The sequence below is a fragment of the Pempheris klunzingeri genome, chromosome 10, assembly GCF_042242105.1.
Source record: "Pempheris klunzingeri isolate RE-2024b chromosome 10, fPemKlu1.hap1, whole genome shotgun sequence".
Lineage (NCBI taxonomy): Eukaryota > Metazoa > Chordata > Actinopteri > Acropomatiformes > Pempheridae > Pempheris > Pempheris klunzingeri.
In genome coordinates, this window is record NC_092021.1 from 18852984 (window position 1) to 18972069 (window position 119086).

The window sequence follows — 119086 nt, forward strand, 5'->3', positions numbered from 1 at the left end:
CATAAAGTAATGAAAAAGTGAGGCACAAATCTGCTTTGAAGGACTTAAAATTAACTTGCATCTTTTGCATGTGGAAGTAGCTGCGCCTTATGCTTTTGTTTGTTTGCTTTAGCCATTATTTATTACAGATTATAAGGCACTAGGATGTTTTTATTTCACATGCCCTTAAGTGTATTTTACTAATTAATCAGACATTCTGAGCTGCGCGTCGCCGTCATATAAGCTGTCAAAGCAATTTGCAAAGAAGCACGCAGCTTCACATTGTTCTAAGGAAACAAATGAGCAATCCACCCATGCACAGTGAACAGTACATTAAATCAGATGAGTCTCTTAGCACACGCTGTCTATCATCACCATCTTAAATCATCACTGCTGTGACCTCAAGACAGCAGGCTAAATGTGATCCTCAGACGTGTTCACTGTGTAGGGTTATTGCACTTTGAATATCCCCTGTCCCCACTCTCAGTGCGGTGGCCTGTGTGTCACGGAAAAACAGGCCACTGATGCAGCGCGCTGTGGCCCAGGGGCGGGTGGTAGGCCACATGATTGGATGGCATCGTGCGGTATTTATCTCACAGAAAGGTCTGCTTTTGTCTGCTTTAACCTCACACAGCACTCCACTGTGGCCATATGGCCATACACAGCTACTGTATATGCATAAAGAGAAACGGCATGTGCAGTTTTCACAGTGCACAAATAACTGAAACAACAGCATGGTGCTGCACATATATAACAAGAAATGTTTTCACGAGAAACATCAGACGTTTCGAAAAGCTGAACGTTCAGTTGTCGTTGACTGCTATGTGTACATGGCATGGGATGTGTTATGCAAGCAGTTCTATTTGCTCGCAGAGGCAAAGACACGTGCCTCAGTTCATAACTAATGGACGACTGTGTATGCCATTCATGCATGAGAGGGTCTGCATGGCATAATCCAGCGTGAACTATCATGATGTTAAAATGCCAAGGTTTTGTGGGAGAATGCCCTAAAAAATCTAAAAATGTGGCCTTAATATTAACTATATATATAATACAAATACAGTATGACAAGCGGCATCATTTGATACAGATGAGTGCAAAAGACATTGAAAATAAGAATAATAAAATAATACCTGATGCCACCGTATAACATTTGGGTTAAGATCTAATTCTGTGGTTTATATAGGATTTAGGGTTGGCTCTGTTAAGGATGACAGTTGGCAGGCACATAGTGATTGAGTTTGGATTACGGTGGAAGCTTAATTTTTAAGCTCTCATGGATGATAAAACACATGCCATTTCCAAATGCGTCGTACAGGGATCAGATTAATATTTCAAATACTGCAATTTGGTTGTGTGCTCAAATACTGTAAATTATAGCCTCAAGATAAAACACTGATGCGTGTTTCACTTGTTGGAAACCAATGTGTTTTACATCTCCTGCTATGACCAGCAGAATGGAGTTGAAACATGAAAACACCACAGGTGAATTTCACCCAAACAGAGCATGTTTTTCATGAGATCCTTGCTCATTGAGGCAGCACAGCAACTCAGTGGAGTCCAGCTGTTGAGCATTGATCCCTCTGTGTTTTCTGATGCACTGGCCCGGAATGTGATGTTATTTCATTACTGAGGCAGAAGCGACAAGCTCGGTCTCCTCCCCCAGGGCACTGGCCACTCTCTTGGACGGGGGCACTATATGTAATCATAACTGAATGGTTTAGTCAGACAAGCTCAGTTGCCTATGGAAAGTCCAAATAAAGCGGGGAGAAAGTTTAGAGTCAGGAGGTAGGACGGGAGCTGTTACATCAGTGAAACAGGCGTGAAAGGATAAAAAAAACAGAAACAAGTACTGCATTACAGACTTGCCATCAACAATGGACCCAGACGACAATGAACTCGGCATCTTCACTGTCATTCAGTGAGTAGTGAGTGTGTTGTGGATTGGTGTTCTGTGCTTACTTTATAATTCAGTCAGAGCTGAATGAGATTACTCATGAGAGTCTCTAAGGATGAGTGCACTGATGGTAGTTATTGCAGAGCTTTGACTGTTGGAGGGTAAGAAAGACCATTTATTCACCTCATCCTTGTATCCATCATTTTGATGATGAGAATCAATGATTGACTCAAATCATGCTTTTGAAACACAAAGAACTAATTTCATTTGTATTTTGTTTGGAGTTGTGATACAGATTGCTGGCTGAAGGTTGCGGGTTACCTTATTCTTTGCCACTGCATCGCAGTAATGATGCATTGTATGTTCCTGTGGGACTGGCGAGATTTTCCTTTGAGCCCTCTTGAAAATAATTGGTGTTTACAACTCTCACACGGAAGAGCTCTTTCTTAAATATCCTCACAGATGAGTGACAGTCGCATGCTGACGCCAATGTCTGGTTATACAGAGTTTAACTAAGACATCAAGGCCATATATTATTCTGCAGATGCTTGATGCAGGGGCGCCCCCAGAAATTTTTCAAAGGGGGGGGGCAGATAGGGCCAGTGAAAATCCTGGGGTGGCACACCAACACCAAAAACAATAACGGAATTCCAAGAAGAAAAGCTGTTGAAAGTATTGAGGCTAGTCAAAATCTATGTCAGTATCAGAGTTAAGGAATCACGTACTCAAATACTTTCTAATTTTACAGCTAACGTTACTTAGATGTACATGAACGAATACAGTACAAGCCTATTTTATTAAGTGTTGGTTTATTTATGAGTTAGGAAATTCATTGTTCTAATAGGGTAGTTGTATTATACAGCTTTACTATTAGGGAGTACATTCATGTAATGAACTAAACAGGGAACAAGTCTACTCAAGTTTAAAAGCACCACACAGAGGCCTTTGATTGTTTTCAATCCAGCTTTATTCTGCTGTAAACATGTGACATGTCCACAAAACAAAGCATTGTCTTTGACAATATACATTTGACCATAGCTCTGAGAGGATTCTAGCCATGCGTGTGCACTGTGCCAGTCTTTCTTGAAGCCTCGTCTTCTGTCCCCTTGAAGAGTACGAGGGAAAAACTTGAGATGCTGCTGTTTGGGCCCTCTGATCCTGACTGGGAAATATCTGTGATGAAACATGAGGAAAATAAGTTACTCTGAATTTAAAACAGCATCAGCAAAAACAACAATAATAACATGAGTAGCTGTCCATAGTAATCCCAGATTACAGGTGTATTCTGGACCCACAGTCAGTTCTGTTCTGACTGTTCAAACTCATCTACCTGTAAACAGGAATAAGAAGCTTTCTGTTGTTGCACCAGGATTCATAACTCAGTGTTGACACCTTATTACCACACGTTTATCCAGGTGAAGTTACTCTCTTGCCATTCATTTCCTCATGAGGGACCCTGTTCTCAGCTCACCTGTTGGTCCACCAGTAGGATGAACAGCTGTGTCCTGTCTGGCCTGCTGCCTTACTTCTTCCCTGTTCTCTGGACCTGTCGCTGCCTGACCCTGCTCCTCTGCACTGCCCTGCTCTGTCTCTGTCTCTGTCTCTGTCTGTTCATGGGTTTGCTCTGCGGTGTTATCTTGGCCTGCATCATCACACGTATGGAAGAGATGTCCGTAGACTTTCTCTTCATTGCCTGAAAATTGACGTAGCATCACGGCACAGGTGCTGGTGATCCTTAACACAAGCTAATGAGATGCTCAGTAACGGAGAGCAGCCAGCAGGAGGTTCAGCACAGACACAGTTTACCGAACACGTACTATTTGTTCTAAAAGTACGTACTGTTTGACTGACTTACCTGTTGTTAGTCTGGTTGTCTCAACAGCTGCCGTTGAAAATGACTTCCACTGTCCGTCTCTGAGTTTGGGCAGCAGCTGCTGCAGTGCTGCCTTCACTTGCACTCGGACAACATAGTTACAATTTCTGAAATTTTCAAATGTGAACTTGACCTATCAGAACTGGGGGGGCCAAGCATTTTTCAGGGGTGGCCCCCCCTTGATGGCGCCCCTGGCTTGATGGAATGACACATCTATAGAATGGCAATTTCTGTTTAGGTTGATTGGCCTTTTTCACAGGCACATTTTGAAATGTCATAATAGGAAAAGCACAGCTATAATTAACTTTAACCATATATCATACCATACCATACGTAGCTGTATTAGTAACACCTGTGCTGATTTTTGTGCTTTTTAACCAATTGAGAGCAGTTTGTAGAGCATTGACAGACTGGTAATTGTCCACGATGTACCCGGCCTCCTGCTCAGTGCATGCTGGGAGACGTTTCAGCCCACAGTGACACTGACCAGGATAAGTGGATGTAAATGGATGTATGTACCAAACATGACCAGCCAATGACCCAAATGAGCATGTTTAGTAACCTGCACGTCAACCAGGCACGTTGTATTTGTTGGTAATGAGCATCTTGGCAGAAAACGCATTATTTTGTTTTATTCCTTCCACACAGAATAGGCTACAGCTTCCAAGCATTACTTTGAACTTTATCACCAGCTATAGGGAAACTGACAAAAAAAAAAATCCATAATCTTTTCAAAGCATACTATAACTCAGCCAGGTAACACTTCACTTCTTATCCCAATTAGTCACACCACTGAATATTCATGGAAAAAATAGCGTTCAGATGTTTCAACTCCCTCCTAAAAGCTGTTTAATTCACTGAATAAATCAGCTGCCATGCAGGCATAATTTGTGTCACTAACAGACCGGGAAAGTTGAGGTACTGAGGTGGCTCATAGGCAGATGCATGTTGACAAACTAACAAAACACTGCGGATGAGACAGTTCCGAGTGGTTTCTGAGGGCAGTTTGCTGACACACATCTGGTTAAGGTCCATGGGCCACTAATGCTAAGTTGGGATCAGAGGGGAGTAAATGCCACAAAGACACATCACTGCACTGCACACTGAAGTCTATAATGCTGCTCAATCTGTAGTATTACTCTTTATGTAAACACATAATCTCACAGTCCTGTTCTTTGGTCATTTCCTGATAAAAATCTAGTGTTCTGATGCATTGGTGCATTGAGAAAACATACCATTGCTATCTAACATGGTTAGCAGTTCGTGCAGACTGGTCATGCTCTGCTTATTCTTGCTTTTAAAGGCAAGCAACGTGATCAAAAGGCAGGACCTGCAAAATTTGAGCACTGCTGGGTTTTAAGTGGCCAAGTGTGCCAGAATGACTGAAATCAGCTGTTTTGAAAGCGACTCAGAGAGAGAGAGGAGAGTTAGGGATCAGCAGGGCAGCGGGGTTTTATCGGTCAAAGCTTCAGCCATAGTCTCCTTAGATCACGCTTCTGTCTGACCCTAATATCCTCTGCCACTCATGTTGGCCTCTGGGCCGCAAGCCCAAATGGACAAACATAACTGTCCAGAATACGCTGAGTCCCTCAATCCTCTCGCCACAGGACACCGTGGCTGCATTTGAAGCAAATTGTCAGACATGTTCTCCTCCCTTGCATCTTTGATGTCTTGTGTGTAGTCCACAAAAAAAAAGGCTGTCTGTCACCTTCCAGAGATCATCATCGGCTGAACTGTTATCTTTCAGAATACCATTATCATAATGATTCACCCCACTTTTATTTTTTTAATCACTTGGATCAACTTTCTTTACAGATTCAGAGGTTTCTAGTAAAAAAAAAAAACTAGTTGCATTTTTTTCTATGGTAGCAAACTAATCTGAGCCTGAGTGGAAGTGACAACATTCTTTTATTGCATGTATCACTCTCAGCAAAGGCACATTGACTCACTCTGCAGAGCCTTACAAGTTGTGGCATTTTGATATAGGATGGTTGTTACTCGATTTTGGATACAGCTACAAATTGTAGACTGAAATTCCTCAGTTAGTATTTGTGCTCTATGTATTTGTATTTATTTATGCGTTACTATGTGGCATTTGTATTGATTGACTGTTTATTATTCTGTCAAGCTCACAGCAGAGATTCAAAACGAATATGACTAGGTAGGATAATATCTCTGTTTATATAACCCATTAGGTCGTTAAGTATTATTTTGTCTATATTGTGGCAGAAATTAACCAGTATTGTGTGTGTTTTTTACTTTTTGAGCTACATTTCTTGATGATAATAGCAGCAATCAAACACATTGTTAAACAAATGCAGCTGCAGCTGCCTATTGTAGAATATAGTTGATGCCAGCATTGTCTAGCTTTGTGTTTCCTGTTGGCAAATCCCTGATTAGAATAGTGTAAATTGTCTGTAATACTGTGAAAGGTTCCTCTTATCAACACTGTCTGAGGCACATGAAGAAATTTCAAACCTCCTTGGATCAGAGACAAGGCTAATTGGCTCTTGGTTTTCCACAGAGGTGCCTCGTCTGTAGTGTTTGATATATGAAGGCTGGTTCTTCCCCTTTTGGATGATAGACACATGGTGATTCTTCATCTGGAGATAAGGCTGAAAGGGGACGTTGCAAGGGTTATCCTTTTCCCGAATTATATCTGGTTTTAAATTTTTCAGGACTCTCCTGCTTATTTCCTGCTCTCATCAGTTTATCAGCATGTGAACCCTGTCATGAAGCGGAAAATCCCCAAAAACATTGAAATTGCCCAGCATCAACATCAACTAGATGGAGAAAGATATCAAAATTTATGTAGATGTGTTTCGATCTGAAGAAATTTCACAGAGGAAATTAGATGCTTGAAGCATCTGTTAGCATGCAGCTGACTACTTGAAGCGCTGTGAATCACAGCAGCTCTCATCTTCACCCCTCTGGACGTCAACTAATCACACAAACACAGCTCCTATTATCTGCTGTGGAATTCCATCCACAGCGCAAGTGGCAAACTATCAGTCCTGATCTTCTTTTGACACCATTGCCTCAGCTCTGTGTTTGTTTGTGTGGGGCTAAAATGTTTGGAGTCCTCTCATGAATGGCCTCATTCAGAGTAAGCATTTAGCAGCTGAACTGTTTTGAAAGGTCAAAACAAATGCAGTGTACAGTATGGGCATCCTAATGTGCAGCTGTGAGGCAGAGACCTCAGCTGGGGAGGGGACACATTAGGTCCTCCTGTCTCTCCAGCTGCTCTCACTGCTCTGTTGCTTCTGCGCTCATGTTACGTGCACGTCATGCTGCGTGTCTCTGTCATTTCATCTCTCTCATCCTTGTCAAGCCTTCCCTGCTTTCTGGAAACAGAACACATGGTTGAGGATTGATGAGGCTAGCCTTTGGGGAATTCTTGGAAGCTGGCTGCATCCTGTAGTAGTAATTCTTGTGGACCTTGCTGCCACACACACACACACACACACACACACACACAACATCCTCTCACATTCCTCTTTCCTCTCTCTCCTACTCTCAGCTCCCACCACCACCACCACCACCACCACCACCACAGCCACCCCTGTCCCTCCCTCTCTCCCTCTGCCCCTGGCTCTGGCTCTCTCTGCTTCTCTCTAAAGCTGTTGTTACTGTGCGGCTCCCGCACATCATTCCACCGCAATGGAAATTAAATGAAGGTGGCTTAACGCAGCTAACAGAGGCATGCTTTGAAGGATGTAACCGGGGGAAGCTGCTCTGCCAGATCCTTTTCCATGGGCTGTGGATTTGCGCTGTTGAGGCGAGGACACAGCAATCACTCAGCCATGCAGAAGCCCAGACAACAGGACTAATCTCTCCACCTGACTTGTGGAAGCTCCACTTTTTTTTTCTGAATTATTTATTCCTCGCTGCCAAAGACAGTGTGGGACAATGGAGCCGGAGTGAAGTAGATGGTAAATGTGTAGCCTTGACTGCAGTCTGCAGCACACATGGATGTGTTCAGCTTTGTGAAGATGCCAAAGCTGTCAGGGTGAGTCCGACAGATGCTGCTGTGTGTTTGCCCGTCTGTGTATGTGCCTGTTAGTTCTCTAGTGGGTGGTGTTTTGTATGTTCACGTAAGCATGATTTAGAGATCGCCACAGGAATCGCACTGCAACGTGGGTGATTAAAAACGCTGAGTTATTGATTACTCAAGAGAGCAAGTTGTGCAGTCATGTATGATGTGAAATGAATGAGCAAGTGAAGGAGATGGGAGTGGGGGGTGGATGCAGAAGCTGATGCGGTTCGTGGAACTGTCTGTATGTAAGTTCATAAATTTCTCACACTGCAGGCGGTGATTGTGGTTTGTTGCTTTGTGTGTCCTGCGATGTCACGAAACCATACATGTGCAACAATATGAAAATCAACCGCCTTTGTTTTGAGATATGAAATCACTTCAGTTAAACAGCCTTGGGTAATGACTCACAACAGTTTGAAGTCATTTTCAAACATCATATTTTGGCAGTGTTAGATAAACAGATCTGCTTTACAATTGAGCGTGATCTGTCTTTGGTCATTAGAGTCAGTACATATCACTGATAATCTAACATGAATTGGTCAAGTGCACATGCAATATGGCCAGAACAGGAGGGTGGACACTTAGATATATAGATGAGGCAGAGCAGTTGAAATGATTGACACGATTATGATTAAAACATCAAGATAGAAAAAAAAACACATTGTAGTTTTCATTCGTATTCTTATCTTTTTTTTCCATTTGGCAAGTTGTCCCTGAAAATAACGTTTGTTTGTTTGCTTTTTTACAAGAAGTGATGGAAAGTATGTGATATGTGAAGCGTACATTAAACTAACAGTACAGATGATTTCATTCATTGCCAGGGCAGACACCTCACCTTATGCACCCATGGGTCTGCTAGATTGAGTTGATCTGCCCCAGTGGACTGTAATCCTCCTAGGGGATTTGGCTCCATCAGAGACACTACAGACCACGAGTGGTGGGAACTGCTGATGTAAATGGGAAATATTAAATCAGATACTGTATGTGTCACAGAAATGCCCATTCAGGGCATCTCATTTACAGAAGCCACTGACACTGCTACTTTCACTGGGGTTTTTTTCTACAAAAAAAAAAAAATAGACAGAATTACAGCAATTTGCTGCAACACTGAGCACAATAGTTAGTCATTTTTTGTTTCTATTGTATGCAAATCACAGCTTCTTTTTTTTAACATTAAGCAGGAAGGTAGCAGGGATTTTCCATCAGATGACAGGGCCTCTGTTTTCCAGTTAGTATCCCTAAATGGCAGCATTTATAATGCCTCTCCCAGTGGACCACCAACGTCACTGCATCCTGTCACTGTTAATAATGCCACACAATGCTAACCCTGATTATGAGCTACCACTGCTACACTGCCGTTTTTTAGTTTTCTCCCTCTTTGCTGCCAGCAACAATTTGAGTCAGCAGGAGGCTGTTTTGCTGCAAATGGTTGATGGAACATTTTACAGAGAAGCCCACTGTATGTATTTAGAAATCTACAAGAAAGGGAATGTATGCCTTCATTATCTCTTCCTCCTGCCTTACAATGCCCCCAGATGTGTGTGCTGTCAGAAACAAAGCATGCTTTTGCTTTCATTTTCCTCTGTCTTTATTGTGGTTAAATCCTGAAAACACTTCCACATATTTGATGTTCTGATGTTCCTCTGTTGAAAGATAACTTACACATTTTGTCTTCTTGTGCCTAGAAAAGCAAGTTTGAGCCATTTGACCAAAGTGGTTTAAGCTGCTCTGTTTTGATTTTTCCATGTAGGACTTTGGCTTGACTGAGCTGGAAGTGCTGCTACAGTTTTAATACATCCCATGGGTGTTGTAAATGTTTTGTCGACAACGGCACTGTGGAGATAATGAGTATGAACCTCACGCATTTATGTAGAAAGTGTCAATTATCACTCAATCACAGTGATTGCCTGACTGAGAGGGGTTGATAAAAAGTGTGAGTGTTTAAGTGATTGCTAGGCATGCTTGAAATGCATGCGTTAAAACATGTCTATATTATTTGTTATGGTATGATGATACATCTATTCTTAGTCATTCTTATATAACAGATGGATGCGTTCATTAAATATGCGAGCGGAATGTTTTTTTGGATGGTGTAGGAGAGATTTTTCCTCAACATGAAAAATATGGAAGAACAGTTAAAGCAAATTTAGTCAGACTGCCTGACTTCACTCCTGGCTGTGTTTCTTAAAAAATCTATTATGTGGCCCATTGTTCGGCATGTTTTGACTGCAAACTTTTGCACAGGAAATCACTGGTCTGGACACAAATTGATTAGCCTAAATGTTCATCAGAGTACACAAAGACCAAAAGATCTGTCATTCTTGGCTGTTCGCATCAGAAGCTCTCAGGGAAGAGTAGATCAGAAATGGCTCAGGGTCAGAAACGAGAGCCAGCTGGATAGTGGATGAGGTCTCAGGCAACCATTTATTTTGCTCTGTCCTTTAGAGCTTTTAGCATAAAGGCAACGAGTAGCACAATGAGGTGCATGAGAATCCAAGTCTAGTTCAGTGCCCACGGGGTAAGTTCATCACTATATTTGGCTAATGTTTTACATAGACCAATGTGGAGCAAAGGAGCAAAATAACAATAATTAGAGCACAGATGTCTTTATTTTTGTTACAGTTGGACCTAAAATTATAATTCAGCATCAATATAATATACGAAGCCCTATACGTGGTCTAATGGGAAATGTATTATGTGTGCATGTTAGTTTATTTACTATAATTCCTATGTTGTAAGTGTTGCAGCAGACTATATGTCCAGCAGCTCTTTAGTGAGATGGTGTTTTGCTGTTTAACAGGTAAACTAGAGACAGAAACTAGAAACTAGAGGCTCACTTTTTGCTGTAAAATAGCAGGAGGATCGTAGTGGGTGGGCTGTTTCCCAGATGCAGTTTTATTCCCACCCAGAGGAGATTAACTAACCAAAAACCTTTCTATATAGAGGCACCAGAGAGCTGCTCAGGATAGTGCGGTTGCCCATGGCAACAATATCAGTACATCCAAAGACAAACACAGAAATACAATATTCAGTTGGAATAATGGGGAAAATAGACACTCTAATCCTGAAGTGAGTGTAATTTCAATATTACTGCATAATGTGCAATATTATAATGACACAGACTGCCTTTTGGTCGTGTTGGTGTCATTTCGTTATTGCTTGCTTCAGACTTGGTTTCTTGCACATCAGGTGCACAACACAACACTGTGTTTATTTCTCTAATAAGCACAGTGTAAAGCAGACAAGAAACAGTGATGTGTAAGTCGCAGAATGGGCAAGAACAGCAGCATTACATGCAACTACATGGTCAGTAATAATTTGAAATCACGGATAGCTTTTACTTTATGGAAAAGGGAAAAATATAAATAGCTAATTGCACTCTGCTCTATTGTGCAGCCAAACCAAGGTAGTGGTTGGACAAGTCAAACAGAGGGCAGATGTTTTCTGAAACAAAATGCAGTGCGTTTGTGCACTCAGCAGGGTGGAGGCAGTCTAAAAAACAGTAGAGGAAAAGGGCCTTTAATCAGAGAGGTTCCTCTCTGTCTGAGCCACTTCTCTGCTCCACTCCCCGCCCTCCTCCCAGGAGATGGTCATCTCATCTGCTTTCTCTCGACAGATTTTATATCCAAACAGAATCACATTAGCGGTCTAGCTCTGCATAAATGTCTCTGTTTAATTCAAGAGCACAGAGAAAGCGGCGTCATTGCCTCTTCACCATGTTTCTCAAGTCATACTTCACTTGCTGTGGCACAGGAAGAAGATGATAAGGCATCCTTTTATATATTTTTATTGAATTTTGTAAAGACTGGAGTACGTGTTAAGTGATAGGTAATGAGGTAAACATTGAAGTGACAGACACCAAGATTATCAATGATTCACGAGGTCCACACATGCATTGGATTAAAGAAATTCATAAAGATTTTAATTATTCTACCTTCAAATGTCTTTAAGTACTGGTAATAGAGCATAATCTGATGTTTAATTGATAATAAAAGGCTATATAAAGGAAATTTGACATTAATGTGGTGCTTTGGACATATCCAGGATATTTCTCTGTCACCCAATGCATCCTGGGAAGGAACCAATAAGGAAATGCAGAGTTTGGTCCTCTGGTAATAAGCATGTAAATGTCAGTAAAATGTTGACTTGCAAATGGGAGTTATTGACTCAGACATTTCTCAGAGGAAATAACTTTCTGAACAGCCCATCTCAATATGGCAGGCATTTGGCACCGGAGTGTGGTTTCATATAGCCAACCCTCATGGAGATTGTCAGTGTAAATTATTCAAACTAACTTGAGTGTCTGTGTGCTGGAATGTGCTTTCTTAGCCGTGGCTTGTCTATAATGCATAGTTACTCTCTACATTAACAGGATTTCAGACTTCATGACGCACCAGAATGCTTTATTCTCAGCTAGTTTGTATTCAAAGAGATGACAGTGAAAGTGAAGTACAGTGATAAAGCAAGGATCACATTGTTCATGCAATTTTTATGAAGGACTGAAAAGTGATCTTATAGCCATCTCTCAGACAATTAAACTAATATCTTCCAAATTATAGTTACTGACAAGGTGGCATGACAGACTGTTGCCACTGTTCATCTGAATAAAGATATGGAGACAGACGCACAAAAAGGCATCTTTAAATTCAATTGAACTCAGATGTTAGTTGTCGTGTAAGGAGGCGTGTCGTGTTATTACACTTTCAAATAATTGGAATCTACTTTATTGATTTTTTCCTATTCCTTTTGTTGCTTAAGTTTAGTATTTGGTTGCTACTAAATAGTAATGTGAGCAAAATTTAAAGAGAAATACAAAAAAGGTCACCTTGCATTTTGTAGTTTTAGTGCAATTTGTCTTGAAAAAATATTCTTTGGGAACCCACATTTGCGTCCAACTTCTCGTTACCAATTGTGCTTTCTCTGACTCTTGGGTAACCTGTTCATGAATTGTGCAGCATCGCTTGCCCACTTGGCGCTCGATTACTTAGTCCGATGTGACTGCGCAGGCATCATTTATTAATGCTAGCTGAGGGAGATCAGTTTCACTGTCCACTGTGGGTGAACCTTTTTAGCCTCTCTGTAAGCTGGAGTGCTGCGACTCAGTGGCATAATGCACCTCCCGCCTGCAGACAAAAGAAATCAAAGATCACAGTATCTATGACTGTGCTGTTAATACAGAGACATTGGGGCTGAGGGACAGAAAATGGATTTTGTGGAACAGTTTTTCAGCTCAGAAACATATTTTGAAGGCATAGCGTCTGAAACCGTAAGTACGATATGCTTTATTGTGTTGTAGACCTTTGGAGAAATGTCAAGCATACCATTGCTACAGGTGTAATCCTGCTAAAATACTAGTATAGAATAATAATCATATTCTACAGTTCTTTGACCTTTTCTATTTTCTATTCTTTACAACTCTTCACTAAAATGGGTAAATCTGTTAGCGTGGCTGTTAGCGTAGCTTTATCCCAGGGGCTGAAATGGAGGGCGCAAGTAGGACTCATCAATGAGGTGAACATGGCCCCAACGGTGTCAGACATTATCCAGTTGTGTCCACACACATCATTTGAGCTGCAGGATATGTGTTCTAAATATACACCATGGAGGCCTGCTCCCAGCTAATGTACTGTAGGTCAAATAAATCCATATCTATGTGGAAACACTAATGTCCCCCAAACACACCACTGCATTGGGAAAGAAACCACACTGCTTCCTGTGCTTCGGAGCCCAACTTCAAATGTAGCGCACAAAAAGAAAAACACCCCTGTCAGCTCCAGTATGTGTTCTTTTATGAATTAATCATGATTTAATGCATTAGCATTTAGGAGCGTTTTGACCCCCAGAATATACTTCAGCTTAGGTTGCATTATTTTGCAGCCTGGCGCCTCACTCATGAACTGGGCTTAATATGAATGAATATTTTGAAACCTTCCTCTGAGCTTGTACATTGTGTTGATGAGTTGGCAGTATTTTAGTCATTCCTCGTGAAATGGCCACGTGTGTGAGCCCATTCAGACAGGCGTGTTCGCGGGCACACCCACGGTAACACGCACTCTCACGCAGATACAGGCGCGCTGCACACAATTTATTATCATCGGTACAGTAACTGGGGAAACATTTAGAGGGGAAGAAAGAGGAGCTTTGAATAATGAATGCGGAGAGCCCTGTTACACGGCAGACAAGGCTTTGAAGTGACATAACTTACTGCCACCGCTTTCATAACATCACCAGTGTGCAGACACAAAGACGGAGATAAAGGGAAGACAAGGAGGGGGGGTGCAGACAAAGAGGCAGATGAAAACGTTTTAACCAATTACAGTTCTTCTGAATACCTGCACTCTGCCAACTTGTGGCACAGGGAAGATGCAGAACTGGTTTTTGTTGGTGAAATCAGAAAATCAGCTGAAATTGAGATTTGGACAGGCGCCTTCTTTCATACAATAGACCATGATTAATTATTTTGTGAATGATGGTTATGGCTGGTTGTATTCTCTGATAGACTTTATCAAATCCTCTCGGTATTGAGCAAATCAAATAACCACTATATAGGAACATTTCTCTGGGCTTCTTTTATGCAGAATGTGCTGACATCTAGAAATAAAACCAATTTCATGCCTCTCAAAGCACAAGAGTGAGGCATGACAACTCTGCCTGTGTGTCCTTACATAATTAATTCAATTTGTATTCACTGAGTGAACTGCGGCTACGGAACATTGTTTATCACGCTGGAATCAGACATTCTCTTATCACTCGAGTTGAATCGCTTCATATCAGCCCTCGACTGTTTTATTTCTATCATGATTTAAATATTTCTATGACAAATATTATTTTTGGAATTCTTTAGTTTAGTTAGACTAATTGATTTTTCATAGGGCTCAATAGTACGGGTGGATTGCTAGCTAGCATCGCGATATAAAGTTGATCTATGCTTAGTTCCTCTTACTTTTCATCCCTTGCAGCCACAGGACCAAATCCTCAGGCTGGCCGCCCCCTTCAGGGACCTGGAGTGCTTCACAGGGACCCCCCAATGGATGGGACATGGGCACCAATAGAGAGGGGCGTGACTGCTACATCAAGTAAGTGCCCTGTGTTTAAAGAAACAGAGGGGGAGCTTTCTCTGTCCCAGATGTTTCAGATGCTTTGCCAACCTGTGATTATTCTAGCCACGTCACTGCCTCCACACTGTCTCCATCTGTGCATTCAGAATACTGATTCTCTGTTCCCTCCACTGCTGCGCACTCTCTGCCCCTGCCTACTCTCACTCTCTCTCACGCTCTCACACACCCACAGTACTCCTCATGCAGTCCCCCAATGCAGAAGAGGGCTTTTGAGAGAGTGTGTGTGTGTGTGCGAGTGTGTGTACGCTGACGTCGATGAAACAATTTCACCTGTGCAGGGACTTGTTTTGATCCGACAGCCTGCACGTTCCTCAGAGGATGCTGGGTTAAAGTTATCAGCGTAACTGATCCTTCGTAATTGGCACTTCTGGATATCTGTACAGGCAGGTAAAAGGAAACTCTCTCCTGGTCCGTTACATGTTTGTGTGCACATGTTGTAATGTAACAAGTGAGCGATTCATCGGTTCTGTCGATTTGTCTGTGCTTTCCTCTATTTGTTCACACCGAGATGTGCAATATGCTTTCACGTTAGATCTAAAAATATTGCTGCATTTATGTGAACCCCTGTGCATAGTAGATTCGGACCATTTTTGCTGCTTGGTCATTTGTTCACAATTTTACTCCTAGTCATGTAATGTTCATTATAATGCAACAATGTGAACAGCAGTTTTCGTATTCTAGATGCATCTCTCTAATGTGTATGGAAAAGGTGGTGAGCACTTGTCACACACGGGTTATAGCATGAGAGGCATGATGTCAGAGGAGTTATATAAGAAGCAAGGAGCAGTGAAAGTGCTGGATGCAGAGTGCGCCTGGATGAAGCAGATCATGGAGGCTGTTTTGGCTCCAGCTTTAGACTTCTAAATTTGAAGACTCATGAATAATCAAATGTCCGTTTCTGTGACTGCCCATGGCCATCTGAGTTTGTCAAGGCTCCAGGGTGCTGATACTAAATTGTTGTATTTCAAAACGGAACACAGGTCTAGTCTGTGTGACAGCAGCGCATGAATTAAGCAGCAGCAATTTAATATTTACAATGTGACCCATGGTATTTAACAGAGATGTAATGTAGTTCAGAGACTGCCGTGGCTATATTCTAGAGGATTGCTCTATCCTCCAGAGTAGATCATTATCATTGTTAAAGACTGAGCATGAGATGGAAGGATTTTTTTCATGGTTTATGGTAGAAGACCTGATTACAATTTGGGAGGTTTAGAAAAATCACAGTAACAAGTCCCCAAAAAGGAGCAGTGACACATCAAAAAATAAGCCAATAAAAATTGTTTGCTATTGCATTATTCTTTTTTTTTTAAAAAAAGGCTGTGTTTCAGACAGGATGAATATAACCGCGTCAACAAATTGTGAGCTGTGTTGAAGCAGCCTTTCAGAACAAGAGTAACAGGATATTGCTTCGGTAATGAGCCTCCACTTTGTCCAAAATATGCTTTATGAAAACAAGACTGAAAACAGTCTTTGTACAATGGGCCAGCATCTCTCTCTGCTCATTTTAGTTCATCCTGCTAACTGCATAGTTCACAGTGCAGCTTCTGATTGCTGTATAGAGTGTTGTGGAGCTACAATCGCAGCTAATAAGTATTATTAGGGACCATTAGATGCATGGCTGTCTGCACAATGGGAATCCTGCCATGTTTAGCAGGTGGCCATGCAGGGGAGGAGACAGCACTCTTCCTGAATGCACAGGTCCATATGGTTTTGACTTGTGCGCAATCTGTTGAGTTCGAGAGACAAAACTGACGCTCAAATTGAAACTAAATGTGTCTTAGAGGGAGTCTGAGAAATGTGGAATGATAGAGTTCACAGTTCAGTTAGTTGCTTTTATGAGTGGTTGGTATTTATGGTATTTACTCAGTTTGGAATGTATGTATGTCTATACTCTCCGACATTATGGGGAAAGCTTCTGGATAAAAAACACAGACTAACAGTTTGTATAAAATCATACTGATATAATATCAGAAAATATAAAGTCGAAGACAGTAAACTTAAAATTAAAGTCAAATCCTACCAAATGGCCATGTCCATTGATATTATAGGAATATTATGCTGGGCTTGACATTATAAAGTTAGTGAAGTTGTGCTTAGTTTTTTTTCCATTTGTTGGGTATGTAGGCTACATGTTGATAATGTTTCCAGATTTGTATACAGTCCTGGTCAGTAATACAGCAAATCCCTCTCCACTTTCATGGCAGAGAAATACAATAGCACATTTCAGGGCTGTTTGTTATTTTTATACATGGAAATGGAATCTGTTAAACAAAGAACCAAAGGAAACATATTTGAACTTATTTGACACAACCACATTTCGTTATTTTTGAGATGACAGAATGAGTGTTTCTCCTCGGATGGCCTCGGGTAAATATGGTACAGGGAAAACCCACTCAGCTCATTATTTTTAATTCCACCTCCACCTTTTTAGGCTTGTTAGTGCAGGCTCTGCTCATACCATTGCCAGTCCTCCTGCCTGCCCGCAGCACAATACCACACCAGTGTGAAACTAGAGGCCTCAGTGGCTATTTGACTCATTCATTTCGAAATGGATGTGCAAAACTGTTGCAAAATTGTGGTTATACAGCTTTGAAATTAAACTCTTTGATGCTCCATTTTACTAATGTGTCTTTTGTCCATTCTTTCAGTACTCCCTTCTGTAATATTTTTCACCCATGATTTTAAGAAAGGCACAGGAGGTGCAGTCAGACAGTTTGCGTGTGCTGCTGGTGTGAGAGTGAGTGAGCATATTATGAGTTGTTGTTGAGGTGATACAGTAAGCTATTGGGGCTAATCTCCTATTTTTTGTGACGTTATAGATCCAGTGATTAAAACATTTGGAAGAATCTGGCATAAGGTTCACCTGACCTTTGACTGTTATCAGTCGAATACATGACCTGCCATCCGTTGTTATCACTACCATTAGAAGGCTTCAGACTGGGTCTAACAGCGTACTGGACCTAAGTCATAGTAACAATAATAACCTTGGTTGATCTTCTTAATGTTGTTAAACTGTAGTATTTTGGTTAGATTAGTCACCGAAAATACATGTTTAGGTTTAGGCAAAGATGATGGTTTGGGTTAAAATAAGTTTGTTAGTTATAAAAGTGACGTTACGTTACGTACAAGATGTAAGCTATGTGAAAGTTACATTACATACGTGATGTAACTTCACTTTCATTGCTATTTTTTTAATTTCCCCCCAAACCATCATCTTTTCCTAAACCTAACCAAGTAGTTTAAAAAAAATAATCTCAACAATGACTTTTGGTTTCACACAGGACACAAACTGTGACCTCCTGGGTGAAAGTCCTGTGTCTGACACATCCATCCACCCTCTTAGTTCCCCTTAATGCCACGTCACCTCATCTTTGGGTTACAACAGCCATTCTGAATCCACTTGTAGGTTTAGCTCGTAGGCCACTACTAGCCCATATATGAGGGACAAATGTTTGACGATAACACCTATTTGACAGCCTCATAACAGACCACTTGGGTATAAGGTTAATGTTTTTTGTCTTTGGCTTCTTGGTAACCTTACTGACTTTTACAATATTGGTGTACAATAGTAAGCACGAGGACTGCTTTACATATTTCATATGCTTGTTTGTTTCTAAATATGAGAATTTGGTCCTGAAGAAACATTTGCTCAAAAACAGTAGGCTATAAATCAACAATATAAAGTAAAATATGTCACGATACGACTAGAAAAAAACCCAGCCTCAGTCACATTTCACTTTGTCAGAATTTGTATACAGGAAAGAGACAAAATGCTGTCATTAATCTTTCGATTACACCATAATATAGATGTGTTACTAAACTCACCAGCAGAAGACTTGGGGGGGCTGTTATGTAATTTTTAATTGAAGCACAGAAGATAATATCTTAATTGCAAATACATGCATCATGGCCTCTGCATAATATTCATGCATTATATATTACGCTTGTACTATCATTTAAATTGAATCACTGGCACATTACTCTTGAGGCATTTGTTTAATTCCTGTAAAAATAAGAATGGCCACATGTGCCAGCAGCAATTCAGATTTTATTATAAAGTTCTGTTACTCATTCTTCCTTCCTTTTGCATGGCGAAACCATACAGAGCATAACAAGGGAGTGGGATGAGAAATAGGAGCATCTTTTAAGGGGAAGTAGATTACATACATAGATTACTGTAGCTCTTTTTACCTCAGCCTATCAAACATCAGACTCTTACTCAGCTTGATTAGAAAGCCATTGCTTGGATTTTATCTGGGACTAAAAGAGGACATCATATTCATCATTTAAATCATCTTTGTATTGTTTGAACTAATTTGTAGAAGATTTACATGATTCATTTTAAGGCTCAGTCTGTTCCCCACTGTGGCTATGCGCTGTAAACCTTTTAACACCATTCTAAACAGCAAAGGACCTGTTTTACTAGAATTGGCTGGTGAAGTCTTTTGGATTACTTTAGGGCTGAGTATTTGATTTATATGTAAAAAAAAAATCTCTATTTCAAGTCTCAGTTCTCAGTTCTTTATGTCTTAAGGTGTGCATTGTACAAGGTTTTTGTTCTTGTTTCATATGAGCTCACCAAACCAAATTCCAATCAACTATGTTGAAATGGCAATCAAGCACTGAAAGTTGGAAAGTTGAATGTGAGAGCATCATGGAGAAAAATATAGAAGTTGAAAACATTCTTTCCACCTCCAGTCATCATTTGCTATGTATTTAGCAGCTGCCTTTTTCGTCCTAATGAGAGATCACATGTTCAAGTTTTTTTGGGGGGTTTACAGCTCTGGGAAAGAATTGTTGAATCCTCCTCCAAATCAATTGACAATCACATCCCTGTGAACATCTTGTTGCTTTTGTTTTTTTTTCATAGTATTGGGATTGCGACTGACAGATCTCACTGTGTCTTTGTGCCATGAAAGATTAATTGTTACTATTTAGTGGTGAATAGTACATGTGTCAAGAATAACTGAATTACACACTGTCTGCCCACGGCTTTAATTAACCAACATTGCTGGCACCATACGGAGCTGCTGCTGCTGCTGTTGCCGCTGCTGCTGCTTTTGCATCCAGAGAGTGAAGAAATACTGTAAAAAGTCCAATCGCAGAATATGTGAACGCTACATACAGTTTGTGGTCTTTGTGTTTTCTGAGCTCAAGAAGCTTAAGGAACGATAACTGTGTAAGGAAGAAGAAAAATGCCTTGATCGGTGCTAAATGAGGTTCAAACTGTTCAGTCTTGGTTTGCAGCCAGCTAGTGACAGCAGGATTCTCACAGTCATCGAGATAGCAGTCAGGAGGTTTCGACAGCGTGACGCTCGGCATCATACCTGTCTTGCATCTTTATCAGTGCAGCAAGGCAAAGCCTATTCTGTGACACAAACAGTGCGAGTACTACAGAAAGCTGTAACTGCCCTTTACTAAAGCACACAGTGGATATCTGCAATGTTAGAATACAAACATTGGAGCTTGATTACCAGCGCCCACATGTTCTATTTTTACAGCGTTGCACTAGCTCCTGATTTCAAAACAATATCTGCCATCCTGTCTTCAAACATTTTTGGGATTCACAACCATTTTCTAGCACTTACATTTATTGATGTACCCCTTATTTACATGCCTGAGCAGCTGTCTCCAGCCACAGTTGTCATGGTTTCTTCAAGTAATCTACTTAATCTTGATCTACTTTTTAGTGGTTATATTAGTTCAGCATGAAATTAGAGCTGCAACTAATGATTATTTTCATCATGTAACACAAAGAAGAAGACTAGAAGAGGCTTAACTTCAAATGTGACTAAAATGTAAAAACAATGAGTCAATCATTGAAATAGTTTCTAATTATAGTTGCTAAAATAGTTATAGTTAAAATTATTGCAGATTTAGGACTGTCCTTTGCCGTGCGTGGTGTATAGACTGAATACGTGTTCAGCAAACATTAGCATTACCATAAAACATGCCCTACATTTCTATTTTAAATGACCTAACAGTGGTTTCGTAACACTGCATACAAAATCAGAGCTTTTACCACATAACATAAACAACCAGCGGTGATGACAGAAACAGGAAATCTCCTTTTTATTACTCCCACAGCTACGTCTCCCAGAGTAGCTCCCTGGAGGAGGTTCGTCTGGACGGGGACAAGTTTGTGCCACCAGCGCCCCGTAAGGTGGAGATGAGACGAGACCCAGTGCTTGGCTTTGGATTTGTGGCAGGCAGTGAGAAACCTGTGGTGGTCCGCTCAGTCACACCAGGTAAAGTGCCCCAGCTGTACGGTGGACTCTAATAAAACACTGACTCATTCTATCCATGGACAAGGAGATGAAATCCTCCTAAAATGTAGCCAGGGAAGGAGAGAGGAAAGCCCACTCAGGCTGTAGTGTACGTGGATGATTCATTGATTCTAACAACGCTCAATGAGTAAGCATTCATTAGAGGCTCGAGCCACAAGACAGGAAACCAAGAAAATCAAGAAAGATGGCATGACTGTGCGCTGTTTGTACCACTTAACAACTGCTTTGTGTGCGCTGGCAGGGGGTCCATCAGAAGGCAAGCTGATCCCAGGAGACGAGATCATCATGATTAATGATGAGCCTGTCAGTTCAGCGCCCAGGGAGAGGGTTATTGACCTTGTCAGGTATGACAACACACTAAGGTGAGATGCCATTCACTTGCTGCTAAACCTGTCACCCGATGCAGTGCCTACAAAAAGCACTCATGCTTCTTAGAAAGTAGAAAGAAGTCTTACAACATTGAAACAAAGTGAATTCATCGTGGCTATGTTGATAGCGATCAACAGAATAAGTCTTAGTGTCAAAGTGAAAACAAATGACAACAAAATGATCTTAGTTACAAATATTAAAGTACAAAATACTTGTTTGTATAAATATTCACCCGCTTTAATAGGACACATCTAAATCAATTTGTAGCATTTGTACCTGGAAGATCAAACTTTTGGTGAAGCATTACTATGTATACCATAACAGCTACTCAGTAACTCAGTAAAAAGTGAGTTAGTGACAAAAGGCACATTAAATCTCTTATGATTCAATGCTGCAACACAATAAAACATGAAAACTTTCCACATAGGTGAATATCTAGATGGGCACTGTAGTTCCACTATATAAGCAATTAAACTGCTTCAGGAGATAGATCTGCAACAATGTCTCAACTATTCCTATATTCACCATGATTTGATGGTTTAGCTGTATGCTGGTGTTGATGCTCTCATTGGATTAATATCACTGACACAGCTTAGTGGCTGGCTGTGAGTGTTCGGTCTTCGTATGACCTGTGCGGCAGTATGTAAACAGTACATTAGTACAGGGAAAAGCGCCCATGTGGCCACTCCTTCACAGCTCCTGTGGCCTTGAATGGGCTTGCTCTCCGCAGTAAAGCTGCACTGTGGAGGCAAGACAGGGCTGCCAGGAGCATCACTGGGACACAATGTTCCTTCTATAACCGTCCACTATGATATCTCAAAAACAACAACATGAGAAGTAGAATATTTCCAAAGCTCTTCCTCTTACCACAATATTGCTTATTTGGTTAAGAGCTTCCATCAAACATTAATGCATAATTAAAAATGTTTTTTGTGTCGTGCAGGAGCTGCAAAGAGTCCATATTGCTGACCGTTGTTCAGCCTTACCCGGTAAGATTTTACATCCTCTATGAATGAAATCCCGTACATTCCAGTAGGCTGTGTATGTGTTTCTGGTGGGTTATTTTGGTGATTGTATGAAAGCAAGTCATTAATCATGCCATATGTTTGTGCTGGCACTGTATCAGCGATGCCTTAGCTGAGCGTTAGAGCCCCGCTAACTCAAAGGGAGTCCAGTTGCTGCAGTCTTTCCAAGTCCTCTCATGTTGTAGCTTTAGATCCTCGCAAGACCTCAGATGAACCTCCCACATCAACATTTACCATAGTCACGGAGCACCAGATGGCGGTGAACACTCAGTGCCAGGAGCATATATTCAGCCTTTGTTTACAGTTCACACAATAAGTCAGTGGAAATGGAATTGTGTTTTAATTTCCTCCAAAAATAAACCAAATCATCTGTGCATTCTCACAGAAGACATACATGCTGTTTCTTGTGTGGCACCAAACTTATGATGAAATAAGATGATAGTTCTGTTTAAACCGTGAAATAGAAATGATGGTGTTTTATACCATGCAACGTTTCCTAAAACTGAAAATGTGTTGTCCAAATACATCCATTCATTGTGCATTTCAATGTATAATTTTGTTCAGCACCACAGTGCTTCAGAGGCTCAGAATGACGAGTCTTGAGTCTTTAAAAAATAGCCACTTAACAAGCGGCTGAACTTGAATTTGATTTGCAGAAAAGCATGGGTGTAGTATTACACAAGCAGCTCTCATAATCCAGCCTGTAATTGCTTCTGTTTACCAGCCGTTTCTTTGCAGCCTCAATGACACGCCGGCAGTGAAGGTGCCCCCTCCCTTTCTTGTGCCCTTACACAGAGCCACCTTAATTGCATCAGCACCAAGTGGAGAAATGGGAGGTTGTCATGTCTCTCAAGAAGGGAGCATGTCCTTGAATTGCGCAGAGCTGAAAAAACACATGACTCATCTCTGGAGGAACTAATTGTCCTTAAAATGTGTGTTTTTTTTTGTTTGTTTTCCTTTTCCCTCCAAAAGTCACCCAAATCGGCATTCATCAGCGCAGCAAAAAAGGCCAAGTTAAAGACTAATCCAGTTAAAGTCCGCTTCGCTGAAGAGGTCATCATCAATGGCCAGGTCCCCGTAAGTCACACTGGACACTGATTCATTCTACACGCATCAAGGTTCGGAAGCGGAGACGACAGCAGCAGACATGAGCTATGAATGCTGGCACAGAGCAAAGTAAAAATATCACTAACTGTAAAATGAAGACCCGCAGGAGCAAACAATGCACCTCATTTCTTTACTTCTTTTCATCACACTACCATCACTGGGATAGAGAGTGCGTATAATTGACAGAAAAAAGGGGGAACACTCACAGAGAGCTTCCCCTAATTTGTTGAATGTGTCGCACAGAGATTCTTTTTTCCCTAAATATGGAACTATTCTTTCAATTTTCTTTTTATCTTCAGAATCACTTCCATTTTGAGTTCTTGAATGCGCACTAATTTTTTCCCAGGGGGCTTTTAATTATTGAATTCTCAAACCCAGCTACCGCACACTTTAACTACAGCATATAAACAACTTTCAGTTAGAGGAAGATGTCAACATTTGTCAAACGATTCTCCCTCTATCCTCAGGAAACGGTGAAGGACAACTCTCTTCTTTTCATGCCAAATGTTCTGAAGGTGTACCTGGAGAACGGGCAAACTAAATCATTTAAATTCGACAGCACCACATCCATTAAGGTAGGTGGCAGGAAGAACATTGCCTCACTAAGAAATGTAGTTGAATAAGCTAAAGTGACGTGCAAAATGTTGTTAAATGTTGAATATTATTCACAGTTACACTCTACATTATGAAGTGCAAACTCCTGTCTTGGCTGTGGCCTTCAGAAGAAGAGTAGTGGTCATGTTTTTGTGTGTGTTGAGCTGTTAAAAAATGATTTATGGTTATGGCATGGAGTGCGAGCAGGTTGATGCATCTGCACGATTCTCATGTTGTATTAACTATGACTTTGTCTGTGCGAAAGGATGTCATCTTGACCCTGCAAGAAAAGCTATCCATTAAGAGCATTGAGCACTTCTCTCTGATGCTGGAGCAAAGAGCTGAGGGTTCGGCCAGCAAACTCATGCTCCTGCATGAGCAGGAGATGCTAACTCAGGTGAGACAGACCTCTTGGGTGCTACTAAACAGGAGAGATGTGGTTAAATAATAGACGTGATGGCAAAACAGGGGGAGGATGAAACCCATGTCTTCAGTATACTGTACGCTATTTTTGTATCCATACTGTAGTAAAACAGGAGCAAAACTGCAGGGTCTTCATCAGTTTCCCTGGGTATACATGTTAAAATGTTACAGGGAAAGTTTGACATTTTCAGAAACGTATTTACTTTGTTGCCAAGAGTTAAAAAAAAAAAAAATCAATGCACTGCTGAAATAGTCCCTCAAAAAAAAACACAATTTCTTGTTTTTACACTTTTTTTCATGAAGTAAACAAAAGAGATGAAATGTGTTAATTACTGATCTTAAGAGGTGCTGATAGGCAGATTTCTTTTCAACTTTGAGCAGAGCCAGGCTAGCCGTTTCTCTCTGTGTCCAGGATTTATGCTAAAATATGCATCTCTGGCTCTAGCTAAATATTTAATGGATGGATATGAGAGTGGTATTGATCTTCTCAAATAGCCCAACGCTTATTTCCTAAAGTTTCAAACTATTCCTTGAATGACTTTGAAGATTATGTTTAATCCCGTTACATTCAGCGCATTCTGCCTGTTCACCTGAAAAAAAAAAAGAAAAACGATATCTTGAAAAATGTGTAAGCGCTTGTTATTAGACAGTTTTCAGGCGCAAACACTTGACTAATGGAACTCTCCTTATCTTCCCACTTGCGAGCTAGGTGACACAGAGGCCAGGGTCACACAAGATGAAGTGCTTTTTTCGCATCACTTTTGTCCCAAAGGATCCTGTGGACCTGCTTCGGAGAGACGCAGTAGCGTTTGAGTACCTCTATGTTCAGGTGAATATCAGCACATGCGGTGTGCTCTTTTAAAGAATCACAGTATACTAAGCACCTCAGAACCAGGACCCTGGTTTGGAGCCTATACCAAAGGCCTTGCTGCACATATGGTTGCTGTAAGTGTGTTGTTGTCTTGTGTTTCATGATAAGAAGAGTGACTCAAATGTAACCTCCTCCTGCCCTCTCCTTCTCCGGCTCTTCCAGAGTTGTAATGATGTGGTGTTGGAGAGATTTGGGTCAGAGCTGAAATACGACACGGCTCTCCATCTGGCTGCCCTGCAAATGTATATTCTAACCATCAATACCAAGCAGTCCCAGAAAGTTTCCCTCAAGTACATTGAGTGAGTAGATTGGATTTCACACTCGCCCTCTGCAGGCCTGAACCTAACTATAGGGTAATTTTGTTGTTTCTGATAACTTATTCAAGCTTTAGAGCTTGCTACTAAATCCAGAATGCATCCCTGCTGGTTAATTGCTCTGATTGTCAGTTAATCAATGCACCCCATCTGGGTGACGTAAATCCATCACCGGTAGAAAAAAACGCCTTGACTGTTTTCCAGAGTGACTGAGTGACCTTCTCTAATCTTTATGAATTTTGTGCCTCCAGGAAGGAGTGGGGTCTGGCGTTGTTCCTGCCTCCTGCAGTGCTGTCTAGCATGAAAGAGAAAAACATCAAAAAAGCCCTCACTCACATCCTAAAAACCAACCAAAACCTTGTGCCACCTGGTAAAAAGGTGCTGTGCTACCTCATTATATTTCTCTCTTCATCTCTCTGTCCAGTATCGGCAGGGGTGTCAAACTCATTTTAGTTCAGGGGCCACATACAGCCAATTTGATCTCAAGTGGGTAGAACCAGTAAAATCACAGCATAATAACTTATAAATAATGACAACTCCCTATTTTTCCCTTTGTTTTAGTACAAGTACATTCTGAAAATGTTGACGTTTAATGAACTATCTTTTTACAAAATATTACGAACGAGCTGAAATTTGTCTTTTAGACTTTGCAAAGTCATCCCGCGGGCCGGATTGGCCCCTCGGGCAGGCCGGTTTTGGCCCGCGGGCCGTATGTTTGTCACTCCTGAGTATCTGTACGTCTCCCCCGCTCTCTCGCTTTGCCATGCATGACTTATGAAAAGACTCTTGACTACCACCTGGTGGAGTGTTGAATTTCAAAATAATGCTGCTGGGTGGCCACTTGAGCAGATGACGTTGCACCATTTTTAACTCAGCCGAACATTACACTCTGCTGTGCTTTGTTTGAATTACTTCAGCTTGTATCTTACGCTATGCTATGTCTCTTGGTTCCTCCCCATTCCAGCTGACTGCCTTGCAGGCAAAGGTTCATTATCTGAAGTATCTCAGTGATTTGAGGCTGTATGGAGGACGGGTGTTTAAATCCACACTAATTGTGAGTGAAACCATCTTGCTACCCCACATTGAATGCAGCCAGTGTGGGACACAAAAAGATGCCAGATCACATGCTCATTTGCATGCAGAAAGTGATATGCACGCTGACTCTCTCTTCCCTTTTGCAGCAAGGCGAGAAGCACACAGAAGTGACATTGCTCGTGGGGCCCAAATATGGCATCAGCCATGTGATTAACACCAAAACAAACCTGGTGGCCCTTCTAGCAGATTTCAGTCATGTCAACCGCATTGAAATGTACACAGAAGACGAGAACAGGGTTAGAGTGGAACTACATGTCCTGGACGTAAAGGTTAACAGTGTTCTGCTTGTTTTTTTTTTTCGTTTAATAAAAGCCTGTGCTGACTGGTTTTCTGAATATTGGTTTTAGCCTAGCAAAACCAACTCTATTCAGCAGTCATTATAACCTCATTCTACAGCCCCGCTCCCTCATTTATTTTGCACTCATTGTCATCTGCTTATCTGCCTCTTTCACAGCCCATCACTCTCTTAATGGAGTCTGTTGATGCAATGAATCTGGCCTGTTTGACTGCTGGCTACTACAGATTACTGGTGGACTCTCGACGCTCCATCTTCAATGTGGCCAAAAACACAGACAGTATGGAAACAAGTACGTCTTCTCACAAGATGACTCGACAGAATATATTGTGTTTAAATAGATGGTTTCATCTTTTGGTTCCTGTTTGCAGGCCATGCAGCGAGAGCAAAGCAGAACTACCAGGCCATCGAGTGCACATACAGCACACCCCATAAAGGATGTGAAGACAGAAACAACCAGAAGTTCAGCCAAGATTATTCTGACCAGGAGTGTGAATACCTCGACCACGGGAGATGTGAAGGCCAACCAGTCTACATAACTGAGATCCACCAGCCTCAGCAAATAGTGCACATGGCAGAAAGAGTGGAGTGCTGCAGAGTCCCTTGCTCCCAAACTTACCTCAACATCCCAAGGCCCAAACCCCAAGACCTGCACTCCAGGAGTGCGAAGGTCTCCTTCATATTTGGAGATCCTCCCCTCAACAGCGTAAACCCCCAAAATCTGGGCTACCAGAGACTGATGGATGAAGGCCCAGAGATGCTAGACAATCACAGCCCCATGTATAGGCGTCTCGAGGAGGACTATAAGATGATGGATGCCATAGAAGACGCAGATGGGTATCCCTACTCCACCAAAATCTTTGGTCCAACTGAATGCATTGAGGAGCCGCTGCTGCATGATATCTGCTACGCAGAGACAACAGATGATGCAGAGGATGAGGATGACATCAGCTGTGAGGAGGACATGGTGATGAGTGACATTGACAAGCCTATGCTGCTCTCGCTCTCAGGGTCCAGCGATGACATCATTGACTTGACCTCCCTCCCTCCCCCACCGGAGGGTAATGATGAGGAGGACAATGACGTACTGCTGCACTCTCTTAACCTGGCCATCGCTGCTCCTCCTCCCGGCTTCAGGGACAGCTCTGACGAGGAGGAGCAGCAGGGGACCGGGACTCGGGCCCAGGGGGCCTGCAATGATATCCCAGTGTCTCTCATAGATTCAGTGCCCACCCACAGAGCAGAGGGCCACGGGGAGCCTCTAAACGATGCAGTGGTGTCCACCTTACAGGCACTCGAGGCCCTCGCTGCATCTGAGGAACAGAGTCCAGCACAGTCAGAGAGTAGCACAGGTTCTCCTTACACTATTGTAACGTTCATCCATTAACACCACACATATGTTCCAGCCATTCACTTTTGATTTGTTGTTGTTGATTTTTTTTTTTTTCAATAAAGCCCATTTTGTTCTATGTTTCCATTTGTGTGTGGATTTATTCATTCATTCACAGTTGTGTTTATTACAGTCCCAATCATCATTCATTTGTCAAGATTTCTTGTTGTTTTGAGGATCATTTTCTTTGTTTTCTTAATTTCACACAGCACAATGTCAGGTATCTGTTGCTAATATAGCTACATATCAATTTATAGCAAGCTTGACTGTTCTATCAATATTTTATCGATGCCATAATTTTAGATGGAACATTATCATATAGTGATTTATAATTATTATTGTCAGTGCTATTTCAAAGTAATCATTCACTCCCTTTTCCCCTACATGCTGAATTGCACATCTAATCTGTGATATTTTTCATGTGCCTCAGATGAAGTTGTTAATGACGTGTCTGTTTTTCTGTGGTACACAGGTGTAGAAATATCACGAGCATTTAGTCCTGACTCCTCAGATTCTGGCAATGAGACAAATTCCTCTGAGATGACGGAGAGCTCCGAGCTGGCCACTGCTCAGAGACACTCAGAGAACCACCTGAGGATGCATGTAGCCATGACAGAAGGATACAACACCGTGAATGAGGGGAAGACAGAGGTCACCGCACCCAGTGATGTTGGGGCGGCAGCTGTGCAGTACAACCCCCAGGAGCATCAGGAGGGAGAGGCCAAATCCTCTGCTGTTGCGTCCTCCCAGATTTTTCACTCAGACGGCGGTGAGATGGAGCCAGAGACAATGGAAATAAAATCAGTCAGTGAATACTTCACTAAGATGCACATGGGCTCAGTAATGAGCAAGCAGAGAGGAAAACAGAGGGAGGCAGAGAGCAGAATCCAAGGAGATCTGCATGAATCATCTGATAGATCTCACATGACTTCTCAAGACTCGGCTAAAGAGGATCCCCCTCATCTTGTTGGGAAGTATAATGCTTTCACTGTGAGAGATTCCTACTACATGAATCAACTTGATTTGGGGCGAACTCACTTTAAAGACAGGCATCAAAAATGGCAGCAGAGAGTGCCTGGAAACAAAATGGCAGAAAATCTCTCTCCAGAATGTGTGGATGACTCACAGGCTTCCCACGCAGACAGGTTGACAGTAAAGGGAGAGAAACAGGACTTAGATGAAAGAAGGCAACACTTAAATCTCCGCTCCCCGTCCAAAGGGCCTGGCCCTGCAGAGGGAGATACCACTTCACAAGATAATGAACAGCAGCAAATTAAAATTCCACCATCAGAGCAAGAAGTCACGCGGTTATATGAATACCACGTGAACAAGCGCATGTCATCAATACAGAGTGAAGGCGTTCATTCTCTCCAAAGCTCACAATGTTCCTCCATAGACGCCGGTTGTAGCACAGGCAGCAGCAGCTGTGTCACTCCCATGGATTCTCCCCTTTGTGTCACAGACAATATGCATGTACTGACAGAGTCCTCGCTCAAGGGGCTGAGTTATGTAACTGCTGAGGAGAGAGCTTATGGGCCCGCCGGTCAGGGGAAGGTTGGCCACCCCATGGACCCCACGCTGCTGAGGAAGATCCATGCTGCTACTAGTGCTGAGCCTGGGTTCACGATTACACGTGATGGCACTCACAGAATGCCCAAGATAAAAGAAACCACAGGTAAAACTAAACAGGAGGGTGCTCTCTCTTATCTGTCTGTGCAAGTGCATGAAAGGAACTACTTAAATTACTCATTGCAGGCAAATAAGGGCATGAATATATTTTAAGTGGTCAGTTCACACAAATTACAAAATGCAAAAGTAGTCCTCAAAAGAAACCTTTAGGGGGTTCTGTACATGTTGATGTTAAACAAGTTAGATGTTAGAATGTTCACCGTCTTAGTTTAGCATGTTAGCATGCAAACATTTGCCTTTAATTAACTTTGACCTGCTGGTGTAGCTAAAGGAAAAGGATGGGGACAATGAATGTTGAAACAAAATTTTACGTCAATCTATCCAATAGTTGAGATATTTCAACAACGTGTTGGACTGACTGACCAGCAGCATATTAAGACAGGCTGATGTTGAATTTTTGGTGCTCAAAACTTGGGGTCACAAGTCTATAAAAAAATATTTATGTTTCTGTTTCACACAAATTATTTATTTATTTTTAAGAATTTTCTTTTTTTTCTTGAAAATATTCTGTCACTTTCTCAAGCCTCTAAAAGTCTTTCAAATGTAACAATCAGTGACAAGGATTTGCAAATAGATTATGGTGTTTTAAAGGCATCACATGTCGAAAAAATATTCCTGCCCTTATTGCAATGATACAGAATAATACTTTTTACATTAAAATTCCACTTTTGTCCTTTTGTTTCAATTGACCCTTTAGAAATTAAGATAATCTTTAAGGAATTATTATTATAAAAAAAAGATGCATTTCATCATTTCAGATTTCTGCATATGTGGTAAATATAAGTGTTATTAGTGACAAGTATGAAACTATTTGCAGATGACTGTGTGCTGTTAGGGAGATGCTTAACAGTTCTCTTTGTCTTCCTGCTACCCCTAGTGTAGCTTGCACACAGCTGAAGAAGGTTGAGGAAGAGTCATCTTTAGCTCTCTGTAATGAGACCAGTTCCACCACCGCAACCATGTCATCATCACCACTAAGAAGTAGCACAGAGCCCAGCGGGCTAACACAGGCCAGCTCCCAGCCCGACCCACATGTCTTGGCTTTCCTCTCAAGCGGCTCTTCATGTGACCCTTCAACAGGCAGCCTCAGGAAGCCACGCAGGGTTCGGATGCTCAGGAGGAGCTGGAGCACCATAATGCCAGGTTCAAGAAGCTTAGAAGCACTGTTAGATAAGACCAAAGCCACACTTACAGGGAGGAGTGGTGGTCAGAATTTCCAATCTCAAGATCCCCCGAAAATCCAGAGGATATTCTCTGCCAAAACCTTACCCAAGAGCTTGTCCCAGGGTTCAGTCATGTCTAATTCATCTGGTAGAAGGCTGCTAAGAGGAGCCTCCCTGTTGCTGCCAGAATCAACAGCACCGAGGCTGGATGCAGGTACGTGGAAGTGCCGTGGGCCGTTCAGTCACTGCTTCCTGCGGAGAAAGACAGGCAGTGATGGTGATGATGAAGACAGAGAGACGCCTTCGCATCCTTTGTCCTCTGTCAGCTCTGTTTCTTTCAGTCGCAGGAAAAACACAGGCTTGAAAGCAATGAATGACATGAGCCTTAAAGCAAGGCTAGCTCATGTAAATTCAATGAAAGGAAAAACATACAGCCTTCACACAGGGTTCGCACTTGCACGCAAGGATGCCTTAGAGATGGTCACCATGTTGCGCTCCAGCTTTGGCCACATGGCCAGAGGTGAGAAGCCAGAGGTCAACGAGGCTGACATGGATACGTTCTCCCAGTTGCTTTTCATGCAGGCCAAAGTGCTGAGCGGCGCTTGCAGTCAGATGGCCATGGAGTACAAAAGTCCAGAGGAATTACTGCTCACTCTGACACACAGCTTCCACACACTCTGCTGCCTAACGCAAGCCTGCATGTCACTAGTGGAAGGTCTGCGCACCAAGAGTGAGCGGCGTGAGGTGGTAGCCAAGGTGGACGAGGTCATCATGAACTATGTGTGTCTGCTGAAAGCTGCTGAGGTGGCTTCGGGAAGCTCTGCCTGCGACCAAAGTGTGAATGCATTGACTCATCACTCTGCCACCATGTCTGCTATTTTGAACACACTAACTCACTCACTGAAAACACTGCTCAACAAATAAACTGTTTGTCCAGATTATTGATTTTAAAGCCATACATGAAAGACATGGGTTTAAACAACCAATGTGAACTGCTGTGAAAGAAAAGAAATGCCTTGTGTATACAATATTTTATTATGTAAAAACAGAATTATATAAATCATCAAAGTTTTAAATAGATTATATTAACGCCTCTATTAAGAAGCATATGACCCTTCTCTCAAGTATATTATCTAATATTGCATAATATAGGGATTATTTTAATGATTTAATTGTTATATTAGGGATTTAACATGTAGATTATTACAACCTTATTAGTACCTTGTTTATAAATTGTAAAAATCTGTATTATGTTGGAGAAATGCATTCACAATATTCCGCTCTAGACAAATCATTGCACAGGACAGACATGATCAAATAAAAGTACCACATATGACTTTTCCATTTGCTGAATTCACCTTAATTTAATGAATACTTTACACATGAACACTGAGTACTTTCCTGTTATTATTATTATTTTTTGTCAACATCGTTAAAAAGATTAAAACTTAAAAAAAAATCTTATCTCAGAAGATTTGTGTCTGCTTGTTTTTTTTTAAAAAGAAATTAGTGCAAAATTTATTTCATTTTGCAGTGGTACATGCAAATTCATAATCATTCATTCTCTTTTCACTTGAACACTGAAGCTTTAAAAACAATAACAGACTGGCAGCATAACTTTTCTAGAGTATACAAGTTTGCTCCTGCATTATTCACACAGAAAAGTTGCTTGACCCACGTTTAGTTTCATAACTATGTTTAACAATTCATGCTTTTACTATTTACTCAAGCCTGAGTGGCGGTAATGGTTTTTGCATTAATGATGATGATGGCCCACTTCATGTTTCCGAACGAAAGAAAGTGTTTGCACAATGTGTGAGAGTAGTCAAGCACATGCTGCACGATGCTTATGCATGAGAGTCTGCAGCCACGCTGGCAGTTCTGTGCAGCCTACTTTGAGCTAAATGCTAACGTCAGCATGCTAACATGCTCACATCTGCAGCATGTTCACCAACTTAGTTTAGCTTGTTAGTATGCTAACTTTTTCTAATTAACTCAAAACAAAAAGTACAGCTGTTGGAAATGTCCTCAGTTTTGCAGGTATTTGGACCTGATGACAGTGCTAGATGAAAAGTTAGATGATCACTGAAGTTCATACCTAGGTGGGGGCATGAATGTCTGTACCAAATTTGATATCAAACCATCAAATAGTTATTGAGGTGTTTCACTAAAAACCCAAAATGTTGCTAGAGGAAAAGTCAGGGGATCACCAAGCTCAGTAGAATCTGTCCTCTGGGGACCATGAATATCTGTAAAAAAAATGCATTGCAATCCATCGAAAAGTTATAGATATTTTCATACAGATATTTCAGTCTGTATCAAAGTGGTGGACAAACAGATCAACATTGTCATCCTCTTTGCCACTACTATGGCTAATAAGAATGTCACTCAGCGACAGAGCTACAAAGTAGCCACAGATTACAGAAGAAGATTCTGTCTGTTCCCATAACAAATTTACCACCTAAGATGGTAAACCTCAGCTCAAGCATAGGTTTCACTTTCCCCTGCAAGCTAATCAGAAATGAAACAACTCTTTACATTGGCAACAGCCACTGAAAACCCTCAAGTCAACTACAGTGCTATTATACTTATTATACTACACTATAGAAGCATGTGACTATCATCCTCAATCCCTCTGCTCTCAAGGATACCTCTTCATAGGAATCTTACAATAAAGCATGTTTGCACCATTATAACAAACAGCAATCAGTCACTTGCTGTCAAACAGACAAAATGATTTCAGACAGAAGATTTCGATGAGTGTTGTTTGTAAAAAAAAAAAATAGGGAAGTGATGCTGTCTAATTATACACACAATCGGCACCTGTTACTTTCATCACATCACCTTGTAGCTGATCCTCCATGTTACACTTCTTTCAGTACTCAATCCAACTTGACAACAGAGCTCATTGCCGGACCTTTTTCAACCTCTTGCGTGAAACGATGTTCTTCCACATGGTGAGTATCAGCTAACTTTATTCATATACTGTATAGTAAGATAATTGCATTCCTAAGTAGTGAAGTGGAACGTTGGCTTTGATTAGAAGGGTCGTTCCCTACATGGAGAGGTGGAAAATGAAATGTTAGCTTGTATCACTTCTCAGTTGTACTATGAAGTAGCATGTCCTGTACATAACCTATGGAAAGTGATGTTAGCACATGATTCTGCTATTTATGAACATTATGTATGATGTGAATGTAACTGTATAATAAGCATTCCACCTGCTCAGATCTCTCAGTGAACCACGTGTGTTTCCAAACAGATGTGTGTGGCACTGCTGGGCCAGTGGTGCTGTCTCTCCACGACGGCTAGCATTTCTTACCCCAAAACTCTGCCATGTGATGTTAGCGAGGCCAACAACGGGAGTGTGGTGAAGGTGGACTGCACTGAAAGAAGCCTCAAAGATATTCCCCCTGGCATCCCCAGAGACACTACCAATCTGACGCTCACCATCAACCACATTCCTAAGTTAAACTCCACCTCCTTTCACGGTCTGGAGAACCTGACTGAGATTGACATGAGGTGCAACTGTGTGCCCATCAAAATTGGCCCCAAGGACCGCATGTGCACTGAGAGTGTGACAATAGAGGAAAGTACCTTTACCAGCCTGAGGAATCTGCGAGCTCTGTATCTGGATGGCAATCAGCTCTACAGTATACCTAAAGGCCTGCCTTCAAATCTGATTCTCCTGAGTTTGGAAGTGAATCACATTTATAAAATATCTAAAGCAAACCTCTCTGAGATCAGAAATGTTGAGATGCTTTACCTCAGTCAAAACTGCTATTATCGTAACCCATGTAATGCTTCCTACGAAATAGAGGAAGGTGCATTTTTACAGCTTAACAATTTAACATTGTTATGCCTTAAGTCAAATAACTTATCCTTTATTCCACATCAGCTACCCACAAGTCTGAGGGAGTTGTATCTCTACAACAATAACATCGAAGGAGTCACCGATGAGGACTTCAAAAACCTGACTAACCTTGAGATTCTAGATATTAGCGGAAACTGTCCCAGATGTTACAATGCTCCTTTCCCATGCAACCCGTGCCCAAATAATTCTCCGCTTAACATCAGCAAGACAGCTTTTAAAATGCTGACAAAACTGAAGACGCTCCGCATGCACAGTAACTCTCTGACATGTGTGCCTGCTGAGTGGTTTGCCAGCACAAGAGAGCTGAGAGTACTTGATCTCTCGTCAAACTTTTTAGCAAGAGAGATAGGAGTCACCGCCTTCCCGAGCTTTCTGGGCAAACTGGAGGAACTGGACCTTTCGTTTAACTATGAGCTTCAGAGGTACCCTCAGACACTGAGACTGAACTGCAGCTTCTCCTCCCTCAAATCCCTCAGAATTCTGAGACTAAAGGGCTACGTGTTTCAGCAGCTAAAACTGGACAGCATCGCTCCTTTAAAACCTTTAACAAACTTGGAGGTCGTGGATCTGGGTACAAACTTCATTAAGATGACTAACCTTAGTGTTCTGATGGAATTGAAAAGCTTTAAAATAATCAGTCTGTCTGACAACAAAATATCTTCCCCCTCTGACGGCCAAGATACCGTTGGTTTCACTGGAGGAGAGCCCTTGTACTGGTCTCCCATGACATCTGCTGCTCAGTACCAAAGTAATGAAGTGAGAGAGATTCATTACTTCAGATATGATGAATATGCACGCAGCTGCAAATACAAAGATAAAGAACTTGGGACTATTACATCCCTTGTCAAACAGGAATGTAGTCAATTTGGCAAAACCCTCGATGTGAGCAGAAACAACATATTCTTTTTGCATTCAAGATTTTTAAATCTTGGAGAGTTGAGATGCCTTAATCTGTCTGGGAACGCAATGAGCCAAAGTCTGAATGGCTCTGAATTTACCTATCTGACTAATTTACAGTATCTGGACTTCTCCTCAAATCGCCTGGACCTGCTCTACTCCACTGCATTCCAAGAGCTAAAAAGTCTGGTCATCCTGGATATAAGTAATAACAACCATTATTTTGAGTCAGAGGGCTTGACGCACATGCTTAATTTCACTAGGAATTTGAAAAATCTCAAGACACTGCTGATGAACCACAATCAGATCTCTACTTCCACTAACACGGAGCTGGAGAGCCAATCTCTAGAGAGGTTAGAGTTCATAGGTAACCGGCTAGACATGCTGTGGAGAGATGGAGACACCAGATATGTCAATTATTTCAAGAAATTACTTAATCTGACCGTCCTCGACATCTCTCAGAACAACCTCAATTTCATTCCACTGGAAGTGTTCAGCGGCCTTCCGGACAAACTGTCTGAGCTCTACATAAAAAAAAACAAATTAAAATCCTTTTCTTGGGGGAAACTACAATTTCTACATTCTTTGCGAGTCTTAGATCTCAGTGGAAACAGCTTAACTACTGTTCCACGCGTGCTGTCAAACTGTACCAAATCTCTCAAGAAGCTCATTTTACAAAAGAACCAAATCCTAAAACTCACACCAGATTTCCTCAAGGACGCCTATAACTTGAAGTATCTGGATCTCAGTTCTAATCGCCTGCAGCACATTGAAAAATCTAGCTTTCCAGATGATGTTGTTAATCAGATGGACATGCTGCTTCTGCACAAAAACAGATTCCTGTGCACTTGCAACGCCACTTGGTTTGTTACATGGCTCAACAGCACCACAGTGACCATCCCCAAGCTGGCCACAGATGTCACCTGCAGCAATCCAGGAGCACAAAGAGGTCATCCGGTGATCTCAGTGGACCTATTGGCCTGCCAGCACAGCTACCTGTCAATCATCCTCTACACCCTCATGACTTCTCTCGTGCTGAGCTTCCTCACACTGTCCATCTCCAGCCATCTCTTCCTGTGGGACGTCTGGTACATCTACCATTTCTGCAGGGCCAAGCTCAAAGGGTATGGCCGCATGTACTCCCCGAGCTCCGAGTACGATGCCTTTGTGATATACGACAAGGAGGATCTCGCCGTGTCAGAGTGGGTGCTGCAGGAAATGTGCGTTCATCTGGAGGACCGTGGAGACCGTTGCCTGACGCTGTGTCTGGAGGAAAGGGACTGGATCCCTGGATGCCCCCTGATCGACAATCTCTCCCAGAGCATCCACAAGAGTAAGAGGACTGTGTTCATCCTCACCAACAAATACATTAAAAGCGGCAAGTTCAAGATCGCTTTCTACATGGCCAACCAGAGGCTAATGGACGAAAAGAATGATGTAATCGTACTGATCTTTTTGGAGAAAATACCTTGCAATTCAAGGTACCTGAGATTAAGGAAGAGACTGTACAAGCGGTCCCTCCTGGAGTGGCCAACAAATCCTCAAGCCCAGCCGTACTTCTGGTTCAGCCTGAGAAGTGTATTAGCAACAGAAAGCCACAAACAATACAACAATCTCTTTAAAGAGACGCTGTAAATAGAACAATATGCTGCGATACTTCTTGTTCCTTCTTTAATTTCCAGTTGCTCGGAATGTACTTCTGTATATGAATTACAATAACATCTCACTATCTAAAGTACGGTACAGTGAGAACTGTAAAAGATATAGACTGTAATAGCATTAGATTAATGACTATGTGTGCTCATTTTCACTTTCCAGCTAGCTTTCACTCATTCGAGAGGTGATTGGCACACTTGCCATCTCCACAGAGGATTAGAATTTTCTGTCTGAGATGGCAATGAAACTGCCAACATATCACAAAACATGGAAGTGAAACAGATGTACTTCTCCAATTCACATGCTACTTCTGTCCCACAGTCTATATTGTTGTGAGAATCAGTCAGATCATTGCTTTTATGATTGACTAGAGGAACAGGGGGACTTTTTTTGTGCGTTGTAAATTAACAATGAAAAGCACAGAGATGAAATATTTTTGAATTATGATTTCATATTTTGAATTGTGATGACTTCATGATACACAAGACGGGCAAAGTCAACTGTTTTCAAGGCAGTCATTCAAGGACCATGAGGAATCAGTACAGTATACGCACAATGGTGAGTTGGTGAACAAACATTTTCTTACCAGACTTTTTGATTTGTTATGGATTTACTGGTTACCTGAATGTGCCTTTTTTAAATTGATGTTACTGTAAGAAATGTACAGCACTAGATACTATTTGAAATAATTGTGTATATATCAATTGGATTCATTCAAGTCTGTTTTACATTTTTGATAATGGAGTGTTCTACAGTAAATACAGTGCATTAAAGTTTGTTCAAATGTGAGGAAAAAAACATATCATATCACCTTTGTTCATTCAGCATTATCTTCCTTTTTTGGAGAGTATGTTTATTTCCTTAACAAGCAGTGTTGTGCTTCATCCTGTGCAACTAAAATACATCAAACCAAGAAACCTTTTTTTCTAAATTCTTCTTTCCAAAGATAACATGTCAGGCTGAGATATTGGTAAATTTGTCTAGAATAATAGATAAGATGTAGAATATTTCCATTTTAATGAGATGGTGCAGCCATGTGGCACTGACTGTAACGAGCGTGCAGCTTCAATGAAGTTAATACGGAACATATATCTAATACTGTCACTCAGTGTGGAATAAAGCACTTTTCAACACTTACCTGGTCTTGCTGTAAATTGTTAAAATAATTCATAATCCTGACAAAATACAAAAAGCAGTTACTGTACTCCAGTTGATTTACAGCCTACTGCCACCTGCTGGATACATATGATACTATTCTGAAAAGCAATTTTCAATACTTGAAAGGATAGATTTGCAATTTGTCAAGCCCGTCTTAAAACAATAGTCCCATACGAGTATAGACATTTAAACAGGTTATGTTTGCTGTAATCACTCCTCTTGCCCATACAGTTCAAAGTGTAACTTTGGAAAATATCTATTCGATCTGTTTAACTTGCTGAGGCCAATAATTAACTTATTCAATCAATATATTAAACATAAACATATTAAATCTTGGAGAAAAGAAAAGAATGAAGACTTTGTCGCCCATCACTTTTCGTTGAAAGTGTATCACAGCGAGCAAAGCGGTTCAACACAAACTTATGATGTAGTCTGTTTGTACAGCATGTTTGTGACATACCGTGTAAGTTAAAGAGATGTCATTTGACTAATTCTATTATTTATCTATAGGCTGTCACATGTTGGATGCACTTCCTGCTCTTCTGTCTGTGGTGCCATGAGATCCAGCGTGCTGCTTGTAAACCTGCATGGATGTCACCGCGGTTCCCTTGTGATGTCATACCCCACAATACCTCTAAGGTCCGGTTTAACTGTGGAGGGCGTCATCTGCATAACGTACCATTCGGGATAACAAGTAATGCAACGGAGCTCAATTTATCTGAAAATTACATTAAGAACATTTCAGTTAATGTATTTTCAAACCTGCCGAACCTGACTCAGCTCGATCTCAGCTGGGCAAACAAGAACAAATATCTGATCATTGCCGCAAATGCTTTCAAAAATCTGACAAAACTGCATGAACTGAAACTGACTGGCAATTGTCTGAAAGAAATTCCCAGCTATCTCCCACCCAGCGTGGAAATCCTTGAGCTAAACAATAACAAGATTACGTTTTTGGATAACAACAGCCTTGCCGGCTTAACAAGCGTGAGACATTTATGGTTATCCAAAAACTGCTACTTCTGGAATCCTTGTGGGATATCTGTTATGATTATGCGTAACCGTTTTGCAGTTATGACCAAACTGCAGGCTTTGGGTTTGTCCTTTAACAACTTAACTGAAGTTCCTAAAGGATTACCCCAGTCATTATGCACGTTAAAGCTAGCTTCTAACTACATACAGCACGTATGTGAAAATGATTTTCTTGGGCTACAAAATTTAACTACCCTAGAAATACAAGGGAACTGTCCAAGATGTCAAAATGCTCCATATCCATGTATTCCTTGCCAAAACACTTCTATTAGCATCCATCCCAACGCATTTCACAATCTAACAAAGCTTGAGAGCCTGAACCTGGGAGGAAACTCACTGAAACACCTGAATCCCTCGTGGTTTGAGAGGCTGAGAAATCTAAAACAATTGTTGCTGTCATTTAACTTCTTACTGGAGCCAATTACAGAGAACGGAGCATTTCTGAATTACCTTCCCAAGTTAGAAAAAATTGATATCTCGTTCAACTTTGCCCTCAAGTTATATCCTACAACATTAAATCTTTCAAAAGAGTTTTCAAATCTTTCATCACTTAGGACGTTGCACATGCAGGGTTTGGTCTTCCAGAATATCGAACCAGACACACTCAGATCTTTGTATGGGCTCAAACATCTGTCTACACTGAATTTAGGGACAAACTTCATTATTCACTCGGATTCCACCATATTCAGCAAATTCTCCCACCTGAAACTGATATACCTTGCAGAAAACAGGCTGTATCCCACGCCAGTGAAAGGTGTCCCCCCTCCAAGTGAGGGATCCAATCAGAGGCCGGACAATTCCATTTCACCGCTCATAAAACCCTATGCAAAAGATTTCCGCTACGAGATATCGCACAGCCTTATCAAGCAAGAGTGCTTTGACTCTGGACGAGTGCTAATCCTCAGCTCCAATAATCTGTTCTTCATTTCTCCAAAGCAATTTGAGGGCTATGGAAATATTGCATGTCTCAACCTTTCAGGAAATGGATTTTCAGCGGCACTTAATGGGACAGAGTTCTCCTCGCTGCCTAATCTAACATACCTGGACCTCTCCTTCAATAAGATCGATCTGGCCTATGACAACGCCTTCCGAGAACTTAAGAAACTACAAGTGCTGGATCTCAGTCACAATCCTCACTACTTTCAAGCATACGGTGTTACGCATAATTTAAATTTTTCAAAATATCTGCCTGCCCTGAGAGTGCTAAATATGAGTCATAACTCCATTTCCACATTAACGACAAAAATGATGCACAGCAAATCATTAACAGAGCTTCAGTTTACAAATAATTACCTTGGAACTCTTTGGAAAGAAAGAGATGGCTCCTACAAGATGCTTTTCACCAACCTTACTAATTTGACAGTTTTAGATATATCCCACAACAGCATTTCAAAGATTCCAGACAATGTCTATGAATATTTGCCACATAATCTCACCATACTACGCATAACACACAACTCACTTACTGACTTTAATTGGGACAAACTGAGGTGTTTCCATCGGCTTCAAATTTTAGACCTGAGTTTCAACTGTTTATCTAATATCACAGGTATAAGCTCGAACGTCACCCACACTTTAACTATCCTTGACCTGAGTCATAACCACATTTTCCACTTGGATAATGAATTTCTAAAAGGTGCGAAAACCCTCAAGACTCTTAGCCTCAGCTACAACAAGCTGACTATCATCAATCAGTCCACCTTCCAACCGCGGCCTGAAAATCAGATTCAGACTTTGTTCTTGCAGAAAAACCCGTTCCAGTGTACCTGTGATTCATTAGATTTCATTCTGTGGATTGAAAACAGCGATGTAAAGATCCCTAGGCTGACCACTGAGGTGACATGTGACACGCCTGCAAAACAGAAGGGTCAAGCTCTGATATATTTTGACATTAACCAGTGTGTAAATGACAGTCAGGCGTTCTTGATCTACATTCTCACAAGTTCCTTCATTATTATTTTTATGTTTGTGACAACAGTTGCACACTTGTTTTACTGGGATGTCTCCTATGTCCTACACTATATGAAAGCTAAGATGAAGGGGTACAGATCCCTGAACTCAACAGACAGCGTTTATGACGTCTTTGTGACTTATGACACTGGAGATTTGCACGTCTCCGAGTGGGTGATGAACAATCTGCGAGTGAAACTGGAAGAAGAAGGAGAGAAGCATCTTCCTCTGTGTCTGGAGGAGAGGGATTGGCCCCCGGGAGTCCCACTGGTAGATAACCTCACTCAGAGCATCAGATACAGTCGCAAGACCCTGTTTGTCTTAACGGAGGGCTACGTCAAGACCGGGGCTTTCAGGCTGGCTATGTATCTGGCCCACCAAAGACTGCTAGATGAAAACATAGATGTGATCATGCTGCTCATGCTGGAGCCTGTTCTGCAGCAGTCTCACTTCCTGCGCTTGAGGAGGAGGTTGTGTGGGGAAAGTGTTGTGGAGTGGCCGAGGACAGCCGCCGCGGAGCCCTGGTTTTGGCAAAACCTGAGGAACGTGGTGAGAGTGGACAATCAGGTGATGTACAACAAGACGTATTCAAAGTACTTCACCAACAACTGAAGCAGTGCTCAGGACACAGTCCAACAGTGTGGGAATTATTTATAGCTTTACTATGTGGACACTAATATCTGGAGACTGTTTTGAAACTGACGGGGGCCTTCACAACTTCCATCACTCTGCCTGGGACAAATAGAGACATTATTTCATAATTATTTGCTGATACGAATAAAACACCAATGATACTGGAAGTCTTGTAACTCGTGTGAAAATATTACAGTGTATGGAATAAACGAATCCTTTTAAAATCTGTCATTTGCCATTTTGTTGGTGTGAATCTCAAATAAATGCTTCAGTTGAATATCTTTAAGGACACAAATTGTATCACATTCTCATATATTTCTAGGGTTAACTGCTAGCTTGTCTGGCCTAAATTATTGGAGAGATCAGAGATCAGCAGAGCCAAAAGCAGCCACAATTGTCAGATGTCTGCTCTCACCTACAGGTCTTCACTTCATTGGTTGTCCTCTGCACTACCTCCTGGTTATTACTGCGTTTGCCCGCACGGTGTCGTCCCTGATGGAGCTTTAATAGGCGAGCTGTGTGCAAGTTCAACTTAAACCACTTAATTCAATGTCTCACTCGTTAATCACTCCGTGGCCTACATTTTGCTCGAACACCTCCTGCGAGGACAGCAGAAAATCGATGGACTGATTTCACTCACCTAATCTGACGCAGTAGTCGCAGCCGACCAAACGTAGTGATTTTTTTTTTGATTTTTTTTTTTACAGAAACAAATGCACGAATGGCTCAAGTTAAAATACGATATGAGGTATGGCCACGGATTTTGGTTCTCATAGGTCTGAATGCAAAAAAACCCAAAAAAAGATATTTGCACAAAAGCAGGCTTTGGAGACAGTGCAGGTGACGTCAGAGGACTATTTGCATACTGCGCACTATTTATTGCGTGATTGACGCCGGAGACATCACTCTGCTCCTGCGCCAACGAGACGTCCTTTCTCTGACTTACACCCTGGTGAGTGCGCTTTCATGTTTATTTGAACGTGTCCAACTTTATCTCGAGCCTGCTTCTGTTTTAGGAGCTTCCTGTTGAATGATTTAGTCACGAATTTTTGACTCTTTATTTCTTTATTTATTTATTTTCCCCCTTAACTTCTCCACATCACCTCCTGTCCTGCTGCATCATCGTCAAACTGTGTCAGCTGTGCAGGAGATGTTTAAAAAAAAATCTACTGGAGGGAATCAGGAAATAGCGGAGCTTCGAGCAGTTGAGACAAATGTCTCAGACTGACTGAAGGGCGTAATGTGACGTTGTGTTTATGAAGCCAAGCAAACGCTGCATGCTGTCAGTTATTAATGTGTCTGATTCGGCACGTTAAAGCTACATGTGTTCAGCCACTGTGAATCAGGTTTATTGTTCTGGGGGGTTAAGTCAGTCTGCTCGTCTAAATCTCTTAAAAAGGGCGGTGTTTCCTCGGCTGCTCAGGCTCGCTAACAAACTTAAAGCCTTTTCCTCAAGTCAGGCGCTGAAAAACAAGCAAATGCTCCCTATTTTACATGAAACGGGTCATGCAAACAAGCAGTCTGTCCTGACCTGTCACTACACGCCCCCTCTCTCTCCCTCCACGCTCAGGTGTGGCCTGATTGATCTCTTAAGTCTCTGGTTTCTTGTCTCTCTCTCTCCAGAGCCTCTGCAAGCATGTCTGACAAACCCGACATCCAAGAAGTCACAACCTTTGACAAGTCCAAGCTGAAGAAGACTGAGACTCAAGAGAAGAACACACTGCCAACCAAAGAGAGTATGTGCTTGGCCTAATTCCTTTTTTTAATCCAGAACGCTTTAGTGGCTATGGTCAACCTTTGGACCTAATGATTCAAACTTTCTTCTGCTTCTTGCAGCCATCGAGCAGGAGAAGTCGGAGTCATAATGCAGACCAGTCCTCCTATGCATCTACATTCCACAAGCCTTGGCTTTTTTTTTTTTTTTTTTTTTTTTTTTTCCCCCAACGCGTGTTCCAAGTTGAAGTACCTGCTAATTGACGACAATGGCTGTACAACCCCACACCATTCACTTCCTTAGATTGCCCTCTGTACAGTAAGGAAGTGACTCGACGGCGGCATGAGTTCTGGTCATCTGTTGCTGTGGCTGCATCTCCAGTGGGGGTGTGAAGAGGGGGCGTGTCACGAAACATCTGAGGGACCTGCACACTAATTTGTAGCCCTTTTATAGCCACTTGTGAATGTTAACATGGCAAGCAGTGTGGTCGGATCTGGAATGCACAAGTTTGTTTAATATGCAAAATAAAAAAAAAATTAAGTGACTTTACTGTGTGCTTGTGGTTTTGTGCTGCTTGTTCTCCTCCTACCCTGGGCTATGAGTGAGTGGCTTTTAATCTGGAGCAGTTCTGGCACGGGGAGCACACTGTAGGTGTAGCATTGACTCTTACTGCTGGCAAATGTATCAAGTGCTGACAACGTTCACTGCTAAAGCTTGAACAGCTTTCACTTAAACTACTCCCCTGCAAAAATTTAAGGTTTTGGCCGACTTGTGTAACCGGCCATGCTCTAAATCTTGACATTTAAAATGACGACATTCCTGGATTATCCATCAAATAATCCACAGTACTCTGAATAGGGAGAACTTGCCATCTTTGCAGCATTCTGTGCCTATGGTCTCTGTCCAACCCTAAAAAATGAAACCACACAGGTATGCCTAAAGCCTGCCAAAGAAATGGCTCAGATACTAGAATGCCCAAATCACAGGATGTCTCTAACTTAATGCTTAGTGAAACTACAACTCTTTAGCTTGACTCCAGATGCAGACTTATCTTTTGCAATGTGCTCAACAGGAAAAAGCTCAAGGTTTCACACCCCAGCTGTGCAGTCCTGTCTAATCCTGTACAGTAACACTGGAGTTCTTTCTTTGCAGCTGCACCAGGCGCACATCTCCAATTCCCACTCTGCCTCCAGCTGTAGCTACAGCCGCTTCCCACTGTGACACTGCAAAGAGACAATTGAGAATTTCTCCTGCCTGACAAGATGGGTCACATCAAGTAAAATGGATTTCAGGTATTGGATTAGTTTTTTTTTTTTTTTGCTTTGTAATGTGTAGTTAGATTTTAGTCAGCAGTTTCAGCATTGAGATTTGCTTTAAATGTGGTATAACAGTATAAACCTCAAGTCAAAAGATTTACGGTGAGTTACCTGTGTCTGCTGTCCTTTACTGTAATCAGAGGTGACATGAACGCACTTAACTTAACACCCTGTACCTGCATTAGGGTGAGGTAAGTTATTGCAAACTTCCCTGAGGTCATGCTACATGAAATATAAGAGGACAGCTTTAGCTGCAGGGTGAAACTCTAGATTTATTGAGTTTTCTACAGAGCTGTTTGTTATGAAGCTTTATTTAAAAAAAATGCAGGAAAGAAAGTGTCTAAAATGGGCAGCTGTGGCTAACGGGTAGAGCGGGTTGTCTGCTAATTTGTGGTTCAATTCCCGGCTCCTCCAATCTGCATATTCAAGTATCCTGTGAACTAAAGAACCCCAAATTGCTCCTGAAGCTGTGCTTCGCCATGTGAGTGTAGTTGCATCTCCTGGTGAGCAGGTTGGCTCCTTGCATGGTTGTTCCTGCCATCAGTAAATGAATGGTACATGAACATAGTGTTAAAATGCTTTGAATGGTCAAAAATACTATACAAATATATGAAACGTAATAACATTTTGATAACTGGGCGACAACAAATGTGCCCATTCAGGACTGTGATCACCACATATTACCAACAATTTAACTATCTACTTAAAGAAAAAAAGAGAAGCTGTTCTACCTCATTGTGCTGCAGAGGGACGGCAGCTGTATCTCATGTGAGGGGGGGGGGGTATTACGTAACTGCAATGTGTCTATAGACTATAACAGCTGTGCTGTAACAACAACAATAGGCTTTGCTGAGGGACTGGCACAAGTTCACATTCATCCTCTTTCCCATGAGCCTGCATTTAATCTAAAGTCATTTTAGGATGAGATAGGTGACACAGTTTGTTTTTGCCCTTTTAATAAGCACAAAAAGACAACAAATTTATACCTTTACACACAGCTGTGATTGCGGGCCCCTCTTCTGCCCCCCAGAGCTCTCTACCATCCTTATGTGCTGTCTTCCCACACAACAGCTCCTCAGTATCGTCTAACAATGTGTGCTTTGGGGAAAACAGTAGCCAATACTACACATTACAAGACACTGCTATCTCCTGTTACAGTCTCTCCACACTCTGTTAGTCTGATAAATGATATATTTACAGATTTATCCTGACAACCGTACAATATGAGTGCAGCTCAAAGATTTAGCACCTTTCTCAAGGACATTTCGAAGGGAAGACATGTTGGAGAGATCAAACCTGATTCCTTTCGGGTGGTGAGCAGAGCATTGATATAAATATTCATAAACATTCAAATATTCATAACTCATACAGAGTTAGTTTTTACTAACTCTGTATGAGTCTGCCCTGTCAAGACCTGATAATTGTCCCTGAAATGGGATGCAAATTACACTAAAATGACACTAAGGGCCAATTGTGGTGAACTTGGCTTGAGGCACCAAGAGGCCATCTGCCACTGTTGTGACGGGCACCCTCTGGACCGGCTATGGCTCTGACTGACTGCAGCCCGCTACGAAGAACACAGATGCCTCTGAGACTGCCTATGGCTTCATACGTAATGTGCTTTGAGAATGAAACCACACTGGCAATGCTGCTCTCCAAGAGGGACTTAAACTATATACCAACTACCACACTGTACTGTAGATGAGTGGCTTAGAAGTAATATGATTTTGCTTTGCTGTTGCAAAGAAGCCCTTAATAATAGCAGCAAATGAATGTAAAATCATGCCCTTACAGTGTCTTTCAATGCTGCAGGGCAGTAAACAAGGCTTGTTTCTACAGGTTATTATTATCTTTACATGCAGGAGGAAGTGACGCTAGCAGCAACATGGTGAAACTCAGCTCTGAGTCTCTTCCTCATGTTCACCCTAAAACATGAATGCCCGCTTCACCTTTTTTGCGCTCTGTTTCCATGGCAGCAGACATGAAATTTTAGCTTTCCACACATTTTCAAATGATCAGAGCGACTGCTGTGTTCTTCAGAGCTCTAAATCCATTCAGTTACTTCCACTATATAATACTCATGAGCATGCAATTTTTGAATAGAATCACTAAATCCAAGGAATAGTGATTTCAGGAATTAGCTCGAGCCCCCACTTCTCTCTTGGCGCGGCATTGTGGTTTCATTTTGTGTAGTTTTTCATTCCAGGTTCCTCCACAAAACCTACACGCCTTTTGGCAAAGCATTCTGTTGTTCCATTTATAGTTTTCATGGTTTTGCTATTAATTACGATGGATGGATAGATTACGATGAAATACAACAAGAGAACAGGAGAGACTCAGCTCCCCAGTTCTCTGCTGGGTTAGTTCACAGAATGCTGGACACGCCTAAAACCCTCTGGGCAAATTGTTTTAATGGTCTACCTGTCCGAGCATGTTTAGGCAAAGCTTCGCATTTTTATGGGTTGAAGTATGCTACACTGGAGAAATGTCATTGCACAACGTATACTTTAGCCAATATGTTGTACTCTAATGGAACACTGAATGGATTATTGTGAATAAATGACATCTACAGCGTGCTCATTGCAACCAGTCAGCACTGTTTTGTTCTTTATGTCACCAGTTAAAATGACCAAAACGCTTCCTGAATTCTCTAAAAGATGAAGTGTTGGACTGGTCTTCCTGGTAAATGTGTCACAGGAAAACAAGCATTTTCAGAGATTCCATATGCTGATATGAATAATTAAACTGTTTATTTAGGAGGTCATTTAAAACTAGTTAAGTGATCTGTCATTGGCATAGAATATCAGAATAGAACAATAACAGAATAACATAGTAATCACAAACACTTATAGATACTTTAGAGGAACATTATAGGATGTTATCAAAAGCGCTGTCAAAGTATATGAAATTATTATGAACATAGTTCAGTCATACTACAAAAGCAGAGAAAATTACTTTAGAGTTTACAAAATATGCACTCACATGGATTTATAGTGTTAAATATTAGTTAAAATGATAAAATCTTTCAGTGTATTTAATTTATATGAGAAAGGTTTATTCTATTTTCACCATTAATCATAGGTGTGATAAAAAGCTGACGCTGGGACAAAAATGTTCAGTCATCCGTATACGGAGGCTCAGACTCTTTATGTTCTTAATTCAGACTGCACCAAGAAAAGGACAATTCATCTTTGTCTTCATTATCATACCCATGGTGGGAAAAAGCAGTGCAGCTATTGTGTGATAGGTAGACACAAAAGCTGAGGGTGTGAGCTGACCAATCCAGCGACACACCATAATGGTTGCTATGTGTGACCAAGAGACTATCCAGAAATCTGCCCTGTCCCATACTTGAGATTTGTAGCAGAGGTGGGTGATGCTTATCCATCTGGGTAACAAGACACACGAATATGTATCTGTGTGCACATTTTGATAGGAATATCTGGAAAAGCTAAGTAGCTATCTAAAATTGAACACCGCTATGTGAAACCTGATTAGCAGAGCAAATACAAAGGCAGAGCAAATACAAAGACGGAGCTGCCTGACCTGTTTCTTATTCTCTAAGGCCTGTTAACCTTAGCTGGAGTAATGAACAGCAAACCTCTGTTTAATAAAGAATTCACCTTGCATTTATCGCATCAGACCTACAGAAGCAAGAGTGGACGCTAAAAGGGATTATGGGTCATTATGTGAAACATGAGTACCTCTGAACTAAGAAAGGAAGCAGATTCAGGGAAGGTTGGAGCCACCAAAAATGTGAATCATAATTCCTCCTCACAAATTCTAAAAACAAGGAAACAAGAAGGAATCAGATGTGTAGCAATAACAAGTATACAAAATGACAAAAACAAAAGAAGAGAAACATTTAAACTCAGAGGTTTCTCCTTCACACTCACATACACTGGACCAGAAAGCCAATTTGCAGGATGTGTCAATTGTAAAAGCAGTCTGGCAGTCAGCAATCGGCTTTAAGCAGATGTGTATGGGTCATAAAAGGTTCAAAATTACTTACCAACCAACAGTTTTGACATCATATGCAAAACTGAAAGAGAGGAACTAGTAAAACTAATGAAGCTAACCTACATACAGGAAACTTGCTGGGATTTTAGACATACTGGGGTGAGTTCATGAGTCCAAACTCCTCAAGCACAAATCTTCATCAACTTCAATTAAAACGTCATTTAACCTGAAGCTTTCTCTACACTGCCAGGCATGTAACTACTGGAATAAATGCAACACATTATGGCTAAATTATCGGCACATAATGATTTCTTATTTTATTTCAAAAGAGAATAGTTAATTCTAGGGGAAAAGGCTGAGACATGAGCAGACTGGTATGGCACAGGATAGAGCTCAACAACCATACGAGGAAGTCAGAGGGTTACAAGGATAGTTACAAAAAGGCAACATAATGTGAAGCAGAAAAAGCTTACTACTTCTTTGGCTTGCTAGACTACATTTCTGAAATCTGATTAGCTAGGCAGATGTGACCTAAGCGCACTGACAGACAGTGCAGTGTAGTATGATTCAATGTGACATGTGCATGCAACCTTGCAGCTGCAAGAGTCACCCTGGTGAGCTGAGTAGCTCACCAGCTGTGAGCCTGGCAACCCAAATGCCCCCTTTCAGCACCAAGATCCCCCATGTACTCACGGTATATATGTGCATGAGAGGGAAGACTTAAGTGTTACATGCTTTAATGTCAGGACCACAAGCTGTGTCACGCGCCGCACATGCAGAACACTGACACCAAGGTGAGGGTTTAAGTGAGCACAACACTGATCGTGTGCGACAGAGAGACGGGAAGTGAAAGGAAAGTGTGAAGTGAGACGCCAGTGTGCATGGGGGAGATAGAAGATTGTGTGGCAGTGATCATGTGATGTAAGGGCTGGAAGTGGACGTTTTAGGTCAGCGGGCAGAAAAACAGTGGCAGCAAAAGCAGAGCTCAGACAGACTGTGACAGATGAGCGAAACATCTGACCTCTACAGCCAAGAGTGACCGAAGAGACTTAGAGAGAAATAGATTCTTGAGCTGTATTCAACAGAAAAGTGACTGATCCATGTTTGGGTACATTTTATGCAAACTATGATCAGTGCTGTAACTGTAACATAATGACTTCACGCTGAGAGAAATGTGTTTATCATGCAGTCATTTTGACAAAGGCAAATTCAGGGTTTGTCCTCCTAGCTCAGATGCTGAGTCTTTTCTCTTGGCAACGTGGGCCGCACAGCCCGATATAAAAGAATGAACACGACTTGTAAAGGGACACACAGTTATCAAAGCAATAGGTAGATAAATTAAGAGAGTCGTTTTTGACCAAACCTTTGTTTACCACATTAGTTTGTGTGCTCGATGCTTTTGTCACTGTGACAAATTTAGTCTGCACTGCAGGAAACAAAGTAGTTTCCTTTTGGGAGAGGAAGTGCCTCTATCTGGCCACAATGCAGACTTAGGGTGAATTCAAAGCAGGTGCCAGGATTCTGTAAACAAAGTCAGACCTCTACTTTTTTGAAGAGAGCACCTCTGCGATAACTAACCACTTGGAAAGACATCTACGTACTGAAAACAACAATCCAGTTTAGTAATCACGTGAAAGATTTCTGGCAATATTTCCCAAGAATAATAGAAAGGGGCGCTGATACGTCTGTGATTGTTGTTATTGGACATAAAGAGCCAAAGCTCCACTTGGCTTGTATACATCATTATACCAGAACAGCTCTTGACAAATACTCAGAGCTCTAAAATGTGTCAACTTCCCTTCCTTCCACTGAAGCAGTCACACTGATGTTTCTCTGATGCATTCCTGAGCACAGTCAGCACAGTTTGGGGATTTCTATGAAAAGAAGAAGAAGAAGAAGAAGAAGAAGCCATTGAATTTTTTTGTTAGTGATTGGCCCTGTAACAGCATTTAAGATAGAAAAAGAGCAGCAGCGTTGCTGAATGCTTGTTTGTGAATTCGTCTGAGCTCAGAGGTTTCAAAGGTTTGTAACAGGATGTGGTTAAAGAGCTGCAGTGCCAAACTGTAGAAGCAAAAATCCACAGTTAAATGAACTGTACTTACAACATATAATAGACTGACCTGATTGCCAAACCTGTAATTCCTGTTTGCAAACAAGCCAGGAAAAGACGAAAAATTTGCTCATCATTGTACAGACAAATGAACTGATGGTGTAAATAAGTATCATAACAATCCAGAAAAAAATGCTTGTATGTAAGTATCACTTGTGTTTAACAACCGTTCGGAGCTCTGAGCACTCCTGTATTGTGTTCACTTAAGGTGTAGGTAAATAAAGACGTGAAGTGTGTACAGACTAAGTCGCTTGCAATTATGTCATCAGGATGTTAGTGTGTGTGTGTGTGTGTGTGGCAAGATTTTACACTCCTTGTCATATGACAAACTGAAATGTCAAGCAGTGGTGAGAAACATTTCTTACAAGCAAAGTGCACGATGTACAGAACAGCATGAGTAATGTGTGTGTGTAAGTAAACCCTATGAAAAGCTGCACACATTAAACTTGTGAGATGTGACACTTCCGTGCAGGAGTCTATATTTTGAGAACATGTGATGCTGACAAATTCTATTTTATCAAACATGCATGATTGTGCGTCAAGCAAGTGTTTAATTTTTTGTGGGTTGTATTGTGCAAGCATGTAGAATGCCCGCATAGTGGCTGTATCTAATTATTTCAGTGTTTGTGTGTTGTTGTTTTTTTTTTACTACTGTGCTCGATGATCCAGAATTAGGTTCCCTGAAAGTAGATAGTTCTTCTGACAGAAACACAATAACCTTGCTCGTGGATTCAGACAGCTTGATGAAAACCATCTGAGGAATGTGCTTAGCTATCATTGCACCAGAAGCCCTGGCTAGATACAGCATGTCTCAACTGGATCCACAGTATATTGGACAAATGCAGGGATTTATATTTTGATCCTTTGTGTGGGCTTGCACCTATGTTTACATCAGTGATATTAACGTAAAATCACAAAACTCCCATTGCATCTAATTTGTTCTGCACCCACGTTTGCCGCAGCCGAAAAAAAAGCTTGTTGTGAAACAAGGCGAATAAAGCTGTGGCATTCAGATTAGGTCTGAGAAAGGTTTGATCTCCTCTTAATTAATGTGGATAAGCGCTTGAGATGTGTGTGTGTATGTTTGTGTTCAGCTCAAAGTGGGTCTGTAGAAGCCTTTGCGCGGTTCGAAGTTTTTGAACAGTGCCCTCTGACTTCTGCTATTTATGACATTTTCTCTCTTCCTTTTGTCGCAGGCTGTTTCCATTTCGTGTTGTGCGGGCTACAGAGGAACCTGTAGGCGTACAATACAAGCCTCATTCCTCTCTGTACAGATCTTGAACACTATTCAAACATTAATCAAGCATAACATGTACGTGGAGTTAAATTATTGTTAAGGACACACAACACGTGTTTAAAAACTGTTACGTACATGCAGTCGACTCGTGTTTTCCAGCGTAATAATATGTTCTCACCCAGTTAATAACTATGTTTTAAAATGCCATGCTACAACTTTTTTTTTTTTTTTTACTTCTTTTTAAACCTCTGTCTTTTGTGTGTGCCTGCAGCAATAGCTACAAAGCTCATTCTAACTAGACACAGGAAATGAAATATGGTTGTTTTCATTGTGCTGATAACCACACTAGTCTGTAATAACAGCACAGCCATTTTAAAGTGTATTGTCAAGAGCCTATGATCCCTGTGATAGTGCAGGCACATTAAAACTCTTGTGCACACACATGGTCAGAGTTAAAAATGATACTGCAGCATGTCTTATCTTGTTAGGCATGCAGTTTGCACAATCTTGGCATTAAAAGGTGAAATGGGTTCTCTTCTGCGGTTACATAGTTGTGTAATTATACCTAGCATGAACTTCCCAACTTAAGAAGAATAAAGGGCAGCTTTAAGTTCTGACCTTTGGGGTCCTGCCACTTTAAAAGGTTAAATGCTTTCCATTTAGACTTTGGACCCCTGCGGACGTCAAAGAACAAGGAAAACGTTAGCTGCAATATAAGTCAGTATCACTATGACAAGACGCTTTACTATCACAGTAACATGGTCCTTTAATTGTAGCTCTGATAACCACAGCATAGAAAAGTTCATTTTGTATCACACCTAGGACACATACAAAGGCTGACAAGTTTCTCAAAACTAACTGAATGGCTTTAATTACAAACTATTCACATGTATACCACCATCAGCAGAATACAGAGAACATAACGGGCAAAGCAGAACGGAGCAGAACTGACAAAAAAAAAAAAAAAAGAAAAGGTTATGACCTTAGAAAATGGGAAAGTTGTAAAAATTTTGGAGGAAAACTTTTCAAAGCTCAAAATCACCTGAGAAGGTTGTTCATAAATTATCTAGATATAGTCATGAGACAGGAAGTGCTCAGGGGAAGTTCCCCATTCACTAACCACAGATAAGGAAATGAATTAAACATATGCACCTTTAGATGCGTACAGTACATGTGAATACAGTAATGTGATGTTCTTTAATGATGTGTGAGGTCTAGTCAGTATCCATCGAGGGGGATAAATCACAAGAAACGTGTTAATTCATCACTTAAAGCAGGAGACTAGCTGCATTAATGCTCCCTTTTCAAGAATCTAATACAGTAAGAGAGTGGTACAGCTTTAGCGAAGCAACCGATGTTGTTCATTGTTACTTCTGTGCAGCTACGTCATCTCTTCTCTGCAGCAGAGCGATGAGCATACAAGCTTTGTTTGAAACTGTGAACGATTTAATAGGCCACTGTAATGTCTCTAACCGGGCATGCCCATTAATAAATAATGGCGAGCCACACATCAACCCTCTTGAGATGTCTGGTGCTTCCCCATCAAGACCCACTCACAGCATGGCACAACGCTGCTGCATTATTAATGAGAGGAGAACGGGAGGTGTCCAGCTGAGGCCAAAGCCTGCGTTTAGCCTGTCACGCCCGTTACGTTGAGGAGCAAAAGTCTGTGATGTTGCAGACAGCCTGAATTCCCAAAGGTCTGTCTCTCTGGTTGCACTGGGCTCAACCTCACTTAGCAGCGGCCTGTCATTGTGTAATCTGTGGGCAGCAGATGTTCCAGGAGGAGCACCTGGACTTGTGAGTATGAATTACTGGATGTTTCTGTTGGGTCGCGTAAAGGACAAAGCCATAAAATTACAATCATACACACAGAAATGAAAAGTAAAAATAATATTAGAGTTGATGCTATATTTGGACACTGAATGTAGTTTCCCTTTATAAAGGTAGTTTTTTCTAACTATAGCTACTATGTGACACACATAGGACACACAGGATTGAACATGTTTTCTTTTTCACTTTCATACAGGTGGGCACCTGCACAAAGTCAGCGTAACTTTGAAATCACATATTTGATCCTCTGTACTCACAAACCAGAACATTTAACACGGGAGAGGATGGAATGAAGGATATTACAGTTAGTCAGAGTTGTACACACCCAGTAAAAACTTCCTCAAGGTCATATCTATCATTGCAAGGGGAAGTGTCAGTTCCCTCCCTGCACTGTTGCACAGATTGTCCACACACAACTGATCGGGCTTTAACGTTTTTAGAACGTCCACTCGGCAACTGAAAACTGCAAACTGGAAAAATGTAACTGTGTAACTACAAATGTCTAAGCTCTGAAGCCAACCCTTTGTCTCATAGTTAACTAAATTTGAATGTGAGAAAAGTGCATAAATGACTACACACTACCTTCTATCTGTCTTTAACAGCAATGATAATTCTCTGCATTGCTCGTTGCATCTCCCACTCATGGCAGGATGTGGTTGTGTACACACATCACTTTCAAAATAACTACTCAACAGCCTTGTCTCTCCTTTTATAGTTAAAGGCCTTATGCACTGTGCCAGGGGTCACAGTGAGGGACTGTGCCCACGCAGAGGCCACTGGTTGCCTCAAAAAGGAACAAAAGATGATGTTGGTGGGGGCTGGAGGGAGGGTGGAGGGGGTTTACTGGAGTCTATTAATCCCACTATCAGCTGCATTGTGAAATTATAACTTTGCCGACTCATGTCTGCAAGATTGAAGTCAATTATAAGTGAGAAGTGAGTCTTGGCCTGAGCCACTCAGGCCAGGAAGTGGCATTCACTCAGGTCAGGAAGCATCAGGAAACATCACTTCCTGATGGTTAGTAATGCCCCAACAAAGTGCTGTATCACTTTTGGCAACTTTTAAAACATAAAGAGACAAAGAAACCTGAGAAGAAACTGTATGTTTTTAAATCGATACATGAAAAAGGCCAAGTGTGGGTTAATTCTAGATCTAACACATATTCTTAAAAACATGATGAAAAAATGACTCTTTACTGTTCAGACCTGCATGTTAACAGACCCGTAAATAACCACCTCTCTTCATAATGTGCCTCAACCTGTTCTCTCATCCCGTGTATGATGCAGCCTACTTCAGTCAGTACAAAAGATATGCAGACAGACAAGGACCTCTGGTGACAGAAAAGAGACAAACACACAAAATAAGTCACCACTGCTGGTAAAATTCCACTGACAACTGACAACTCTCACAACAACAGCTGAGACGCACATTAAACCACAAACAATGACAGGCAAGACCTGCTGTAAACAAAAACAACGAAGTGATATGCGTAGTCAGTAAACAAGCATCCTTTTCTGAAGTACAATTAACAAACATCTGAAGTCCAGGAGATAGAACAGTTGAATATTGTCATTATGAAGATGAAATTCCTAATAAATAACAAGTAGATTCCAGGAAAAGTACTAAGCTATTTAACACATGGCCTTTTGTCTGCCCCCTTTCTCTTTACACGTGTGCAAGTGCTGAACTATGTCTCCCCCTCCTGGAGAAAACACAGACCCTCGTCTCTGTGCTCCTCGAGGGAGAATTTATTTAAACTTGGCTCGAAGCAGGCTCGAAGTTTATAACTTCACAAATACTAAATGATGAACTATACAGGCTACTTGTAATGTTAAAAAGAAACAATTGTAACAGGAGCACTAAAACACAGCAACATTTGGCCAGAGAATATTTCGAAAGTTCATACCTGCTGACTCCTACCACCTCTACTACTATTTGTAAAAGCAACTATGCTACATGGAAATGGTCCAAAGCCATTAAGCTGCACAGAAATCCCATTTGATGAAAGTTGAAGCGGTTCGTTTAAATGCCAGGGCTTCCTCCTGGACGGAAGATGGTGCTGTTGTTGTAAGAATAATGGCTTCATCAGGTTCCCCTCTACACAGTCACACACTCACACAGAGTCCACAAAGTCGGCATAGCATAGTATAGTGTGCATGACCCACATGCTTCAGATGTCAGTCATGCAGAGTCAGGTTGCAAACTAGGAATGGGACACACAGGGAAATGTGTGTGTGTGTGTGTGTGTGAGTGTGTGTTGTTCTGTAGGACAGGAGCTCTTCCTAGGATTGCCAGGGGTTGTGAAAATACCAGGCGTCAAGTGAAATGAGGACAAATGATTTCATAAAATACTATAGAAAACAGTTACTCTACATACCCAAACAATTACTATCTTGTTTAATGCAATAACACACACACACACACACACACATTGTATAGAGAACAACAATACAACAAGCCATTGTTCTTTGAAAATATTTCATTACCTAGAATTATCATTCTATCACATTCCACAAATTCTGCTGTTAACCAAAATCAACCCACCTATTTATCGCGGAGGAATTCAGAGTATTATTACTCCCACGTAATTCTTTGGAGAAGAAGAATTCTGCTTGTGCCAACCTTTCTCTTCAAAAAAATACAACGATGGTATTAAAAAGTGGATCCCAGAGGAAAAGAACATTCAAAATAAGGCCTCCTTTTGACCATTTTCTCATACTTAAATTCAGCTCCTGAGAAATGGCCTTCCTCTTGTCTCAGCCCAATTCTAATCTAACCTGCACAATATCGAAAATTCGTCTCAGCTCTTTGAATTTGATGTATTCTCAGAGTTGTCACACCTCTATCGAGTTTAAGTTTTTAGTTTAGATTTCAAATGCTTTTTAAACTAACACATTATTTGTAGAGCAGATGCCTTGCTGGGTCTGCTGGTGGCGCTAGAGGAAAGGCCATGGGGTCACCAAAATTGCCAGATCTCCTGCAAGCCTTTTACTCTGAATTGTCTATTTATTGCTCCATAAGTTTGTTAAGGAGAAAACTCAGAGAAGCCATTGAACACAGCAAAGGAACCACTGCATTTTTTCTGCTTTTACTGTTACTCTCAAACTGGACAGGATAATTTGTCTTAGATTGATTTATTCTTTTGATCCTTATTTAACTAAGCTAAACTACACAGTTAAACTAGAGTTAACTAGAGACTTTGGTTAAGGTTAGAAAATATCATGGTAATTGTTACTGTCCGTTGGGTTTGCCCAAATATTTGCTCCCCCATTAAAAGATATTACATACTTTCTGCCAACACCACTACTCAGTGGTGCATATTTGCGGCGACCATTGCATGCTTCCCAGCCAGCAGCCCTCCTCCACCTCCCAAGAGTCCTCCTGGATAAGCATTTAGGAAATGCTGCATGTGGATTCAGCAATATGAGCTCAGGTTCATTGTAATTGTTATGTCTCCCCTGCTCCGATAAGGAGTTTGTGAGCCCGGAGTCACGTCTATGCCGCACTGATTTGCTGACATCATTGCATCACATGAGCGGAGCCACACCAAACTCAAATGTGTATTATTTCTGCAAAAAATGGGTGCAACTGGGTGTCCAGCAGACTGAATTTGTTTTGACCTCTCACTATATAAACAAAGTGAGATATAACCATCATCTATCAAGCTGAAACATTCTGACATGAGAACCGAATGTCTGGCAAAATAATCACAGACTCGTACTGTGGAGCTCAACTACAGTGTTTAACTGCAGACTTCCTTCTCCTCTGAAAGCTATTTCCATAGCAGTTTTCAAATTGTCATTTTGAGCCTCTTTAAACAATGCGTCAGCGGACAGACATGCAGCGCGTAAATGAAATCAGTGCAAAAATAACTTCTGTCAAATAAAGCAGGGGAGTATTTCGACAACAAATGTAAACTAAACCCCGAAGCTCCCGCAGAAACATCACCTGTCCATTTCTAAGGGTACGGAGGATCAGGACCAGATGTTGGAGCTGACTTTGAAAGCGAGAAAACTCATTAAACATTTTTATGGCTGAACTTGGAATTAGCATGTGTGAGAGAGCACAGCTTTACATGCTACCTGTGAGCAAGACATCAAAGAGCGCTGGAGCCACTAATGACAGGCCTACGCATGTCTGAGTTCCACAATTAGCTGATAGAACAAATTATCCACAACAAAAAAACGTGCACCATCAAACGCACATGTTATTTCCAAAAGGAAACAAAATAAGATCAGTAGCTTGCCCTGCATTTGACATTTGTAAAACAGGATGGTTTTTCCTGCTGGTGATTCACAGGAAGAGTTTCATGTGGTCTTGTATTGGGTTTCAGTGAAGAGAGGATCACCCCTAAACTTAATCCCCACCCCCTTACAAACCCACTCCTACCTCCAAAAGTCACAACCTATCCCTCACAGTGCAGTGTCATTTCACAGAGTGTCAACCCACCTCTGGAATTTCAGAGAGGAAGGAGAGGAAGAAAATTATGGTACACAGAGTTTAGGTGCAGCACTGAGGAGAGGGAGAGAGATTTTTTTTTTTTCCCCCCTGGAGGAGATTTTGACTTGTGCTCTGGAAATACATGAAATCCAGCGTGCCTTGTGTGCAGGCTCAACTAAGACCTGTTCTTGTCTAAGCATTTTAATGAGTGTAAGCCCCCAGGACGAATAGTCGGAACTCACAGCAGCTAAAGTCAGCCCCGTGGGAAACAAAGCTCTCCGGCTGCTCACGTTCACAGACATGCAGCCGTTCACCTTGGTCGGTGGTCTTCTCCTCCTGCTCCACGTCTGCGCTGGTAGTGCAGAAGCTCACAGGTAAGCCAGTGAACTAGAGCAACAGAGGGCTTGATGTTGTGAGGCATGTTTCTACCCTGACACCTACAGCAGGTGTAAACCACAGCTATATATTTACACGGTGAAGAATTAAAATGAGCTTCCAGTCATATATATTTCTGGGTATTTTAAAGTCTCTATCAAATTGCATTGGCTCTGAAATGGTAAACCAAAAGTGTCACTGTGACAGACTTGGCTAATATACAATTTGGCCCATTTCCTGTAGCCAAAAAAAGGAATTACTACCATTTTAATTGCTAGTTCCACCATATGCTTTTATTTTAAGTCAAGCTTAACGAGTAACACAAGCCCCTCTATTTTGCACAGAATTATGCACTTTAAAACTTTATAGAGGAAACTGTTGTTTTAAATAATATATAAATACTGCTGCCCCTGCCGGCAGACGACTATGAGAGCTATGACACGACAGTGTGTCAGCTAAATGCGGCACAGCAACTGTTAATAACTGAAGAGCACCTGTCACACTCCTGTGGGCTATTCTGGTTAATTTCTATCAAGTCTCAGATTCCTCCCGTCCCACTGGAGCCAAGGCTGCTTATAGGATGCTACCCCCAGTGACACCTAAACATCTGGAATATCAGAGTTTTGCCGCTGAGCTTAAAAGTAGAGATAGTGATGCTGAAAGCTGTGGGGTCAGATTTGGATGTGTGATATACATACTGAGTCAACTGCAAGCCATGCCTTATCAATTCAATTTACAGCTTAAAAATACACACATGCAATATAATCTATATGTACTGGAGGTTATTTTGAATGCAGGGCTGACTTGCTGACAGCAACTGAGATTAACTTCACTGTAGATTCTCGTCTGTCCCCGGAAATTGAAATCACATTAAGATCAAGGTGGAGTGAGAAAGGAGAGACATATGGTTGTGCGTAAGGTATCTGTGTGCAATGCAGGAAGTGTCTGATTAGTGTGTTTTTCTCCATCTGTAGCCTACATCCTGTCAGCTGGCTGTTGCTCCACGGGGAGCCGTCCCTTTTATCACTAAGCGAGCATGTGAGCAGACACTTTATTTAGGTTGTTTGTTTTTTCCACAACTACCATTAAAACCAATGGATGGCTGCAATTAGGGGAGCTTAGTGAGACTGCGGATGAGTTCAGATCATTTTTAATCGAAATATGTTGGAATTTGAAACAACCTAACCTTGGCATAGGTGCTTCATTGTCTTTAGTGTGATACAATTTTGCTTTAAGGCCAATTTTTTTTTTTTCTGATGTTCCATGCCTTAAATAGAGCGTGCTATAAATTTAGCTAAGACAGGGAAATTACAGATCTTACCTTCTGTTCCTCTCTTGTCCTACAAAGGCACTACCGACAAGTCCTTACTGGAAACCAAGCAGGTGTGTGTCGCTATGGCAGGAGACTGGAGTGTTGCTATGGCTGGAAGAAAAACAGCAAAGGACAGTGTGAGGGTAAGAGCAGTCTGCATTGTCTTAAAGCCCACTTTATAATATGTATATGTATAATAAATTGTATTTAATATCCACCAATAACTGACCATTAATACATATAATGCCTTTTGATTGAGTATACCATGTTTAGAGAGAGAATAATACACAATACACAATGTCTTAACGGTATTCTTTTGATTTTCCTAAAATGTGGAGGAAATGAAATGTGTGGTTTGACTACAATCCATCATTCTCAAACCACTGATATTTCTGTCTGCATTTTCTTCATGTTAAATGTTTTACCAGCTCAATGTGAGCACGGCTGCAAGCACGGAGAGTGTGTTGGCCCCAACAAATGCAAGTGTTTCCCAGGATACACTGGAAAGACATGCAATCAAGGTGGGTATTTGGGGTCAGTGGAGAGGGTCTGGAAAACACGGGTCAAGCTGGGTACAGGATAATCTCATTTCCAGTTGCTAATTTGATTTACAAGCTAACTTTAAGAACATTTTACCTCAAACTAATCTTTATCGCTGGTGTTTCGATTAAAAAAAAGCAAACATTTCAGTTAAAGGTTTTAAGTTTTGAAAAAAAAGACAGTGTTGCAAGTGAAAAATGAGGGAGACTCTTTTTTTTCTAGATTTAAATGAGTGCGGCCTGAAACCTCGTCCCTGTGAGCATCGCTGCATGAACAGCTATGGAAGTTACAAGTGTTACTGCCTCAATGGTTACACCTTAATGCCCGATGGATCTTGTGCCAGTGAGTATTGCTATGCCACTGTCCATATATATCCCACATGGAAACATAAAGAAAAATTAAAGTTATCAAGTTTGCGTGTTTATAAATGTGTGTTTCGTGTGTGTGTGTTAATGCCAATAGATTCCAGGACATGCTCTCTTGCTCACTGTCAGTATGGTTGTGAGGAAGTGCAGGGGGAAATTCGTTGTGTCTGCCCTTCCGCTGGGCTGCAACTGGGGCAAGATGAGAGGACTTGTGTAGGTGAGGAACCACACACTCACACAATGATAGATTAATAAAGTCAGTGATTGAATGGTTTTAAGTATATATTGTCATGCAAGAACAACCTATGTCAAATATGATATATGATTAGACACAGGCCTGAGCAAGATGCAAGGAGAGTGAAAAAAAAAGCGTCAAAGTGAAAAAGGATTGACTTTGGCTCGTTTCCACCTCATGGATTGAGAGTTTTTGCACAGTGGAGCAATTCTGTAATGATTCTATTATGTGGCTTTTGCATGCCTGGCTTGCAAATCAGACGGATGCAATTAAGTTATACTTTATTTCTTCCCAGAAAACTGCTTGAGCTTGTGACAGAGCCAGTCAGACATACCGATCACACAGGAGAAGTAATATAATACTTCTGGAGCATTAAAATTCAGCATTACCATGTATCCAACACACTCAAAAATAGAGTTACAGCGGAAGTAAAAATGTAACAAACAAGTACATTTTCCCCAGATGTATTGTACCACAACGGACAAATAATGAACCCTCATGACACAGATGTGTATCTACTGTAGTTTATAATTCAAAGTACAAATTTGAACCTGAGCTAAACATAGAATAGTAATCTTTCAGTCTGCACTAGATAGGATAGACCCCTAACTGGCCGCAGGCCCAGACTTAAAGTCGCTGTCCATAAATAGAAACATGTGAAAACATGCATACTGGTAGATAAGTCTAAGTAGAATAATATAATGATATGACTGAATGAAAATATAATAGTTATTTATTAAATCACAGTCTCTGCAGTAATAGGCTGACTACTATTTGGCACTTGATCACAAAATCATTAACCATGGTGATGGCACTTTCAACTTAAAAACCTTCTTGTAACACATTCCCTCCAGTGTTAAGTAATTCATTGCATCCACGGCAGTATCAATAGCTCAGTTACCCAAATATATAATCCATGTAATCCATGAATGTAAAATCATTGGCCATTTTGTTTGTTCTTGTATCCCCTCAGATATTAATGAATGCGTAACTGGAAAGAACCTCTGCCCGTACAACAGACAATGTGTGAACACCTTTGGCAGCTACTACTGCAAGTGCCAGGATGGCTACGATCTGAAATATGTTGACGGCAAATATGACTGTGTAGGTAAGGTATACGAGTTTATTACGAAGAAATATCTGCGATCAGTTCTGCTCCTAAAGGTACAAATAGGCTTCTTCCAATTCCAGACCTTGATGAGTGTGCAACTGGCACCCACAAGTGCAGCCACCATGCTGACTGTCTGAACACTCGAGGATCCTACAAGTGCAGGTGCAAGTCTGGCTTCAGGGGCAATGGCTTTGAATGCTCTGGTGAGATCCAAGAACTGCTACACAGAAATATGACTTAATTAGTGTCAGGGATACCTTGAGGTATGTCATATGACTTGTCAAATAAAGCCATTCACAATAGACATCAAAAACTCATGTGTCTGACCTTTCCCACATGAGAATAGTAAGTCAGATAAGTCAGGAGCAGTTTTACTGCCACATTTTTCATTTGGACTCTTTAAACATCGGCAAACAACAGTCCTGCCAAGGCTGGTTTCCTGCTTTCAGACTCCACTCCTTTTTACAGATGTTAGAAGAGAGAGAGACACCGATTGAAAACACACCTGTGTAAATATGGTATTGTACGGTAGCCAGCCAATCTGAGGAAGAAGAGAGAAGATAGGTTGGTTTGTCCTCTTTGAACCAGGCCCAGGTAGTAGCAGGTGAAGCCTCATGTAGCCAAATGGCATAAAGACAAAAGGCCAGGGGTTTCAGCGTGAATGAAGATGCCTTTATTTTTTGTAGTCAAGCCGTTTTATCAGAGGTCGTGGGATGGAGACAAAGGCAGTGCAGATGATTTCCTCAATGGTGAGACTGTGTGGAATCCAAGACTGCTTTCGCTGTTCACTCCCTGCCCTGCAACCCCATTCATTCCCTCGTCTTGCCTACTTTTTAAGAACACCTCCTCAAACTCTTTCTCTCGCTCATGGCTGGAAAAATGTTGTATGTCCACAGCACACACAGCTTGACGTGAGACATGGAATCCTCAGCATGACTCTTTATATATATATATATAGAGTGTACTGTCTGTGATACAATGCTTGTGCTTTTAAGACACTCATTCGGGTTATGTGCAATGAATGCCGCTGTCATGCTTCATCTGCATGGAGTAGAACAAGAACAGCAGCTGCAAAACACATGACAACAAACGCTTCCGAATCCTGGTAAAATACTGTATTTCCCAGTCATGATTGCAGTGCCACACGTCTAATCTGTTTCCTCTTCCTCCCTGCAGCCATCCCAGACCCGCAGGTGAAGCCCAGGATCCTGGGAGGTAAGCTGGATAACGAGGACATCAAAAATGTCATCCCTGAACCAGTCGCGACACCGCCTCCTAGGATCCGCCAGCAGCCTTTTGACTATGATGGAGAGGTCTACATTGGCACCCGGACTGACGAGAGAAATGTGGATGAAGTTCCTGAGGAAGAAGAGGAGGAGGAGGTAGAGGAAGACAACCAACTCAATCCAAGAGGAGATGTTTTCAGTAAGTGGCCTTGCGTTTGGTTTCCTCGCAGTAATTCTATTTCTGGCGTTCTGGGAGGTCCCCAATGTATTAACCATACACAGACTAAACCGACTCAGTAGTTTCTGCAGAGACTTTACTCCTGTGTCTACACAGCTTCTGAATACACTTATCAATGTTTCAGTAGGCTTGCTGAACATGCAAAATAGCAGGTCAGGTCTAGGACCTTGACCAGACTACAAAGGGGCCTGTTGCTTCATGTCCCCTGTCGACCTCAGGCTCCTGTGGACCAATACCTGTGTAACTCTTCTTGGAAGGTTTGATGTTACTAACAATTTAGAAACACACATTTAGATTTTGTCTGGCGCTTAAATATTCACTATTAAATAATAATCTCTTTTAAATGAACAGCATACTACGACACAACTCAATCTGATTAGTCAGAGGCATCCCCGATCATTTCCACAAAGAACCCCGTGCACTGTTTTAAAACTATTTCATGATATTAAACAATCGGCTGAGAAACAAAAAATATAAAGATCTCAACGAAAATCTATTGTTTATGAGACATGACTCTCACATGTACATTTGGGCAACAAATTGGGGGCAGCGTGGTCATACAGTGGTATGCACCTCATTGAGAAAACCCCATAAATGAGGTTACCTTTCACCACTAATCATGATCTTTATGGAAACAACTGAGTCTGTGTAAGAACTCAGATAGCAAGAGGAGACAGGCCCCAAGACATCCATCACCTCCGGGGAGGAATTTTACTCCGTCGACATGTGAGAGCCCACGGATACAACTCATCCTGGGCCTGCTTCCCATCCCCTGGGAGGAGGGTGAGGAAGGGAGGCAGGTTACGAAGCCTCCAAGCCTTTTATTATGTTTTCCCCAAAACAGCTGTTGTGCAAACAGATTTGACTCCTAGTAGGAAGGTCTGTCATCAGCACTCTAGACCTCTCTAACACTAGCCCACTTTGGCTGAGCAGGTTCAATAACCCCAGCTGTCACTTGTCTGACTTTTTAAAGCCACTTGCCATGGGGGTGGTTTGCTGCAACAGCTTTAAAATACTTGGGGGGCTGCATCCTTGAGTTGTGGCTCCATCTGAAGGCATGAGTGACAGCAGGGCAGGTCTACACCTGTTGGTTAAAAGGCCCTTTCTAGCTTTTGTTTCATCGCGGAAAATCTCTTTGCTGCATAATTTTGGAATGTTTTTTCAAGATCACATATTTTTGGGGGAATTCATGGACACATTCTTTGTCAAGGAAAATGTTTAGGGGCAGAATTTAATGAGATCTTTTTTTGTGTGTCATACAGTTGTGTCTGCTTTTACTGATTATCACATTTAGCTGACATTTTATACACTCAGTTGCCAATTCATTAAATGCCTCTTGCAAAAACTGGTGCAGTCTAATTCAACAGTCCTGTAAAGCAAACCTAGCTTCAGTTTTTGTTAAAACTGAACATTATGACCTTCATGAAAGTAAGGATTTATTGCAGGACTGTTGTATTGCAGTAGTTAGGTGTACCTAATAAACTGGCACGTGGGTGTATATTTATTTAAAGACTTAATGAATTTATGCTGATGTTTTTTTTTCCTTTTAATCTCTAAAAACAGTATCGGAGGACTTTGAATCAGTTTTCGGCCCCGCCACAGAAGTACAAAAAATCCAAATAAGACCAGTTCAAGAAGGTAATCAGATATCTATATATATATAGATATAATATATGTGCCATTGTTAAATAATGATTGTTTATGTGACTAATTTCCTAATGTCCTCCTCTCGTTTTGCCCTCCAGAGTTCATCATAGATTGCAACTTTGATCAGGGAGCGTGTGAGTGGGTCCAAGACAAGGCTGATGACATAGACTGGAGTGTAGCCTACCACGATGATGGTAACAGACTTATCAATACCTTTTTACAGATTATCTAAGGTTAATCTAGTGTCATCCATTTAGATGCATTCATTTCATTAAGTGCTCCAAACTCCTCCAGGTGCTGAGTACTACATGGCCATGAGTGCGCTAGTAGGGGAGGAGGAGGATATAGCCAAGCTGAAGTTGCTCCTCAGCGACAGGGCCCAGAAGGGCAGCTTCTGCCTCACTTTTGACTACCGTGTGGTGGGCCACAACGTGGGATCTCTCAAAGTGCTGCTGGATAACAACGCTTACCCAGTATGGGAGCAGAGCCAAAGCAGAAACCAGGACTGGCAGACAGAGCTTCTCACTGTGGCCTGGAAAGAGGAGGCCCCAGAGTCTGTGAGTCATTTTCTCATTTTATAAGGCATGTTATCAGTGTAGGAACTGCTAATAACAATAAATACGTATACTGGACCAGCACAAATGTTGTATCATGAGTCTATGTAGTACCTATGTGATCAGCTAGATTTTTCACTAAAATGCTAAAATCACAGTATGTTTAAAAGACAATCTCAGATTTGTTCACCTACTTCTGAAATCTACAGCCTGCAATGACACCACTGGATGTCTTTCAGATTGTCTTCGAAGCTCAGCGTGGGAAAGGTGTTGGGGGAGAGATTGGGCTGGACAATGTTGTGCTGACCTCAGGGCCCTGTCAAGACGATGACAGCCCCATCTTTTAAGAGTCTCCACCCCGGATTTACAATTTGAAAATCTGCTCTGACTGACACATGTAAAAAAAAATCCCCGTTTCATGTCCGTATTATGGTCTCTTCGCTGTGAAGTGTCTTGTGATTTAGCTACAGGGCATCCTCATAAAGATACAGACATATGATCTCAAGGGATGATAATGTATAATCAGTGCACGCATGTTTACTTTATCACCATGCTGCTACATCAATACATCCTGCCACATTCTCCATTGTGATTTTCAAAATAGTCTCTTAAAGTACAGATGACATGGATCTCAGGAATAGGTGGAAATGCTAACTTTGTTAGTTTAGGTTTAACAGTATTGTGATTAGTCCTATGTTGTGTATGTCATGCATTGCTGAAGTTAACTGAAAATAATCTATGACATGTAATGTGAATTCTTAGGTGACTTATATCTGAAATTCAATCTTAGATGAATAACTTTTGAAGGCTGATTAGTTTAAATGATATATAGTATCACTGCATATCTGCTGTAAATGTTGCTTTCATGTATTAATACATTAAAACTGTTTTTTTTCTAACTCTGTCTACTGTTCCTTTTTTCCCACACATATTGTATTATTGTATACCGGATGCCTAGCGCTCTGGGTCTCCGCAAACAGAAATGTATCACCATTTCTATCTAATCTGGCATAATTTGGCAATGGATGGGAATGCGGCAGTATCATAAGTCAGTGTTACAGGATGGACAAGATCCAAGGTATTATGACAAGGTATGAGAGTAATTTGAGGAAATTCAGTCTGCTGACTAAAAAAAAAATGAACCATAAATTTATGGATGCCAGGGCTGGTATTCTATCCAAGAAAACTGATTTGTGGTGGTCAATTTACACCCAACTTGAGCGAGCAAAAGTATGCTTTCGTGATGATACAGTTATCCATATCAAAAAAGGTTAAAAAAAAAAAAAAAGACTGTTTAGTCTGACAACCAAAGAGACAGCTGGTGACAGAAAGTTTGGTTGGTATAGTCTGTTTGGGGGGTTTATGGCGTCAATAATGTAAGTCCACACAAGTCAGATGTTGAGGTACTTCAGATAACTGGCCTGTGGATGGAAGATTTTGCTGCTAAAACTTTTAGATAAAAAAAGGAGCACATGACTTTGGAGTATCTTTACAATATGGCATTGCTATGTGCAAGTTAGCTTCAGAAGTCTGATTACAATCCACTGGTTTTTCTGGGTGCAGCTGGGATGCTGGCAGACAGCAGCTTAGTAGTTAAATGTCGCTCTCTGGTGGCTGTGCAGGAATAATACAAAGTAGAAAATTGGTACTTTCTGGGATCAGCAATGTTAACGCCCGTTGACGAATAAAGACTTGCTAACGTTTAAGCAAAGCCCGAGTTGGTTTAAAAGTAGTTGATGGATGTGCCCTTTCGTTATGAGGTGTAATCTGCGCATTAACATTAAATTTAAATGTAGACGCTGCAAGCGCCTGACATCTTACCTCAGCGATAGTTGGTTGTTGCTGCCAAGACGATCACATGATCCGAGGCTGTCCATGCATCGTTAGCTTGTTAGCAGCTAGCCGCGTTAGCACTCAGCCTCTGGAGCTCACCAGGAAACGGTGCGACCTGGCGTTATCTCGAGCCACGCCAAGGAGAGGAACTGTCAAACATATTCATTAATATTACTTCACTTGTTTCGCCTTCTATTTCTCGTTGACTCAGCGGCGGCCTGGCCTAAACTGTAAGGTACGTTAGCAGCAATTTTGCCTGCAAGTACACCAGAGCTAGCGAAATTTTACAGCTATGTTTCACTAGCCGAACTCCAGCTGTGTTCTGTTGTTTTCCCTGTACGTTAGCCTAGCATAGCTAACACTGCTAGCTGACAGACTCAATTTGGGCGTGTGTTACAGCCATTCGTTCAAAATTGCGTAGGTTACATGTCAAAAGCTTCATCTCTGTTGGAGGGGTCTCAAAGAGTGGATTGGAGGTTTGGTGGGGTGCTTTAAAGCAGTGGGGGCTTCTCAGTTTCTGCCCTGAGTCTTCTGTTAATCAGGACACCGATTGCTTGTCACTGTATTACAGCTGGTTGAACGTTACCTTCATGGCAGCAGACATCAACTTTAAACAAATGAGCATGTGACCGAGGACCACGGTCTACACAGCACATGATCTGGACAAGTGGAGCAGGCAAAAATCAATCAGGGGTGAGACAAAAAGGCTCAATACATCCACCTAATATTGTTTTTCTGCAGGAAAATGCACAGTGGTGATCAGTTACAATATTCTAATTCATAATGATATGATGGTGTAGCACAGGTGATTATATCTTATGTTATCTTATTTATGTTGCATCTCTCCATCAGGTAAATTATTTCAAAGTGGTCGATCAGGTGTGAACAGCCATGACTACGAAGACATCCCTGCTGAAAGTCATACTGCTGGGCGATGGCGGCGTGGGGAAAAGCTCCATCATGAATCGTTACGTCACCAACAAGTTTGACGCACACCTTTTCCACACCATTGGCGTGGAGTTCCTCAACAAGGAGCTGGAGGTAGATGGCCACCAGGTTACCCTACAGATCTGGGACACTGCTGGCCAAGAGCGCTTCCGCAGCCTGAGGACTCCTTTCTATCGTGGCTCTGACTGCTGCTTGCTCACCTTCAGCGTGGACGACAACCAGAGTTTTCTCAACTTAGGCAACTGGAAGAAGGAGTTCATCTACTATGCAGATGTCAAGGAGCCGGAGAAGTTCCCATTTGTAGTCTTGGGCAACAAACTGGACGTGACAGAGCGGCAGGTGTCCACTGAGGAGGCTCAGCGATGGTGCCAGGAGAACGGCGACTATCCATATTATGAGACCAGTGCCAAGGACGCCACCAACGTAGCGGTGGCGTTTGAGGAGGCAGTGCGTAGGGTGATGGCATTGGATGAAAGAACGGACCACCTCATCCCCACAGACACTGTCAAGCTCCACAGAAAGCCTCGCTCTGCTGCCACTTGCTGTTCATAACACCCAGGAGTGATCACTAACATTAACTTCCTGTCATGCCTGCTATGTGATGAGGCTGTAGGTGTACAATGCTGTAGTAACATCTTATTTAAACAAACTTTGGCTTTATGATTTGTTATACTTTGAAAGGTTTGATAATGCTAATAGTTGGACTGATGTTTGAAGGGCAAGAGGAAACACTAAATTCTTCAGTCTGATTACAATTGAATATGAAGTCACTGAATATTTCACTCAGCTCTGCCACAGTTCAATGGTCGAGCTTTGGAGGGGTTGCAGAAAAACAAAGTATTTTTGTGTTAACTCAAGGCCAGCTGTGAGGAACTAACACGTGTCATGACCGAAAGGAGGCAATATATTTGTTAATATATTAAGTTTCGCTTCCCTCACAGATGGTTAAATGTTCCATTCTGTCATGAGGAAAAATTATATTGTGGCTCTTGAAATATGTTTACATGTGTACTACCTTGGGAGTGTGATCACCATAGATAGGGTTTCTGAACGTCACTCCCCAATGTAATAATACAGAGTGATGACCTTTATGCTTATGTTCAGAAAAAAAACAACCCACACAATTAATTTATACAGCTCAGTAACCTTATTTCTGAGAATGATGAAGTAGATAAGGCACTACTTTGTGTAACTAACAAATTTAGGCTTGTTGTGATTATTGCACCTTTAAGTCTTGTTCGTGCACACTCTGCATAGTGAATAGATTAAGGCTATATGGACTTATATGCTGGAAGCACTGAGGGACAAGATCCCCAACAGAAGCTGAAAATTAAAGCAAAGATAACATGCATGGCATATGGTGTATTTTTAGTTTCTGGAAACGTTTGTATTTTGTAAACAGTTTTTACCTTGAAATCACTGAACCAATATTTCCTGAAGGAAACTAATGAAATAGCAGTTATGATTGAGTAAACCTTTCTCCATCTTGTTGGATTTGTTTTAGATGATGATTTTGGTTTTTAAGCACTCTATTAATATTTTTCTATACTTACTGTTTTTTTTTTCTCCCCCCCACAGCTTAATATTTAAAATGGTGAATCATTTACCGTAGGGATTTCATTTATATTCAAAGTTGTACTACTGGTATGCCAAACCATAAATAAACCCCCTGAGAATTGTCTGTTAAATCATGTTTTGTAGCCTGAAAACTCTGACAAGTCTGTTTATTATTCAGAGGTTTGTATTGAACTGAATCTTACCAATTCCAGTCTGCAGATAACAGAAAGTACCTAACTAAGATTATGTCAACAACAACATTAGACAAGAAATTGTTTTATAGAAAATCCACAGCTGTGTTTGATAAATTTTACATTCAAACAGGAAGGGACAAACGTATAAACATCAAACAAGTGTCTTAGGCGCATTTTTATATATACAAGAGAAGACGAGATGCTTTCACATCCTTGTGCATGTAAAGTGATTAACTCAGGAGATGTTTCTTTCCAAGAAACTGTACTTTCCTCTCAAAAGCTGTTGAGCGGATTGGTGCGTTGATTTCATAGAATGGATTCATTGCGAACTGGAAGACAGAACAAAATAATAAGATTAAACACTGAAGGTGGAAAAATTAGACCAAATGTTACCTCGTGCCAAGTTACTCCAATCATATAGAAGATGACTTACCTTAATGTATAAATCATATACATCATTAAAAAAGTTTTTGATTCCATCTTCTTGTCGCACATCATGCAGCATGATGAATCTTATATGTATAGCAAATTATTAAAGAAAATAAAGCCGTGCCAATGAATTGCCTTGAATATATAATAGTGACAATATACTGCAAACTAACATGTTAGATAATGACAGTAGAGCTACATCTAACAATTATTATCAGCATCAATTAATCGATTATTGTTTCTATTATGTAATTATGAAATGGACGAAATAAATGAAAAATCTTCAAATTGCTTGTTATGTTCAACTAACGCTCCAAAACTTAGAGATGTTACATTTAAAGTGGCATAAAATAGAGAAATGCTGAGAACAGAGAATGTATTCATGTTTCGGAAGAGAGTCTTTGGTATGATTGCTTGATAGATTATTAAACAATCAATTATCAAAACTAACAAAGACTAGTTATTTCAGTTATCTTGCATTACTGTATTCAAATTACAGGTGCACACCTCTGAAATTAGTCTAATAAACATGATATATCTATCAGCCGTGTAGACTTTTCTGTTTCTTTTCTGACAATAAACTAGAATATATTTAATGAATGTTTTGAGCACCAGAGTCAGTAAGTAAGTATTCTGAGAGGGAATAACAAGGGCAGAAACAAATGGAGTATTAGAAAGGATATGTCCTGCAGTGACGAAGGCAGAAACAAACCACTCGTTGAACTTGTCGACAGTTTTCAAGTACATATTGTTGGACAGCCACATGTTTTCATCCACCAAATCCAGGGCTGCGTGTGCAATGAACTGGTTCAGGTGACGGTGGTCATCCTGTGGTCAACGAAACAAATCAAGATAATACATTAACAAGCATTATTTTCAATAAATAACTGGAATGATCATGCACCACTTGTGATCACATGCTTCACAGATTATATCCTGACAGTTTTGTTGTAGGCTATGGCTGTGCTAATAAATAGTAGTGTAAACACTGTCACTAGACAAGAAAAGACTTACTCAGTACATGCTGGTGTTATTGATAAAGCAATGTTACCTTTGATTCAGCTTTCCCAGTTGGCAAGAACTCCATCTCAAACACGGGGTTGTCATGATGACCAACCATGACAAAATAGAAACTTCCAGACATCGCTACCCTTTCTTCTAGACGAAGCCAAACTTTCCTGAAAACAATTCAGAGCACAATAAATAATCGGAACAATTGAATCTTCTCAAATTTGAAGTGCCAATATCACCCAAACGCTTCGAGCTAGCAAGCTAACGTTAGCCGCGCTGCTCCACAGACGCTTGACGTCGTATAAATCGCTAAGTAATTCTCATAAGACTAAAGTAGACATATTACAGCTTGAAAGATTACAAGAACGTAACTTAACCACGAGAGGAAAAGCGTATTACTTTACTACAATCAAAATATGTTTACCTGTTTATTTAGCTTCCTGGAAAGCAGCGAGAGCAGTCGCAGAAAGATGACGACATATTCAAGTAGCTAAGTAAGTTTATCAGGTATTTGCTAAAACTGTTTCTCACTTGGTGTCATCGAAATAATTATTCCCTTAAATAAATTATACATTTTGTAATAGTAGTAATAATACTAATAATTATCACAATGATTAACAAGTTGCTCGTTTTTCTCGTTACGTCATAAATGTGGGCCTTTCCGGAACACAAATTTCCGTTGACGGATTTAAATTACAGGCACACCTCCTCGACGGGGACGCAGAGACGCTTTCTGGTTGTCAGGATGGTAACAAGAAATCATTCTCTTTTTTGAAATGCCTGTTGTACCAGGTGTTAAGAAGACAACAGTACAGTCAAACACCGGGTAAGAATACTTTGAAAGCTGTTGAAAACGGCGGTTTTGCTCTCTAACGTTAGCTCGCCGTGTTAGCAGCTTTACCAGGCTGCTGTACTTTTGTTTGTCTTCTGTCAGGATCATAGACACTACAAAATAACACGGGACAGTGATGTCCGCCACCAAAGAAGACACGTTATCCCCAGATGAGCTGAGGAAACGACTCTATCAAACTTTTAAAAGTAAAGGAGTGCTCGATACACTCAAGGTAAGTCATACTAATAACGTTTGTGGCGGTCCTTGTCTCCACTTGCCTTAGGTTTGATTTGATGTTTTAAATATAACCCTCAGTTTGCCTCAGTGTTGGCAGCAGGAGGACGATTCAGGGGCCAACCAACAGTGTTTTTTCAATAGTGAAAGTTATGATTTAAAAAGTTATCTATCTATCTATCTATCTATCTATCTATCTATCTATCTATCTATCTATCATCAGGATTTCAGTCAGCCTGAATCATTGGCCTCACATTGTAATGTAAATAATATAGAATGAAATAAGCTATTAATTCCAATATAAAGAGGTGTTTTATTTGTTCAGTGTAGTAATAATTTCTGGGATGGATTTGGAGTCACTGCATCACATTACAGTCCATGGAAATTAAATAAATCATACATTTTCCATACAAATATTTCTATAAAATAGCAGAAGCTCTAGATCCTCTGTAGTGTGTCACTGGGTCACCATTATTTTTAAAGTAAACATGATTGAGAAAGCTAACCATCGTCCTGCTGCCAATGTTGGGTGAAACTGAAGAAGAGGATGCCACGGGGTCCGGAGTAAACAACTAACTTAAAACTTAGAGTTTGATCCTCATCCTTCTTCTCTTTTCCTCCCCTGATCTGACTCAGACGCAGCTCCGGAATCAGCTCATCCAGGAGTTAAAACACCCACCTTTGACTCGAGGAGAACCCGTTCCCAGACCAGTACCTGTGAAGTCTGATCCCCGTTTGGTCTCAGCCTGCAACAGCATAGTGGCTGATCATCTCCACACCTCTGGGTACGAATACACTCTTTCTGTATTCTACCCTGAAAGTGGCCATTGCAAAGACAAGGTGAGCACGACTACTGCATGACTACGCAGCTGTCTGTTTAATTTACTGTAGCTTAAAGTGTGAAGAACATCATTGCAGATGAAGATTTTCATGTCTGGTCCATTTTGGCAGGTTGCAACAAAGGGAGACCTTCTTCAGCTTCTTAGAATTAGTCCTGAATCAGCCCTGTACAGATCCCTGGTAATTCATTAATGATTTAGCATGTATTGGTCTTGAAATGGGTACAAATAAGAAATTATTTTTTTTAGTAATATTGATGTTTTATTTGTTTTACAGTCTTCAAACAAAGACAACAATGATAAAGGTACGTTATAAAGGTTCCCTTTAAAAAAAACAACTTTTTCTGCCCCCAAGCATTACCCTTGATGTAATTTCTCTTTGTCTTGCAGGGTTCCTGATCAGCCTCCTAACACAGCTAACACACCATTACACCCAGGACCTTCGTCGTGATGCTGACACGCAGACAACTGGCATGGCATCTTATGGAGAGTCTCTTGGTATGCTGACATCAAGTCTTAAAATTGTATTCCATGTTTATGCCTCTCAGGGCACAGTTTTTAATGTTTTCTTTTCTTCCATCCACAGTTGAGAAAATGAAAATGATTGATAAGGAATATGAGAGCTTCAGTTACAGTGGAGACAAATGGTTTCCGTTCCAGTCAAAACTGGCTGCATATAGAAAAGAAATCGAAGCACAGATGCAAGCAGAAATGAGCACAAAGGTACATATGTTAATAAATTTAGAAATGTATGTGAGTCACAGCTGCTTGTTCATGTCAGCAATAAACAACATTTTGATGTGTAAACACTTCATAGTGTAAAATGATGGTGTAAATGGTTTATGAGTGGCCAATATGTGGTCATGTGGAGTTTTCCTGCTGGTTATGTGGCCTCAACACGGTGTCTTTTGTTTCTTAAGATGCAGCATTTTAAAGATGTTGAGGTCGCCAAGGTGAGGATGGAAGAAAAAGCTCAATTTCACAAAGAATTTGATAAGCTGAGGCAAGAGCTGGAGAGGACTTATGAAATGAAGGCAAAGGCACTGATTGACAGAGAGAAAAATGCCATTGATCGGTTACAAAAACAACAAGAGGTAGGTCGCTGCTAATTTAATTTTGTGCTCTTTCTCTCAAGATAAATCTCAGCAAATCCTGTTTTAAAAGTGAAATTATGGCACGCTGTCAACATTGGTCTTCATTTGCGCAATTTCCAATTGCTTAAATATTAGATCAGACGCGTAATTGATGCTGTTATTTGTTTGTTTTTTAGATCGAAGAAAAAAATGTGTATATGCAGAGACAATCGGTCCTGAAAGAAATTGAAACACTGCGGAACAGAGAAAACGAGCTGAGAATGAGGATGGTGGCTTTTGAAAAGTAAGAGCTCAATGTAAGTAATGGGGTGCTATGCGCTCTCTCTCATCGAGAACAATGCTTCATAGAGACTGTGTCTATTTGTTTTATGGAAGGACTTGTCAAATTCACGAGGAGAAAGTCAAGACCACTGAAGAGCTGCTGAGGAGGAGAGAACTGGCAGTGAAGACTATGGAGGACACATACGACCAAAGGCTGAGGAATGAACTCTCCAGGTATTTTCTTGCTGGAAATAAAGGGATCTTTATGTACAGTATATTTTCTGGCTTACATCGTCACCAGTCAGACATGATCAGGTGGTTACACACATGCAGTCTCATTTAAAACACACTCACTGGCCGCTTTATTGGGAAGGTAACCTAATGAAGTGGTCGGTGTGGTCGTCTGCTGCTGTCGCCCATCTGCTTCAAGGTTCGATGTGTTGTGCATTCAGAAATGCTCTTCTGTGTAACAAGTGGTTATTTTACTGATGCCTGTATCAGTTTGAACCCATCCGGTCATTCTCCTCTGACCTCTGCCATCAACATGGCATTTTCTCCCAGACTACTGCTTCCTACTGGATAAGATCTCTTTTTCGGACCGCTCTCCATAAACCGTAGAGGTTGGTGGGCGTGAAAAATCCCAGCACATCAGCAGTTTCCGAAATACTCGAATTAGCCCGTCTGGCACCAACACCCATGCCATGTTGAATTTCACTTAAATCATCTTTCTTCCCCATTCTGATGCTTCTTTTGAACGTCAGGTCTACATACCCAAATGCAATGAGTTGCAGCCGCATGATTGGTTGATTAGGTGCAGTAGCTGGTGGGTGTATTCTCTTCATTCTGTCAGTCAACATTACCTTCTCAGTTATATTGTCAATATGTGGCCTGAGGATGTCACTGTTTTGTAGCTTTAAAGTAAAAACACTATAATTTATGTGTAATGTACACTCAAAATGTTGTGTCAAAATCATCAAGTGATTTATTCCACTCTACAAGTTTTTGCTCCAACTGTTTGAATACTGTCAGTGAGTCTGAGTGAATTGTTTTCTTGGTGAATGAACACCAGTAAATAAGCTGAGATTGGGTAATCAACACATATTAGATTGATTTAGATTGTTTGTTATCACATCAATACTATGGCTTTTATTGGTTTAGTTTCAGAGCTGCTTTTTGATTGTTCTGATGTCTTTATAAAACTAGGTATCAGCTTGAGTTGAAGGAAGAATTTATTAAGAGAACCGAAGAACTAACGGAGAATGAGAACAGAAACAAGCGTGAGTATTTAAATCGAAGCAAGTTGACAGACTGGTTTGCTGCTGGCCGTGGTTTGATCTGTTTACAATCTCTTTATTTCCCAGTGGAAACGGCTCGTATCCAGAAGGAGACGGCTGTAATTAATTCCAAGTTAGAGGAGCACAGCAGAGCATGTTCAGAACTGAGACGGCTGCAGGTAAACGACACAAACCCAGCAGTGTTGACTTCACCCTCTCCAATGGGGAAAAGGGCACAATATTTTAGTCCTATCAAATTGTGATTGTGTAATATTTGCAAGTCACACAGTGTAGTCTCCAGCTTTATCTTTCCGTGTCTCATTTTCCAGGTTGAGCTAGACACAGCACAGCAGCAGATTTCTCTGCTGACCCAACAGAAGGAGCTGTTGAGGGAAAGACTGGAGAACATGAGTGACTACCCCAGCTTGAAAAGAGAGAAAGCAGAGCTGCAGGGGCAGTTGCGGCTGATGAAGAGACAGCTGGAGGAGGCCCAAGAGGAGAAGCGGCTTCTCCATGCAGGTGAGGATTGGCTGCTGTTTCTCAAGTACCTCCCATAAGTCTTAGCATGCCCCATTGTTACTATCCAGTTTCCCAGGAAAGAATAGTGTTCTCTCTGTGATAGTGTACAGCTGATTATTTCTTTGTCTGGGATATTTGATGTCTGATAGTTATAGTAGCTTTAAATATGTAAACATTGAAAATCAGTACCTCAGAATATTTCTAGTCTTTTTTTCCCCTTAACTTGAGACAGATCCAGTTTCTATGTTGCATTCAGAGTGCTTGAGTCTGGGCTCATTGTGAGCTGTGGGAGATGCAGTGTACTGTGAAGCATTCGTGTTAGTCTGTCCCTCTGGTTCTGGCTCAGCTGAGTCTTTTCGAATGTGTCGTGCCTGCCAATGTGGGGCCTCTGTTCTGTGTTTGTTGCTCCGCAGACAACTGTCTGAAAAGGGCCCAGTGAGGGAATGAGGATGAGGGGTAGAGTGAACGGGAGCAGAGAGCACAGTGAGCAGAGACAGAGGCCTCCCTATACCCATGGCAGAGAACCAAAAATGTACCTCTCTGAGGGATACTTCATTCTTCCTGTTTGAGGATGAGGCATGGGAGCAGTGGGCCTCCCTCCACATTGCTCCCATGTGCTGTACTCCCATGCTTGTCAGATCCATACAGTCAAAACTGAAAACATGAGCTGGCGCACTTCAAAATGACACCCTAAATCAGAACAACGATGCTCTTTCATTAGATAGTTTTCCCACTGAAATATACACTAAGACTGGCCGAAAGGACGAGCTTTTCGATCACCTTTTGACTCTGACAATATCTCTCTCAGATTTGGGCAGGCCATCCAAAGAGCAGCTGGCCTTGCAGATGGAGTTACGGAGGCTGCAGAATGCTCGGAAACTGGATGAAGAAGAGTTTGACAACCAAAAACAGGTGCTGCAGGCACAGCTCCAGAGTGAGGTCAGTCACATCACAGCATCTCGCTGAGTGTGGGAAACTATGTGGTCAGCTTTTTCTTTTTTCATGCAGTTTTGTCTCACTTCGGTGAATTTTTTTCTTTGTTTAATTGGGGTCTGTCCTTTAAATCTGGGTTTCCGGAGAGCTACTTTTGCAGAGACGGTGTATTGTGGGCAAACAATAACCTGATGTCCTGTGGTCTGCTGTTTTTTCGGCAGGTGGAGCGGTGCGCTCTGCTCAAGGCTCAGTTGATCGAGTGTGAGGAGAAGTCCCAGTGGATGACTCACCACATTGAGGACATTAAGATGCACCTTCGCCAAACTCAACAAGGTAGCCCATGCCTGGGCATGCATGTCTGCCACTTCTTGATGAGATTAGTCACACTGAATCATACAGGTTTCTGTATGCAGTTATGTGTGTTGCCATCGGCAATGCATAACTTGTGTAGCTTTATTTCTGCTTTTCATAAAGTGGCTTCCTGTCTTGGTTGATGTTATTTATTGACCATTACATTTTAAAGCAGGGAAATATTTGGCAAATTTTAAAGGCCTCAAGTTTTTTTCAGCAAAAACAAGAAAGGAAGCCATATGACAGTAGTAGCAACCAGATCCTAGGTGTAAATGCATGTGAAGAGCTGTTGGAAATAAGGGTGTCACGATATACTGATTTTGACGAGAATCATGATATTTAAAAATGAAATATCGACAGGGGACAAACTCTCTACCCTCTGCATGCGATTTTGTTTCATCGTGTAATTGCCCTTTTTCCACCTTCCTACACTGGCATTTTAAGTGCAATTCATTTGTCAAAAAAAAGACAAAATGCTCAATAAACATAGTTATGATGAAGTTAAGATGGATTTAAACGACAGCAGTATTGTTAATTTTTTCAGTGTTTTCAAATGTTCTATCTATCGCAATAATATCACTACTGGCAACAATAATCGTGTCGTGAAAATCTGATATCTTGACATCCTTATTCTAATTTGCTCTTTACTGGTGGTTGGTTTTCTGTATTAGTGTTCAACTCTTCTCTTGTTTGCTTTTCTCTTTCTTCCCTCTCTCCCTCTCTTTTGTTTAATCCATGCAATGATGGCAGCTCTTGAAAATGAAGTGCTACGTAACCCCAAGCCCTCTCTTGTTGATCGCTCAGTACTGGAGCTCAGCGCTGACAAGCTGGTTCCCCCTGACATCTATGTGGACAGAGCTCTGCTGAGGGCCAGGGTGGGTTATGATGATGTTTGTGAAGCAGGTGGGCCCTTGCGAGGACACAAGTTGCCTCGGAGTGACTCTCCAGACTCCGACATTGAGCTGGTGGCCCAGGCCAAGGCTCGATTCCAGGAGCTGCAGAGGGAGGCTGAGACCTTAGAGGAAGCCTACAGGAACTACCAGCAGAGGGCAGTGCGCTCCACTGTCTCACATATGCTACCCACAGGACCGCTTTCTCCGCAACAAGCACATCCTTCACTTTGGCCCAATTCTCCTCGAAGAAAACAAACCTCTCACCATTCACACACCCACGCCACACACAAATCAAAGGTTTCACACAGACCACTGTCTCCACAAACTCCCAGAACCCCCTCCATGGCACCCTATGACACTAGAAACACTGTCCCACCTGCACAACTAAGAGTGACCTTCTCAGAAGACCATAACCAACCCCAGCCCACAGTCTCCACTGACCACAGTCTCCGTTCATTGGCTGAATCTCTGCTTCTAAGAGATGGTCACCTTCAGAATGGAAGCAGCCCTCCACCCAGACGTCTGTCCTCAACACCATACTCTTCCTCCAGGAAAGAGCTTCAAAGAGAGATTGCAGAAGGTACCTCTGAGAAATGCTTTAACCTGTGACAATGCTTCAAAGTCGATTAGATGCGTCAACCTCTTTTAACTGTCAAGAAATATAGACAATGAAATGGCTTAATGTTTGCCAGAGCTCAAACAGTACATTTAATACTTACTGTCAATATATTATTCATGTTCCAGAGCGTTAAACAATTAGAACAATCAAAACAGTCAGTCCACACATTGTTGGATTGTAATCTCTCTCCCATGAGGCTGTTGCCTAATGTGAAGTCTTTGCCCCCGATAGAGGCAGTTGTGGCTCCGATTGGGTTCCCGGAGCTGTCGCCTGACAGACGGCTCCCTCGTCCCCCCCACGACGAGATGGCGACCTCAGGTGACTTTTGCTCCGAGATCAGTCCACCTCAAAGTCCTCAGCTCAAGAGCACAGCAAGAGACCAGCCCAGGTACCATCTGGCCTCGCTTTGGCAAGGACATTATTTTCTTTATACACTTTTACATAGAGATAATGACTGCTAATGCCTTCACATTTGTCCATGTCAGTCCACCAAAGCTGCAGCCTGTGATCTCCAGCTCGGAGTCTTCCCCACAGCCTGAGAAAATAAGCCTTGAAGATCTCACAGGGATTTTGTCAGGTACTCGAGTATTTGTTGGTGTTTCCTCTGTAATGCACTGCAGCACCCTTCTTGCGATGTGATTGGTAACGTGAGACCCAGTTTAGATCGTCTCCAGTTTGCAAATACAACATAGGAGTGTGATTTATAGCGTTTACCGGAAACGCTGTTTGGTCGAATCACTGCGCTCGACATGAGAGCAGAATTGTGATCTACGGGAAACTTTTTCATCTGTCGGCACATAAATTTCATAAAGCAGTGGTGTGGAAGTACTATAATTATTAAAAAAAAGTGCTATTTGTGTGTGCTTCATAATTTTTAACATTTTCAGATTTCATTATCATTTATTTCATAAAATCCCATTGATGGAGTATATCCGGTATAGAGGTTTGGGATTTTGGACTGGCTGCTTTTTAATGAGTGTGTGACTGGCCTCCAAAGTGTCCTTTCAGTGGCCCCGCACAATGGTGAAGATGAAGGGCAGCTGATTATGTATTCTGTGCCGGTCCTCTGGCTCTGTTGCATTATGGTGGAGCATAAAAGATCTCTTTGTGCATGTCTCCCTCCAGAGCCCGGCCACATTCCAGAGCTTCTCCTGGACACTGCCGACCCTCTCTCTGAGGAGGCCCCTGACGGCCCCGCTGTCCCCCACCCACGGGACCTCCCAGAAAACCCAACAGATTTGCAGGGTCAGGCGGGTGAGTCGTGAGTCCCTGCCCGCCCCCTCCCATCCCTCATCCCCACCCGTTACTGACGCATCATCTTGGTTGACCCCCAAATAACAAGAATGGCCACCTTTTACTGTACACCATCAGTCTGACATAATGAGTCTTTCATATTTTGCTGATTTTATTGCCACTCTGGAATACATTGCCTCTTAGACTACAATAGAGATGAAGTGGCAACTGATTTGACTCATGTCAGTCCATTTGTTTAATAGAAGTCCCACACACCTCAGGTGAATCTGCTAAGGAAGAGGATGAAGAGGATGAGGAGCAGAGGTGGGAAAGAGAGCGAAAGGAAAGACAAGAACGAAGGCAAAGGGAGCAAGAGGAAGCCAGAGAGAGGGAGCGGCAAGAACTTGAAAAACTGGAGGAAGAGACGGTAATGATGATCTGTAGTTTTTCTAAAACTCCTCTTTCTGACCTAGCCTAGTCTGATTGAAGTGAACATTGACAGTGTCTGTCTAACCAGAGTTCGCATGAGGTGGAGCAACCAGGACAGACCGATGAAGAAGAGGGAGAAGAAAGTGGAATTAAGAAAGGAGGAGATGAAGCACAGACGGAGGAGACTAAAGATGAAAATCCACTGGAAAAATACATGAAGATGGTCCTGGAAGCAAGAGAGAAGCAGCATGCACAGGTGAGCTGCAAGCACATTTGCCTCGACTCGTGTAGAACCTCTGTGCTTTTGTGACTTGTCGCAGCTGCCCTGCCTGTTTTTAAACTGAGTGTTTAACCAAGTGGGTTTTTTTTTTTTTGTTGTGTTTGTTTTAGAGCCCTGGAAGAGACGAGATGGGACTTACAAGCCCGGAGGCCAAGAGTTTGTCTGAGGAGAAAGATGACAGGTAACTGAAAACAGTGGACTAGACAAGACACAAAACAGTTGAATAGGTTAATGGCTTTACTTATGAAGAAACAACTCGCATGTTCTCATTTAAAAGCTATGCTGTTACTGTATATAAGCCCACATAATCCTCTTCCCGAAACATTTAATTTCTCTCGTGGTTTCTCTTTTTGTGGTCTTTTTTTTTTTTTAATTTAGTTATTTGTTCTGGAATTGTGTTGTCTCAAGGATGAGTTAATTGAGAAATACCTTGCTATTTTGGGTTTTTCTTTTTCTGTCCCTCGAGGCTTTCATTAATTAACTTGATTGTGTTTTCCCAGCGTTGCAGCATATTCACACAAGGATGAAGATGATGATTTCTGGTGAGCCGGTTGTCCCTGAGTGCTATTATAAACTGATGATGTATACAAGCCTCTGCAGTCTTGTACCGTTCTAATAAGTGTGAAACATTTAATGTTTCTATTTTAATATTTTATTTTTAGTATTTGACAAATTTTTTTGACTGCGTGAATGTATATTAGATCTGTTGTTTTTTTTTCCTCTTGCATTGACTGTACACCCCGAAACGAGATAATCCTATCATGCAAAAGAAAACAAATACCACAACGGAGAAGTTGTTCTATTTTATTTATTTTTTTTATTTTTCATAAAAACAGTCAACAGGCCAGTTGAATAATGTCATAAAGGGGTTTCCAGTCAGACAGGGTGCTGGATTGTTGTCCTCCTGGTGATTAATAGGTAGCCTTTATTCTTTAGTTTTTGGTTCATTCAACAGAAAACACAGCATACAAACATGAGATAAGTTGTACATTAGCCTCATGTACACCTGTCATCTTTCTCCTTTGCCATTGAACACCTGCAGCTATCAGCCCTGCAGAGAACTATGCAGGTTTTGTACTACAATATCTCACAGATACTGTGTAGTACAGCGGGCAGAGAGTCACAATGGCATACATACTTTGGCTGAACTTACCATTTAGATTGCCGTACAATTTTATAAATGACTGGCGTTGGAACTAATTGTTATGAAAGCTGAATTAACAGTTAAGCATCAGTTAGTCACGAGGAAGCCCTTGACATTTGTAGAAAATACAGGTATACTATCAGGCAACAAAATAATAACGACTCATACTTTTGACTTGAGTAACAGAACCTAAAAAAAAACATTTATAACTAATCGGCTACATAAAATGGATTAATTTGTACTCAGTTAGAAAAAGAGGAAACAGGCAAACACTGCCTACTACTGACGTCAGTATACATAACTGTACATCACGTGTGTCACTGCAGAAACAGTTGTCTTCACATGCAACAAAGAAATATCAAGTTATCCCTGTAACTCATCTAATAGAAATAAAAGATTACATGAGTAATTATGACATAACAATTGCACATCAAAAACAGGTGCAATTATAGAAAATTAAGAAAAAAAAAGTGGTTTTTATCTTTTAAAAATAACAAAACACTAAAGTTTACATTTTTCACACCTTAAGTTCTTTATAGCTGTAGGTTTTCCCATAGTACCATTGCACATGGGACATAGTTACAAGATTTTTCAAAATCATATTAGAATATATGATCGATATTACAATAGGTAATGGGCTAAAAAGAGTGTATGGGATCAGAGAGCTGTCTTTGTTGGCAAGCCTTGGATGTTTTGTCATTTACAGAAGTGAATACACATGGACCAAACTTTAAAGATATTAAATATTATTGAATATCCTTCTGTCGCATTATTGGCAGCAGTCCACATTTAGCAGTTAGCAAGCAAGTTATTCTTATGGCATTATGCATAGAAATTTAATTATGATACTGTGATGGCGTTGAGTTCCTGATGTGCGTGCTCGGTTTACTTTGCAGCTACTCTAATGCATACTCTGTGTCTGAGGCATCTTTTACAAGTAAAATGGAGTCTTCAAACCATAGTTGTACGAGGGAGAAGTGTTGTTTGTTTTACTTGAATTGTTCTATAGGCTCTAGTGTGCATCTGAGGTAGTGTTAATGTAGGCCATGAATGTTCTGGGTAGCTTTACAATGGAAATTAGAATCTAGAACTAATTATTAAAACTAAGATTATTGATAGGATCAGGTTGCAGTTAAATACTTGAACTTTTACCACCACGTTTACGACAGAACTGGATCCACAATATGTAGTTTGTGTCTTTCTTTTTTTTTTTTTTTTTACTGTTAAATCGAAGCAACAGTCTTGTGTCAGTACATTATAACTTGATGGTTCTTCTGATGTGCCATCTATAAGCGGCACACTAGCTCAGAGTGGATGTAAGGCCTTTCATGTTGCGTATAATTCATCTGCATTCTCAATTGGAAAAAGAGCAAACAAATAAGTTGTTACATTCCTTTGTTGAAAACTGGCCACCACAGCTCCAAAGAAAGACAGAGCAAGACTGTAAAACAAACTCATCATTTTGCGTTATATAAGAATAGTGCAACGTCTCAACCTTCACCAGCAAAAACTGGCTACAAAATAAGGGAAAGAAAAAAAAAAATCAAAGACTACATGAACATCAGAATTCAAAACTGCCTTTTTCCCCTTCAGAAAAACAGGGGGGGAAAAAAAATGCATGAATGAAATTTCCATAGCAGTTCCAAAACACTTGTTGGTGAGTTAGTGCAGAAAGCAACACTGATGCATTAGTTTGTTAGGAGCCTGGTTAGTACTGCACAGTGTCACAGCAGTTGGCAGGTTATTTTAGCTGAGCGTTTTCTTGGTCCAAAGGGGCCACAGTGGTTGGCCGCAGTGTCTGTGTGTCTTTTACGTGAGTGTGTGGGTAGTGAGCGTGAGCGTGTAATATCCTTATGTGTAGGAATTGAGGCATTCCTTTGAGCGTGAGGTGATGTCCTGCAGCTCCCGCTCTTCCTTCATTTTGATGTCTTGGTAGGCATGCATTTGACTGGCATCCTTAAGGTAGGCCCAGTTTGCTGAGAGAATCATGAGGAAGTGGATCTGGAAGAGAAGGGTGAGGTGGATGGCCGGTGAGCATGTCAAAGATGCAAAGCAAGCTACAGGAGTAAGAGCTACAGTACGTACATCACAGACATACACGTACATAAAGTTAAGCTTTTTAAAAAGACTTCACACACGGGGTGACAAAAGACATTACTGAAAAAGATTTAACTGTTAAAATGATTGTAACATCACTGTTACAATAATTACTAATACTGCATTACTATCTTACTATGCTTATTACTACAGAAATAACACTTTTGAGTCGTGAGAATGAGAAGAGAAAAAGAGCCAGAAGAAGTGCATGCCAGTTTTTTTTTTTTAATGCAGCTGTAAAAGCTCGAGGTTAGTGCAAAGCATGAGGTTTTGTGAACCTGATCCTGTCCCATATGCAGTTCTGCATTATATTGCTGTAGGAATTAAGAAATAGACCACATAGGGATACTTTTGTAAACAAAGATTGTTTATTTTATATAGAAAGTAAAAGCTACAGTCTTGAAAAACTTAGGAGAAAATTAAATATATGAAATATGGAGTATAAGTAGCTATAAACAGATCAAAGAATCTGAGAAATGTAAGCATGCAGGCTCAGTGTTAAGATAAAAACAAATGGCTCTTTAATGGCACTTTGAGAAATAATAAGAGGAAAATGTATGAAACAAAACATCAACTTCATAGCTGAGGCTATACCAGCATCAGCTCTCATAGAAAAAAATACATTTACTCTACTCTAATATAGGAGAATTTCTTTTTTTCTTTTTTATAAAATACATGAAATTAAAGAGAGGCTTAGGGCCTCATGCAGAAGTATACCCCTGGTACTGGCCTAACCCTTCATAGTGTGCGGTGCTAAGTACTGTGTGTGCAGTTACTTTGAAATCTATAATAAACACAACTGGTCACCATAATACTCATCAGCATAATACAGTTGATGAAAGGCTTTTAGTTCAGTTTAGAATCTAACTCGTGACAGAAGAAATAATACTGAATATTTTCTGCGTAACACTTTGTGGTTTCATGGGTTGGTACCAAAATATTAAGGCTAAGGAAAGAAACCAAAGAAATATGAGGACAAGGCACTTGACCAACGCTACTTTGCCACTGTAGCTAGTCCTTTTTACAATAGAATTCATCCTCACCAAAACTAATCTGGCAATCAAAAGCATAAAGCCTGAGAACACCTTTTAATATTTGTCATCAGATGTCCACATGGGCTAACTTTAGAGCTTTCTACTGTACATCTAATGGGCTTGGTGCAGTGTCTATCTTGTATATCAGAATGATCTCATTTCCAATTTAAATCATTTTTAAAATGCGTACGTTACAACCTGCACAAGTATCTTACAAGTATGTTTCACATGTGCCTCAGGAGTTTGTGCACAAATTACCATTTCGGCTCTGATTGTAGTCGACTGACGCTTGTCCTGTTATGCAAATTGAGGTACTGCCTGCTAAACACTGGGGGTTTTCTTTCATCCGAAATGCTCGTGCAGTTGGTGCTTTAGTGCGGAACTGAATGAGCTTCACACGTTACAAATATAAATAACACTGTTGTGGATTTCTAGCTGTGCACATTTCTATAAAATCCGATGGTGACAAATTTCTTTAAGTGAGTGCCAAGGAAAGCAGAACAAACCAGTCAACTGAACACCACCCCAATCTGAAGACAACTTTCATCAGGTGTCCTCAGACAAGCAATATCCCTGGATACCAAATCCTAAAGGAAGCATACAATCAGCTATTTACACTAATCGAGAGATGTTGATTTTTCTATTCTCAGGTATTTTTTTTTAGTTCATTTGTTGTCAGTGGCAACTGTCTCTACTCAGTGCAGCCTCAAATGCTGCACCGCGCTCTCAAAAACAGTTTAAAACTTAGTGCAGCAGTCTTCTCGACTCTTAAACTTCAAAACGGCAAAGTTATAAGTGGTAGCCATCATGTAGATCAGCTGGTGGAAGAGAACAGAAAAGGTTGTAAGAGAACATGCGGGTGACCTCCTCGTCACTAGTTAGTAAAGTGATCAATCATTGTTAAAGATCATAATTTTACAGTATCCGTCTTGTGATTTTGTGGTTCAAACTCATGATGATGATTTTTAGGAATAACACTCTTTTATGACGCACAAAACGCTCACCAAACTGCACTCTCCTCCATCCTAAAATAAAAACAGGGCCATGTGCATCTAAGCAGATGGTAAACAGCAAATGGAACTGGAGCTGAGAGAAAGCCTATGAGCCATCTTCAGATTTTACATCGGATTTTATAGAATGAGAGGAGCAGCACCTGACACGTGATCTGCTGATTACCGTGCAAAGATGGACTAAAGACAGAGCATGGAGAGACTGGAGGGAAGCTTACCAGAGCGATCACGGTGGCTCCCGCCCCGGCGCACGCTACGATGTACAGGTGATAAGACAGGTAGAACTGGAAAAACACAAGCAGCAGCGATTATTCTTCCATTAAAAAGTGCCACGTCATACCTCTGCTGTCCACACGTGTGTGTGTGTGTGTGTGTGTGTGTGTGTGTGTGTGTGTGTGTGTGTGTGTGTGTGTGTGTGGATTGAACGCAACCTCCTACCTCACTGGTGTTGCAGATGTCGCCTAGCACAGATCCACAGGCCTTGCCCGGTGTGGCATTCCATGGGATAATTCCTGTAGCCATGAAATTCAAAAGGTTTTCATATACACACACACACATAAATTGTACCATGTGAATATGATCAATGAGTTCATGTCCACTGAAGACTATACATATATAGTAAACTTCGATTTAAAGGGGCACTCCAACATTATAAAATGACTTTCCTGGTTCTGGAAGTCTGAGAGAATAATCAGTGATGATCAATTTTTAATGTAAAGTCTGCTAATGTGGGCATGTGGCCAATCTTTGGTGTATCAGTCAGTGAGGGTTAATTAAAAGATGCAATTGAGTTGCATTATGTGAAGTGCAGGATCCAGTGTTTTTAGAGCCTGTCCTATTGAGACTTCCTTTATTTTAGAGAATTTTTAGAATTTAATCCGTCCCTTGCAAACACCCTCCAAATTTATTGCAGTGCAATTGTAGCAGGAGCCCCACTAGTGGTCACAAGATTATTAAAAGATTAGGAAGGTGAGGATTGCACCTATTTGGGCCTTGACAGATTAGTCAAATAGGAAAAGGAGGAAGCCATAACTGTCATAGAAGATACATGCAACACGAGGTTTTTAAAGGGTGACAGCCTAAAAGTTTGGGGCACCCTGATTTAGATTATTGCATTGGTTCTAAGCCACCTCAGTCTGCACAGTAATAAAAGAAAAAGTTAATGATGTCAAACGAGCCCTATTGCTGGACAAAGAGCTATTCTCTCACCATACTGGCGAACATCCACACAGATGGAGTCAATGTTGGTGAGGTTGGCCATCGGAGACTTCATGGTGGCACAGGTAGACCACATGTTGTAGAAGAGGAAGACCGGGACAGCAGAGAAGCCAAACACACCGAGCCAGGCCACACCCAGAATGTATGTGAGGAACACAAACTGAGGACACGGAGATGGCACCATGTTAGCTTCAGATAACCGTGGAACTAAATCAGTTGTATGCATCTTTGTACGCATTTTATATATTAGCACTAAAAAAAATTAAAAAAAAAAAACTGGTTGGACACAGCAGTGTGGTTGTGTAAACATACCATTCCACTGATGCAGCGTCCACAGATGGTGGTCTTGAACTCGCTGTGCAGTTCCTTGACAGCGCTGGTTGTGTAGAAGCCCTCAGCCAGCAGAATGATCCCATACAGGAAGAAAAACGAAGCAATGCCGTAGATGACATACTGCATCAGCTGTATTCTGTTAAAGAGCAATGTCACACATAAGCTATAGGTTAAAAACAGAGCAAGCGCATATCAACGACTACTACTACGATTTTCGCCGCCAAAACAGATGATTATGACTGAGATAGTGTTCCAGCTTTCCTAAGTAGTGAGGAAAGACGTGCAGCCCGAATGTGGAGCTAACAGGTGATGCATGTCTCTGGAAATCATCTGCCAAGAGACAGACTGCCTCTGTAGACATCTTAAATTAAACAGAGCACTCCCAATCTACGGCAACATAAAACATATGTGCACTCCCGTCTCCTGTCACTCCTCTTTTATCGTTTGGACTAATGGATGCGCTGTATTTAAAAAAAGGTCCATATTAGGACTGTTCTTCAGGATGAGGTGAACCTGGGGGATGTTATCAGCTAAAAATAGCCCTCATAAAGTCAACCTCATTCAAAATGTTATCTTACATTTGGGGCACTCTTCATTGTGATGGTTATGTAAGAGCACATTCTCACAGTGACCACATTGTGTAATGGATCCTACTGTGACGTGAAAGACACAATATTTTAAACGATAACGGAGGTCACCAGGATGTCGCAATCCTCCGTATTACTCATTTCTCAGACACTGGCAAGCATTGCAAGCAGCAATGCTCTGAATACAAAGGGTACAAGGTCGCTTACACGTCAGTCAGCATGGCGTGATCACTGGTGACCTTGGAGAAGTGGTTTTCCAGGATGGTCACGGTGCCAGTGAGAGCCACGTGGCCACATCCGCAGAACAGGGCGACGCCAGAGAAGCAGAGGATTGTTGCCACCAGCGACGCATAAGGCACCCCGCCTAAACATTTGATGCAGCACTCAAAGCAACCTGGAAGAAAAAAAAGCAGAAGAAAAAAAAAGACATGTCAGGGGAAAGTGTCATTTAATATCATGGAACAGTGTTTTATAGCAAATCTTTTTACTTTAAAGGGCCATGCTGTAAATTACATTCCATACAAGGGATTGTGTTTCAGTCACAGGAAGTGAACTCAGGGGAATGAAGTGTGAGATGAATATTCATATGAGTCATCCATTCACCCATCGAGCCCATCCCAGCACACAGGCGAGAGCCGGGGTACACCCTGGACAGATCACCAGTCTATCAAAGAGCCATATGAATAATTTTCAGACTAATTACACCATATGGCATTTTGTCACCCATCAGGACTGATTAAAGAACACCAGACTGAGTTTTCGCTCAGAGATCTAAAGAACAAAATGAGCAAAAAGGAACTAATACAGACAGAGCAAAGGACGTTTTTTTAAAAATACGTTTCCTCTTTTCTGTGGTCATGCTCGATGAGACGTGTTTCCTTTCAAGACTTCTGCAATGGAAAGTACCAGCAAAAAACAGAACAACGTGTGAGGCTGAGTTTTTTTTAAGTCTACACTGCCTTTAATGACAATTCATCACTGCACTTTAAGGGCACTAATGGCCATCCAGCAGGTCAGAGCAATGGGTGTCTGCCAAGCTGTAATGGAAATCAATGGCAACTCACAACGAGGGAATGAAGTGACCCAGATGGATGTGCCTCATCCAATGTGCTCTTATGCTTTGTGAAATGGAGCTAGTCACCACAATGCACTGACTGTGGATGCAAGCAAACAAACCACAGTGTGCTCCCAATCAGATCCACATGGGTCTGACAGGATGTTGTAGAGTCACAGGACAGCGGGGTCAATGGCTGTTAATGTTTTAAAGCCATCACATCTGCCCCGATGTCACACAGCAACTAAAGGATTTAAAGCTGCTGTGATCAATATTTTTACATCAACAATTGATCGAATCACTGTGTGTATATGAGAGAAGCCGCTCGTAGCGGCGATTCTGCAGAGAATTACCACCAAGTCTACAGTTCTCCTCAACTCTACGGACCTTTTTAGCCTCTCAGGCTCATCGTTTTTCTTTTCACTCGCACCGCATCTGCATCATTAAGCAAAAAATATCTCCAATAAAACGCTTGGGACGCTACCTACTCAGCATCAAGCAGCAACAACTGACAAAATGCACACAGATACATCTCCAAATGAATGTTAATGTTCCTCACAGCTTCTGGACATATACATAAGCAATTGCTTGCTAACAACTTTGCAACTTTAGCTATGTGCACCGCTCCTAAGTGGTCAAAACACCAAATATTGCTGGATTAAGAAATCCTATTGAAATATTTGCTTATTTATATTGTTCTGGGTTTGGAAGAACTGCAACCTTAAAATAAACAGATCATGCAAATGGCAAATGTCTATATTACAGAGAATATAGTGAATTTACAAAGTAGTATAACTTATCACACACAAGTTTCCATAAAGATTTGTGCACATGCTTTTCACTGTCAGACTATTTTATGCAAGTGCATTTTAGTGATATTATGCTCGGAGTTAGAAAAGAATGTAATTTCAATATGATAAGTGGTAACTCTGGGCTTACAAGCTATACACTGTATGCTTTTTTTCTTGCATCTAACACATGTAACAGGTTTTTCTTATTCCTGCTCTTTATTGTATGTAGTAAGAGCAGGAAAACATGAATTCCTCAACAAAATATGGTGCTTTTATCAAAGAAAACAGACCAGAATCTCTTTTCTACTTGCTTGCCTCTCTCATGACGCGAGTATCCTGAAAGTTCATCTGTGTTTGTGCTCTTTGCCGTGACAAAGGAAATTAAAACAGATATACCGCTGCTGGGCCAATACTTTTTGCAGTCAGACGCGTCATCCCGGCTGTTTGTGTAGTACGGGGAGATAAAAACATTTTTGTCCCATGGTCAGTGAATGAGAGTTGCCATGGCAGCATGTTAACCACAACTCAATGAGTATGCCCGCAGCAGAGTTGCTAACTTCTACCGCAGCCCACATTTCTCTGATGAACATGTCGGGGAGGGTGGGTAGGCTGCTGGGAGTCTGTGTGCAGAGCTCCACAGGATATTGAGCTCAGCTGCAAAGTAAATTCAGTCCATTTAGAGGAAGAGCTGCTCATGTAGTGGATATCACTGTCAGGTAGTTCTGGGCCAGTAGCAGGCCATATATTTGCTTTAAATCAACTAGCTCTCCCGAAGAGAAGAAATGTTTCCATATGAGAAGTGTGGTTAGTGTGGTGTTTATCTCTATTGCCAAATCTTTCATACTTATTATGCAATGAGTGACAGGAGCAGCAACAACAGCCACACTTGGTTTATTATGAATTCATTTGATCACAATCAATTGTGACATGTCATGGATGAAAATCAGCATGCCTGCCCAACTCATTACGGTTTCAAACCCTGCCTTGGAAATGCGTCACTATTCCCATTAGATCAGCTGTCAAAAAGCTGACAGAGTGCATAGTGCTGGATGCCATGATCACATCATGACAGTCAGTCTGCCTGGATTGTCTGAATTTTACCAGCTCTGAAAATGATTCTTTAAAAAAAAGCACAGATAGGGATGTCTAAAGCTATAAGACACAAAACTGTCACCAGGCAGCATATGCCTAATGTATGATGTGCTTCAAATGCTTTAAAAACGTCACATTGAGCATGTAACCACCCTCGATTGGAGCCTGTCACGGAGAAGGTCAGACTGACATGTCTGCCTCTGTCATGCTTGTCCGGCTTGGAGCACTTAGAGAGAGAAAACGTACATTATGTTTGAAAGCCACCAATCGGATCGATGAGCCATCCGTTTGATTAGTGTCCATTCCACAGGAATGGAAGCTTCCATCCATCCAGACTGAGAATGCTGGTTATCTATCTCTCTCTGAATGGGGTAAGTGTGTGTCACTTACTGGTTGTTATGTTTAATAACACAATAAATCCGAGGTGGTATTTTCACAGCTGGATTGGACCTGTTGGCAGGTTAGTATAACTCTGCTCTGGCGGACTGAAAAAAAACACAAGGACAGACTCGCTGACGTGGTTCAACTATTAGCAAACCCTCAGGAATACTTCTCTGTTCACAAAGGGCCTCTGTTGAGGGCTTTAGCCTTGGTATTAGACATCAGAGCAGACAGATATGACATCAAAGGCCATCACCAATCTTGGGCACTCCTGCACAAAGGACTCTGTCTGGGGACAGTAGCCCCCATAGTAGACAGACAATAGTAAAATCAGTCTCATTCAGTCAATGGATTCAAAGCTGAAGGGGGATTTGGAAGTAATCTCAGGATCTGTGAGATATTGCTTGCATCCTTTTTATTAAATCTACCTACTTCACAGAAGCCCCTTCAGTTCTTGACTCCAGGTTTGTGTTTTTGCCTTCTTTTATGAGAGAGGTGGGGCTGCACTGTTGGGTTAAAGGAATAGTTTGACATTTTGGGACATTCCCCCATTTGCTTTCTTGCTGAGAGTTAAATGAGAAGACAGACACCACTCTTATATTTGATAGTTAAGTACAGGACTACAGCTAGCGGCCGGCTATCTTAGCATTAAGACCGGAAACAGGTCTGAAGGTAACAAAATCTAGTTTACAGCCCCTCCAAAGCTCATTAATCAACCTATTATAGCTCGTTGGATGATATGTACCACCGGTTTTCTTTGTCCGAGTTAAACATAATTCTTTTACGTTGTACTCATTAGTTCAAAGGATATCACGACACTTCATAGAGGATTTTATAATGTGTATTGGGGAGTTAAAAGACAGTCAGTCAGTATCAGTAAACCTGCCACGCAACAAAGTACAGACTGTTTTCTCTGAGTGTACTGTGTGGGATTTCATAGCACACAGGATATTGAGGGGCAGACTTTAGCTCAAATCATCCTCCTCCACAGGGAATAAGAGCTGGTGAATCTTTAAACAACAAGCTTGTACTAAATGGATCCTGCTGGCTTGTTCTGAGTGAAGCGCCATAAATGAAAATCACGTTGGACCTTTTCCCTCTGATGACTTTCACATGCTCTCAGTCCCTGACTAATACTCTTGGTCAGACCTCCAACCACTTCAAGACTCACCCCTCTCCAACTCAGCGCTTCGGTACATGAATGAGAGGAGAGGAGATCGAGTGAAAAAGAGAGTGTGAGAGAGAAAAACACAGACAAGTTAGCGACTGTTTGTAATGACAATGTCAGGCCTTACGGCAAAGCCTAGATTTGCCACATTGGGATCACGAGGAGAGAAGGAAAAAAAAAGACGCTTGTGTAAGAAGAAGTGTGTGTGTGTGTCTGTGTGTATGACATTGTGTGAGAGAGATAGAAAAAAAAAAATAGAGATTGAGTCCAAGAAGCCCTGATACAAAGAACCAGTGTGTGCAGCCCTAGACTGTCCATCACAGTGGACTCTCAGGGGCCATTCAGAATGGCAGTGAACCACGGTCCCGCTCTTCCGGCCCACAGGCTTGAGGCCCAGGACAAGCCCACCGCTGAGCTCCATCCTGTGTTCCCCTCCAGAGCAGCTCATAGCTGATCCACAATGGGCCACAGCGGCCACTTCACACTCCGGGAGGATCCTGTTTGTCAAAGCATCTCAAGTCTTCCAATGTGTGAATAAGATGGCTCATTAAGACCAACATGAGTTGCAGGCAAGTTGGCACTACGGACCAGCAGACAGATGAAACAAACAGACGAACAGACAGAGGCACGGCTGGACAAAGTGATCAAGAAAACAAAGTGAAATCTCAGCCTCATGTCTAATAACCACAATACTGGGCCCCAGACTTCCAGTGGCTGCAAGACTTCTAGGTTAACTGGCTGTTTTTTTTTTTTAACTTTATTTGATAGAAGAGAGAGAATGAGGGGGTAGAGAAGGAGGAAATGACATTCAACAAAGGTCCAGTATCAGTTGTTTGTTGGTTTGTTTGAAAAATCTTAACAAGCTGCTATCTATTGTGTGCAATGTGCTCGATGGGTAGTGGGGGGCAACAGGGGCCCTACAGCACATGTTTGCCACACAGCCTCCAAACACGTAGCTCTGGCCGTGCATCACCACAGAGTGCTTGAGCTCAGACTAATCGCACTGACCCGTGCAGCTGGCTCTGCTTTATCACCACACTCCATCCTTCAACAACTGACATCCCGTGTCGACACCACAAAGCTAAAGTCTTCAGAGAGTTGGGACCCTCTGTGGAAAGTGGAAAAAATGTCTAAATTTGCACCTGATTGCATGGAAAAGCAAGTGAGCAACGTACATTTAGAAAAAAAAAAACATTGTTTCATTTGATGTCCACGCCAGACACAAATACATAGATATCCACGCTTATGCAAGACAAACACATACAAGATCCACATGATCATTCGTGCATGTATGTATGCATATCATAAACAAATAAATAAACCCCACTTACACAAATAAACACACTTGGGTGCACACAATTTGTGATGAAGACTTTGCAGCTTTACCATCTCATCACTGAGTCCTGAACAACAAACTGGCTTCCTGCCCTGTTAAAAACACTATGCACTTTTAATCTGACATCTAACCTCATTGCTTACAGATGTGTCTGTTTACAGCTAATGCTAAGTGTTGTTGTTTGTTGCATCATTGGGGCGAGATGCCAGAACACCATTTATGAGAAACAGTCTCATTTTCCACGCACTCCACTTTGAGAGGAGCGATTCTTAAACATGCCATAATGGCTATAATGGCCATTCTCGGGGGGACGGGGGAGAACTGAGCCTGCAAATTCGTCGAAAGTGGTTTCACTGTTTACGTCTCTAACAACGGAAACTTATACTATGTCAGCTAATGGCTGTAGCTAATAGAATGCAATAGCTCACCCGTGGCTGTATGTGAAAGGAGCTGAGGGAGATGAGAGTATGCATTTTATGATAATAACAGGCAACGATACATTGTGTGTTTGGGTACACTAGAGCAGTAAATATGTAAACATGAGTTGCACAATGATATGTAAGTAAATGATGGGAGAGTCAAGTCAAACAAACTAACTAATAAACTATTTATAGGCCAATATCACATACAGTATCTCAATGGGCGTCACAGGCCCGCAGGTTTCCGACCCAGCCTAAGATACTGAAGACAAGGAACAGCGAAATAGCTCGCATCCCGACCTTATGATCACAACGTCCAGCTGAGGACCTTTGTTTGAAGCCATTTCCCATCTCGCTCAGCTCTCTACTGCTTTCATAATGACACAGAGATCCAGAAACATAAAGTAACACACAATGAGGCCTCCTCCATTTGTATGAGCTGGGAAACCTGGGTCTTTATGATGCCTGTGTTGTAGTCAATAAAAAGTGCTTGTCTGAATTGACAATATTTCACTTGAAATAGATGTTCAGAACAAAAGAGCAATTGAAAAATCAATGATTCCTGCTGATTCCTACAAGAAGGGGGTGATCAAGTTAATGACTCTCTCTCTCTCTCGTGTACACTCTCCTCACGGCTGTCTATTTGTGAGACTGGTAATGTCTGCTTCATTTATCTTTTTCCTTGGCAGTACCTCATGCACATCATTAATCATCACCCCCCCCTCCCCCCAAAGGAACAACTCAAATGCACCCTGAGGTTTGATTGATCTGCTGTGGATTTTGCAACAGGCTCATTGTCCTTATGAGTGACACTGGCATGATGAAGACCGGCGGCAACACAGCATCCCTCCTGCTGCAGGAGCGCAGTCTGCTCCAAACGTGCCACATGCTTAAAACTAATTAGATCATATAACAAGCACAAGCAAAACGCTGCGGAGCAAAAAAAACACACTTGAAGCATGACAGAGATGAAAATATTGCAGGAGCAGTGGTGCACTAATCCGCAACTGGAATATCAACAATCATGTGCATGCACACACTAGAACAAGGATGACGCGCTGACATTTAAAAATTTTAAGTCTCTGCTGAGCAAAATCTACCCGACCAGAATGAAACCAAGCAGGCTGGAGTAGGTTAAAGCCCCAGTAAACAAAGCAGTGAAAAGAACTGAACTGGCTCTTTGTGAGCGCTCATTGGTACCTCTTTTGTCCTGCCTCTGGTCTTGGTTTTCTTCTGATGGAGTTTCCATGGTTGTTTTTCTCCCATCCAACAAAAATGCTTCCTTTTAGCAAATTCTCTCTTCCTTTCTCCCCCTTACTCTCTCCTAGCTTACTCCCTCTTACTCCCGCACGTTTTCTCTTTCTCTCTCTCTCTCTCCCTCTCTCTCTCTCTCTCTCCCTCTCTTCCACGTTCGCTCCTTTCGACTCGTCCTGCCTTACAAAGGCACCACTCCACTGTACCCCACACTTCCTTTCCAAGATGCAGAAGTCTTGTCAGAAGGGATTTGGTTGGGCTTAGTGCGTGCCCTCGGTCACATATCACTTAAAATCCAGGTTAACACGCAAATTGTGCATCTATTCTGTTTCAACTGACCGTTTTGGGATTTCGCTAGAGTCAAATTAATTTGTCCTCCTAATGACACACAAATCCTCGCCCATGCCCTCAACACGCTCCCTCCTGTACGGCGTCCCTGGCTCTGAAAATGAAGTAGATCCCTGAATAGCAAATCAAAGCAAGCTGCCTGGTGAGAAAGGGTGGGTTATATTAGAGAGGGGGTTGCAGATGGGTGAATAAGGACCCCTACTTTAGAGGGTGAAAACCCTACTCTGTGCTGTATGGACTGGGGCAGAAAGAATATAAGGACACAGTCACCTTTCTGATGTGATCACAGTTCAAGAAAGGGTGTGTGTGTCTGTGTCTGTGTGTGTGTGTGCTGTGGTAGAGTTGGGGGGTTAGCCCTTCATGTTCTGATTTGCACCATATGCTCTCTGCTCCTGCAGCATACATTAGCAACCTCTGACCGCTGTCTTCCCTCCATCTGGTGGCTTCTAACTCACATGAAAAGGACACAGGAAAGACGGGCAGATCTACATTTCCTAAACAAGAGTCACAGCGTCCTCTGGGCCAATACAACAACAACAGAGGAAACAGCATGTGAAAGTGGGAGATCCAGAGAATCCATAGGGCAGAAGCACGGAGACTTTAAAAAGGTATAGACGAGCTGAATAGGAGAATGCAAAGAGGTTGATACGGTGTGAAACAAATAGTTAAAAAATGGAGAGAGGACGGAGAGATGACCAGAGAGACAGACAGCGAAGGAGACTGGGAAGACGGTCTTGGCTGTGTTTGTTTGGCAACAGCAAGCCGAGGAGCCCCAGGGGCATGCTAATGAGAGATAGGCCTTTCAGCGGTGGGGGGAGAGCCCTGCTGGAGCAGAGCTGGAGTGGTGTCTTCTCACGGATACCAGACCTCAGAGAGGAGGGGGACCAGCAGGGGAGGGGAGCCTCAGGGGTCAGGGAAGTGAACTTAGTGGGGATCCCACAACAACAAATGCCGCACTAATCTTAAAGCTTTTTCACCGGCAGCCCTTTAAAAACGCCAGGAGAACTGACATCCTTGTGAAGTGGGGAACAGAGACTCCAGCCCATGTGTAGAACTGATTTAAAGAAAGCCATGCTTGTGATTTCCCCATTAGTTGTACTAAGGAGCTCAAGTGAAGCTTCAAAAGTAGCGTACTCGCTACACAAGACTAAATGTATCATACTTCACGCAGTGGTTCCAAATTACTGAGAACACCAAAATCAAAACAAACCAGTGATCCATCTGTAGTCCTTTAAAAGTTTAAGGACAACACAAGGTTTGAGTTTATTGCGCACATGTGAAAGGAAATTCAGAACATGTGGCCTAGTTAATTTTTTCTAATGTTTCCACGCTAATGTATTCAATTCTAGTATAAATAAATAATGGAAATAATGACAAATGCCCGTGCAATTAAAAGAATGCTTTCTTGGCTTGGGTATAAAGCCAGGAAAACAGTGTTATGGTTACTGAACTTTTCTTTGTAATAACTATGCTAAACACGAGAGTAATCATAAATATGCTGTTTCCGAGTGCATGTGAGGGCGTCAGAGTCGGCTCGACAAACTTAATAAACAACAAAGGGAATGGTGTGAAAATGATAAAAAAATATATTCTAACCTCTAAGAAAAGAAAGATCATGGATTGCGCAAAGTTACAGTACAGTTAGCTGCACAGTACAACTGCATGACTAAGGCTATTCACCAGTGGGTAGAAAAGCAGCTGAATGAGCCAGTGATCAGTGGTAAATGATTTTATCATGTGTATGACAACTGAGACTGAGTGTATATAGCTGTATTTTGTCAAAAATATACTGTAAATATATGTTTGTGTTTTCTGCCATCTGGTGAATGCAAGTCCAATATGCACCCTGCTTTGAGCTCTGTTTTGGCCTCCACCGACATGTGTCAAATCATCCTAGCCTTTAGCAATTGCATGTTCAACTTTCTGGGCAGGTATCATATTGTGTATTTATTGAAGCTTTTCATGCTGGAAAAATCTGCCTGCTGCTGCTGCTGGAAACAGAGTTTTAGAACAGGGAGACTAAACAGTACGATAAACGTACCCTTGAATCAAAACAGTGAACTAAATAAAGTTATATAATAATTCTGTGAGGGTTCATCCGTGTGAGTGGAGATTGGTCATGTGATTTATTGACTAAATCATATCATGGCAAAATGTAATGTATATTGGTAGCCAATGAATACAGCAAGAGAAGTGTTGCAAGACACCTACAGAGCAAAATACTGACTAGACTCAGCTTTACCAAAAACACTGACAGGCTGAGTGGCTGTGGGAATAATCATGTGAATGTAGGAGGCAAAGCCTGAGTGCTGCATGCTAAATTCCAGTGTTGAGAACCTGACACTCCCCTACTTGAGGACACAATCTGAATGATGATGAAGCTCATACAAATGGAGGAGGCTTCATTGTGGGTCAACCTTTCACGCTGTGAGACTGGGGGCCCTGAATGCTCCTCAGTGTTCAGTCACCCGTGAAGACCTGCACCCTGCTTGATTCACACTGAGGAAGGAGTTCTCAGGGACGCAGGTCTGTGCCCAGGCCCAAGCACCACTTAAAACCACTCGCGACGGCCTGAGAAAGCAGGCGCACGAACACCAGAGCAGAGGAGGACGCATGAAGCTAAAAGGGTTTGTGGAGTGGCCCATATCAGCTATGACTGATCGTGAAGGCCAAAGTCTGGAGAAAAGGAGAGGGAAGCCAAAACAAGGAAGCAACCTGATCCTCCAAATATCCCTGAATATTTTGCTGCTCTTGGAAGAAGCTGTAACATTCCCCTTCATGTACTTGACAGTGATTAGTGGCTAATTACAACATTGGAGTCAGTGATTCTCGTAAAAACTGTTTTGCCGATTTGTGGCAGTCAGTGAAAATCATTCCTTTGTCCTGTGGTGGCATTACCGACCTAGATTTAAATGCAGAGCATCTTCGTAGGTCAGTCTGCTCTGCATGTCTGCTTTCATGTTCAGCGTGCTGAATCCAAGTCATTGATTGGTTTACAAAAGCACCGAACTACAAACCCATTATACAGATCCATTTGCTTGTTTGCTGACCCATTTTCCTCTGCTAGTCTAGAGATTTAACAAAGCATTACAAATTCTGTATGGAGTTTTTTACTGACAGTTCAGCACATGATTTGTGATAACAGCCAGTACATCAAAAAAGTATGCCTCAAACTCACCCTGGTAAGAAGAGCCAATACTTCCATGTAATGATTAAGAGCACCACACCAACCAATATGAGCCTCTGAGTTGTATCCCTATTTCCTAAGAAAAGAAAACTCTGCAGTGGAAAAAATGAATATGCTAACTGTCCTCATTCGTTAAAGTTAAGTATGTGGACAGTGAGGGGGAAAACCAAAATGGGCTGACTTATAATGAGCCTTGTGCTTTCTTTTGGCTCTGTCAAAAAGCTATAAACTTAGAAAAATCCCTTTTTCTCTGGCATCGCTGAGTACACAGCAGACAGAAAGAGGAAACTCCAACACACTCAGTATCTGAGCATCTTGAAAGTGAAAATGGTATTGAGATGTTTTTATGGCATCATACTTTAAGGCTTTTCCATCTTTATGCTTGAATTTGAACACGTGCTTGGATATTTCTCTGATTTAGCACTGCTCTCCCATTATACTGTCAGACTCATGATGGACAATTTAAAGAAAAAAGTACCAAAACTGATGCAGCAGAAACAGAGATATTGTCTTTCTTATTCAATGCATTCCTCCTCCTTGTCAAATCCTGGCGCCTACATTAACCACAATGCAACTTGACCGCTGACAGTTAGGTTGGAGATTTGGATGCGTTATGCTAGTTGCAGCTAATATAGTCTGGGAAAGCTAGCGGGCTACAGAGGGCTGGTCAGCTCACTTCACTCCCCCAAGATTTTTGAAAATGTAGTATTCAGCCCCACCTGACACTGACTCAAGTAACATCACTTGAGGAAAAGTGTATTAAATTATATAGTGTCCTCCCCAGCATCTGTAAACACACTTCGACGTGTAAAACCTGTGGAGTCCCCCTTTACCTCCAAGAGCTTAGAGGCTGCAACTAATAATGATGGTGAACATTAATGATGAATATTTTCATTACTCATTTATTTTCTGATTCTTTTCTCAATAAATCACTTCTATCTCTATTCTAACAAAATGTCAGGAAAAAAAAAGACCACAGTTAAGTCCTTGAATAGCTTGTTTAGTCTGGTTACCTATCACATTAGGAAAAAAAAGAAGCGAATCCTCACTAGCTTTTTACCAACAATGTCTAGAAATCAAGGATGCACCGCAATCTCATTCGAAACAGATTCAGACTCATATTAAAGATTTAATGATGTTCGAAATGACACTTTGGCCAGAAGCTTGTGAAGTTGAGTTACTCGCCTAACTGTGGAGAGAGAATTGGTTCTCTCACCCAGCTGAGAGTTTATTTGAGGGCCTTTACTGCAATCCCTCAACCTAAAAAACAATATCGTACAACCAATCCCTGCATCCGTTTGTGGTGCAAAAACATCATCCCCAAGACCGACATAATGTTCCTCGGCTGAAAAACTTTGCTATTCAGTTTCAACCGTATGTCTTGGCGTTTCATTGTGCATAGTCCAGATTGAATTTTTCTCTCCAGCCTAATTACAAGTGTTTGACCAAACAATGCCCATGGTATCTGACTCAGCACTTCTCTAATTGTATGTTTGTGTTACTATCGTGTTAGGGCTGGAAATGGAGTAACACTCGCACAGGGATGCCTGGCAGCCATGTTTTTCCTCTAAAAATGACTTCACAAGCCTGACTCTCTGGCACATCCACATCCACAGCCACTGTGGTTGCGGGGTGAGTGAGAGACAGATGCTTCATATTATCCTGGGTTCCTTGCTTACAGTACCTTGGAAATTGCCAGTACGGCTTGGCCGGACAGAAAACCAACGCAATAGCAAAACCTAAAGACTAAGAATTTCATAATTTCAGTCTGGAGTCAAAAGACCAAACCAATGCCAGGAAACAGAAACGGGAACCTGGAAGAGGAACTAATACAGAGAGAGGGGGAGCCAGGGGAGGCATTTATAGTCGTGCAATAGTTACACTATTTGAGAATAAAGTAAAAGTCTTTGTGTAATTGTTTGTTTGTCTTTCAGCGTGCACTAAATAGCTTAATGTTGCCTCTGGTTTGGAGGAGGCTCGACTGTCTTTGCGGTTTGCCACGCTTACATTATGGAGCCAATGAACGAGCCAAGAGGTACAGCAAGCAAACACCTCTCCATTATCCAGTTAGAATAATGCTACATAATAACCTCTTGTCTTTTCAATCTATATTGTTATAATACTTTGCCAAGAAGTGGGGGCGGGGGGGGGGGTGAAAATACCCAACTAGCCCTGGATAGTTTGTCTGTAAGAAAATATAATGGGTTTAAAACTTCTATTGTTCAGCAGTCTCCGTGGAACAGACGAGACGCAGGAACGGCATTCATTCGCTTTTAACTCTGTTTTGGTCTCCACCAACTCCTGAGGGAAATGTTGTCAAGCTGCTAAATGTTCACCAGCTAGTTGCTAACTTTCTCCATCTGTCATTTGGAGGTGGACAGATGGCGCACGGAGAATTGTTTTGCCGAGAACAGCTGGAGGTGACGAAAACCACAACAGTGAGCTGAAAGATGCTAGAAAGTGGGTTATTGTTTCAACTACGAGCAACACCTTTCACACACAAGTGATGTGATCAAGTGATACAAGTCATGTGATAGATTTCAACACAAGCATATTGACTACAGTCGCTTCAGAGCTCCTCTGTGTGCATGTGTTCAACGTCCCCTTAGGTGTAGTCCTTGTAATCAGATTTAAAACAGTCTACTCTCCTAACAGGCATCTGTCCCGGCACACACTAACTGCAAACTACACCCATACTACAGCCATTTTGACAGCGAGCACCTCCCAAAGCTATTTGGAATGTATGACAGTCCATTAAACTGAACTGAGAGTACAAACAAATCCCATTGGGACTTCCCTTAGTGGTGTTAATCCTTTAAATACAATACCTATCGCCGTAAGCACTTTTATATTTAGCTCAACATGCACAAAGGGAAATAAAAATGCTGAGTCGCCCTTATGCTACTAGAATTACCAGACATGAGTCACTTTGAATTAGCTGGTTATTTTGTTTTATCTTACACTACAGATGTGCACATAACATGTTTGATTGAATTCTGAATATTCTGTTGGCAAATGAAGCAACACAAGAACGCCATTAGTACTCATTATTACCTAGCAGTCATTAAACCTGAAAAACCTAATAACACAGGGCTGGAGACATTCTTTCATTTTCCTACTTGTTGCACAGTGCATACGCATGTGAACACACACACACACACACACACACAATAGAGACATAATGAAGACTGAGACATGGAGACACCAGGCGAGACTCTCCAGCTAATCTTGGGGTTGCTTCCCATGAACAGGCCCCACTCCACCCTCCTCTGTGTCTATCCCAGCTGCTGGGATTTCTTTCTCCGCGTCGCTCCCGTCAGTCCCATTGTCCTCCGCCTCATGCTGCCAACCTCTCACCCCTGACCCAAGACTTTACCCTTTCCAAACCCTCCACCCCCACCCCCCCCTTTCCCATCCAACCTAAATGAGAAGGAGGCACTACCTCCTTTTAGCCCCAGCCGGTGCTACTCAACAGACCAGCCAGTCAGACCCCACAGGGTCAGGATTCATCGTCAGCACTATGACAACAGAGCAGACGACACGGAGATCACTTTAACGCCTTTGTTCCGCGAGGCTCTCCTCTTGTGTCTGAAAGCCCCGCGTCCTGCGGCTGGATCCTGGAAGGACAGAGAGTTGGCCGTAACCTGAACCTGACACCTCCATCCCTGCAGAGATGCGTTTCTCCTCAGGTTCATGATGGAAGCCTTTACGATGTGGGCTAAGTGCTTAATAATAAGTGGCAAACACAGTTTCACACAAAAGAAAGATGGAGGCTAATCTTTCTTGTGGTAGCATTATACCCTCCCCTGGCTGACCTCTGCGAGAGCGGGTCGATCCATTACTTTATTGTTTTAAGCACTCACAGGCAGTTTTCCAACAGCAGAGACTTCTTTAGCCTTCAAACTGGATATTATAGAGCATCTACTGTGCAAAATAGAAACCATTTATGGCACCATCTGATGTAATGAAGTCATTACACCATTATCAGTGTCTAAACATTTACACTCTCAGGAATGCATTCTGTCCACACTGCATCGTTTAAATGATGTGGATGAGTCCGTAAATGGAAATACATGATGCATATCGCCAACACAAACACAAACACTGCTCTGATAAGACATTAAAAGAGATTCTGTTTACTTTTTTCTCCACTAACTTTTGTGTTTGCAGGTTCAGACCACTTTGGCCCTTCAACAAATGAACAAAACACCGTTTGCTTCGTTCATTAAGAGCTTTTGTTTTGAAGATATGTAGAGTTCAGTGCAAAAATAACAGGCCAGATGACTTGCATGCCACATCTCAAATTCAAAATTACTTTGACAACAAATACGGAAGATGATAATCTTACATCTTGGAAATTTCAGTCAGCAACAACAAACACGAGCCAGTCGATAGAAAGTCTCACACATACATGCATACATGCATCTACAAGCTTTCAGAAACACAGGATCACGTGTTCAGCAGCTCTGTACATTCCAGATGCTTTGTTCCTTCACAGCATTACTTTTCCATTTTCAGCTGCGGCTACTCTATTGTTACAGATGTATTGTTTTCCCATGGAGTAGAGGTCAAAAGCTAAGATGACTTATGAGACCTCTCAGTGGTGTAGCTGTGATATTCATTCTGCTAACTGATCTCTCCCCTGGTCTGCGTGTGGTTACGAGGTCAAGCTGTTTTTCAGACAGAAACATCTGGGATTTCCTCTCCCCTGAAGCTGCTGCAAGCTGGTATTTTTCTCCTTTTCTCTAAAGCGAACCTATAGTACAGTAAGTGACACTTGAAAAGCCTGAAGAAGAAAAACCATGAAGCCTACAAATGGTAAAAGCATTAAACATTACTGAATGACTCAGTTGTGTGAGTTTAGAGTTTTCTAATCCAGCATTCAACTCTTCAGTCAAATTGAAATCCATCATGTCAAACCCCCCGACCGGGTATGTATGTGAAGCAAACAGCCTTCCCAAACACTTTCCCTCAGCTATTGGGTTTCCTACAGCTGTCGCTTTATTAAAGCTCAGCTATTGCAGATTTTCATCTGCTTGGCAGAAGTGCCTCTTCCTGCCTATCAAGCCTTTCTCTGGAGGATAATACACAGACAATGAAAACCCTCCGTTGGAAACCATTTCCCTGGGCAGGAAAACGATTGTGGACAGGGGAGGGAGTGTGTGGCTAGTGGCCTCCAACTCTGGTTTCACTGTATCACATGCAGCACCACATCCCGACAACATCAGCAAAGAGGAGTCATGTGCACTTCCTGCAGCATCAAAAACAACAAGCTGTGAGGAAGTAAGTTTTCTGAAGTTTTGTTTTGTGACAATAATATCAAAAAACATGTTTGAATGTCTTAAGCAGGGTAGTCCCATAAGGGTTATATTGGTACTCATTTAAATTTCTGCTTAATTCATCCCTAATGTAGCATTTAGCTGCATCCAAATGGTCTCAGGCTGTCTGGCGCGGCCCTTCATATGGTGAACATTTCTCATTGGTGTGCTGGGGTACCCCAGATGCTTTTGTCTTACGGTTGTTTAGCAGCTGCGTAAAAGCGCTGAGGACAAAGACCTATCTGTGAAGGGTTGAATACACCGAGTGGGCACGCAGCCAACAGCTCAATCCTACAGGCTCCCACAGTTGAAAAGCAGACTAATGCATTCTGCTCTCACTCCTCACAGACGATCTTACAGAAAACTTAGCTGGAGGCCCTAATATTCTTCTCATTTCACCTGACTACTTTCACATCTGAACTGTGGTCACATCAAGCGGCTAAATCGTTCTTCATATTGAAGTATTTGGAACTTAGAAACAATGCTTGCACTCATGCTCATGCTCTCCTAAAACAGGAGGAATGAATATATCGTGTTGAAAGACTGAACCATCTTAGCTGACACACCCCCTCACCTACTTCTCAGAGAGTGTGGAAAAATACAATCTCAACATATTAAAGCGAAAGGAGCTTGAAGCTGAGGCGGGACAAACAAGCAGAAAGCAACACGTGGCTAACTGACCACAACACAATGAGACACATAAATGTAACTGATTTGACTTTAAGCTTTGTTGTTCTTGTTTCGCTGTGTATCTGTTGGTGTGTAGGTTCATTGTGAAAAACAAAAAACTGTCAAAATTATTGTACTTGGTGTGTTCACATGCTTCATCAATAAAGCTGATCTATTCAATCACAGTCAGTATCCAACCAAATGTAAAATATGAGATACGGCATTGAATAACGGCTAGAAAAGTGAGTTTGATTATGATGTCACAGTTAAGTTTAACCTTTGACCCTTTGGATATACTTCATCATTTTATCTTATTAAACCTTTGTGAGAAATTTTGTCATAATTAGTGATTGAATTCTTGAATTAATGCCAAAAACATATTTTGTGAGGCCAAACTCTAATCAGTGCATCGTTTCGTCCAAGTGGACATTTGAGCTCAATTTGGAGAAATTCCTTAAAAGCATTCCAAAGATTTCGTGTTAACAGATGGACGGACAACCCGAACATTTAATGCCTCCAGCCAGTGCTGTCGCCGGCACGGAGGCATAATAAAAAACAAAACTTGAGAGAAACCACACCATACGCCCAGCCGATTGAGTGAGGTGAGCATGCTCCTTGGAGTGCCAGTTTCAGGAAAGTTTTATCAAACAGTTGGACAGGCATGTGTGTCAGATGCTGTTGGGCCATCCGCCAAACACAGCACTCACACGTATACAGATGCCTAAAGAAAACAGTTCCGTGTTAAAACAACACAAGAGGCTGCTCTGGTGGGGACGTGTTGCCTCAGCTATCGGTCATCCAGGATGTCCAGTTTGACAAACAGATTGGTGAGTTTGTAGGCTTCTTAGATGCCAAAACAATGTAGCTGGGTTAAACTTTTTCATAGATCCACACTATGTTTTTTTACGCAAGGCCTTTGCATTGGGACCCCTGCTATGCCACTGAACTGACCTCAATGAATGAGAAGGCCAAATGTTTTGAAGCGGGGATTAAGTTGGCCTGAGCGCGACCTTAGAGTGCAAACTTCTGCAAGTAGCTTTACTTTTTAACCCCGGTGGCCACCCCATGACTCTAATCCTCTGGCCCAGATCCTGGCCATCACAGGGAAGAGGCATTAACTTGCAAAAGGCCACAGGCATAATTTTGTGCAGAGCAATCACACTGTTCAGTGATTGCGTGATGATCTATTTACTTGCTTACCCAAGACTGGCAAGAGAAAATAGGTCATTCCAGGAAAACATTATTGACTATTTAATCAATCTCCCCCGCTCATGTGATATGAAGAGAGCAAATAAAGGCATTTGCAATGTTTTTGGCGCTGTGGCAAATATGGTCAAGCAGAGTGCTGTAATGTGGTTTAGTGTAGATAGCACAAAATCATGCAGTGAGGCTGAATGCCTGATGAATGAGTGAGTGAGTGTTGACCAGCTACTGGGGCTCTTTGCTTTCCCAAACCTATTATTTACCACAGGCCTTCTGGAACAATCATCTGACTGTGAACAAAACACTGATACAGATTGCTGCTCCGCTGGCAAATATCACCTCTATGTATTGTACATGCACTGATGCCAACATATCGTAAAACTGAAGAAAAAAAATGTGACCTCATTATGCATGTATTTGACAGTTTAACCTTAAAAATCAGGGGCGTTTTTCTGAAGGCTTGCAGATGAGATAAAGGCCAGATTGTATTTTTGGCATATTTTATACAACACCAGGGTTCAGCTGCCTGTGCATATCTGAAAGCAGTGGTCTTTTGCATATAGGGTATTGTCAGATATCTAAATGCCAGCCTGTCTCTACCATGTGGCAGCGCGACTGTGAACTTGCACACACAGACACAGAGAGTCACCCACGCACACACTTGCATCCCTTCTGCTCAACTGTGAATAGGCTTTTAGTAAAAGTGACAGCGAAGGCACATGCTTGAACAAGTATCCTCACTCAGGAACTTCTATTCCTATCATTTCGTGTCACAATACTCAATGGCCCTCTTTGTTGTCTGAGGAGTTATCAAGCTCAACAAATTAACATGACTGCTCTGGCAGACCTGCAGTGCGCTGGGGGAGAAACAGAATCATAAAAGGCAGCGAGGAAAGCAGTGAAGAGAGCAAAGGAAACCCGGAGAGAGATATGAGGGAGATTTGAGAGGAAACAAAGTAGAGCGGGAAGGGAAGCAGGAGCTGAATGAAGTCTTGATTGAACTAAAGGGGTCTCTTTTTTTTTTTTTTTTTTTAGAGCTGCACAGTTGCAAAAAGTACTGTATGGGCCTCATCTGCTGTATAATTAACAAAGATGCTCAGTCATATCCTATGCCAAATGGAAAGAGGCCCAGAAATCATGTAACTATGATAGCAACTACCTCATTACGGGGGATATTCAGTGTAATTAATGATTGCACACTGAAGACGAAAAGCAATTTGGGAATTATTGATGGCGACATGAAAATGTGGGATCAGTCGTAAAAGGTTAGCACATACTTTATTTGGACTGAACCACATTTCAGACGGAATTATTTGATTCAAACACAAAGTTCAATTTGGCTCTCGACACCCTTCAGTCATCTCTGCGGTGACGCATCCTCGCAGTCCTGTTTTTCTCTGCATCTCCTGGAAACAGAAGCATGTGCAGGCACATGACCTACAGTTTGCCTTCGGAGGATAGTATCGCCATGAGTCAACTGAAAGCAGGGGGAAATTATCTGACTCTGTTATTTCTCTGCCATCAGTTGACAAGTTGTTGATTCCGAGAGCGCAGAAGCGCCTCTGCTGGCACAGCATTAGCAGTCACAGGTCTTTCCTCTCCTCAGACTCAGGATGCAGGGTCACAGCACACGCAGTCCAACGCACGGGTCTGTGACAGCGATCACTGCTGATGGTGTGAGCTGAATAATCAGACAATTTCCAGACATCCTAGTTCGGATGGAGGAGGAATGCACAACAAGAAAGAGCACAAGACATCTGACACCTCGGAGACGCTTCACAGGCACACATTTAACAATCATTTTGAAGGACACTGTCCAAATGCTGCGTTTGTGGATCACCGAAGAACAGAATCAATGGGAGGATTTGATCACAAAGGCACCAGGTTTGAGCCTCTACCCTAGCACTAGCAAACCATGTGTGAGTAGCAGCTGAGCAGTTGGACTACAGCAAGTAGTTTAATTAAAGACACATTCAAAACTGTCGGCTGTGATTAACTCTCTTTCACTTGAATCGCTCAGAAACAGTGATGTAACATTTGGATCTGGTTTGCATCCAGCCTCGATGGCCTTTTCCACAAGACCACCAGGCTCAGTACAAAACACTCAGCTCATGAGTTTCCATAAGGAAAAACAATCTTTCCCTTTTTGCGATCAGGATCTGGTTCCAAGAGGAACAGACACTGTGTTCATAGTCGTGTCCATAATTTGCTGTATTTGATTAGTCAGATCTCTCGTCATAAGACAGCTTCAAATGTTAAGCACATAATCAAATTGTATCTGAACTGGCAAACTGAAAAGGTAGTCAGTTTTCCATTCTGCATGAGACTTATAAGCTGTTTTTCCAACAAATTTAGTGAAAAATAAAAGATATACTTTGCTCATGTTTGACATATTTATTTATGACTTAAGGGCTAGAATCTGCAGCGATCATTAAGCTCTGTATGCAGTGCAGTGTCATGCTTTTCTTGCTGAATGAGTATGATCATCCCATGCAAGAAAGAACCTTTTTATCTTCAGGCCAACACATTTTCTTCGGACGTTTGGCTCATTGAAAGTGTACCTAAGTAGGACTAAAACCACATTTTTCTCCCCTGTGTTGAGCTATCAAGGAGGCTCTTGGCAACCACATATTGCTGGGTGGGTAATTGTCACAGGACTAACACCAAGAACCTAACAGGATATTTGTGGAAAATGACTCGCTGTCTTCCTCTGAATTGAGCTCAGCTCAGCGATGCCAAGTTATCCTCCCACATCCTTCGCACAGGCCAGAGCACTGTTAAAGCGTTCACCGCAAGGACAGAGGAGAATCTCTCTGAAAAACATGCGGCCCCTGCGCGAGGTGAAGGTCACTGTAAAATCAAATCAGACATAAGTTATATAACCGCCAAATGACATCTTCGCTTCGCAGCTCCCAACACAATCAGCTTCAAGACATTCTGTTTGTTTCGGGCTGAACGGTTTCATGCTCACTTAATCCATTTTCTGTCCTCAAAGCTATCTCGCATGAAACACAGCAAATCACAGCACAGCGCCGCGGTGTCCGTTCTCTGACACAACAAAAGGCGACCTTACAGCAACTAGTAAGTCTCCAAATTAATCTCCTCATGCCCACAACAACAGGCTATACTATTTCCCTTGAAAGGCCCATGGAGAATCTTTGAATGTAAAATAGGAGCTCTAGCAAGTGGACAATGCACAAAAGCCGAATGCCACGCAGAGTAATATCCTCTATGAGACAGTGAAAGAGGGTCTGTGGGGAATTAGTTCACAGGGTATCCGCTCTGAAACTTGCAATTCAGTGAACTTCTCTTCTCTACATTAAGAGCCACTGAAGTCACACAAAGGGGCAGCCCCAAATTAGGAGCACAAAGACGCCTCTGTGAGTGCTTCAGAGAGAATTAATGAGCATTGATACACATTCGCACAGAGTGTTCTTCCCTGGCCTCAGCTGCGCCACAGCAAACAACGCAAGCCAACCAACCAACTCAGAATGGAACAAGTGCAATTTTTGGATCCATTCTGTGTGTTTTGGTGCAAAATATATAATCCAGTGAAAGGATGAGTTGACGCAGTTGGGAGTGAAAGCTGAGTATTCTTCCCAGCTGGTCCACAGTTTATCCTGGTTTCAAAGTCTTAAATTTAGCAAGAAGTTACTAAACATCCATGGCATGTCCCATGTACCCCCCCCCACCCACCGCCTCTCAGGTTGGGAGCACAGATGGCCAACACTTGGAACTGATTTAAAGATGGGACAGGCTCGGCTCAGCCCTTCAGATAACAATTACAAGCTCTGTCAAAACACACAGCGTGCAGGCTGCAGCTATGCAGCATCTGACTAATGATACCACGATGTTCCAGCAACTTTTAGTCATCCAGCATAATATTCTGTGCACTTTAGTTTGCACCACCACCAACAACAACCTTTCAACCTCCATGACAGCCCTTATCAAACCCTGCTACATGATTAATCACAACGACCAATGAGGATCAATACACGCTGATAATGCTGAAGGCATGGTGGAAAACCAGCTTTGACCAAATAGTTTATAACAATAGTTCAGCACTAAGTCCCAGCTGAAAGCAGGAGTAAGAGAGACAGTAGAGGCAGCAAGTTGATCTGGACTTAACACCTCGGAAGACTCGCACAGAGTTGACTGCAGGAACTTAATCTCTCTAATCGCTTTCATCCAGTTGCTTCAGCAGGGAGCTCTAATACCGACTCTCATGAAACCGGGTCAGGTAAACAGCCCACTTCTGCAGCACCACTTCTGCTAGTACAAGTTAGGATCAGTTAAAACAATCGACCCGAAAGTTGGAGCGTCAATAACAAAAGTATGAAGCGCGCTGTCATCACGAAAGAGGCGATATGTGTGTCCGTCTTCCGGCTACAGTGCTGGAGCGGTTTGGTGGTGAGACTTACCCATTTTTATTGTAGTTTTTTTTTTTGTAAGTTTCCCAAAGCGTCCGAAGTTGAGCGATCAGCTGAAAGTTGAGCCCCAGCTACACTGGTGTCGCGTCCTGGGATTGGGATGCACACACTGGCCGCCTGGCTGTTCCAACACTCAACCCTGCGTCCCTTTGGAGACAGCCTGGGTGACGTCAACACGGAGGGGGATTACTGATGGGAGGACGGAGCTCACTTAGGCTGCACCCCCCCCCCCCCCCCCTCCCAACCTCCCATCCCATCCCCTCCCCTCCCTTCCCCATCTCAGCCCTTGTCAGGAAGTTTGACCGGTCACTCAAGTCATCATGAGCCACTTTATCTTGACGCGTTCCAGCAATCCGGTGCTCAAAGTGCGATGGTGAAGTCAACAGAGATGCACCCGGATTATCAGGAATATTATCAGGACTTTGATCAAATAGACTGATTGTACCGTGCAACTCAAGCAATGTGTCTCTGTCCTATTGTTCGCCACTAACACATAGAGAGTCGATGCTGAGGATAAAGTGTTATCATGTCAGCAGACCGGTCAGCTGCCACCATATAAACTACACACTAATATATATCACCATTACTCTCCAGTCTCAGAGCTAAGTATGTGATTTTCAGAACATATACAAAATACACAACCAGCCAACTTTTAAAAACATTTAGGGTTGCAACCAAACGGCAACTATGTTTCCTCATCCAGACAGCCAGAAATGTATCTGAGCATATAATAAACACATTAGACATATAAACACATTAAAATATGCAGTAACATCAATATTTAATATAACTTATAATACTTGAAATACAGTTTCCACTTTGGAAATGACTCTTCTCTTCATCTCTTTTAAGAATCCTGGAAATACCTTCAGAACAGCCACAGGTGATGAATGATTGTTTTTATCTGGGACTTGGAGGTAATGGAAATAAATGAGAAGCACAATCAGTGGGTTAGAATGATTCTGTTGTCTACTCAACAACTGAAGAGAGTTGAAGTGAGTAAAAAAAGACTTTGAACTTAGATTAACTTGACTACAATATTTACTTATGTTAAAAGACTGTACTACATAACACTGCAAATACAAATGCAGATCAGCTCTCCTCCCCCCTTCCCTAAACAGCTCATTCAAGCTTCCCTTCTATCCAACCGGATACATAAATACATACTGTGCATGCACACAAACGTGCATAGATCAGTGCACCCTTAGTGCGCTGCACTTATGCATACATACATTTTACATCAATAGATTGAATGTGTCTGTGAAAAAACTTACGCACTTGCATGCACACCCACATATTTATGGGTGCTTAAGGTGTTTGACATTACTTCTGTGAGCTGGAATAAACTGCAGTCTTTCACAAAGATGAGGCCTTTACAGAAACAATACCAATCACCATCAATCCAGTGCTGGCATCCGGTATCCAAGGAGTTCTGAGCACCCCCTAATCCAATCCAGTCTTTTCACTAGTGGCCAAGTGGCAACTCTCAATGGGTTGTTTCATGGCCAGACGGGGCATCTGCCCAACATGGCAAACACAAAAGCCTCCGAAAGGCAAATATTTAACTGGTCAACTTCAGCGTTATAAATACAATATCATCCTTTTTTCCCCTGAATATATACATATATTATAATTTGTAATCCACTGTGCACATTAATTTATTCTTCTTGGTTTACTTTTTGTCACTTTTGGGCTGTTTCGCTTTTACTATCTGTATTTTTTTCAAAGCTCATTTTATCATTTAATGTCAGTACTGTAAGTGTCTAATACTTTTTAAGGATTTTCCTTATGTTTCACAAAGTGAGCAGGTCTGCCACACAAAATGCACAAGACTTTTATTAGAAATCTGCATCCGCATGAACTGGAGGTCCCATGAGCTCTCTGGTGTGCTTTTTGACTTTCTTTCTGCCTGTGTACATGAGTTGCATGTCAGTGTGTGTGAATAGAGGATCTGCATGGGAACATTCCAGCACTGCGCTGGCTGTTACAGCAGGCGCAGCAGCTGGCAGACAGCAGGCATGCAACTGTTATTAGGGTGGACCATGGCAAAACAAAACACATCAGACAAAGCCTTTTTATCTGGCATTAGACAGTACATATGGCCATGTCACTTAGAGCGATACACCCAGGACATGACATTTTACTTTATTGGTGGGTGCTGTATTCTGCAGAAAGCCTTCAGTGTTTCTTGGGATGTTCCATTTTTCATGAAATTACTTTTTTCAACATAGACTGTGGTTGTGGCATCGATAAATAGGTGAGCAGCCGATTTGTGTGTTTCTCACAATTAAAGCTTGATCGCCTCAATGCATTTTTTATATATTCAATGCCATCCAGTATATCAGTAACTAACGGGTGGAGCAGAAACACTGCAAATGTTCATTTGAATTACATTCTGGAAATACTTTGTGAATAAAAATGAGTACTTAGCAGGTTTTGCTGTCCAGCACTGAGTCAGGCCCTGGACAAAGTTGTTTGGAGCTGTCAGCCCACTGACTGACTGAGTGTTTGTTGCAAACTTATGTTTCAAATATCTTACATGGGAACGTATCAGACACAGTAATACTGTCTATATTCTGTGTTTTTTCTTACCAAAGAGGCGATATAAGGAATCTGAAGAACCAACGATTTTTGAAGCGATTCTTCCTGTTCTAATTTTCGTTATGTTTCTCATTAAGAATGAGCACAGTGAAACTGGGATGGTGGCCAGCGGTAGAAGCAAATTGAGGTAATCCTGCAGCATCTAATTGCAAATAAAGAAAAGCTGTTGAAGCGCCATGCTAAACACAGCAGCCACCATGGTTACAGGCCACTGAGAAAACGACAGACACCCAGAATGGGCTAAAAATGAGAGGCGGTTTAAAGGGTACTCGCAGTGAAGTTGGCATCAGATTTAATGATACAAGACTGGGTTGGACAACTCTGGCCTGCAAAGTGTTCCTTAATGGGTCATAACGCTGCACAGCAAACCTTGCCCGGCTAAAACTCCTTTACCAGGAGATATGCAGCTCAGTACTGAATGTGTGCTGAAGATAATTTAATTGATTACTTCAGTTTTTCCAAATACCTTTCTTAGGGTAAACAGATGTTAATAAATGCGTCAGCAAACATCCATTTACTGCACCGCACGTTAGCTAAAAAGGCTAAATGAGGTTAGTGCAGATAAACTCCTCCCAGCTCAAATGTTTTGTGGTTAAATTTGTGGGCACTCATCCGTGTATGGACACATTTGACGCAATGCTTTAGCTATCCCTGGTAAAAATGTCTTATATATACTTTATTTTCTGGCTGCAACAGATGATGATGATGTTTCCTTACTTCAGTGTCATGATTACACTGTCAACTCTCACCTCCTAAAAAAATTCTCAAAGGCCCGAGGATCTTGTTCATTTGAACATAAGCAAACAGTTCAACAGAAAATGAGAGTGAATATAAATAACTGCAACACATGGTGTACTTATATGTAAAATCAAATCCCTTTGAACTCAGAGCTTCTTCCTGAGACTTTGACCCTGTTGTGATGTGAACAACACATGAGGTTTAATCTATCATCTGGTTTAGTATTTGAGAATATGTGGAAAATAATGTTTCATTGCCATCTAAGGAAAAAATAGAGGTAGAAGTATTGTTTACCACCACCCACAAAAGGCTATCAAAAGAGTTTAATCTATTCAACTTGCCTATAAAACTTCATCCTGCTCACAAGTTGAAAACATATGCCACATTGGGACAAAGTATGATTGTGACTGGATCTTTTATCCAGTGTTTTTCTGCATTGTTCCCCAGCTTGACTGGGTATTTCTGATTGCGTCGACTTTTATTGAATCTTAAAATCGGCCTCTAATTAAGTAAGTTCTTGATGGAGTTTAACAAAACAGACGTAATGTCCTGGAAAGGTTTTTGCAGGCATGTCAGTCTCTGCTGGAGGCTCCGCAAACACAACGCATCACCAGTGTTTATTAGTCAAAACAGACAGTAGTGAAGGGGTGGTGACCGACTCCAGCAGGTCAAGGGGAGTAAAGAACATGTAAGCACCGCTGAGCTCATGTAATTTATCGCCCCGAGGCCCCAGGCAGAGGGCAGTCACGGAACAGCTCCATGCACAGCTGGGGGCTGGGTAGGAAGTCATATCCAGGCTAGTCATCTCCTCGAGCCCATGTGTTAAAAGAGGGAATTTAAAAAAAAAGACTTGTGTTAGATCCCTGAAGATAGACGTGCTCAAAACCTACAGTGTGAAATTGAGTGAGAAAAGTCCAGCTGTGGTGTAGCACGGTTACAAATTGTGTTGCTTGCATCTGCTGCCCTTGGTTTCTGGCGACGTTAAGAGTGAGAAGAGATGGGAGTGGCCAGATTTGGAGGACTCAACAGACAGACTCAACTCTGGGAATGGAAAAACAAAGAGCAACTATGCACACTCTCGTGACTCTGCCTCTAGAGATAATTGGGTCACTGCAGGTCTTCCAGGGTATACAGGATGCATGATGAAGAAACTGTCAGCTGTGTGTTGAACGTCCAGTGTTAAAATGTTTGATTCCTGTGCAAACAAGAGCCTAACAAAAATATGACAGGAAGGAAGTTGAAATGGACGCTGAGTCAGAGTTAGTTCATGTTGATTTGATGTTCTCTCCAGCAGTCATTGCCCGAACACTGACGTAAACTAAGGCCGAATTCCTCCATCACTCCATTCATTTGTGACTGGCAGCAACAGCCACAGGCGGGGAGCATATTACAGTAAATAAATAATTCTAGCAGATCAAAGTTGTGTTTTAGGCTACACTGAAACTGTTAGAGTGATAAAAGTGGTGATTGCGTTGCAAGAGATGAAGCCTTAAAATGTATTGTTACAGTAACTGAACCCATTGACAACAGTTTTAACACTAGTCTATACTATGCTGCCATCTAGTGGATTATTTCATAGTGGCCCCCGAGGTGCAAAGAACAAAAACACAAAACCATATTTTATTAATTTCTCACATGTGCCACTGCCGGTTGTGTTTTAACACAACAAAAATGATAAAAACGTTAAGCATTGGCTGCATTAGCCGTCGCTCAAGTGCAGACACTGAGTGCAGATTTCACAGTCTTAGAAATAAGTGTTCTTCTCTCCCATTAGTAGATGAAGTCACTTATAAAGACACACACCTGCTGTGTCAAAAATTGAAGCAAAGAGAGAGGAGTGTGCGCAAGTAAGACAAGTGAATATAAGACACAAGGCCCTTTTCACAGGAGGCATTTCGACATGTCACAGCAGGAAAAGCACAGGTATAAATGATAATATTAATGATAAATGAATTATATTTATCTGCTTCAGTTTCAGAATCCTGCTATTGTGCATACTGGCTCACTGCCACGCACTGTCGTGGCTCACAGGGACACTTGAATAGTCAAAATGTCTGTTGCGCAAAGGGCCGACAACATGAGGCTCCATCAGACTGTAGTGCAGCAGCTTTCAGGAGAACCCATCCAACAATATCAGCTGTTTATCTTCCAAAGCAGTCTCCGTTCCTCCAAGGAAAAACTTTTGCATGACGATGGGGAACGTTCAGTGTCTCTGTGACGTCATGCTGCCATCATGCCGGGGTGAAATTATTCATAAAAGCCTGTTATATTATCTTAATCTGTTTTGAGATTACAGTATTGTCTGGATGTAACTGGAGATCCAGTCTGGAGCAGTAAACATATTTTTTTGCATTTTAAACACCACTCAAAAAAATCACAGGTATGAAAATAAGCCTGTCTGCCTATTTGTTACCTTTTTTTTAATGTGATTTTATTCATTGTGTGAAGAAGTTTAAGAAGGTAACACAAACTGGACAATGTTTTTGAAGTTTTGCCGGAGCTGGAATATAGTTTTGTTTTTTTCTTGTCACGTATTCTCAAAACTGGGCCTTTTGTTTCTAACACAGCATCCAAACATTGCGTCTTCTCAAATGCTGTTGTTTGTCCCGAAATGTCATTTTGCGTATTGAAATAATAATAATGAATCTCCAACACTGTTTCTAGTAGACCTATATCATGTACAGAGTGTTGCTAGACCTAGAATATGGGCCTAGGTTTATTGTTCTACTTTGTTAATAACTTTTTTTGTGTGCTCTCATTATCTGTTTTATGATTCATGTGTGACTTGGGATTGATAAAGTCCTCCATTCATCTGTCTAAATTTGGCTGCGCTCTCTGATTTCATTATGCGTTCCGTCCAACGATGCTCTGAATGTCAAGGCTACTGTATTATTTGGATAGTGCTGTGACAGTTGTTATTCATTCAGTGACTCATAATTCATCATTTCTTTCCCTTCACAATGCAGTACA

At 41.7% G+C, this 119086-nt stretch overlaps 8 protein-coding genes across 11 annotated transcripts; 6 read left to right on the plus strand and 2 right to left on the minus strand.

Annotated features, from left to right (window-relative positions):
- Window positions 1-7717: 7717 nt before the first annotated feature.
- On the plus strand, window positions 7718-32452 carry frmpd4 (FERM and PDZ domain containing 4). Its single transcript, XM_070837793.1, has 18 exons — window positions 7718-7758; window positions 14745-14861; window positions 20994-21154; window positions 21435-21537; window positions 22506-22551; window positions 23560-23664; window positions 24162-24269; window positions 24554-24685; window positions 25421-25540; window positions 25745-25881; window positions 26148-26274; window positions 26861-26950; window positions 27078-27260; window positions 27446-27578; window positions 27658-28638; window positions 29149-29345; window positions 29379-30351; window positions 31248-32452. The coding sequence occupies exons 1-18, from the start codon at window positions 7718-7720 to the stop codon at window positions 32450-32452; spliced, it is 4959 nt and encodes a 1652-aa protein (XP_070693894.1).
- Window positions 32453-34470: 2018 nt separating this feature from the next.
- Window positions 34471-37981, plus strand: tlr7 (toll-like receptor 7). The gene is made up of 2 exons (XM_070837794.1): window positions 34471-34485; window positions 34791-37981. Exons 1-2 carry the CDS (start codon window positions 34471-34473, stop codon window positions 37932-37934), a joined length of 3159 nt encoding a protein of 1052 aa, XP_070693895.1. The 3' UTR covers window positions 37935-37981.
- A 141-nt stretch (window positions 37982-38122) lies between these two features.
- On the plus strand, window positions 38123-44987 carry LOC139208669 (toll-like receptor 8). Its single transcript, XM_070838395.1, has 5 exons — window positions 38123-38513; window positions 39624-42704; window positions 43436-43476; window positions 44352-44464; window positions 44565-44987. The coding sequence occupies exons 1-5, from the start codon at window positions 38430-38432 to the stop codon at window positions 44591-44593; spliced, it is 3348 nt and encodes a 1115-aa protein (XP_070694496.1). The 5' UTR covers window positions 38123-38429; the 3' UTR covers window positions 44594-44987.
- A 14451-nt stretch (window positions 44988-59438) lies between these two features.
- Window positions 59439-67738, plus strand: egfl6 (EGF-like-domain, multiple 6). Of its 3 annotated transcripts, XM_070838744.1 has the most exons (13): window positions 59439-59712; window positions 61062-61168; window positions 61454-61546; window positions 61788-61907; window positions 62028-62147; window positions 63139-63273; window positions 63357-63479; window positions 63963-64025; window positions 64453-64701; window positions 66304-66378; window positions 66486-66581; window positions 66682-66944; window positions 67181-67738. In XM_070838744.1, exons 1-13 carry the CDS (start codon window positions 59639-59641, stop codon window positions 67286-67288), a joined length of 1626 nt encoding a protein of 541 aa, XP_070694845.1. In that variant the 5' UTR covers window positions 59439-59638; the 3' UTR covers window positions 67289-67738. The 3 variants fall into 3 exon arrangements, with proteins under 3 accessions (XP_070694845.1, XP_070694846.1, XP_070694847.1); XM_070838745.1 differs by lacking the exon at window positions 63963-64025; XM_070838746.1 differs by lacking the exons at window positions 63357-63479; window positions 63963-64025.
- Window positions 67739-68863: 1125 nt separating this feature from the next.
- rab9a (RAB9A, member RAS oncogene family) lies at window positions 68864-71294 on the plus strand. Its single transcript, XM_070838075.1, has 3 exons — window positions 68864-69009; window positions 69346-69467; window positions 69627-71294. Exon 3 carries the CDS (start codon window positions 69666-69668, stop codon window positions 70272-70274), a length of 609 nt encoding a protein of 202 aa, XP_070694176.1. The 5' UTR covers window positions 68864-69009; window positions 69346-69467; window positions 69627-69665; the 3' UTR covers window positions 70275-71294.
- Window positions 71295-71541: 247 nt separating this feature from the next.
- On the minus strand, window positions 71542-73414 carry trappc2 (trafficking protein particle complex subunit 2). The gene is made up of 5 exons (XM_070838076.1): window positions 73338-73414; window positions 72954-73080; window positions 72582-72730; window positions 71907-71988; window positions 71542-71802 (listed from the first exon to the last, which is right to left on the minus strand). The coding sequence occupies exons 2-5, from the start codon at window positions 73044-73046 to the stop codon at window positions 71704-71706; spliced, it is 423 nt and encodes a 140-aa protein (XP_070694177.1). The 5' UTR covers window positions 73047-73080; window positions 73338-73414; the 3' UTR covers window positions 71542-71703.
- A 247-nt stretch (window positions 73415-73661) lies between these two features.
- Window positions 73662-83440, plus strand: ofd1 (OFD1 centriole and centriolar satellite protein). The gene is made up of 23 exons (XM_070837898.1): window positions 73662-73739; window positions 73848-73977; window positions 74616-74819; window positions 74931-74999; window positions 75096-75123; window positions 75209-75316; window positions 75405-75541; window positions 75739-75912; window positions 76089-76195; window positions 76288-76407; window positions 77377-77450; window positions 77535-77626; window positions 77777-77966; window positions 78775-78905; window positions 79121-79232; window positions 80001-80723; window positions 80994-81150; window positions 81248-81339; window positions 81888-82016; window positions 82259-82422; window positions 82513-82680; window positions 82815-82885; window positions 83205-83440. Exons 2-23 carry the CDS (start codon window positions 73882-73884, stop codon window positions 83248-83250), a joined length of 3192 nt encoding a protein of 1063 aa, XP_070693999.1. The 5' UTR covers window positions 73662-73739; window positions 73848-73881; the 3' UTR covers window positions 83251-83440.
- Window positions 83441-85462: 2022 nt separating this feature from the next.
- gpm6bb (glycoprotein M6Bb) lies at window positions 85463-112924 on the minus strand. Of its 2 annotated transcripts, none has more exons than XM_070838124.1 (7): window positions 112769-112924; window positions 90335-90521; window positions 89520-89676; window positions 89199-89367; window positions 88428-88501; window positions 88208-88273; window positions 85463-85849 (listed from the first exon to the last, which is right to left on the minus strand). In XM_070838124.1, exons 1-7 carry the CDS (start codon window positions 112770-112772, stop codon window positions 85700-85702), a joined length of 807 nt encoding a protein of 268 aa, XP_070694225.1. In that variant the 5' UTR covers window positions 112773-112924; the 3' UTR covers window positions 85463-85699. The 2 variants fall into 2 exon arrangements, with proteins under 2 accessions (XP_070694225.1, XP_070694226.1); XM_070838125.1 differs by lacking the exon at window positions 85463-85849 and adding an exon at window positions 86313-87797.
- Window positions 112925-119086: the final 6162 nt, after the last annotated feature.

Excerpts from the sequence above, each read along its gene's own strand:
- frmpd4 (XM_070837793.1), top strand. The coding sequence starts at position 7,718 with ATGGATGTGTTCAGCTTTGTGAAGATGCCAAAGCTGTCAGG. Across the intron at positions 21,538-22,505 it reads AGGGTTATTGACCTTGTCAG|GAGCTGCAAAGAGTCCATAT; the intron begins GTATGACAACAC and ends TGTGTCGTGCAG. Across the intron at positions 25,541-25,744 it reads TTGAGTACCTCTATGTTCAG|AGTTGTAATGATGTGGTGTT; the intron begins GTGAATATCAGC and ends CGGCTCTTCCAG.
- LOC139208669 (XM_070838395.1), top strand. The coding sequence starts at position 38,430 with ATGATACACAAGACGGGCAAAGTCAACTGTTTTCAAGGCAGTCATTCA. Across the intron at positions 38,514-39,623 it reads AGTACAGTATACGCACAATG|GCTGTCACATGTTGGATGCA; the intron begins GTGAGTTGGTGA and ends ATTTATCTATAG. Across the intron at positions 44,465-44,564 it reads CACACTGCCAACCAAAGAGA|CCATCGAGCAGGAGAAGTCG; the intron begins GTATGTGCTTGG and ends TGCTTCTTGCAG.
- egfl6 (XM_070838744.1), top strand. The coding sequence starts at position 59,639 with ATGCAGCCGTTCACCTTGGTCGGTGGTCTTCTCCTCCTGCTCCACGTC. Across the intron at positions 61,169-61,453 it reads CAGCAAAGGACAGTGTGAGG|CTCAATGTGAGCACGGCTGC; the intron begins GTAAGAGCAGTC and ends ATGTTTTACCAG. Across the intron at positions 64,702-66,303 it reads TCCAAGAGGAGATGTTTTCA|TATCGGAGGACTTTGAATCA; the intron begins GTAAGTGGCCTT and ends CTCTAAAAACAG.
- rab9a (XM_070838075.1), top strand. The coding sequence starts at position 69,666 with ATGACTACGAAGACATCCCTGCTGAAAGTCATACTGCTGGGCGATGGC.
- trappc2 (XM_070838076.1), bottom strand. The coding sequence starts at position 73,046 with ATGTCTGGAAGTTTCTATTTTGTCATGGTTGGTCATCATGACAACCCC. Across the intron at positions 71,989-72,581 it reads TTCGTCACTGCAGGACATAT|AAGATTCATCATGCTGCATG; the intron begins CCTTTCTAATAC and ends TGCTATACATAT. Across the intron at positions 71,803-71,906 it reads TATATGATTTATACATTAAG|TTCGCAATGAATCCATTCTA; the intron begins GTAAGTCATCTT and ends TCTGTCTTCCAG.
- ofd1 (XM_070837898.1), top strand. The coding sequence starts at position 73,882 with ATGTCCGCCACCAAAGAAGACACGTTATCCCCAGATGAGCTGAGGAAA. Across the intron at positions 75,317-75,404 it reads ATCTTATGGAGAGTCTCTTG|TTGAGAAAATGAAAATGATT; the intron begins GTATGCTGACAT and ends TTCCATCCACAG. Across the intron at positions 77,627-77,776 it reads CAGAACTGAGACGGCTGCAG|GTTGAGCTAGACACAGCACA; the intron begins GTAAACGACACA and ends CTCATTTTCCAG.
- gpm6bb (XM_070838124.1), bottom strand. Across the intron at positions 89,677-90,334 it reads CACGCCATGCTGACTGACGT|AATACAGCTGATGCAGTATG; the intron begins GTAAGCGACCTT and ends GCTCTTTAACAG. Across the intron at positions 89,368-89,519 it reads GACGCTGCATCAGTGGAATG|TTTGTGTTCCTCACATACAT; the intron begins GTATGTTTACAC and ends CCGTGTCCTCAG.